The 144,179-nt window shown below is 41.6% G+C and overlaps 2 protein-coding genes across 6 annotated transcripts; one reads left to right on the forward strand and one right to left on the reverse strand.

Moving 5' to 3' along the window:
* The first annotated feature begins 7,122 nt into the window (after positions 1–7,122).
* MAOB (monoamine oxidase B) lies at positions 7,123–64,881 on the forward strand. 4 transcript variants are annotated; one of them, XM_051609097.1, is made up of 16 exons: positions 7,123–7,204; positions 26,421–26,515; positions 27,462–27,599; positions 38,936–39,040; positions 39,764–39,855; positions 42,651–42,792; positions 44,067–44,216; positions 44,875–45,034; positions 46,442–46,538; positions 47,273–47,326; positions 51,229–51,286; positions 52,267–52,364; positions 53,629–53,740; positions 55,340–55,402; positions 55,817–55,977; positions 64,646–64,881. In XM_051609097.1, the coding sequence occupies exons 1-15, from the start codon at positions 7,138–7,140 to the stop codon at positions 55,970–55,972; spliced, it is 1,587 nt and encodes a 528-aa protein (XP_051465057.1). In that variant the 5' UTR covers positions 7,123–7,137; the 3' UTR covers positions 55,973–55,977; positions 64,646–64,881. The 4 variants fall into 4 exon arrangements, with proteins under 4 accessions (XP_051465057.1, XP_051465055.1, XP_051465059.1 ...); XM_051609095.1 differs by lacking the exon at positions 64,646–64,881 and adding an exon at positions 58,862–60,362; XM_051609098.1 differs by lacking the exons at positions 7,123–7,204; positions 64,646–64,881 and adding exons at positions 7,373–7,496; positions 58,862–60,362.
* Positions 64,882–69,155: 4,274 nt separating this feature from the next.
* Positions 69,156–108,950, reverse strand: LOC127388675 (amine oxidase [flavin-containing] A-like). Of its 2 annotated transcripts, XM_051628439.1 has the most exons (16): positions 108,838–108,950; positions 96,330–96,424; positions 94,285–94,422; positions 86,859–86,963; positions 85,583–85,674; positions 82,469–82,610; positions 80,513–80,662; positions 79,227–79,386; positions 77,884–77,980; positions 75,530–75,583; positions 74,557–74,614; positions 74,023–74,120; positions 72,503–72,614; positions 70,987–71,049; positions 70,360–70,514; positions 69,156–69,681 (listed from the first exon to the last, which is right to left on the reverse strand). In XM_051628439.1, coding segments are annotated over exons 1-16 (1,566 nt in total). In that variant the 5' UTR covers positions 108,884–108,950; the 3' UTR covers positions 69,156–69,680. The 2 variants fall into 2 exon arrangements, with proteins under 2 accessions (XP_051484399.1, XP_051484394.1); XM_051628434.1 differs by having other exon boundaries at positions 69,156–70,514.
* Between the last annotated feature and the right edge of the window lie 35,229 nt (positions 108,951–144,179).

A 144,179-nucleotide genomic window follows, 5' to 3' on the forward strand; every position in this document is an offset into this window, starting at 1 on the left:
GGTACTTGGAATCTCTGCTATGATGTTAATAATTAGCAAGGGGCCAGTCTTCTTATGTAAAGGGGTTCTCCATGCCCATTCAAGAAGCTGTAGCAGGTTTGGTTCAGGGCACTAAGGTACAATAATGAAGGATGAGCAGGATAACACAGGACTTTGCAGAGACAGACCTAGCTTTCACAGAAGAGCAAGGAGCCAATTCATATTGAAGTCACAACCTCCTGCAGCTTCTCAGGAGCAAAGACAAGAACCTGTGTTTTGCAAAAAATAATCAGAGCGGTCCTTTTCCAGGGAAAGATTTGTATTAATTTCTCCTCTTCTTCTAGGTTAGAAGTACCAGTCAGCACTTCTGTCAACTTTATTGAATAACTACATTAATACCTCTTTGCCTCCTAAGTGCACACTCACAACGGGACTTGGTTCAGAGAATCACAGAATGGTTTGGGTTGGAAGGGATCTTAAAGATCCTCGAGTTCCAACCCCCATACTATGGGCAGGGACACCTCCCACTACACCAGGTTGCTCAAAGTCCCATCCAACCTGGCCTTGAATACTGCCGGGGATGGGGCCTCCACAGCTTTCCTGGGCAACCTGTTTCAGCGTCTCACTATCCTCACACTAAATAAATTCTACTTAATGTCTAATCTAAAACTACTCTCTTCCAATTTTAATCCATTACCCCTTGTCCTTGTAAAAAGTCTCTCTATAGCTTTCTTGTAGGCCCCCTTCAGGTACTGGAAAGCTGCTATGAGATCTCCTGAGAGTCTTCTCCAGGCCAAACAGCTCTTACCATCATCAGGCCCATTGATCATCTTCATGGCCTTTCTCTGGACTCATTCTAACAGCTCCATGTCCTTTTTGTATTGGGGGCTCCAGAACTGAACAAAATACTGCAGGTGAGGTCTCACAAGAGTGGAGTAAAGGGAAGGAATCACGCCCCTTGACCTACTGGCCATGCTTCTTTTGATGTAGCCCAGGATATGGTTGACTTTCTGGGTTGCAAGCACACATTGACAGCTCATGTTGAGCTTCTCATCAAGCAACACCCCCAAGTCCTTTTACTCAGGGCTGTTCCCAAACCATTCTCCACCCAACCTGTATTTGTGCTTGGGATCACCCCAATCCAGGTGCAGGTCCTTGCACTTGGTTTTGTTGAACTTCAAAAGTTTGGCATGGGCCTACCTCTCAAGCCTGTCAAGGTCCCCTGGATGGCATCCCATCCCTCCAGCTTGCCAACTGCACCACACAGCTTGGTGTTGTCAGCAAACTTGCTGAAGGTGTACTCAATCCCACTACCCATGTTACTGACAAATATGTTAAAGAGTGCTGGTCCCAATACTGACCCTTGAGGAATGCCACTCATCACTCATTGCCATTTGGACATTGACCTGTTGGCCACTGCTCTTTGACTGCGACATCTAGCCAATTCCTTATCCACTGAGTGGTCCATCCATTGAATCCGTATCTTTTCAATTTAGAGACCAGGATGTTGTGCAGGACAGTCAATCAGTTAAATGTCCTTGGAGAGAGGTAGGCATCTCAGGAGGAAACTTGTCCTACCTCTCTTGATCAACTGTTCTATACAGTATAAATCAGTCTCTAGACCTGCCTATCACTTCCATTGCCCAGAGAAGGAGCTTGTTGGCCCGTGCATATGGTCAACATAAGATGAAATGAATCCTACCTTTAAAAACTATAACTTCTTAACCTTCCCCTCTACACTCATTACAGATGCTTTTGGCCAGGAGGATCCTTAAGCCTAAACAGGCAAAGAGCTGATAAGAAGAAAGCAAAACTCATTTGGTGTTAAAATGCTGTGGTCTAGAAACTTGAGCACTTATATATAATGATTATGGTATGAGTAGGGACCTAATTTTGCTGGTCTTTCTGACTAATCTGAAAATAAGCAAAGCAGTTTTCACACAGCTTCAGGGCCATGAGGGCACCACCTGCCCTGACTGCCCCTTGGCAGCCCCCTGCAGCTCACGACTCTGTCACCCCCCTGGGGCTGACAGCCCCTGCCCCAGTGACCCCACAGCAGGGCCAGTCTCCTGCTCCCCACAGCCCTGACCTGCTCAGCCATAGTTGTTCCAGAGCTGGGGGCAATCGCAGGCCTATAGCTTCACCACTTGTTCAGTTCTTGTGCTATGGCTCTGCATGCTCTGGAGTAATGGGTTAACATTCAGCCATCACTTTTACTAGTGGGCTTAATCTTGTAGATTTTACATTTAATGATCAGTCCTACTCTGAATGGAGTCTGACTGATAAAATATTCAATTTTTGCTTATTAGCTCTAGATTAACGTCAGGCTGTTGTATGCTGGATTAAAAATCGTGGCTATTAATATTTAGTCTCTCCAGTTAACATTCACTGCTAATCAAGATATATTTTGGTCATGGCTGATGCCACCGCATGGCAAATGGACCAACTACACAACCTCCTGAGACTCCTTGCAGCAGTTTTCCTTTACTGGAAAGCCTGGCATGGAGCTTATGCTCATTTAATTGTACAGTATTTCAGAAACACTGATGTGCTTTCACAATTTCTGCACTGATTACATTAGAGAAATTTGAAATTATGTAAAATGTTTGTTTAAAAATGTATTTAAACCTTCCTATCTTCTGTAACATCAGTATTCATCAGACACATAGGTACTAAGCAGAAGAACAGCATCACTTGGTTGTAGACTGGAGAGGTAGCAAGTCACATTCACCCTACCTTCAGGGGGCTCTCCACCACAAACTAGTAATGAAGTACAAGCACCAAATTCACTAGGTGCCTGAAAGCACCAAGTATCAGTGCTTGTTCGTGGCTAATGGAATATGAAATCTTGCTCTTCACAACTGATCTCTGTGTTACCTTTCTCTTTGCAGTTTCTCTGTAATGTGATGGTGATGTCCTAAGGTTGTGCCTAGACTTACCTGTGCTTTGGAGCCTGAACATCTGACCACCAAACAGCCTAAAATCTGTCAAAGTCTTGTGCCCTGACCCCAATTACAAAGGCCTGGGACCTAATGAGGTGTGCCATAGTGTCCACCTAGCCTGTGTGCTTGGGCTTCCTCCCTGTACCATATGGGGTGGTGGCAGTGGTAGGGAAGGGAGGATGAATGACCAGGGCTCACCGACATGGACCTGACACAGTGGGAGTTTGCATCCACAGCCAGAAATGTAGAATTCCTAGCTCTGATCATATCACTGTCACTGAAGCACCCTAGCTTGCAGGTAACGGAGGAATCCATTCTGATACTTTGATTAAAGGTCATGTCAACATGTATTACCTGCCAGAGGGAAATTTCAGCAGTGAAATCTGGCTTGTCCTGAAGCAGAGACTTTCCCACTGAATATTATGAAGAGAGACTGTAGCACATAACAAACAACAAAAAGTTGGCGTATTAAATGCACTGCTATTTAGAAGCAGAAGCTGAGAGAATGTGTAAAATGCTGCACTGTGTTTTTACCAGCCACTAACCTGACAGTCATGAATTTTATGCCTAAATTCTACCACTTAGTCTTTGTAAATTTGGAAATCTTTGGCTTTGACCCCTACTCCATCAACTTTCCACTAATTTCTCAACATTTAGTCCAGGGCTGTAAGAACATCTTCTACCAGACAGTGTATCTATTTATGCTACCTCATTGCCACAGTATCTAAGTGCCTAATAAAATGTATGAAAACAATATACTTCCTCTAAGATGAGTTCTTTTCCACAGTAAGAAAAGGTGGAGGCTCTCACTTGCTTTATTTTCTCAGAAAGTTTGCTTTGCTTTTACCACTCTGCATTCAAAGGATAATGGTCTAAAATCTAGTCAGAAATCTCTTAATCTGTTTAATTAGCTAGAACCACATGGGATGAGAGGAGTAATGGGGCCATAAAAACCAGAAACAGAAGCCTAATATGATTAAAAGAAAGGATTCCAGACAAAAAAAAAAAAAACACAAAAAAACAAAAGAAAGAAAAGGGTAAATAAATCTTTATGCCATCAAAGAGGCTTTATTAGGAATATGTATACCATTCTGGTTGTTCTGGTTGCACCTGTTGAAGATAGATATTTTTGGACTGAGACAGGGGTGAGGATACTAAAGTCTTGACAAGAATCAACATTGCAGACAGAAAAGCAGAAAAAGGAATATGGTATCTGTTTAAATGCACCATGGTGTAAATATTTTTTAAGCAGAAGCTACTGAGATGAAAAAGATTAATCTTTGAAGCAGACTTTATTGTGGGCAAGTGGAAAAAACTACCAACCTGACTTGGAAAGAGCTTTTGGCCTGCTCTAGACAAAGCTAGATTAATTAATGAGAAGAATTATATAATGTACCCATTATCACAGAAAACCAGATTTAATGACACAGATGTTCACCATATTGAATCTCAACAGCAGCCCTTTGAGGGCTTTGTTCCCTCCAACACTGCCATGAAACTTCATGTGGCACTAGGGCACGCATCACATACCCTCAACAGCAGGCAATACAGCCTTCTGTTTCAAATACTGACATTTAAAAAAATTAAATTATTTATTATTCCTTAGAGCCACAGGAGGAGCATAGGGACCAGAGAAATCTGCAGAATAAGTGTTACATACTGTGGACTCCACAAATCTGTGGCACTTGGCAGTAGATTTTTAAGATGTAACTATAGCTACCTTTGCCAGTAGCCCAAATAAAATGACCCACTTCTACTATTCTAATAGCCTCCTCAACATTTTAGTGTTTCATATGGGGTTGGAAATAATCTTTACAACTACTGTTCCTGACAGCCATTTCATAATTTTGTGTCTCTCAAAATGATGGGGTCGTGGATTTCAATTTAGCCATCCTTGAATCAGACAGATTCTTTTAATTAGAGTAAGAATATGTACATCTGAACAGAGATTAAAAATTGGCACATTCTGTTAATTCAGCCTCATTAGTCTCCCAATAACTTTGTCAGAGAGACCTCTCCTCCATTAACCACTTCTCTCAAATATAAGGAATTTCTCCCTGTAAATAATAAATCATGTAGCACTACTCCAGGGAGAGCGAGTATCACTCAGAAATACTGTTTTGCAAAGGAGATATTTATGACACTGTTAATGAGGCAAAGGTTCTTGTCTTCACATATCTTCTAGGTAGAAATGCAATAATAAAAGTAAAAATGTAGATAGTCTCCTTAGACTGCTTTCTTTTATAAGAAGTTGATACATAGATGGCAAGGAAGACATCAAATCTAAAAGTACACAAAAAGGGTATGCAAGCAGCTAGGCAAACATCTAGAGGATAGATCTCAGATAATGAATGAGAGCAACAGAGAAAAATGGGGTAAGGAACAATAAATAATTTCCACATTTTTTTTCATAATTTTAAAAGCAAAAGATCAATTTGGTCGAAGCAGACTTGACCAGTGCAAAATAGAATCAAATGTCTAAAATTATCTGGAACTGCAGTTCCAGATACAGCACCTAACTTCAGCTACAATACTCATTACCCAAAATTTCATATACAATACAGCATCGAATCACAGTTATGGTATACATGACCTAAATCTCATATACAATAACATACCCCAGACGTGAAACATAATGAGTATGGCAATGCAACTTACTGCTGACCCCAACAAAAGGAATACATGTACTAGCTAATTACTGCTTCTTAGGACTAGCATCCTCAGAAAGAAATCCAGTTCAAGTTCTGAAGTATATCAGTTGATTTCTCACATTCATAAAATCAAAAGTGAGCAAAAAAAATGGTGCACAGACAAGGCAAATACATTACGGCCACTGTTGTCCTCTCCTCTCCTCTCCTCTCCCTCTTATACTAATTTTTCTTCTCCCCTTATCTACCCATATCTCTCCTCTTCCCAGCAACCAGCTTGACCTTCAGAAATATAAACATAGCATTCTACTAAGATTAGAAAAAGAATCAGTACCACATGTCCCTTGTCTTGCACTGAATTTCCTGGTATATTCTAAGAGGTAACCTGGTTCTCCAGACGATGGCTCAGTTTCTAGCACTCTGGCATCCCTTGCATCTCTGGCATGCCTTTTCCCAGCCAAAAGAGAAAATACTCATGGTCACAGAGGAATTGCATTCCCATGAAAGGTAAGTGCTGCATGTGTTTTCTGGGTATGACCAATGCAATTATTAATCTAGTAGCCATAAAATAATAAAAACATCAGGTTCAAAAGTTCCATACTTGAAGCTGTGGTAAACGAGTTTCAGATATGTATTGCTCTTTCCCTAGGTTTTGGATTTTTTTTTTTTCCTTTAACCCAAATTTCCCCTTACACTGAAATAATGAGGTTCAGTTCACTAGCTTGTCAGATTTTCGGGGGAGGCCTTCCTCCTAGAGGCTGAATCCTACATTTTCTTCCCTCCCATTCTCCCTAAAAAGGAAGGGCTAGACCTGCTGTGTTCAATATTTGTGCCTCCCATCACAGGTGCCCCTGTCTCCGTACACCATAAACTGTCACTAGAGGTATGACAGAAGAGGGACAGGGAATGCTGCTCAGATTCTCATAGCCTGTTTCTCCAGTAAATGGGGAATGACACAGACTGAACAAGTGTCTGGCTCAGAGGAGTCTTGGAGCTGGGTAGATCCTGCCTTGAGCCGGCTGAGTGTGGAAATTCAGATGTGACTGTCATGATTGCTGGACGTAATCTGTTCAGATACATGTGAACAAACATGTGTGCATGCTTCGTACAACCTGTCCTTAAAGGCAGCTCTTATGGAGCCACCTTAACGGTAAAGCAGAAACCTGAGCAATGGAAACCCTGCTGGGCATGTAGGGCACCAGCCCAAAGGCCTCAGACGTATTTGGTAACACTGTTGCTTTTGCCAGTCCTTTTACCTGCAGGTGAGTCTCCTGGAGGTCCCAGCAGACCATTCCCAGTGTGGAAGCTGATCTGGAGGGGCACTGATGCATGACACTGTCGCACAGCACAAACCGGTGAGCACAAAGTGCTGCTCATTTTGAGGTGCTCTCAAGGAAAGCCCCAAATGGTCTTCGGGAGCCCGCACCACCAGCCTTGGTAGCCACAGGTGCCCTTCGGCAGTCCTGGGGCGGCTGCGGAGGGTGCAGAAGTACACTCCAACACTTCCACGGCCTCCGGGGAGCAGAGGGCAAGCGAGCCGAGCCGGGCTGTGCTCCTCATCCGAGGCCATGCCCTCTCCCCAGACCCTCGGAGAGGCAGGAGAGAAAACAGCAACACCCTCGGCTCCCGCTGCGGGTGAGCGGGGTGGGTGTGTCGGGCAGGTGTCAGCCACCCGCTGCGGGCTCAGCGACCCCTCCTCCCCGCCTCGCTGAGCGGGGCGGGTCGCGCCAGCCTCGGCGGGGCTGGGGGCGGCGGGAGGCGGCGCTGAGCGGCGGGACGGGGCGGGACCGGGTGGGACCGGGTCCGCCCGGGGGACGCCAGAGCCGGGCTTGCGGCGCCGGGGGAGCGAGCGAGCTGAGCGGCGGGTGCGGGGCCAGCGCCATGGCGGAGAGATGCGATGTGGTCGTGGTTGGGGGCGGCATCTCAGGTGGGTCCGGGGCGCGGCGGGTGCTGCCGGCCGCTGAGGCGCCGGGCGCGGGCGGTGGCAGCAGCCGGGGCGCAGCCTGCTCGGCCGCTGCCGTCCGGGAGGGCTCGGCACCGCCGCCGGCCTGCCCGCCGTGCCAGCTCGGGGAAGTGCCCTCCCCGCCGTTCTGGCGGAATGCCACACGGTGCAGGCAGTGCTTGCTTTTCTTTCCTTTTTTTTTTTTTTTTTTCTATTTAACTCTTTTATTTTGCTATTTTTTGTTTTCCTGTCTTTATTTTGTTTTTAGTCTTTTCGATTTTACCGTGGTATTATTACAGTCGTCATTATATTTTTCTTGTTCTTCCACTGTCCAGCCTCAGCATCCCCTGAACGTCCGTAATTCTCACCAGAACCCTTGGAAGTTTTGGGCGGGCGAGGCTGCAGGCGCTCTGTATCCTCTGCTCTTGAGCCCAGGGGTGTTACACAGAGGCCTTCTATCACCCATTAGTTGTTTAAATCTCAGGGTGTCCTCTGCTTAGAGCAAGTGGAAGCACAGAGGAAAAACACCTTGAATCAGCTGGATCGTTTAGCAAGGTTCTAGTTCCTCGTTCAGCACAGGTGTGATGGGTCTGAGAGTGTGAGCCAGCTGGCAGAAGCGGGCAGCAGGCCTGGAAGCCTTCTTGCACTGAGGGGCCATCTGCTGCTTCTAACCCAACCCTGCCTGGAAGAGCTCTGTGCCTGCCTGGAGTCAGTCTCTCTGTTGTGCATTTGTTCTGGGATTTATGTGGCAAATAATTTATAGGTGTGCAGTCGTTATTTTTATTTTTCTTGTGCCTTTTGACGTATCAAACAGTTGCTTTTGGCCTGTTAGTGTTGGGAGGTAACGCAGTGGGATAGCTCCTGTGCTGTGTGTTAATCTCCTCAATGCATAATGAGCATGCATACGTCTGCAGATCCAAGTAGTATCTCTTGCCAAACTGCAAACAAATGACTCGAGGTGTGATAAAAACATGTTACTTTATTATTTTTTTTAATTATTTCCAGTATTTATTTATATGTAATTCTAGTTGTCTGTTTAACCATTATATTAAGGCATGCAACATGCAATTTGAATGATGCACAAAAAAATGAAAAAATCATTTGCCTTATTTCCTAAGGCTAATTCTCCGATGACAAACTGCTGAATAGTTATTGAATGCTTTGAGTATGTCTATGCAAGTAGCAAAAATTAACCATCACTTTTCTGTAAAGCACAGTTGATTCTGAACACAGCGTTATGGCTAATTTTTAATTTACACTGTGTTTCACAGTGAAAGTAGATTACAGAAAATTAACCAGTGATAACTATCTATTAATGCCTTCTAAACTAAAATGTTTCCAGTGATGTGTTTTTGTACAGCAGCAGTGCTACAGGTTCCCTTTGTTGAATGAGTTGGAGGGAGTTAGCTTTTAACATACCCTTGGTTTTCATGGTTACCATGGGAATATTTTCATGGCACACCTGCACAGTCTACATGTGTTTGTCTGACAGAGCAGTTGGAACAGAGAAGCAGTGCTCTGTCATATTAAATGGTGTGCTTCACTCTCTGTTTCCAGCAGACAGCAGCAAGTGGTGGTGGGGAAACAGGGCATGGGGTGTAAAGAACCAGTTTTCTGTTTACTTCCTTTTACACCAGCTCTTCACCAAAGCAGTCTGGTTTCACGCTGTAGCAACTTTTTTCCTGTCCTCACACTGAGGCTGGAACAATACACATGCACAAAAATTACTAATGACTAAGCATCTCTCTTCAGTCACTTTTCATTAGCTACTATGTGCCATTGCTGTTTCACCTCTGCCTTCTGCGTGCACCCTTCTCTGGAAATCATTGCCTTGCAGTGAGGTGATGTAACTATGGTTTTATATCTTCTTGCTCCGATTGGAAACTCCTGCTTTCATGCCAGACTGCTGCAGACATCTCTTCTCCTGTCCACTGGAGAATGAAGTATATGATTATTAAAATGGGTTGCTCCTAGGAGACCAGGTTTGTTACTGCTTCAGATTCGATGTGCATTCCTTCAGAAAGTTGCTGTTTCTGAGCCGGCCTGAGGTGCAGCCAACTGGGACTTCCCTGTTACTGCCTTTGGGTAAGGAAGGCATGTAGAATAGTGGAATGCTCTAGTAACCTTCAGAGTAATTGTGCTTGAGTTAGCAGCTACAGCCATAGGCAAAGCAAGGTAATCACAGAAGAAAGAAAGAGTTGCTGTGCTGATGAGAGAATACAAATAAGCATGTTGCAGAGGTGCCATTCAGCTCTCTCTTTTCTGTTTCGTTATTTAGGTTAATAAAAGCTGTCCATCTGCAGTGCTCTGACCCTCTTTGACAGCAGTTTTGCCCATCTTTTATCCAGATTTAATTAGTAGAGTCTAAAATTTAGAGAGTAAAAAATCTGACAATAGAATAGAAGGGCAGTCACTGTTTTCTGAGGGGGCTGATGTTTTATCTGAAGATCCTACTTCTTTTGCTGAATCATTTTCCATGTCCTTTACTACAGCTTTGTTGAAAAGCAAAGACTAAAACTAAAGAATTGACTCATCTAAGTGTTAAGTAGTGAAAATCTATTCAAAATTCGTTTCTTTCAAGTCTAAAAAAATGATCTGTAGCTTCTCTGAACATTTCGGATAATTCCAATACAGTGACTAAAACAACAAAAGCTGTAAGCCAGTTTCAAATTACTTAAAAAAACTCAATCAGGTTAGATGTTTTGGGGGCTATTATCTAAAGATATTCCATCTTTTAAAAATAGACTGAGGTGGAGGGCAAAGTCTTTTTTCAAAACAAATCTGGGATGTGTTATAAGTATACAAGATATGCATAACCTCCACTACTTACTTACTAATATTAAATTTTTGCTCCCTGGTACTAATTTGCAGTGTCATAATATTCCTCATTTGAAAAGATAGCTTGCCAAATGGGACAGTATTTTTTGGAGAACATTACAAATCTAGCAGTCCTATACTAGATGCCTATTTGGAGCAGAAAAAACCCCAAACAAGCCAAAATGTGGGCATGGATGAAATAGCTGTGCATGATGAAATGGAATGGGCCCCAACTGTAGCACGACTGTAACTCTCTGAGGGATACCACCCTCGCCAGGATGGGCTCAGGCAAAGGGAGTCCAGGACATTTCCCTATCAGATGACATGATGAAGCTCTTTGTTCACATTTTCAATTGTCCATCTCTGTATCTGCCATCAGGGGGGTTCTTCCTTTTGGACTCAATGACTCTCGTAGCTACTGCAAAGGAAAATGAAGCAATTAGGTGGATCCTGCCATTCTACTTCTAGATTTTTCACAAAAATGTTTGCAATACACAGTAAACAAAATAGAAAGCTGCATTATGTTGTGAGATAGTTTGGTAGCCTAGGCAGCAGGGACAGCATTGTAAGTCACTGACTGATTTGTCCTAATTGGTCTGAAACTTCATTTGATAAGAAGCTTTCTGTTCTACCTGCAGGAGCCATCTCATCTCCCAAGGCTCAAAGCAAGGCATCATTAAGGAAAGCTTTTTCATTAGCTTATAAAACCATTATGAAAGGGTAGTATTAAGGAAAGTTCATTCAGTCTGTTCAGCAAAATGTGATAACCACCCTGGAAGAGGCAAAAAAAATAAGTTAGGATGGCAAAATTTTGTGCAAGGGATTCCTGGGAGGCTATTATGAAAGTATATTACGGAGGATCTAAGTGTATATTATAGAATCCCAGAATGGGTTGAGTTGGAAGGGACATTAAGGATCATTTAGTTCCAACCCCCCTGCATGGCAGGAACACCTCTCACTAGACCAGGTTGCTCCAAGCCCCATCCAGCCTGGCCTTGAACACTTCCAGGGAGTGGGCTTCCACAACTTCCCTGGGCAACCTGTTCCAGTGTCTCACCACCCTCATACTAAAGAATTTCCTCCTAATGTCTAACCTAAATCTGTCTTCTTCCAGTTTTGATCCATTACCTCTTGGTGTCTCACTACATGCCCTTGTAAAAAGTCTCTCTCCAGCTTTCCTGTAGCTCCTTCAGGTAGTGGAACACCTCTATAAGGTCTCCCTGGAGCTTTCTGTTCTCCAGGCTTAACAGCCCCAACTCTGTCAGCCTGTCTTCACAGAAGTATATGTAGCAGTTGATGTTAGTTATGAACTGCAAAGTTTACCAGATTTTATTATCCGTACTGCTGAATTGCTAATTTTTTGACAAACAAGACTAGACACAGGAGAAGCTTGAAGTTCTTGGTAGGAAAGTTCAGTCCATTGTTTACTTGGACATCCCCTTGCAATGGTGCTTTTTTAGCTTATTAGGTTTGTCGGAGTCCAGTCTAGCACTCAACTAGAACCTAATCACACTAGGGGTGGTGATAGTTATTCATTTGCATTAGTGTATTGGTTTGGATCAGGTGGGTACCCTGAGCACATCTCCTGGTTGACCTTGCTTACTGCTTTACAGTGCTCCACAGAGCAGGCTCAGGACATGTGCATTGGATTCCTTTATGCATGAGAGCCAGTGGGAGGATACACTCTAGGAACTCACCTTTTGAATGCTAATGCCTAATGGGGGATGTTCAGCCTGTAAGACCATAGGAGAGCTAGTCTGAAATAAAGCTCATTTCATGCTCTATAGCATGAATACTGGGTATTCAGGATACAACTGCAGATCACCTGCTGTTCTGCACTTTTTGCTAATGTAGAAACTGCAAACTTGCTTTTTTGGGGCTACTTTTAGTTTTACAGGTTAAAGGTAGTAACATGAAAAGCAAGCATTTCAGTTTTGTTTTCTTCTTCCATGAAGAGGGCACATCAAGGGCAGGAGTAATTTTAAAGGCGCATGATTGAGCATGCTTCCCCTCCTGTTACAGACTGACCATAGTGTCAGGTCTCCAGCAAAAACAGCAAGAGGTCAGTTACCACAGTGGTATGAGTCTGGGTCAGATGCTGTTGCCTCAGTCCCAGAGGCTTTGAGGACCAGTCCACTGTTCTAGCTCCATCCTAGGGGTGTTCTAGCTGTCTAACATGACCTCAAGAGTATGCAAAGAGTGAAGGATAGCTAGTGAGTGAGTGGAGGGTAGTCTTATCAGAAGGTGGGTAGCTGTGGCAGAAACTAAGTAGGCATATTTGTACTGCTTGAGTAGGTGCCTCAGCAATGCAGGCTTCCACAGCCCTGGTAGTCCCAGAGGTAAACTTCCAGAGCTGCTGGTAAGATCATAAACCAGCAGAGAATTTGCTCTATGTTTACATATCATACACAGCAGCTAGTGACAATGAATTTGGTCTTATGCATAATTTAGTTAATGGAGACTTCTTCAGAAGTTACTATTCTGTGTGTAAACAATCTGAGTGATTTTGGCATCCTTCCCACTGGCAGTTTCCTTCTCTATAGCACAACTGACAGCTGTAGTTAAGTAGTTCTGTTACTTAAAGATAAAAAGCCATATTGCCCCACTGCCCCTTCCCAGAGTAGCTTGCCTTTGTGTTTTGTCTCAGTTCTGTAACAGCTTCTTCACAGGGTACACTGATACAACAGTAAAGTTTACTGTAGTTATAAAAGTTTGCTGAGCAATGCCACAGTGGACTGAAGACCTTCCTTTGGTTTTCCTTTACAGAGAACCTGTCTTGATTCACTTACAAAGCTCTCAGTTAGGTTTCTGAAATCAGCCATCACTCATCTGGGCTTTGATTTCTTGAGGAAATTGCATTCGTCTCATTACGGTTTCAACCTTTTAAATTTTTTATAGCCATTTTTTAACTTAACATGGTTTTCCTTCTGGGCTGATAACCTATTTCATTCTTGTAAATGTATCTCATATATTAAAGTTTTTTTGCTGCCTTGTTTGTCAAAATGTGATCATTCATCTAATTGACTACTTTTATTTCCTTACAGACTGATTTGTGTCTAAGGTTTAGAATGTTGTAATGTTGTATGATCTTTGTTTAAAGATATTTTTTTCTGATTTTAGTGGTTAATGAGAGTGCACTGCAGTACATTGGCATTTAAGCCATGGCTGTCTAGTAGTCTTTTAAATAACCCATCTGTGCTTTTGTATTTTGTGCAACCTTTTCTGTCTTGTCAGTTTTCTGTTCAAACAGCTTGCTTAAAAGTAATGTGAGTGTGATGTTCGTTAAGTGTTTTTGCTCCAGAAACAGTTATCATGACCAATATTTGGGGCTGAAGTTCTGTAAGGGAACAGAAAGAGGAATGGGCATCAGTATCTCAGTTGTGGAGATCCTGTGTTCTGGGTAAGTTAGCAAAAACGAGATGCTGGAAAGTGCCTGTCAAGCCACAATGGAGTTGCATTGACTTAGTTAAGAAACAGCAATACTATTATTTGTAGGAAGAGCAGGCTTGCTTCTAAGGAGAGAGTGAAATGTTTTCAGGGACAAAGCTGCCCTTGGGAATTCAACCTATCTTTTTCTTCTCCCCCATCTCTTCTTCTCTTGCCTGTCCTTCTTCATGCTGCCCCCACTGCCAGGAAGATGTCCCTCATTACCTAGCAAATATGTGGGGCTCCTGACCCCGCCCTACCCACAGCCCCACAGGACTCAGCTGCAGTGACTTCATGTTAGGAGGGAAGGGCTCTTGATGGCATCAGGCGCATTAGCAGCTATGGATGGAGAGCAGGGAACTGCTGAAGGAAATGATGGGCATCAGGGTTGTTTTAGGGAGTCTGTGGGTGCTTGCTTAGAAGAGAAGGCAGAGGATAGGCTGGGGGAAACAAAATGTGCAGACTGTCCCTGGAAGAAAGGGTAGTCCAGTCTAGAAAGTTTAAGACCTTGTGAGCTACTTCTGGTAACTGGTGTGTATGGTAAAATATATCATAGATGCAGTATTTTTTAATACTGGCTTAATACTGAAGAGTCTGGCTGTGGTTCATTAGACCCTCTTGACCAGAGGCTGAATCAGTGAATTCTGTGGAATACTGAGCACAAATGAGGAAAGAAAAAAGTATAAATTCTTTTACTTTACACCTGAGATACTTCTCTTTTCCTCTGTGCTTCCTTCACATTTTTTTTCCCCACAGATTGATTGCATCTAATCTAATGGTAGCATTTTTTCTTTCATAACACAGATGTTTTCATGAGCTGTTTGTTTTATAAACCTGTTTGACCTGCACTTAGAAATGAAGGGAAGACAGTCAACTAGGGAAAAGCAGTGGATGTCATCTATCTGGACTTCTACAAGGCCTTTGAGACGGTCCCCCACAACATCCTTCTCACTAAATTGGAGAGATATGGGTTTGATGGGTGGACTGTTCAGTGGATAAGGAACTGGCTGGATGGTCGCGTCCAGAGGGTGGTGGTCAACAGCTTTAAGTCCAGATGGAAAACAGTGACAAGTGGTGTCCCTCAGGGGTCAGTTCTGGGCCCAGTGCTGTTTAATATCTTCATTAATGATATTGACAGTGGCACTGAGAGCACCCCCAGCAAGTTTGCTGGTGACACCAAGCTGGGTGGTGCGGTCGATATGCCAGAGGGACGGGATGCCATCCAGAGGGACCTGGACAAGCAGGAGCAGTGAGCCCAGGTGAACCTCATGAGGTTCAACAAGGCCAAGTGCAGGGTCCTACACCTGGGCCAAGGTAACCCAAGATATGAATACAGGCTGGGGGAGGTCACACGTGAGAGCAGCCCTGTTGAAAAAGACCTGGGGGTACAAGTGGATCAAAAGCTGGACGTGAGGCACCAATGTGCAGTTGCAGCTCAGAAGTCCAACTCCATCCTGGGCTATATCAAAAGAAGTGTGGCCAGCAGGGCCAGGGAGATGATTCTGCCTCTCTACTCTGCCCTGGTGAGACCTCACCTAGAATACTGCCTCCAGCTTTGGTGCCCTCAACACAAGGAAGATGTGGACCTGTTGGAATGTCTCCAGAGAAGGGCCATGAAAATGATCCAAGGCCTGGAGCACCTCTCTGATGAGGACAGGGTGAGGGAGTTGGGGTTGTTCAGCCTGAAGAAGAGAAGGCTCTGGGAGGACCTCACAGTGGCCTTCCAGTACCTGAAGGGGCCTACAGAAAAACTGGGGAGGGTCTTTTTACAGGAGCTTGCAGTGGGAGGATGAGGGTTAATGGTTTTAAGCTGAAAGAAGAGAGATTTAGGTCAGAGACCAGGTGGAAATTCTTCAGTGTAATGGTGGTGGGACACTGGAACAGGCTGCCCAGAGATGTTGTGGGGGCTCCATCCCTGGAGGCGTTCAAGGGCAGATAGGATGGGGCAGCCTGGTCTAGTGGAAGGTGTCCCTGCCCATGCATGGGAGTTGGAACTCGATGAGCTTTAAGGTCCCTTCCAACTAAAAATATTCTGTGATTCTGTAACTTGAAAACCTTCTTATTCGATGTTTCCCTTTTGGGCTTCTCTGGATGACGTATATGTTCTCAGTCTTTGGTATCTCAGCTAGGGAATGGTTCATGCTGAACTGGCTGTCAAGAAATGAAGTGGTCTTTTTAGGATATCTGCAATGAGCTGGCTGGCATGTAAAATGATTATATAGGATTCTCGGAAAGAGTGAGGTTCATCTTCACTATTCAGTTGTTCATACAGATAAAATGTTCATAAATCCCTGTGAGCTTTACAAGCTAGTAGAATCTAGCCTGTGTGTGCATGCGTGTGTGCACTTGGCTACCTGTGTTGTGATGGTACTAAGAATTTCCAGAGTCGCTAGGGCACAGCTCAGTAGATATTTGAAATTGACACTGAGATATGCTCGATATAAAACTATAATTATTAGTTGCAACTGGGTGAAGACTGTTAGCTGAAGATCAAGGAAAACATGAAACAAAATGGGTAGCCATGGAATGAGGGCATGGTGGCTCTGCTGGGGACCTTGCTAGCTGCCACGAGAAGTGACCTCATCTAGAGGGCTGCCTGTGAGTCAACAGATACTGAGAAAAATGGATAATTACATGTTACTCTTTAATGTCAAAATATGAGAATAATAATCTGTTTATTTTTTAAGTTCATGTCTTCTATTTTATCATTATTTTTAGCATTTGCTCTTCTCAAGGGACTAAAAAAAAGAATGATTTCCTTGAGAACAGGAAAGACTTAGCAAATTAGATAAGCATATCTCTTCTGAGGCAACTGCTGCATAATTGTGCAAAGTTTTTCAAATGCAGCCGAGCCTGTTTTTTTTCCCACACCGCTGTGTATGGAAGGCAAAACTTCTTCAGAGTAAATCTGGCTGGCGTATTATTTGTTTGTATATTTCTTCATCGTATTAATGCCTAAAAGGATGCTTTTAGTAAACTACCCATATAGTGCCTCAACCAACTCACTGTGCCAAGCTTTGTTCCAATGCCATGGTGTGTTTGCTGCAGTGCTGCCTTGTCTTCTGGTACTCCTTATCTCCTTTGTTTCTTCTCTCTGTCTCTTGTGTCTTGAGGCAGCCTGGATTGGTCAACTAGCAGAAAGGGATGACCTAAGCCAAAGGAGGCCCTGGGATTGAAAGTGTGATATAATACTGCAGTACGGATATTATTGTTATTGTTATACATTTAAATAGTTAAGTTGATTATAATAATGATATTAATAATAGAATTTACTTTAACTCATCAGTGTATTCTGGAGCTATAACAAAGGACATGCAGAATGTGTTGGAGTTTTTTTTACCTGCTTGGAGCCTAGAAGCAGAATTGTGACTTTTCCTTTTGAAGGGTGACATGGGCATTGAGTGGGATTACCACTCCATATGTAAGACAAAACAAATTCATAAAATGAGCAGAATACTGAGTTAATACTGATTGATACTAGAAATACTAATTCTTTGAAATGCTGGAGTGCCCAGTTTAATCAATCTAAAGTTTTTTTGGAAACTTCATGTGTAAAAACAAAGTGGAAACTAAGGGAAGCCCTGTGCAAGGGCAGAATAGCTGTGGCTTCAGTGCTCAAGCCTGGACATTACTGCACTGAAGGCATTGTGCTTCCACCCAGACTCACAGGCTGTTTTCATGCCATGCTTGGCAGGGCTTGAGCTTAAGGCAGCTCCACTTTGCTCATCTTGCTCACAATCGGCTGGGCTCTACATTGCTTAACAAGGTGCAATGCCTGGGGCAAGTGTAGACTGGATGTTTTTGATGCTGGTTTTAAGAACTCTGCTTAATAAACACTGTTCTCTGCACCATAAGTGAATCATCTGAGATCAGTGGTAGGGAGAAGAGATCACCGAAAGTTGAGACTGGAGTTTATGCTCACATAAAGTCATATTAACTTGTGGGGATGCTCATGCTGACCTTAGTGACAAGGTTACAGAACCAACACTCAGGCAGAAAAATTCATTACCTTGGCTAGACAATTAAATGCTAACAGAAAAAAAATTGTATTTGCTTATGAATGCCTTATCCTAGGCAGAAATGGTATGTGCTTTGCACAAATATTTTAAGTAACTGTACATTTTAAGCAGATAGGCGGATTGATAATGTTTTTGGTTTTTTTTTTCTCCTTGGAGTTTCTGAAACTGTAATTTTATTATTGTTTTTTAAACTTCTCTAGTGTTGTTGGTGAGTGGTATTAATTTTAATGGCATTCATTGCTGCACAGTGGTACAGCTTAGGAAGAGAGAGTATCTCACTCCATGGTCAAAATATTTGCATCAAAACAGTTGCTTTGATACCTTCACTGTACTGTTCAGCATGTGAAGGTAAGGCATTGAGACCAAGAGTGCCAATTTACAGAACCCCAACCCCTCAACCCCAATGTTTTTACATTATGAGCTATATTTTTTGTATCTTTCTTCCATTAGACCGAATTAGATATCTAAAGTATCCTTGTAAAGGTGGCCCATATAAGAGAAGTTAAAAGGTTACCTTCACCCTGAAAGCATATGGATGTAGATGAGGGTCTAAGTTAATAAAAGGTATTGTCAGGTTGCAGTATGTTGTAGACCCCTTGTAGCCCTTTGCTTTTCAGAAATATTGTTACCTAGACAACTCTTGGAGCAGTTTGGGTGCTGTGTACCTTGTCTTGCAGAGGTCTTAGAAAGCAACAAAGTAGGAAAACTGACTACTCTTCATGCTCACCATTTTTTATAGCACTGTGCCAGCCTGATGTGAACCGAGTTTCAGGCAGTGTTCTCTTAGCTCTCTCAGTTGTCATCTTCACATTACAATTCTCAGCATGTCTCTTGAGTTTCTAAAAGAATAGTATTCTTCAAAAGAGCAAAATCCTTTCACCTTTCAATAGTTTGAGAAAAGTTACAAAAAATGTATGTAACTAATTTACCTAGACCCTGGGTGTATGAGTCAATCAGAAGATCGGTATTGTCTCAACATTGTCATCACTGACTAGACCTCAAAATCTGGACTAACACCTTCACATGAGTTTGCAGTGGCTTGCTGAACTGGCTATTATCAGATGCAGGAACCATGGAGAACAGACTGAGGTACTGACATTGCCCGATACCTGGTACAGGTCTATTCTACTGGAGCAGCAAAGTGAAGAACTGCTGTCGAGGAAGATGGATCGTGCTTTCTGTGCCAACACCGATGAAGCCTCAGTTGAACTTTGCTCATTAGAATGTTATTGTAATACAAAACCACACCTCCTGGTAAGAAGCTACCCTCCTCCAAATCTGGCCATGCATCAGACTCTCCTCTCTGAGCATGTGTGGAAGCCTCACTCCAGACAGGTGGAGACTGGCACATTTCCATGGGGCAGAGGTGGAGTGTAGGTGGGTCCAAGGAGGAGCAAGGTGTGCTACCCAGAATAAAAGATGGTTCCTTAGTAATTGAACTTTGAAGATCTTCCCCACCGAGAGAGCATGACGATCGAAGAAGAAGCAGCGGAACGCCTTTGGATTCGGGACCATAGGCATGCCTTTGGACCTGTGGTGGTAGCTATTATCCTCTTCCCCACCCCCTTTTTACCTCATCTTTCCTATTTTTCTTCCTTTCTATCACATGCCACTTTACAGGCAAGACCAATAAAGTCATTGTGTGTTGATAACTCCCTGGGCCTGTTGCCATTTCATTTTTGCACTTCAGGATCACAGCTGAAACGAACCATCATGCGTCCACGGAGGAGTAGACCATGACACTGGGCCAATGTTGATTTTGCTTTTTTTAGTTGTTTTGTTTTTTATTTTGCTTACGATCCTTACTAATAATGCCTTACAGGCATTATTGTCTCAAGCCAGTATTTCAGTTAAAATATTTCAGCTGGGTAATGATGAGTGACACTGGTAAAGGTGACTGGCGCCAGGTTCAATCTCTCAGTGGCAGAGCAGTAATCTGATTGTGTTCATTAGAGCAGTCAGCATGAGTGAAAACAATGCTATTAAATTGCAGTTTCTAACACAGTAATGCGATGAAGAAACTGTGGAAGATTTGAAGGAGAAAACCCACTGGTGCAAAATGGCTGCTTAGCTGCAGATAAGTATGTGCCTTTCCTCCGGGTCTGCCCTCCATCCCTGCAGTACTGCAGCCGTACGCAAGTGGGCTCAGGCAAATGGCCCTGAACTTGCAGGATGTTTTTGGGACATCTCTTAAAAGGAGGTAGGAGAACCCTGAGTATAAACAAGGAGGATTTTTATTGTCCTTTGGAGTAATTAAGTCTAAACAACCGCATATGGTATTCTTCCATTAACTGATCTAATTCTAGGAACTAAACCAGAGGCTAGTTCAGGCCAAAGGAGTGTTTTTTCTGCATCACCTCAAATTTACCTCAACTGCTTGGGGCATATTCCTCTTTATTTCTTCCTATTACCCTGAGTCGAATGCTGTAGTTTTCCTAACCACTAATAAAGGGGTTCTCCTCAAATGTTCTGTGGTGTTAAGACAGGTGGATTTTTGTTTCACTGGGTAGAGGGCAGCAGTTTTGGTCAGACTCAGTTTATTTACTGCCTGCATTTTGTGTGTGTTTCTGAGAAATGGAGAGTCAGACATGGTAGGCTAGGGTTACTGTGTGCAGAAGAAAACTTATAGTGAGAGAAGTTGTGCTCCTGATGTGATCCCACAGCAATGCCAGCTTGGAAACTTTTTGTAGGTTTTGACAGATTTGCTGTTTTTTCATAACATTTCAGCTACTCCAGGATTTACAGTTTTTGTGGGATTCTTCAGTTTCATTAAGAAAAATAAATTCCCAGCCCATCTGGTCAAAATGAGACTTAGACTCAAGATCAAGAATATAAATATTGAGATTTCTAAAAATGACAGCTTTAAGATGTTAAATGTCCAGGGACGAAGTGGTTGGACTGATATTTTTGAATACTTATGTTAAGATACACTTGAGTTAATTTACCTTAGTGACCCTGAACTCAGCTCTTATTTGTTTATATATAATCAATTACGGTATGTTTCCTTTCCTTGCTCCCAGTCGTGTGAAACCTTTTTACATCTCACGAGTTCTCCATTCATCCCAGGGCAGAGGATTGTGCTTGTTCTACCATTTCCAAGATGCATTTTGTAACAGATCCTCGCGTTGAGCCTTGTGCTATGTTTGTTTGCTTCCCTGGAGCTCATCAGGGGTGCTCAGGTTCTGGTGCTCTGGGCAGCTCTGCCCGCTGGCTCTGGGTAAAGGAGCATCTGGTACTTGACATCTCTGCAGACAGAGATTTAGCTGTGTCCTAACAGTTTGAGAGCAAGGAAAAAGTCCTCAAGAAACTCCTTAGTTTTGGCTTTATTTACACGATATGTTATGGCAGCCACTTCTCATGCACACATGCCTGAGCTCTCAGCTGGCTGGCTGGAGGATGACTTGGCATGCAGCTGCTGTACCTGCAGATACACTGGGAAAAGCAGGTGTTGGTCCCTGCTCAGACACAGGATGTCAAAGAGGACGTGGTCAGCTGTTAACCTAGCCACTGTACAGTTGTTTACACATGTATATACAAATTGTGAAGGCACAATAGAGGTAAAAATCAACTCCCTGTCTTTTAAGTGTTGGATGTTTCTTACCTAAGTGTACAGCTGATGTTTGTATGCAAGTCTCAAATGTCTGGCATCTGTTACTGATGTTAAAACTCCCCTGGGCAGTACTTTGTAAACATATTTTGGTGTTAAATAAATAAAGAGGGGGAGAGAGAAAAATTAGTAAATTTCACAATACTGAGGAGATCCAGTTGTGAGACATGTAAGTTCTGAGGTAAGGCTTGCAAGTAAGTACAGTACAAGCAGCCGTTCTTTTTGCTTAACTTACAGTTTTAGTTGGAGAGAGAAATTTTTAAGGTTATAAAATAAACACATTTTTGACAGTCCTCTTTAGAAACTGTTAAATTAATGCCTTTGGCTTAGAGGCTCTTTCTTTGCCCCTCACATTAATTTAAATTTAGAATTTGTATATTATTTTAATTACATTAGTTAATAATTCAATATTTTAATTATTTAATAATGTGAGAGGAAAATTTTTTTTGTTCTTAGAAGGGAGATAATAAACATGGGGGAACATGGTGAAGTAGTGAATAATATAGAGAAGATAAATCAGAAACCATGGGAATGCCTTCAGAAGTAAACTTTTTACAGCTTTATAATCTATCCACCTTCAAGTAACTCACTCTGTTCCTTATACACTTCAAGGGAGTTGGGTTTAGCCTGACAGAGAAGTAAAATCTTGCTGATGGGCTTCCTGTTGTGTATTGGTTGTGTCGCTATCCGGTGCATAACAGAAGTTTCCTATGAAAAAAATAACTGAATGGAAGAAGACACAAGTATAAGTATAATTAGAGAAGTATCAGAAATGCATGTCCTTTCTAGTAAATTTTTTGTGGGAATGCTAAATTAAAAGGGTTTTGCTGTACATTTGCTGATTCCAGGCAGAATCAAACAGGTGTTACAACATTAAAATACGTTTTTTTTATTACTTACTTTGAGTTGTTTTGTTGTCAATCCAAAGGCAAATTTGGATTCTGCCCTGGCACAGAAATCTACAATTTTCTCTTAAAGAAAAAAAATTAAAAAATTGAATTAGTTGTTCTCTTAATATAAGAAAGCTGTTAGGAAGAGAGGTAGTGAAGTTATAATGAAGTTGTTTAATCAAAGGGTGCATCTTAAGATGTTTACCAGGTACAGAGATGTCAAACAGGAAAGTAGGAAGTTGGAACTGAAGATGGAACAATTATTGTGATTTTTGCATTTTAGTAAGATCCTTGTGCATGCATAGTACTGCATGATGGAGAAATGATTTTCATGGCTTGAGCTTGCCTTGTAAAATTCTGGGGGAGGGAATCTCTTGCTGGTATCTCTGAGTGGCTGCAGCTGGGTACCATGTTGCCGTGGTAACGGATGGAGGCATGCCTGTTTAAACATCCTCTAAGCACAATGATATTTTCAGTCTGGGGATTCAGATAGGACCTACCATAATTGCTTCTTCGTTGTTTGCATTAATTATCTGCCTATCAATGCTCTGAGCAGAACTGCAGGTGAGGCTGCTTAACTGTATGTTTTCTGCCATAAGTACACGGGTCCCTGTTGCCACTTGAAGAAAACTGAACTACAATGGAAACTGGATGTGATTACTGGACCCTTTGTGAAGTGGTGGCACAAGTGTTTGAGCCCTTTTATTGCAATTCAGGTCTGATCCTGTTTAAATGCTCCTGGGGAGAAGGGGAAGGTGCTACCAGGTGACAAAACGTTGTTTACAAAATAGGAGTAACAGCAGCACCAGTCACATTTTTGCATGAACTTTACATTTTAGTGTGTCTGTTTGCCTCACCTGTGAGGAATGGGGGCAATATTAAAGATCTGCCTTTTGTCGGTGATCTGCAAGAGAGTGAGAGGTCAGCCAGAGGCAATGCTGAAATGTGAAACTTGTGAAGGGTTAAACTTCTTAATATAAGATCTTACATCACATATGATAGATTTTTTTTCTTTTTCAGGTTTTGCTTCACAGGCTTTGTGCATGCCCTGTTTGTGACAATTAGTGTGTTAATCACAGAGAGGCCACTCTGACTCTTGCCCACAAAAGTGGCTGGGGTTTGTAGGACTTTCCTGCATCGGTTCTTTGTTTCAGGAAAGCAAACCTCAACCTCGTGCCCCAATATTCATGTGCTTGTGTTCATTTCCATTTTAATATGTTTTCGTTGCTGCTTCTGGTGCTTATCTGTCCTTGTATCTCTTCAGCTCGAAGCTCCCTCTGCACCATCCGGCCCTCTTGCTGTTATAATAGTAATATTCCAGTAGCACATTTGGGGTCTTGAGTCCAGCTCCAGGGAACAGGTATGGGGTGATGTGGCATTACTGTGATTCCGAATTTGTGAGATACCAAAACCAGCAACATTCCTGCCTGTCAGTGTTGCACTGCAATGTGGTACCTGCACTATGCATGCTATGAGACCTAATCTGGTCCTTTGCTGTGCCATGTGATCTTTCCGAGCCTCTGCCTTCAGTTCTTCCACCTTTTTCCCAAGTTACACGTTTGTGATGAGGGAAAGGAGGAGCTAGAGGTTGGCTGTGTTCCCTGCCTCTGTCAGCAACTACCTGCATAATTTCTCCAGCAAACTTTGGATCAGAAGAGAAGTTTCATGTAGGTGAGAGAAGAGTGTGGACCACCAGCCCTTGAAAAGGAGTAAGTGGTCAGGTGGTGCTTAGTTTGGGAAGCCTGTAGGCTGCAACTTTCACTATAGAGTCAAACACCAAGAACACATTCATTCTCCTACAGAAATATCTTCTGGAGGATGGACTTGGGGCAGCAAGGTATTAATGAGCCTGATCCTCCCCTCAACAGTGTTTTGATTTTCTGCATTTGCATCAGTAAAGAGTAAACTGTTACATCTGTGAATGTATGAAGGGAAAAAAAAAAACGTGCCACCTATCTGAAAATAAATAGCAGGGAGTAGTTAGTAGGTAGGTGCAACAGGGCAGATGAAAGGTGCATAAGGAGACAAGGAGGTAGTATCTGGGCTGACCAGTGTCAAACGGCTGCGTTTCAGTTGAGTCTAGAGAGCTCTCCTTTCAAAGCTTCTTTGTCTGTTCAGCTCTTGGAAGCAGACTGCCTTTGTTCCCAGTTGTGCTGAAATGTTTAAATATTCAAATTGCTTAATCAGTGTTGGTAATTGAATATTATTAATTGATTAGTCAATAACTGTTGGTATGATAAGCCAACAGAAACCCCCAGTGACAACAGCCTTCAGATATGTATTCATTCTGTAAATTTTTAAAAACTACTATTGATCCTCTCCCAACTGATGAAATATTTATTTGTTTTGAAGAGCAACTTTTTTTTTCCCTTTAATTTGTAAACTCTATTTATATAGGAACTTTGTTGTCGATTTTTCCTTCAGAAAAGTTGTTTGAAGGGGTGGTCCATGTTTGCATACCGTAACTGTTTTCTGTATTCTGTATTTTGTTCTTCCTTAGTATCCTCAAATATTAGTGAGCATAGGCAAGGCCTCTCATCCAGCCAGATGTTTTTGCAATGTAATTTCCTCAATAAGGAAGTATGGAAAGACCTTTATCAGTGTCATTACTGGTTTTCTCATTAGCACTTATGTGAAAACCCAAAATAAATAAGCCCATGAAGCTAGAAATAAAAGCAGGACAGTATGATCTATTAATGGAAACATTGCTGCTTTTCTTCAGAAAATGTAAAATCCTTTAGATAGATAGGTCTACACCATTGTCTCAGTTTTACAGGTGGGGAAACAAAGGGTTGAAGTGATTTAACCAGCACAGTGCAGCAGATTCACTGCAGTGCTGGAAACAGGACCCAATTCTCTTGCTCCCAAGCCTCTAAGTTGATGACCTGGATGTTCTGTAGCACCTTTAGTATCTGTCATTAATATTCTTTATCTAGGGCTACTACATTTTCTTCATTATACTTCTAGTCAGTCCTGCCATGCTAGCTTTGGCCATCTGTTTTTTCCTGCTAGTGCTTTTGCCATTTCTTCCATGGCAGCCTTATGCTTGGATGACTCCTTTTCAGAAACTACATGCACTAGGACATAACAAGGAAACTGATTGACAAGGCAGAGAGCCAGAAAGGATAGCTAAATTATGATGTATGAGCATGGCTTCTAGCCTGGTCTGTGCTGAAATTCATTCAACACATTGTATTGGTTCAAGAGGGTGATGCAACCCTCTAGATTGTACCTCTTGTCATCCCATTAGAAATTCACTCACACGTGGCCAAAGCAAGAACCTCAGTTTATACAAATCTCAGTTTGTGTGATGAAGTGAAAGGTAGACATGATCTTGAGCAGTTGCAGGCTGTATTCCCTCCATATTGGGCACCCTTTCAAGTTCCCTTCGTTCCCATAGTGGCTTGACACGCTGCTGGGACTGACGCTAGTATTTTCCTCTGCATTTATAAGGATTTCTGGCATCAGAACTAAAATGAGATCTTCCCTCTCAAGGTGTGTAAGCTTCAAGAATTGGAACTTAGAAATAAAAGTGTATGAAGAAAACGGGTGAGGAATGAAACAATTTTTTGGGGTACACTTACCCATATTTTTTCTTCTTGTTGCCACATGCAAGCACATATTCTGTGTTGTTCTTCAGTACAGGAAACCTGTGACCTGGCTATATGGCAACTTTGCTAATATACTTTAAAATATTCAGAGCTGGAAAGCAAATACTTGCAACAAGCTTCAGGAAGACCTTTGAAATTTAGGTCAGTGCTAATATAAATTCACTTCTTCCTTTTTTTGTCAAAGTTATGAAAGGTGATGTGCTGATGTTTGAGAACAAGAAGCTGTCTGCCCCAAGTTCTCTTCGTGGCTAGATGACTATCATAACAGTGCTGCCTTGTGCGTCAGAATAGCTTAGTATATGGTGCAAAAGGAGCTTAGCATATGTAAAATTTGACCACAAACTGTTTTAATACATGGCTTCAGTTTCATTTAACAAATTTTTAGGTTTTTTTATTTCCACCTTACCTCCCTGGCAGAATGTTTGAAAGAAAAAATCAAGATCTGAATGGATAGCAACGTGAATGTTTATATGTCAGGTCCCAAAAGCCATGGCATGTATTTACAGAAGTATTCTTTATTTATTTTTTTAATCTTTTAGGTCTCTCAGCAGCCAAACTGCTCACTGAGTCAGGCCTGAGCGTGGTGTTGCTGGAAGCTAATGACAGGGTTGGCGGAAGAACTTTCACCGTAAGGGTAATTATCTCCAAGCCCATTTATACTATCTATATGTACAAATAGTATATCCTCTACATATGTAAAATATACTATACATACATATAATTATACACACGTATGGTGTGTGTGTATATATATATGTATAGTCCACATATACTATATGAATAGTGTACATAAATGTATTTATTTATCTTTCTTGCTGGAGGATCTACTTGAGGGAAAATTTCCAGAGCACTAGGAGGTAGGAAATTTTGTTATATTGTACCAGAATATTGCTGTGTGATCTGCAGGCTCTGGAATCATCAGTCCTTTCCTCTGGGAAGGAGAATATGATTATCTAAGTTTAAAAATAATTTCCTGGGTAGAGACATTAGAGAAATCTCTATGAAAAAAGACCCGTGAGGCCAACCATGCTATGAAGAGCCTTGAGCTGAACAGTAACAAGCCCCATGAGCAGTGGTGTAGGCTAGAGGAATGGCAGGAGTGGCTGGGAACTAGAACCAGCATATCTCCCTTCACTTCTTTACCTTTTGCCCCACCTTGACCTGGGAGACCCCCTCCCATGTTGCTCATTAGAAGAGCTTACCTGTGCTACTTCCTAGTACAGTTTAGGAAGCGGTCAGAGGCATGATGCCTGACTGACCAAGAACCACACAGATACCTGACTCTTCCTTCTCCCTTCGCTTGTTACGCTCTTTCCTCTCGTGTTTGTTGAGGCTGTAGTGTAACAACAGCCCAGCTAACTTGGTTATGAACTCCTTATCTGAGGTTTTTTATAATTACTGCACCAGAACTCCACCAAAGAACTGCACTTTTCTATGGGGGGAACAATTTCGGCCAAAATACTCTGGGAGTGTTTCAATTAAAGAATTCCTCTAGACTGCTTTTTTAACTTGTGTGTTATTGAGAAAGGTTTTATTCCCCCCCCCTTTTTTTTTTTTTTATGTTGTGTGTGATAAAACAGAATAAGCAAGTTAAATATGTGGATCTTGGAGGAGCTTATGTGGGACCAACACAAAATCGTCTTCTGCGGTTGTCTAAAGAGTTAGGAATAGAGACGTATAAAGTGAATGAAGTTGAGCACCTGATACACCATGTCAAGGTAAGATGCTCTTAAGCATGCTGCTGTAGACAGGCAAGTTGTAGTGATTGCCTCTTTCCCTATTTTCCATCCATGCTACAGTGGAGTTTAAGTATGCATCATCTGAGTTTCTTGGAGAAAAATAAGTACGTTGGTAATGAAGAACTCATGCAATTTACTATGTGCCTGTGCATCTGTATCTGTACCCTGTTAGCTGATGCCTTGTTTCAGGCTTGAGCTCTTAGTTAAAAGCTTTCAAAGAGCTTTATTGTTTATGACCAGTACTACTGTGACTCTTCTGCACAGGTGAGCTCTGAAATATACTGCCTGAGGTATCTTCAAGTCCCTTTCAGAAGCCATAGAAGTATCGTCAATCAGGCTGAAAGTTCCTCAGTGTGGATTTCCTAAACCAATGGCAATTATTATCCTGACTGAAGGAAAAGTGGGAGGTTAAGTCTGGTTTTGCTGATGGGGAAACTGATGTGCAGAGTAGCAAAAGGCATTGTGACAGCAATTGCACAAGGCTCTGGGAGTCAAATGTTCTTTTGGAGGCAGACCTAAACAATCTGTTTGTGATCTGAAACAGGACAGCTATGGGAAAGCTGCTAAGAAACCCACATATTCTCTGTATTTGTACTACGTGCTCTCCAAAAGACCATCCATTCTCCTTTCCTGATATAGAGCAGTGTTGCACGCCCACAGAAGAGAAACTTTCTATGTTGGTCCTGGGGAAATTAACATTAAGTTTCCTTGTATGCTTACAAAAACCCGCTGTGCAATGTCTGGCAAACTATTAGTCAGATAGTTGGTGTTTGATCAAAGATAAATGAAAACAGCGACAGATTTAAAAATGGCAATAGAGAAAAGGTGTTCTACCAAATATTCTCCAATAATTTTCCCACTCAATTGATATTAAAAATAGTTTTCTCAAAGTGATTTGCCATGGTGAATATCCACAATAAGTTCTGCTGTAATAGAACTGATGGATACTATCCACAGTGTTCTGTTTCCTGTGCCTCTGGCATCCTCAAAACTTGTTCACACTATTTAGCCTTCAAAGCCTCCCCAGTAGCAACAGGAGGCCATGCCATGAGGGGAACCCTTAATGGTAGAAGGTAATTGACATGGTTAGTCCGGATGACCAGCTGTCAGGACAGCCTTGTTGTCCTAGCATGGGGGCATTCCAGAATGCTGCCAGAAGTCACTGAAGTCTACAGTAAGTAGAAAAGATGCATTATCTTGTGGCCAAATCAGTGTAATAAACTTCAGCCTTTTGCGTTTCATGTAACTGTAATACATTTCTTATAGATCTCTTACTTTCAGCTGTGTGGCTTGCCCATGCTTTCCCAGAAAATGGGTCGTCTTCTTGTGTGCTCCCTGAAATTTCAGTAGTACCGTCAAGTCATAGCTTGCAAATTAGATTCCAAAATTTATGAAAGTATGTTTCCCCTGTATGAATTTGAATTCACATGCTGACCTAAGTTTTGTGACTGCGACCAAATCTAAGTTCTGGACTACAAAATTCTCTCTGAACCCAAAGGGGCAATGAAACCTAAAGGTTTTAATTCTCTCATTACACTGTCAAGAATCACAGTGCATCTTGTAAAATTGGTTGCTGTTTTTATATATACCCAAGGGCAAAATCCAGCCTTTCATAGTTAATTAAATTCATTTTAGAGGCTTTTTAGTACAAGTAATATATGCAGCTTCTTTGTACTACAAAATGAAAAGAATGCTTTTTGTTGATCTCTGGGTGGGTCTTTGCTAATTAGGCTTTACAAAATTGATTGAATTGTGGGTTTTTTTCCCCTTTAATCTTTTTTAATGTCAGGTTTTACAGTGAGATTCTTTTTGGTCTCACTCATATTGTGTGTATTATCTTCACAGAAATTCAAAATTGTGTTTTTCTTGCCCAACATTTTTTTTCTTTCCCTCCACTTGTTAAGCAGCCTTTTTCACAGTCTTTGAAAGAAGATTAGTATGTTCTTTTCATTTTGTGTTCATCATCCTTAGAGAGATAATTAGTATAGCTCTGCAAGTAGTATTTGGTAGGCAAATTGCTGCCTGAACACCATTGCTTTTCAATAACATAATGGAAGTTGGGTTCATAAAACCATATTTAAGAAGCAAATGCAGAACTATCTGATAAGTCATCATCTCCTAATGGTGCTCCCATTGGACTGGTAAGCAGATGTAAGACACTTCTCAAAATAAGATAAAATAAGATAATTTTCCCTTAGCTGCTCTGGAGAGAGCAGGAGCCATCTTAAATATGTAGATTTGCAGCTTTTGACTGGTGGTTTTTATTTTCTCACCAAAATTACAGTTTTGTCTTAGAAAAGCAAATGAAAGTCTATATAGTCCAGGTAATTTTTACCTTTGCCATGTAACAGTTTCTGGAAAGAAATGAAATACAAAAGCATGTCCAGTATTTTTAGGGTTTAATGATCTCCAGATTTTCTTCATTAATTCAGATTGCACTTCACTTTTGTGGAGTCCCAGTAGCCATGCACCTTTTGTGCATTTTAAAACAGAAATTTATCAAATGTTACCAAATGTAACAGAGATTCCTTTGCTAAGTAAGATATCAGCAGAACTGGTTTACTCTGCTACCCTAAATCTGCAGTAAGAAACATTCCTTCGTACGACTGGTTTGCTGAATAAATATTTTTAGAACTTGATTGCTTCATATACATCCAGTATGATCTCCTCTTTGTCCCGCTGTGGTGCCAGCTGAACACCCTCTGTCTGGTTGCATTTTTGCTGATGGAGAGATTGCATGAAAACCTGGTACTGTAGGCTGGCAATAAGACTCCTCCTACTGGCTACATTAGACCAACAAAGGTTGTTTCTCAAAATCTAGTCATTGGTCTGTGGTAGATTCCCCCACTGCCATTGTTGTACCTGAAACCTTCCTCCTGTAGTGGTAACTAAGTCCTGCTAGTTGTTTCCTTGGCACCAGAAGTCAGGCTTGGTGTTGCACACATCCTGGGCAGGGAGAGGTCTTTCAAGTTAAAATACTGGGTGAAACATGTAGCATCCCCACCCTGCTCACTGGTCGGGTTCTTGGCAGAGAGTTGCTGATTGCTTCCTCACTTCAGTTAAGCTCCCTGTAGAAGAACGGAGTTTTTCCCATGCCCATTCTTCTGCCAGCAGCACTGGCTAGAGGTGGTCAAATGCATACCTTGCCCTCTTCAAGTTTAGCACAACTTTCACATACAGTCGGCATCTCTGGAGCGAATGCCAGTGTGAACCCTGCAGCACATCACTGAAGGTGAATATTTAGTCTTAGACATACAATACTTTTAACTAGAACCACAAATCTGCATTAATGTTAACAGGTTATATACTAATCTACAATGGATCTGCAGAAAAAAAAAAAATACATCCCTCTTGGGTGTAATTAATTTTCAGCACTACTGTGTTTATAAAAATGCAGTTTGCTGTGGTCCTGTTCATGAATAAAAAATGTGATGGTCCTGTTGTATTGGGATTTAATTAGCATCTGGATAAGTGACTGCTGTCTGTCCTAAAGTTCTGGAATTTATTGGTGTTTCTTTTGTGATATCAGTGATACATGCACTGAAGCTAAGCAAAATGATTTATTTAAGCTTTTGACCTGCTTCTCTGCAAATCTAAGAGCAGTATGTCCTGGTATAGTCTGTAGTACAGAGCATAACAGCTTAAATGGAATTTTGAATGGCGAGATAGAAGTGCTTTCATTTTTCATTGTATATCTTAATTGGAGTGCATTCAGAAAACAAAAAGTCTGAGACCCTCAGTTGCCATCAATTTAAGTGAGGCAAAATGGCATAATATGTTTTGGTTTTTTTCCCTTTTTTGAGTGGTGTTCCCCAAAGGTTGGTACTCTGACCAGTGCTGTTTAACAGCTCTGTTGGAGACATGGATAGTGGGATTGAGTTCACCCTCAGCAAGTTTGTTGATGACACCAAGCTGTGTAGTGAAGCTGACATGCTGGAGGGATGGGATGCCATCCAGGGGACCTTGACAGGCTTGAGAGGTGAGCCTGTGCCATCCTCTTGAAGTTCAACAAAGCCAAGTGCAAGGACCTGCACCTGGATTGAGGGAATCCCAAGCACAAATACAGGTTGGGTGGAGAATGGATTGAGAACAGCCCTGAGGAAAAGGACTTGATGAGAAGCTCAACATGAGCTGTCAATGTGTGCTTGCAGCCCAGAAAGTCAACCATATCCTGGGCTGTATCGAAAGAAGCGTAGCCAGTAGGTCAAGGGACATGGTTCTTCCCCTTTACTTGGCTGTTGTGAGACCCCACCTGGAGTATTGTGTCCAGTTCTGAAGTCCCCAACATAAGAAAGACATGGACTTCATGGAGGAAGTCCAGAGAAGGGCCACAAAGGTGATCTGAGGGCTGTAACACCTCTCCTATGAAGACAGGCTGAGAGATTTGGGGCTGTTCAGCCTGAAGAACAGAAGGCTCTGGGAAGACCTTATAGCAGCCTCCCAGTACCTGAAGGGGCTGCAGGAAAGCTGGAGAGGGGCTTTTTACAAGGGCAAGTAGTGAGAGGACAAGGGGTAATGGATCAAAACTTGAAGAGGGGAGATTTAAGTTAGACTTTAGGAGGAAATTCTTTAGTGTGAGGGTGGTGAGACACTGGAACAGGTTGTCCAGGGAAGTTGTGAAAGCCCTTCCCTGAAGTGTTAAAGGATTGGATAGGCTGAGGTTTGTGAAAGCATCTTGCAGACTCCTGCAAGGGATATCTTCCATGCTGTGAATGAAGAGCAGTTATAGACAGGAGTGTAGGAAAGGCTGGTCTTGTTTCAGTCTCATTGGAAATGCCCTGAAAATAAAGGAGCATCTTTCCTTTTTTGTGCCAGCCACCTGGCAGTAATCATGAGAAGTTCATAATTAGACCTTTTAAATTAAAATATGGATAATGTTTGTATTACAGCAGCCTAAAAGATGCAAGATTGTGTACAGCAAATCTGCAAAGTGATCTCTTTCAAAGGGGACTGTAAAGCAAGGTTTTGCATGGGGTGTTTATTGATTAAAAAGATTGTCTGGAAGATGGGTGGCTGTGGCCTAATGTAGCATGAAGATGAAAGCAGTAAGAAAGGAAATATACTATGCATGTCTTAATTAAATCCAAATCTAAGGAAACTCCCTCAGTTTTAGCTCGCCCAGACCCCAGGATCTCTTCCCTAGGAGATGAGGAAAAGTAGCTGTGCTCCCACCTAGTTTATTTAATTCAGGCTGCTTGGAGAAAAGCTTCAATTGCATCTGATTGTAAGAACTGATCTTGGTTTCCCTTGAGACGCTGATTGAGATTTACAAAAATAGAAAAGAGAAATGTGTGTTTCAAACAGGAAAAGCTGTCTGAGCATACTGAGTTTCACACATCTGTAAAATTTTATGTAAAGCTTCTTTTTTCTTTTTTTTTTTTTAGGTAAGAAATGTAATAACCTGCAGTATCTCAACCTAAATTAGTGAGCCCACTCTTGTGCTTTAAAGATAGTGAGAGTTGTGTGAGAGTTTAGTTGTGAGAGAACATGTGTACCCTATGTGCTTGGTTATGTTGTCTGTGGGCAGAGTTCATTTGATGGCTTTCTCCCAAATTAAACTCTTCTGTTTTCATTTTTTTATGTCCATTTCTCTTCTTTTGGGAGGGAAGTGTGTGTTGTTGTTTGTTTGTTTTCTTGTTTGTTTGTTTTCATTGGATTTTTTTTTTGTGGTGTGTTTTGTTGGTGATGGGTTTTTTTGTTTGTTTATTTTTTAAAGTTCTAGAAACACTGAAAAGTTTTCTATTGATTTTATCCACGTTGTTGACAGGTGGGTTCGGATGTTGAAAGTCATAGGCAGGCCATGGTTTCAAAGAGTGTTTAGAACCACAATTCCTATAAATCTGTGCTTGAGAAGACACCTAAATGCTTCTTGTAAAGGTGTTTTTTAGTGTCCAAATAAAAAATCCCATCCTACTAGGAAGGAAACTTATTTAACTTTTTTCTTAGCCGATTGGAACAAATAGTTAGATTCATTTATAAATTCAGGACACAACCTCAGTTTCCTTTTCTAAATCATTTCAGTGTTGTTTTTTCTCATTCTGCCTTTTGCAGATAAGACAAGTGTTCCAGCAAATGTTGTGGCAGAGTGAAGATGGACTTAATTTCTATAATATGGGAGAGAGAAATTGTTCCCTATTAACTGCTTTCCTTTTCAGGATGAGTGTTCAAAGCCAGCATTACTGGCTATGCTACACCTAAAATGGAATTACTTTTGCTGACCAGATTTTACAAAGCACTCTAGCATCCACAGCTGATGATCTCCAATTAGATACTGAAAGATATTTGGAGGATATTTTTGCAATCAGGATTTACTTGTGCTGCATTTATCCTTTCTGACCTATGTATCTTTTTACCTTTACGATATCTGTCAGTATAGTAACCAGCTGAGCGTATGACCTCTGGAACAGTTTCTCAAAGAAGGGAACTTCAATGAATGAAAAACATGGTTACTCTTAAGTAGGATTGTTTAGCTCTCTCAGCTTGGTCCAGCTAATTGCCATATTTTATTGAGAATTATGATTACACAGGAGGTTTAGTCCCAAGGACACATAGTGATGGATGCTGTGGAACAAAAAAAACAAAACCAAAACCAAACCAAACCACCACAACAAATAACTTCCCCCACAAACCAAAGTAAAGGGATAGTTTTCCACAGGGCAGCAGATGAGAAACTGTATCTGAGACAGGTAGAGTGTTACAGCCTGAAGTGATCCTTTGCTGTTTCTCATTTTCCTTCTCACAATTTTGCGTCTTGCCTTTACTAGGATTTAAAGTTGAGAGAACAAAGTGTGTGATGCATCAGTGCTGTGAATCAGCAGAGGGCACTATGTGCCTATAAACCTATGTAACTGTGAATGAATAGGCAGAGTGACATCTTGGTGAAATTAGCATCAGTTACTCCAAGGTTTAGATGATTTAGCTGAGGGAGTATGTGCTCATTCAGTGATGCAGAAAAATGTACCACAATATCTTGTTCCTTTCAATGAAAGGTGACTGTATTTATGAGATGCTTATACTGTGCTATAAAAAAATTGTGTAAATCATTGGCACCAGAGGCTTCAGTTCACAATACTGTATCCCACTCGAGCACTACCTGGGTACATAACATTTAGAGGAGGACGAAGTTGTCTTGTACTTGCAAAAGCAGAGTTGCTCCTGAGATCCCACTTTGCATTGAGAAACTGGTGATATTTCCTGATGAAGTGTGTCAGGCATTCACTACTCTTGCCCTCCTGGGAGAAAATGCGTGGGATCCCATCCCTGTGCCCTCTCAGCTGCTGGGGCTGATACTCAAGGGGCTGCTGATACTCACTTGCCATGATGTGGTTTATTTCCTCTGTGATAAGACACATCTTGTGTCAGCTATTTGACCTGAAGCAGAGCTGATGTATGCGGAAATTTTATTTCTGTACTACTTATATTACATGGGTCCCAAGTAACTAATCCAAACATTGGTTGCTGTGAAATAGATGAATGAGAAAATCGTTTGGGAATGGTAATATTTGTGACAAACACTGGATTTCTCAATTCTGTTTGTTTATTCCTGAGACAGCTGGGTTTCTGGAATTTCCTCCCTATAGTTTCATCCTCTTCGGTGTGTTTTACCCGCAACTGCAACAACAGCCTTTATAAGCAGCAAGTGACCATACAATAGCAAGCAGACCTCCAGTTGCTGGTGCTAGTGTTCTGCTTTCAGAAGTATTGCAGGTGGCATAATGAAACAGTTTTTAAGAAATACATATGCCTCTTTTAAATATCAGTAAGCCTTAAAAAAAAAGTTGTATATATATATAAAATAAGTACTTCTGAGCATTAGAATACTGGTATTGAAATATGTCAAATGATCAGAAGGGATGGTTATTATTGCTGGTTTTATACTGCTCTGATTTAGGTATAAAAAAGCATTTGAAAAGGAAATGTTTTGTGCATCTTGGGGCATATTTTTAATTTCTGTCGTGTTTTTCTTTAGAGCTCATACAACACCAGGAGGTATGGAGAATGCTAATATGATTGAAATATGCACATTTTGCCTAAATATCAATAAGTTTGTTGGTTTTTCAAAAGTGCAAATTCATCAGAAGTAGAGCTGAAATGTTTCAGTTTTTTGGAAACTACCCAGAGCTTTCTTTGGTGCTGTTATTTTTGTCTCTATGTAGAGCCTAATCCTGCAGTTTCTCCTCACACAAAATTCTCATTGGCAGCTCCTGGAGTTTTATCTGTGTAAAAGTAACTTTCACGGGGGGGGGACTCCCTCACTTTTATGATTGTTTTTTTTTTTTTCCAGGTCAAAATTTGTTCTTGTGCTTTATGAGATTTGTCACCCTCAATTTCTGGACAAGAGACATACCCAAGAATTCCCTTTCAGCAGTTCAAATGCAGTGAAATAGAAGAATACTAAAACAAAGATATTTTTTGTGTCTCTCTTTAGCTATCCACATGTGAGAAAGGACCACAGGGAATATGTAAGACTTGAGTTAACTCAGAAGGGATAACTCAGGATTGTTTCTGGCATAGCAGGAAGCTCAGCACAAAATCAATAGTAGGAATAACCCATTCTGATGCTGTCCTGATTTTCTTGAGCACAGCAGTGTATGTATTTCATAAATCTAAATCTGGGAAATGCTAGATACTTAAAACCAAACTGATACGCTCTGTCTTTGGAATACATACATGGTGTTTATACCAGTGAAGGGTGGCTCCAGTGTTCAGAAGAAGGTACAGTAAAACTGACTTATTGCCACAGGAGCTAGTTGTGAAATTTTAATGTGCTCAAAAAGGCTAAAAGGTAATTACCAACATGGTTCAGATGTTACTAGCTGTGACAGGAAGGTCTGGAAGGTGAGACTGGATGGAAGTCTGAGGGGTTTTGCTGCTCTTTTTTAACCCTCAGGCAGCAGAGTATGATGATATGCCCCAGTTAATTTCATGCCCAAAATTAATTTAGTGATAATTAATTAATTTCATGTCCATTTTGGGTTTAAATGCTTCTGATGAAACAAACTCAGAGTTCATCTCCATCTACAAGAATATGTTTTCCTGATTCCAATTTAATCTATTTTCAAATTTTGGAGCACAAAAGTTGTAGAAATACACTTTTGTTCCATACTGAATGAAAAAAAAACCACACAAACCACAACAAAACAAAATCAGCCCTCCACTTCCAGGAGTATTTGTCAACATGTGCTGCAATATCCATTCTTAAATTGAAAATGCTGAGTTTTCAACCATGGTACCTCTGGCTCATGAAGTGACTGGAGATCTACTCTGGCTGTGTCAAAACTTCTGATTGAAAACTTTTTTAAAAATCGACGCTTTGGCATTTTACAACTTATCTCTCCTCAAAAGCACTGCAAAATGAAATTGTTGTTTTGCAGCTACTTCTTCATAGGCCCATGGGCTTAAGTATTAATGCCTTTACTCCCTCACTTTGCTCTCTTCTTAATTTTCATTAGTGTTTCATTGGTGTTTCTGGCAAGGATTCTGTTAGTCCTGCATTGTACAAAGACAAACGAAAAAGCAGTTTCTTCTTCACTTTCTCTAACCTGTTGAAATTTTTTTTTGTAAACTAGCTTTCTCTTATTCTTATCCTTGGCTTTGATTTTTGGTCTTACTGCTTTTTAAGTATCTCCTGCTTTGAATTAGAAGTCCTCAAAATTAATAGCTAGCAATTTTCAAGGTTATATCTCATTTTGTTACTTCTGGACCAAATTTTGAGTCTTTCAGGATCCCTCTGTGCCCTTTTACTGTCTCTTCTCATGCTTGCAAACACCTGCAGATTTGAATAATGTGCTCTTTCTCTCTGCTTTCGCATTATTAATGAAGAAACTAAATCAAATCAAGCCAGACACTTATTTGAGTAAGTGGTCTTTGGATACTTCTCGTCAACAAGACACAGTGCTGTTGCCCTTGCCTAGTTTTAAATATTAAATCTTAATGCAGTACCTGTTTTGAAGCCCATATAAATATTCTTTTAGTAATAGGTTGGTGTGGCACTGCATCAGACTGTTAACAGTTAGTACTTCTACCAATTGACATTCATGCTGATGCAGTGACCACTTAAATACATAATTTAATATAAGCTTTGAAAAGTCAGCTGTAGTACACAACATGGCCTTTATTGTTCATCAGTTTTATGGATGCATTGTGAAAAAATAAGTAACTACATAGTGCTAACAAGCATTTCTTTGTGAATTTTTAAAGCTGTGTTGCTGCCATCCATATAGTCAGCCAGGGAAATCCCATGTAGATAAAAAAGCTCTACATGTTACCTCTCTTCTTTAATGCTTAATTCAGCTAGACTTTCTGAATACCTATTGGGGATACAGGTAAATAAAAATTAACTATTAAATTTATAATTATGTAATTAGGACATTTGTATTGGCTACACCATCACTCTCTGGAATTCAAGGCCAGAGTTGTTGGATTGGAAGAATGAGTCATTATTAGCAAGTGCTACATTTTCTGTAGGGCTGGGGATTTTTAGGTTAGCTGAAACCATATTTTTTTTCCAGGAAGGTGTCCAAGCTAAGATTTTAGTGTATAATAAAACTCATCACAGCTGCTTTTGTTTCATTTTGAAAGAAAAAAAAAAAAACCACAACAAAAACAAGCAAACACTAAATGTAATTAAGAGTTCAGTCTTTTCATTAACATTTAAGAGAAAAAAAATGTAACATTTTTCTATTTTGCAGTAATAAACAGCCAATTTTTCATCTCAATGCTGTTGCATCTCATTTTTGGGGTCTGATCTTTGCGATTCTACTGCAGGATATTAGTTTAGTTGCCCACAAGTGCCCAATATAAAGCTTTGAAGATACAAAACAGTATCAGTTCTGCACACAACTGACTTAATTAAACTGTGTATCACACTTAAATTGCACATGTAGAATAGCAGGATTGCAGAATGGTTGAGGTTGGACAGGACCTCTGGCGGTCATCTTGTTCAATCCCACTGCTTAGGCAAGTCCACCTAGAACCAGTTGCCCAGGACCATATCCAGGCAGCTTTTTAGTATCTCCAAGGCTTCACAGAGGCTTCACAGCCTCTGTGGGCAACCTGTGCCAGTGCTTGGTCATCCTCACAGTGAGAAAGTGTTTCCTTACATTCAGACAGAAGATCCTATGTTTGGTTTTGTGCCCATTGCCTATCATTATGCATGCACACACAGACATGATCCGTTGGAAGCTGTTACACGTATTGATGACATCTGTGCTTTCTTCCAGTGAACACTTAACCATTTGGTGCAGCTGGCCACATGTAGAAGCCATAATTGTATTTAGTTTTCATGATCTTTTTATTGGTTTTTCATCTTGTAGGGTAAGTCTTACCCCTTTAAAGGTGCTTTCCCTCCTATGTGGAATCCACTGGTCTACCTGGATTACAACAACCTATGGAGAACTCTGGATGAAATGGGAAAAGAGGTATGGAATGAGGGGTTGCAGCTGAGTGTCTCCACAAGGGGCAAAGTGAAGATGGGACTAGAATGCAGATAGGTCGAGCTGCTCTACCTTGAACAAACCTGGTGCTGGCAAGAGTAGCCATGCGTTTTGGTACTGGTGGTCAGAGCACATGTTGTGTACATGGCATCCTGGCATGGTTTTCTGAAGGCCATGCAGCTGAGGCTGTCTGCAATCATACCTTCTTTTTCAGAGTATATGTTCATTAGGGTTTAGGTATGTGATTTTTAGCATTTTGCCTGATGGCTGGGTAAGTGTAATTTTAAGAGACTTGTACGTCGTCCTCCACTCTCAAATTCAGCTCAACCATTTTATTTTGTTACCAGTAGTGTATGTTTTGCATTGGCTGAGCTACAAGACTTTGAGAAAAAGTTGCTGTTTCTTGCGTAGATGAATGGGAGAGATATGCAGTATTTGAGAGACATTTCCCAGCACTCTACTTTGCCATTCTAGGCAAAGTCCCTAACTTTAAAATTCTCTATTCTTAAATCTAAAAACAGCACTCTTAAAACAAACAAATAATAAAAAACCCTTAAAAACATCCTCTGTTAAGTTCACTGTATTACTTGCCAGGAATTTATAGGGTGAGTCACAGTCTAAAGATGAGATAGTTTTTGATTGTGTGTGTTGTCTCTTTCTTATGCCACTCATTCATGTGCTGATGCATGCTTTCTTATGTCTCCTTAGATTCCAAATGAAGCCCCATGGAAGGCTCCACATGCCGAAGAGTGGGACAAAATGACTATGAAAGACTTACTGGATAAAATTTGCTGGACAAAGTAAGAAGATCTTTAATACTAATTATAATAACTTATATTCCTTAGAGCTCCAAATAGGTGTTACTGCTTTGCAAACAGATATAACTACCACTAGAATGCACCCTTTTTAAAGAAATGGGGTGAGAAAATCTTGTAATAATGGAATGCAACACCTGTCAGCACACAAAGCAGGTTATGTTGTATTTCTATAACCTTTTAGACTAAAATAAAGGTAAAAGGAAAATGTTTTGGGGGAGGGTTACTTCTGAAGACATAGGTAGGAGCTTCATCTGGTTTATGCACTTTACTGTGTGTTTAACTTTTAAGAGAAAAATGTTCTTGCTACAGCAGATTTTTGAATCAAACTTTTGATGAAACAACACACCTTTATTCTCTGCTGGACCAGCTGGTTTTACCAAAATGCAGTAAAAAAAATGTTTGGTCTTGAAATAGCACTAAATCACTATAACAGCCATCGTTCTGTTGTTAACTGCTACACTATATAGCACCCAGAGAAACTGAAAAGGCTTCATGATTTTATGTGTACATCAAAGCAATTTTTCTTTACTTGCCATCCAGCAACAGTTTGATTGGTTTTCTTCGCACTGAAGTAAAAAAACCCGGTTATTCTGCCTCGCTGTAAAGCAGATTGATTTCTACAACAACTTTTTCAGAATTGCTAAACACCCGACACATGGCTGCTGTGAGCCTGCATGAGCTTGGTGGAGAAGCCTGCTAGCACCCACTCAAGTCGACACGTATTCACAGGGGCATTTTTTTTTTGTATTTGCCTCTAGAAAGCAACATGATCATTGTTAATGGACAGCAGGCTCTTGTCCAAAAACTTAATCTTCTGTTTTCCTTTAGCCAGAGTTACAATTGCACAAAACCACATAGGAAGTCGTTCTCATTTTTATCACAGTCCGTATTCATTAAAACCAAATAGAAACATATGGGTTTGGTTCTACTGGCCACGTGAACCTCAGATTTGCTAAGGAGCTGTACAGGTTAGCAAAGTGCCATGCACCAGTAAGTCATTCAATATCCAGTAGCTCACATGACTGAAGTAGTATTTTTTTCAAACTCTGATGAAATAAGACTTGACATGTTGCCTCAATATTGGCATAACTGTCAGCCTTTCTTAATTCCTAGATGCATTTCAGATTTTATATGTGCATCTCAGCATGATTTGCCCAGTTTGTTCAAGATTTAGGTAACATGATATAGAAATTTGCCCTCCTGGAAGGTAACGGTCCAGAAGGGTAATCTTCTAATATTCCCTCTCATCTAACAGACTGTACAGATTTGCTTTTGGCTAGAGTTGCATGCTGGAAATCTCCTGAGTGCTCTTGGTTGAAATAATATTGCCATTTCTAGATAAAATACCAGCAGAAACTGGGGAACTGAAATGCTAAAAAACAATGGGAGAAGGGGGCAAAAACTAGGAGAATTTAACCACCATCTGTGAGCATCCACTCACGAAATATTAATAAATACACACACTAATTATCCCATTAGATAAAATATCTTTCATAGTTGATAATATTTTACAATATGTGCTTATACAGACAAAAATTGATAAATATTTTCCGTATTGTTTCGGCAGTTAAAAATGAGACCAGAATGCACCACCCATATTTCAGAAAATGGATCCGTTTTTTTATTTCAGCAGGACTTGGCATTTTTAGAAAGGACAGAAGGTGCCTTTTTTCTGTCTGTATCTACAGCTGTTTGACATAGTATGTTTGAGATAGGCTTTTCACTTCTCCTCCACCTCCCCACCATTCCAAAAAGTTTGAAGACTGAAAAAAGAAAGAAGCAACTAAAAGTGGACCGATGTACTGGTTTAGAAGCTGATGATTGCCTGAATCCTGTCATGTGAAAAACCTATAGAATTACAGTCCCTGTGAAGCACACTGCAGTTAAGCTGAGCATCTCCTGGTCCTGTCCATGTTCTTTTAAACTCCTCCTCAGAGTGAGAGCAGAGGAAGTATTTAACAGGAGGAATATTTCCCTGAGCCTTAATTAACTCTGTGCACCTAAAATCTTGGATAGGTTTGTACAGGAATTTTCAGTAAAGCTGTTAAGAAAGCACCAATTGGAGGACAAAAAGCAATGATCAGTTTTCAGATATAGGCTGCTTTCCACATTTGTGTTCACCACCACTTGCTACCTGACCACAGTTTAAGATACTGACTTGAGCTGCCAAAAGTGTAGTTCACCTTTCCTTGCCAGACTTTTGCATGAATGTGTATATGCTCTTTTCACTTACTGTTTCCTATATACATTTCTTTCCTTGTTATGTTCCAGCTGTCGTGTTCCTCCCTGAGCACACCAAAGGAGCAGAGACAGTGAAGAGATGCTGACTAATCCAGAGAGCTTAGATATTTAGCTTAGACAAGAGCCCTAACTTTTTAATGACAAGTGTTGAATAATCTCAATGCTGTGTGCTTGAGGGACAGTCATTTAACAGGTGCAAACAAAGCTGCATATCTTGGATGTAATCCAGGAACCATGGGAGGACATGGTGGTTTTGGAGTCGAGTGAAGATAGGGGGGATTTCTTCCTTTAATCCAGAGTCTAGGATGACAAGCTAACTTTGTATTAGTAGCATAAAGTGACGTAAGCTTTCATTGGCTCTTGTGCCTCCTGGAGCTCAAGTTTTGCTGGAATACAGCAGATGTTGTTTCCTATTTCAACTGCAATTATGGAGTCCTTTGCCCTCAGTGAAAGACAAGAATGCAGAAGATGGCCTCTCCCTTACTAAAGAACCAGATTGTGACCCTCCTTTAAACTAACTCTCATTTTTGCTGCAGTGCTGCCAAGAGTTTTGCAACTCTGTTTGTGAATGTGGATGTCACTTCTGAACCCCACGAGGTCTCTGCCCTTTGGTTTTTGTGGTATGTGAAGCAGTGTGGAGGAACAGTGAGGATATTCTCAACAACTAATGGAGGGCAGGTACTGTCAGCCTTCTCCTTCCGTGGCTTGTGACAGGGCCTTGCTTGTTTATTTTAGTTCAGAGGGCCAACTGAGACATCCATGATTTTGAGTCAGTAGCACATTGATAACTAATTCTATTAATTTACACATTGGTCAGAATCTTGAAAAACTAATGTCAAAGGCTATTCCTGTGCTGAAGGCATTGGCTCAGGAATCAGTAGATTTGCAGATTTGTATCAGTTCTTAACTCTTACTTCTGTTTGAGCTCTGGTTAGAAAACTTTAAAAAAAGAAGGTATTAGTTATGCTTATTGCTGTTCTGAGGCTGAAGCAAGCCTTACCATTTCAGAACTACATAGTGGGGATGGCAGTGCTGGCTGCATGAGTGTGTAGAGTGCTCTGAATTAATATGGAAAATGTCACCCAGAACTGGGTTCCTAAAGACACTAGCTCCCAGGATTAAAACTGTTAAGATTTTAAAATTAGTCTGAAGAACATTAACACCCCTGCTTAAAAATATCATTTCTCTGAAATGTTTGAAATCTGATATATTAGTGCTGCTTCTGCATTTCAAAAAAGTAAAGACTTTGTTAATGGTCTTACCCTTGAGAAATGCAAGTCTTATGGATTATATTATAAATAATTATGGGTTAGAAATGCAAAGGATGTAATAATCAAAAATGCAAAAATACAGCAAAACATGTTAAGATGCATACTATGCATAGATAAGAGATAATTATAGGTAAATAAACTGTATATTCATTATACACTATATTATTTGAATGCTGTGTTATATTCGAGGTGATTTGAGTTTACATTAAGTTAGTTTACATACTTTGGGATATATTTTTGGTATGAGCTACATCACTTCTTTACACCTTGTTATTTATTATGGGGATCAGGGTTCCTACTTCTGATGCACAGACCTCTGCAGGGATAAGAGTGAACTCAGAGGAAGGATTAAAAGTTTAAGTGCTTTTCAGAAGTCTTGCTGATTCACACAGGTCTGTGGAATCCATTTGGAGACCACATGAGAAGGGATTTTCTCATGAGGTGGCTGATACATCTAGTTTTGGCTGGTGGTCAAGTACAGGAAGTGTTTGAGGAGTTCACTGGAAGAGAAAGGAGCATGAATACGTTTTCCAACTGAGACTGCTGGACTTCCCTGAAAAGGTCTGATAACAGTGGAAGGATTTGCTTTGAATGCCGAGCAAAATGCTTGTCGCGACATGTGCTTCACATGCATCACTCAGCTGATTCTGCTTTGCTAAGTTGTTGTTTTCTGTGTTTCAGGAGAGAAAGTTTGTTGGGGGCTCTGGCCAGATCAGTGAGAAAATCATGGAGCGCCTGGGAGGCCGGGTGAAGCTGAGGAAGCCAGTCATCCGCATCGACCAGTCGGGTGAAAGTGTCATAGTGGAAACCTTAGATCATGAATTATATGAGGTAATGAAACCTCTAACATTTAAGCAGCTGTTTGTGCTAGGATGGCTAGAAAACCTTTAACTTTTCCTTTCTGACTTCTCCAAAATCCTGTACAAAAATGTAGCAGAGATTAAAGTGACTGACAGAAAAATCACACTTTCTCATCATCCTCAAGTAATAGCAATGGTAGGCATTTGAAGTGATGCCTGAAAAGCAAAGTATATTTGAGTTCTTCCATCACTAGCATCTCCTCTAGTATTCAGTTACCTTCCAAATTAAAGAATAATTGTATGGTGAACACAGAAATGTAGCTTAGTAATAAACTTTCTGTGAAAAACATTTCAGGCTTTGCTTCCAAGTTGTAATAGAGGAGTCCAGATGGAAGAGAGACTGATGAACTCTTGTAATACAGAAAATCTTTCCACTGGCTTTTTGTCAAGTGCTGGGGAAAGCAGCTGCCCATCACTGGAACAGATGGCTGTTTTTATAATGCTTGTTTGTTGTTTAACAACCAGAATTTTGTGAGGCTTCAGTTTTGCAATTCTTATGCTAAATGCCAAAATTGCTTCAGAAGATACACCCTGGAGCCTCCTCAGTTGTCTGCCAAGATGATTAAAGCAACATACTTAGCATGAAGTAGTGAAGAATGTATTTGGCTTATGTATAATTTCTTTTCCAGGGCAAATATGTGATCAGTGCCATTCCCCCTGCTCTTGGTTTGAAGATTCATTTCAACCCACCTTTGCCACCAATGAGAAACCAGCTCATCAACCGAATCCCCATGGGCTCAGTCATCAAGTGTATTGTGTACTATAAGGAAACTTTCTGGAGAAAGAAGGGTATTATTCTTTAATTGAAGGGAATAGTAGTAACAGAGAGAGGGAAGAAGGTACATGCAATGGAGTAGACTTTGTGTTTAGAGGATGCTGAACCACAGAAGGAGACTTTGTACACTTCTATGCCAGTTTTGCCGTTCCCTGTTTGCGGAACTTGAGAGGTGATTTGGGAAGAGAGAGTGGATGGGAAAATTAAAAGGAGGTCGTAGGCATGAAGGGAGAGCTCATGTCTGTTGCTTATTGCCTTGGTTGTCCTTTGTTGTCCTCCTCTTTTCCTTCAGTGGCACCTGAATATGAGATGCATCTCTCCCACTTGTACAGTAAGCTAAAGGTCCAAGTGATATGTGACGGAGTGAGATTTTATCCAATCAGTTTGTCAGCCTCCAAAATCTCTTGTCTTCTGGATGCACAGGGCAGGATTAATTTGTCTTCACACAGACATACCCAGCTGGGCTAGCCATCCTGCACTCCCTTCACGTGCTGAGTACTTCCATCATGATTCCTCAGATCACTTTTAGAACTTACTGAATCTAAGACAATCTGCAATGTAATAGCACCCATTTCTCTTCACTGGATATAGAGACTCCACATTTGTGTTTGTCTGCAAATGTTATCCACCCTTCATTTCAACTAATGATTTTCTGGATCCTGGCATATTCTGGCTATTAGGTTTGGGGTGGATTGGCAAGAGGTGACACTCATTTCCTGGTAGAACCCATAGTTTTCATACTGTGCTTTCCTAACACTGTTGTTGCTCCTTCAAGAACAATTTATTCTCTTCAAACACTTATTTTAAGAATAATTGTATTTTCAAACAAATGTAAAAGTATCTCCTCCTATGTCTGATATAAATGTCATATACAGAGTCATTTGTACTGGAGGCACTTGAACATCTTCGGAATCTGAGACCAATCTGTTTCTGTGGAATTAATAATTACTGGATTGCAGAATAATTTATTTTTCTATCACAAATTCAGCAAAAGGAAATTCCTTTGTTGACTTTCTAGTCTAAAGATGCTTGAAAACTATTGTTAATTGTCAGCACATCTGAGATCTGAATTTTCTCCTCTAGAGATGATCTAGCGCTTCTCTGAACCAAAAGGATATTACACTGCAAGGGACCTATGGGCTAATCTTGGTCAATTGATGGAGATTGCTTTAGTTGGTTGTTTGTTTTTTTTTTATTCTTCTTTCCTTTGTTTTCATATGTCCCTACATTAGAATCAGAGAATAAGAGAGAGTGGGAGGGACCTCTGGATGCCATCTAGTCCAATGCCTTGCTCAAAGCAGGATGAATTTGGATCAGGTTGTTTAGGGCTTTTTCCAGTCAACTTCTAAGTTTTCACAGGAACCTTGTTCCTGCTTTTGGACACATGGATCCTAACTCCTTTTCCACTTTCTGCTTACCAGGGTATTGTGGCACCATGATCATTGAAGATGAGGATGCTGCAATTGGTTTAACACTTGATGATACAAAGCCTGATGGCAGCTTTCCTGCCATAATTGGGTAAGAGTCAAAGGAGATGTCTGGTTAATGCATTTTTATTTTGCCTGAGAGGGAACAATTAAAACAGAAAACCTGCTACTTTTGAAGTGAAATACTTAAAAATAGTTAAAGGGCTGAGTTTCTCAATTTGTGCTGAATTATGTTCTAGTAACTATTCTTTCAAAAAAGTTATCCCTGTGATTTAATTGTTAATTTTAAAAAATGGAATTCTATTTTTCTTCTGTCTTTCTCACTCTTTTTGTGGCAAAATACAAGATTGCAGGAAAGCAAAGGAAGGAGAAGAAAGGGAGTGACTGCAGAAATGCTATCTCCAAATAGTTTGCCTTCCCTAAATCTTCCAGTTATTTAAATGATTTTTTTTCCTATAATTATGTTTTGTTTTTAAACAGTCAGAGACTATGATCAGTTTAGAAATTTTATTTAACAAAATTTCCAGCTCAATCCCAGGCTTCACCTCGTGTTGTTATATGCTTGCATGCCCTGCTGTATAAAGGTAAGGACTTTGGGAAAGAGCTCATACAAATACTCCAACCTGAACTTCAGTGAGTCCTGCAAGCAGCAGACGTAGAATATAACATTGCACAGAGAGGTGAAGTTGATGTTTTGGGTAGAGACCTGAAAGCTAATACAGTGCATCAAAAGCATCTCATCTTAAGCTATTGGCATTTTAAATAATGCAAGAAATGTAGTAAGATAATGGAAGAAAATTGTCTGTGGTATTCCTATTTTTACAGCTTCATTCTTGCTCGGAAGTGTAGAAGACTGACGGGTCTCACGAAAGAAGAAAGGTAAGGACAAACACCAGAGATCTGCATGGAATCTGAGTCAAACTTTTGTTATAAATGACCAGAGCAGGAAAAAAAAATGCCCCAATTTGAAGTAAGTTTTTTGTAACTTTGGAACAGTAGGAGGACATGGCACTTTGAGGAAGAAGATCTCTTACTTGTTTTTGAATGAAGACCCCACAAAATTCCCATAAACAGGCAACAGATGTAGTAGCTAGTCCCTGCTCTTTGGACATGCTCAGGTTCTGGTTCTCCTTTTCCAGCGGGGCTGCTCTGCTTATATGACTTTTGCAAAATAACTGCTCTAAGCTGCTGACTATGAAAGTAGTGTAGATATTCTGCTGACCTCACTGGAAAGTGTCCAGGGCCAGCCTCATCCCTCCCCACTGTTATCCCTCTGGCTTCTTGCAAGTGCACTTGGCTCTTTGAAAGCTTGTCAGAAAGGATGAATTTGGGCCACTGTGCTTGACTTTTTTTTTCTTTCTAATCACCCTGGAGAGTCCTTTCATCATCTGTAATTTAGTGCAACCTTGAGGCTGCTGTAGCTGCCATGAACATGACCTTTGCATCATGAAGGAATCAAAAGCTGCTTCCAGCTGAGTTATAGGAAAAAATCCCTTTCAGGCACAAATGAAGATCTTTTTTATTGTCTTGTTGATACAGGTCTCTGCATACAATAGTGCTTTTTTGTTTATTACTAAAACAGAATTTACACAGTAATGAGTTTTTTCCATCACATTGATTCACAGTATCTGATCAAATTAAAGCTACAAGTAGGGAGTGTGGATATGAGGAGAACCTTATTTTGACATGGAGAAAATACCTCTGTTTTTAAAGCATGCCACAAGGAATACTGTGTCCAAATAAACATTTTACAGTAATAGCTAGTCTAACTAGAGAGGACACAGTCAACTCAGATTAGTTTTGCAGGTAGTCTAGCAGACTGTGGATAATGGGTCTAATGTCCCAGTCTTTTCAAGTGATAGCCCAGTACCACACAGTGTTTTTAATTTTGGCAAGAATGGACAAGGCAGCCTTTTCCCCAGCACTCAGGCTTTGAAAAAGACCTCCAGCAGGTGACTGACAATAAAAGTAGTGTAGGTATTGTGAAATGCAGCATTTTAAGCCATCATTAGCACCAGATGGTGTCTTGCACTGTGTGTCAATACACTAGATGCAACTGAGCATTTGGGGTATTTGAGAACAGGTCCTCATTCTTTGAAATGAAGAGCTGTCCTGGCTGCTTGCAAGGCATCATTAAGGAAAGGTTGCTTTCCCCTGGGTGTTAAAAACATGAGTACAGTTTTCTGACTCTGCTGCTGGCTATGACTAAGTTTTAAACAAAAGGATTTTGAACTCTCATCTTTTAGGGAATAAACCATAGACTAGGAAGAACTTTGCTTTGGTAACTAATAGTTAAGTATGCTTGGGTTGGTAACCGATAGAAGTACCCTGGTGCAAGGGCACGGGGATGCCTCTGGCTCCTAAAGTCCCGGTCACAGTCTGCCAAGGTGGGAAACTGCTGGGCTGCATTGCAGCTTCTCTCCTGCATGTGAGCACACATCTCACCTTACAGTGGAAACTAGGGTTCAGGAGAAGGCAGAGCACACACCCCTGACTTCTCCCAGTGTATGTTCAGGGTGCAGCCAGTTTGTTGTTTAGATGGGGGCTATGGTGTTTGCAGGGAGGGATCGCTGCCAAGGAAGGGCTTCTTGTTGCACCCTGCAGAGGATGCATCTTGCTGAGATGCTGTGCTTTCCTGTCAGCACAAGCTGGGCTCTCCCTTTGTTATGTTGTTGACAGGGCAAGGTTTTCAGTAATTCTTGGATAGCAAGAGTAGGATGTACAGTCCATGGCAGCTATCTTAAATCATGGCTGAGAACAGCAGTTGTGGGAGGGGATGGAAACCATTCTACAGCCTAAGCCAGACATAAGGGAGTAAAACTCACTGCTGCCTTCCATCTGGTCTTCCCAGACCAAGTATCAATGGGTAATTACAGTGCTTAGGTCACGCCCTACCTTGCACTTCTGTGCAATGAAGGTGTCACACACTGCTGTGGAAAAAGAGACCAGGGAGAAAAGCTGAGTATCTATCTGCATATGCAGTTCTGCCACGCTGGGTGTGGTGTAACTCTCAACAGGACCCTACTGAGTTAGCTCCAGGCATAACATTCCTCTTATGTAGTGCTGGTGGCAGTTTCACAGCTGAGTCCAAAGCCAAGAAACAAGGATTTTACTCACTACATTTTCTGTATGTTCCATGCTAGCATTAGCCATAAATCCATAAATAAGTATTTATTTAAACTGCTCTAGGATAAAAAGTGCAGATGTTGCAGAGATACCAGCCCATCTGCAAGGACTGCTCTTACTAGGAGGGACATCCTCAGTGACAGATTACTGCTGGTATGATTCAGCGCTTTAGAAACTGCATTGCTATGGGTTTTTTCAGTCCACTGATACCTTATTATTGATGAATAATTCCTTCCTTCTCATCCCTGTTGTGGTGCTGGGAGGAGCAGACCAGATGGGTCCACAGATGATAACTTACTTTCCAGTGGAGCCTCGTGGTCTTACTGACCTCCTCCCTTAAAGGAGGAGCCAGTTGGCATTTGTGAGAGGTGGTGGATGGACCTCAGCAGAGGCTTTGCTGGATCATGCTGTTAAAATGGCTTTATTATGTTCAGACACTGGGTAGGTGCTAGTAGTCTGCAGGAGATGACGATCACCACGTGGAGAGAGAGATGGAGGAAACAATCCCTTTTGTTAGGGCCATTGCTGGATTCATGTCACCCCCTGACTACAAAGGGATGTTCATACATAGACCCTGCTGCTCTCTTATCCCTCCTGGCCAGTCATTGTGTTGCTGTGCATTTCTGCTTCTGGAGCAGGCTGACCCTTGTCCACTGCCTTGGGGCATGAGGAAGGGGTTGCTTCCTTCCTCTGTGCTTACCAGCAGCAAAATCACCCCAGGGCCATGGCTCTTCCCATACTGTACCAACCTTCACTTTTCTGCCTAAGCCCCAGCCTGCAGAGGACACCTTCAAAGCCCTTAAGCTCTTCCTGGTGGTTTTTTTCTCATCATCCTCTTTCTATAGCATTCTTTGAGTTCAGCTGCTCATGGGTATAGCTGGGCTCCTGTATAGCTGCCTTGCTTCATGCAGCAGTATATAGGGGCACTCTCCTCACATGCTTCTGTAACTGTAAGTGTAGCCCTTGCAGTACAGCTGGGACTGCTGTATTTCTGTATCCAGCATGGCTTTCTGTGTAGCACAGGAGTTGCTTTCAGAAATGAAAGTCTTTCAGGTGTTGTGTTTGCATCTTTGTTTTTCATAAGTGTTGACTATTATTTCCTCTTGATCTCCCTGTGTTTGGGAATCGGTGCAGTGCAGCTAGGAGTAAATGGTAAGACCCCAAAGCTTGTAGGAACAAACTTAATTGCATTTGGGGTTTGCTGCAGAATGAAGTATATTCATGGATTTATGGACTCAAAAACAAGAGGATTTTTTTTTTAAATACAGGAATATAGTACTGGCTATCAATACCTGCTGCATCTCTGTAGGTACAAGCCGTAAGTTAGACTATGTGCTAATGCAAAAAAGCACAATGCCTTAGTGCTTTCTTTTCCTGACATCCCAGAGGAACTTGGATAATATATGAGTTTGGGTACTTAGAGATAACCTTAAGGGTAAGCTTGCATAACTGCTGATAAAACCAACACTTACATAGCACAGGAGTTTGAGTTATTTCTAGTGATCCAGAGATGGAGCAATTAGAATAGATCCCAAAAAGCTGGAACTCTGAAGTTCAAGCAGGTATTAATAATTGTTCTCTCAAAACTAGGACATGCTAGAGGTGATTTTTTTCTTTCCTTACACAGAAGTCTTTTGTTGCTTTTCTCTTTGCAGGAAGACAAGGCTGTGTGAGCTCTATGCAAAGGTTCTGGGATCAGAGGAGGCTTTACATGTAAGCATAAAATCTAAACCATAGTGTCTCTTGTCAGACTTGTTGAGCTGGGGAAGGACAGAGTGAAACTGGAATGCAGCACTGCTCCAGCACAACAATGTGTAGTATTTTGTAAAAGGTACCTACTACGGGAGGACTTGCTGCCCTTTGTAGAGGAGTGGAGAGGAAGTTATGGCAAGTGTTTGATTATGCTTGACAGAGAAGTTAAGAATGAGCCTGTGAAACAGGTAAAAGACAGATTTGTTCTTGGCCAGCTTCATGGGTGGTGTTCACAGTGCTGCCACTATATATCTCAGCTCTCCTCAGATGTGACACATGTGCCTTTCCCTCTCAGTCTGTTGAGCATAAGTTTTCTTCTCTCTTACTAGTTGACAAGGTCCATTGCTGCATGTCTTTTTTCTGTTTGCCCTTCCCTTGCCATATCTTCGCTGTAATGATAAATAACTGATAGGATTTCTGTGATCTCAGAGTTAGTTTATATGATCAATGCCCTTTATCCTTTAAGGTGATTTCGCAGGAGTTAAAAGGTGTAGACACCAGCCATGAGATTGTATAGTTTTAAAAACATTATTGGATGCAGAACCATGCAATTGCTATGCTTCATGTTTTTAACAGTACGTATATGTATCCAGTGCACATATTGCAAGTATTATACCTATGTACAACAGAGACTAGTTTTGCTTTATGTGACTCAAAGCATAAATTTGTGCTCAAGCATAAATTTACATTGACAGCTAAGAGGTTTATGTTTTACAGCAGCCAGATTAGGTAGGTTTTAAAAAATAGCTAACAGTGTCTAAAATTAAGGCTGATTGTGTTGCGTCCATGCTGCATTAAGAGACTTGTTGCACGTGCTCATCTTGTCAGATGTTGACATGTAAGAAATCATAAGCTATTCTTCTCTGCTGTCTCCTCTGTTCTTTTATCAGCTTTCTCAGGAATTTGTCTTTTCCGTGAGTGAATTAATCTCTGTTTTACAGCCAGTGCATTATGAAGAGAAGAACTGGTGTGAAGAGCAGTATTCTGGGGGCTGCTACACAGCCTACTTCCCACCAGGCATAATGACTCAGTATGGAAGGTACAGTGTCTATTTATAGTGGGCTTTGGAGTAGTAAGATAAGACCAAGTTAATAAATATCCTCAGAAAGGGTCAGAAATTCTCTGTCACTGTTCACTTTATACCTTTAAGATCTCTTGGGAATATTTTAAAGAGGTATCACAACCTTCTACTTGTCTCAGTGGGGCTTTATGACAGATGAGTACATTATCAGTAGGGGGTTTTATTCACTTTTGTTATGCAGTGAATACAGCTAAGTTCTTGGAAGGGAGTTGGGAAGTTTTCACGATCTGTTTACAGAACTGGATACTTGAGATTAGTGTTACAATTTCCAACACATCTTTAGCTTTTTCTTTTAGAAATACTGTCAGAGAGTTAATTCCTGCCAACACTGACAGTAATGAGTGATTTCTTTGGAGTGTTCTTTTCCTTTTAGCAGTGAAGGCTTAATATGGTGTTCAGTGTGCCATTGTGTACGGTCCTTTCCAACATAAGTTTTTGCATGAAAATAAGATTTACCAAAAAGAAAAAAGCATGCAGGTCAGGATAGTGATTGAATTAAAATAGGTAGTTTTAAATGTGATGGCATAGCCCTACTTTTGAAATATAAGCTTTTACAATTTAAAAAGGACTTAGAGTTATAAAGCAGTTGTAATGAAAAACATATGCAGGCCTTAGTTTTTAAAATAATTTTAATAATAATTATTGCAAATTCTGGCAAAAATTGGGTAAACAACGTAAAAGAATTCTTCCTTCTTCCTTCTTCCTTCTTCCTTCTTCCTTCTTCCTTCTTCCTTCTTCCTTCTTCCTTCTTCCTTCTTCCTTCTTCCTTCTTCCTTCTTCCTTCTTCCTTCTTCCTTCTTCCTTCTTCCTTCTTCCTTCTTCCTTCTTCCTTCTTCTTGTTACTTTAGATATCATGGGAATGCACTTCAGAATGCTACACTTCACCAGTAATGTCTGGCACTGGTATTTATGACACTGGCTAAAATAATAAGGTGGAATAAGCCTCATCTCAAGCTAATTGTCCTTCACACCTATGAAGACTGGATTCACAACCAAAAATAACACTGCAACATTTGCGGTGTTAATGTTTAGAAAATATGAACAGTGGTGTGTTTATTGTAAGAAATGAAATGCAATGCAGACTCCCCCTCCAGCTCAACTCACCCAAAGTTACTATTTTTTAGGTGCTTGCTGTTTAAAACACTTGTACTCCAATACTAACCTCGATATTTCAGTTACCTTTTCTGATATGGCTGATTTGACTTTCTGCTTGTCCCTCCAGGATCATTCGGCAGCCCATTGGCAGGATCTATTTTGCTGGCACAGAGACAGCCACTGAGTGGAGCGGATACATGGAGGGAGCTGTACAGGCTGGAGAAAGAGCTGCCAGAGAGGTACAGACACAAGCCCAGGGCACTGTCAAATATCCTGTGGATATTTTAGTTGGAGTTGAAATGGAAAGTGAGTGTTGACAGCTTCAGGTGTTCTGAAATCTTCATGCAAATTCCTGCAAAGGGGATAGACATCCAAGAGGACTAAAATTTTGCACTTAACATTTCAAATGCTTAGAAAGGGCTCTGGCTGTTTCATGTAACTCTGTTTCCAGGAATGTCATTCTTTCTTCTCTCACAGAAATCCCAAGTCTCACCTCCTCTTTTTATCCCCAAAATGGGCACTTTGTTAATCATCATACTGAGAGATCATGGCCATTGGCCTCACTAGGAACAGTTCAGTTCTGCAGACCAAGGCCAGTCCATTCTTCAACTGTTCCAGCAATACCATTGACACAGTGATATACCATTGAGACAGTCCTACATGAATGTAAATTTACAAGAATGTAAATATTATCTTTCTGAGAAAATGCCAATTCCACAGATACTTACAGGAATATTACTGTTCATGGAGCAGCCAAACAAATTTCATCTTTGTTTTATGAGGTGAAGGGAATGTTGTGGCTAAAAACTACTTTCACAGAACAGAAATTGTCCTGGAAGGGATATGGAGAGTTCCTCTAGTCCATAACCCTCCCCTAAAAGACAGGGATCAGCTGTCCCTAAACTGTTCCATTTGTGAAGGTTATACCCAAGTTGTTTCTGAAAACCTCCAGAGGTAGTGTTACATCACCTCGCTGACAAAAGGGCATTACAGCAAAAGCTCCATAGGCCTCAGCAGAGGAGTTGCCAAGTGTTTTTCTTTCCTCATTCATTTTTGAAAGGAAAAAAATGCTTAAAATCCAGTCCAAGGGTGTTTCTTACTGTTCTGTATTGAAAAGTTTACAGGGTCCATGAATCTTGTCTAGAATAAAAGCCGATCATAAAAGATGGCAAAACTTGTTAAATCTGCAAGTGCCTGGAATAGGAAAAACATTAATATCACTACTTCAGTTTTATTTTAGTGTAGAAGTTAATCTTGCTGTCTTTCATTACTATCATTTCAGATAATCTTTGCAATACTTCTCATCTCTGGTGTCACTGGTACTTTGAAGGCTTAGTTTCCCATTGCAAAGGTGTTATTTTTAGTCTTGCTTTTCTCTGTCTGAAAGCAATCGTCTGTCATCACTCTCAGGATTCTGTTCCTCTTCCTACATTGTGTTAAAGTTTATAAACCAAGCTACTCCTGGCCACATTGGTTGCCCATGCAGTAGCTAGTTTATGCATGCCTCATTTAGCCATGAGTGTAAACTTAAGTGCTAGTCATATTCATACTACCTTGCTCTCATGGGACCACTCAAGTTCTGATATCTCACATGGGCTAACTAAGCACAGAGAGGTTTTTCTGTTACTATTTCTTCTTTCCACTAGGATGAGTGTCTTATTAAATATCAGGCCTCCCCAGAAATGACTTGTACAAAGGTCAAGTTTTCTTTAAAATATGAGTACACAGAGATTTATGTGCTCAATTGTTATCTTCATCATGCCATTTAAAAACTAAAATTGAAATCAGCCCTTTGTCCCTTTTGAAGGTATTTACTAGGAAATGTTATTTACTTTCAGATACTGTTTGCTATGAGGAAAATCCCAGACAGTGAAATCTGGAAGCCAGAACCTGAATCAACTGTAAGTCTTTCTGTAGTTTGATAGGATTATTTTCTTTCTGCTGTTTTGCTGGTGAGATGAAATTTTGTTGGTTTTTATTTTAAGTTCACTAAACCAAAGCCACAATAAACTTTCCATTACTCACCAGAACTGCCCTTCCCTAAACAGGAATAGGATAGACATTCAGAAAAGACACCCATCTGAAAACTCTGTAACACAGGATTGGAGATAACTGTTCTTTTTAAGTAGTCTATGAATCCTTTCCATGTGTCTCTTCCTCTTCCCTTGAACTGAGAAAAAAATGTTGACACACTGTACTTCTTCACAATGTCAACTATTTCAACCCAGTTCCATTTCTGCTGCAAGAATATCTTGATTTACATCCTGCCCCTCACAGTGGAGATGTTATGTTGATAGTGGATGCTGTCCCCACAGGATGTTCCAGCTTTGCCCATCACTACAACCTTTTGGGAGAGGAACTTGCCATCTGTGCCGGGACTGCTAAAGCTGCTTGGATTTTCCACTTTCTTCACTTCCATGGCTGCGGTGGGATTATTTGCTTACAAAAAAGGACTTCTGGTTCGAAACTGAAAAAGGTGCTGACACAAAGCCTCACAGTTGAGAGGTTTTAGGTTTTTCAGAGAATTTTTGGCATGCACTTCCCTGTCTCCAAAATCAAATCAGGACTGGGGAGGAGGAGAAAACAATAGACAGAGAAGGGGCTAGAGGGGAGGGATAAAGGGTGAGTATCGATATTGAAAAAGAACCCCTTGAATCCATGCCTACTTCTAGCAGTAACTTTGTTGTTGAATTTCTAGGGTATTCTGTTGATCACCTTAAGGTCTTTATCCAGATCTCAGAAGTGACAGAACAGCTCTATAAAGTCTGATCTGATGAGATTGCCAGTTGTTTTTACACCTGTATCTGAACCAGACCCTGATGTCTTCACAGGCACTTCCGTCTCTAGTTGTAAACAGAGATTTTCTGCCTTTCTGTGTGGTAGACTAGGAAAAGAAATCCATAGCTTAAAGAATAATGCAAATTTCTGGTGAGGATATTTTTATTGTTTTGATATTTCACCCAAATGTCCAGAGCCCAGGTAGCACCTAGGGGACGAGTCAGGCTGAATTTGTCCATCCAGATTATGCAAGTGTGACCACAGGTTGTAATGATTTCCAGTGGCATATTTGTTCTACAGTGAGTTAAAGAATAACTTTTTACTGCCTTTGGCTATGGAGCTGAATTTCAGGCTCCCCAGCTGTGTTCACACTGCCTGGAATGGCAGAGCTCATATGTCCCAGTCAAGTCCATCCCTGTGTGGGATCAGATCTCCTCTGCCTGTAAAATGGGCAGGCTCCAGACTACAGCTCATGTGTGCAAGGGGAGGCTGATCAGGCTTTTGGACCTGACTATGAACGAGGAACTTTGTGCTAATGTGATGGTACAGGCGCAGCCTTTCAAGCCTTTTTTACCCTGTCTGACACCCCTTTTCCTCTGAGGTCCTCTTTTAGCTCCCTAAGTTCCTGCACAATGGCAAAAGAACAAATTAACCTGCTTACTACAGGAAGTTTTAGAGCTGTCCATAAAAGCTTCTTTATATAATTGTCTTATCTCCTTCCTTTTTTCATCTACATAAGTTTATACTTGGAACACCCTGAAGCTGTCTTTTGCCTGGTAGGGCATAATGGGCTGGAAACTGTAGTGTTAGCATAAAAAAACTCCAAGCTTTATCTGCCCCCCAACAAGTGTTTCATTCTAAACAGCTGATGCGAAGCTTCAGTCTCTCCGAACAACCATACTGATGTGATTAGGACTTCCACTTCTGCTCTGCTGCATGACACTGACTCTGCACTTTTGGTAACTAATCAAGGACCTAAATGATAGAGAGATCAAAGAGAACCATGGATAGGATGGTCACACGTCAGTGCTTCTGCCCTCCCTAGCTTGGTACCTTTCAAAAAATAAAAGGAAAAAAAAAAGAAAAAAAAAGCCACACCAACAAAAACAGAAAACCCCCCAGCCACCAAAACCTTAGATACCTACCTGTCATCCTCACAGGACCTTGATCTAGGTATTTTTGCTGGTTTACATCCACCCAACACAAGAGGAAATCACAGGTATAACGGAGAGCAGGGTTTGGCGCATATGAAGTTTGAGAAAGATTATATGACTGAATTTTTTCTGAGCCTGTTTGTTGCACTTCTCCCTTCAACCAGTGTCGATTTATATGTAAAAAATTACATTCCAGTAAGAGCCAGGGAGAGAAGCATAATAAGAATACATTCAGCAACTGGTGTGAGCAGATGGTAGAACTGTTTCACTGGTCTCAGGCAGACCTTTTGGGCTAGCATCTGATCTTGCTTGTGCAGGGCAGTACTTCATTTTCCAGATAGTCCCATGGAAATCCCCTGAACTACTTAAAAACTGTAATATTGGTGAGCTGGGTACCAGTTTCTGGCCCTTAGGTTTCATTCTTTTTAACCTGATGTGCCAGTTCAAAGTCTTCTTGTAGCAGCATCTTGGATTTTATCGCAAATGAATATCCGCATAACAGCCTTTTAAAATGCATAGGAGAACTTTTCAGACATAAATACCTTTAAGCCAGAAGAACAGTGCAGCCGTGTACATATGGCCTTTCTCATTGTATCATATAGAGCACTAATTGGCTGGGACATTTGCCTACCACATAGTGCTCCTACATGACTTTCTCTCTGTGTGATTTATTTACTAAATGAATTGGGAGCTGAAAGCTGGGAACTGTGTAAGTTCATTGCTTTTGCAACTCAGACTGTTCTCAGGCTAGAAATAAGCATAGGAACCTAAATTGGGGAAGACATTTTTAAAGCCTTAGTCCAATATTTTTAAGTGCTAGACAGTGAATGCATACTTAACATATAAAGTGCTGCATTTGCAGATTATTTCTGTGCCAAAACTGTTTGGAATTCAAGTCCTGCTTCTGCCCTAGAAATATTCTTCAGATCTCTGAAGGAGAGCAGGTCCATGAGACTAATGAGGATAAATTGGTTTTATTTGTGCCCCAAATCTCTTTTCTTTACTCCTGAATCTGGCAGAGGTTTTCTTAGTCTAACAAGAAAACATTGTGCAGAAAATCCAAGGAAAAACAGAAGTTAGATATAGTTAGGACTGAACTGAATCATAACCAAAGCTTTTAATGAGATTGGTCAATTAAAAAAAAACAAAACAACAAAGAAACATTTATAGTTAGAAACCTTTATTACTCTTAATTTCAAAGTGAAACAAAAATGGAAAAAAAAAAATCTGAAATAATTTCTCATGTTATTCTGCTGCTACTAAAAGGAGGTGCGACTTAAAATCCCAAACTATCTCCCCTGAGATTTCTAGCCAAATCTAGTGGAGCTGGGAGGTCTGAATTGCAACACTTGTTTTAGCCCTCAAAAGTCTCTGGCTTCTTCCTTCCAGACTGCCAAAGCATTAGGAATGGTCTCTTTGTCTTTACAGATGTGTCATGCTGTGATAGTGCTGTGGAGTTTATCACCACTACAGGATTAAAAAGAAGGATTTGCTGCTATTTCCTCAACATCTTCTACATAAAAGGAATATGTGGCACTTTGTTTATGTGGGTGCCAGTGTGATGAGAAAATTGACAAATGTATGTAGAGAATCCAGTTGCTTCCCCACAGGTAGAGGAAACTGTTGTAACTGGTTTACTTTTTTTTTTTTTTTAATTCCTATATGCCAACCCTTCAAAGAGAGGAATGAATTCTGGTTTAATGGGTAACCAGTCATGCTATATTCTTAATTTATTAACCTGTTTGATAAGAAATCTGCTATCGTGAAAGTTCTGGCACTTTACCAGCTTCGTAAAATATGTTATAGGAACAACTGTGGAAGTAATTGTATTTGTCTCTTATAAACTGATTTATGTTACCATGCATATTTTGTAAGGTTCTTAAAACTCTGCAAAAAAAAGAGATTTACTTGTTTGTACACTGTTCTGATAGCAACATATACTGCAAAGGATGTCAGGTCATGGCCTAAAAATCTATGTTAATGTAAGTACTCAAAAGCTAATCATGTAAACTATTTGGCAGTAACAATGAAGTGCACAATCTGAGGCAGCCCCTTGTCTTTTCTCTAACTAGTGCATTTTTTTTCTCAATGCAGAACTTGATTCCAAATAGCACATCTGCTGTCAAAACAACAAATACATTAGTCGCAATTAAGTATATGTCTGAACATTGTCCCTCACTGGAACCCAAAGTCTGGAGGAGAAGCTAGGGACGTCTTTGAAAATAATCTTCCTGTGTCCTCAGTCAGATAATTGTTTTCACTGAGGTAGACTTTAAAGTGCAGAAATTTTTAGTTTTGGGGTTTTTTTAAGACATGAAAGAAAAATACTTTTGAGGAAGAAAGAATTGTATGTCCTTCAAATGTACTTGGATGCAAAAGGAAGCCAGGATTAAATGACAGTGGATCTGCCACTGCTCTCAGGCAAAAGGCACACCCACTTAAATTACAGATTACAAATGCTCCCATATAAACCTGACCTGTGTTTAAATGGACTAATGTTCTCTCTCCTATCTACACCACCTTAAGATTACCTTGAACTTAACAGTCTGTTCTTCAATAGAGATAAAAATGAGATGGCCAAAGCAGTCTTTCTTTCATAGTATCTCTACAGTCAAATCCTTTAGGCATTGTCATAGACTGCCACTTACAGCTTGTCTCCTGTGGTCATGTACAGGTCATTGTTCAGTGATGCCTGCATCTGTGTTTTGGAAAAAAAGAGTGACTTCACTTTGCAGGAATATATATGCTGTGTGTGAGATGAATTTGTGCCTTTTATAACTGTAGCATTTTCTCAAGTGCCTCTGTGGTGACTGTTTCCCTTGGTTTCCTTCTTAAGTTCCCTTTTCAATAGGCTCTGCAGATATTTTTATCTGACAGCTGTGGACTTTTTTTAACCTTAATTAGAATAAATAAATATTGTCATGTTGTATTTACTGCTTGAAGCTTTTCTTTTGTGGAAGCCCCTTTTGACTTAGTTGTGGTGGTGAGCATTACTTAGTACCAACATTTGACATCTCAGGCTGAAGCCAGTGAGATGTCTTCAGCCTTCTCAATAAAGCAAGCTCTGTAAAGAAGAAGGAGAGAAGGATAATAGTTTTTATTGCTGCAGGTGGATTTGGAGTGTCCCCATCATGAACATACCTCTCTCACACCTCTGTGTTTATCAGAATATGTTTTATAGCTGCTTATGATTCAAAGACAGCTGGGGTGCAGCTATAACTGAACATGGGAAGAAAAATACCTTGGACCAAATACTCTGTGGTGTAAACAGAAAAAAACCTGTACGTAGACACAAAAAGTCACTGCCTTAATTTCATCCGGCAGCTCTGTGTCAGTGCTAGAGAAATAATGCAACTGAAAAATAACTTGGTACTTGGGAAGGGACCTGTGTTTCACAAAAACAGTCTTTCACTACTAGAAAAAGCATAACCATCCATATGAAAAACGCATCAAAAGCTTGCAGTGCTCTTTGTATAGGCTTAACTTTCAGTATTACTTACAAGTTGTAAAGGAGCACAAATACCATGAAAGCAAATATCCTCAGCTAATCCTTTGCATGCTCTATAAAACCTCTGTCCCCTAAGAAATGTTTCAGGACTAGAAATGCATTTCAGAGGCCCTCAAAGCAGCTCACAAATGGTTATGACTCTTAAACATTGCTGCCTTGGGTCAGATTTGAACTACCTCTTTAACCCTTTGTTCAGACATATCCTGTGGCATCCCAGAAGAGGTACTGAATTATTATTTACTTATTTACAAAGCTTTCAGCATGCATATCAAAGAGACTATGTCAGCTAGGGGTACACTTCATTTTTTCCAGCAGTTCAGTGTAGAAAATTAATTTGGACAGACTAATACAGAAAAAATTAATTTTGTGTAATGCCTATATAAGATACTAATATTATTTGCTGAGAAACCCAATAAAAATCCCACTCATTTTTTAGAAGAGGATAGATCAACCAGCTATGTGTTTGCAAATTGTTTGAATTATACACCACTCACTTCAAGTATGAGAACTAAGGGTAATTTTTTTCTTGTCTTGTATAATTATAACAATCTACTCATCTGAAGCAAATCCTGAAATGTTTGAGGGACTAATGAGTTTTGCCTTCTGGCTTAAGGCAGGATGAACTGCCTGTGGGACTGTAGAGTTGCTTCAGAAAAAGAGCAACCAAAAGTGAAAGGCAAGCCTGGCCTCAGATTTTACAGAATGAGCATACAGTTTGGTATCTACTGGAAACAAGGGGATGCTCTCTGTTAGATTTAAACCAATACATTAGGGCTCAATTTTTTGCCACCTTGTTTGAGGTGCTTGCATCAACGGTGCTGCCAAGACACAGTTCTTGTCTGGCTGATCCTCCTCTTTGCAGTGAGTGGGAGAGAGGAGCTGACCATGTAGGACTGGAGGAATTTGACAGACGTGTCCTCTCTCACTCTCTGTGTAGAAGAATGCCTGAATTGGTAGGATTTCTGGTTTCAGTATTTCATTTATGTGCACCAAATACATAGGATGAACTCGATTTAGGAGAAGATACTTTGTATCTACTGTGTTTCACTTGTTATGCAGACATTAATTACAAGGTTAAATGTTTTCAAAGAGCACATGATGTTTACTGACCTAGAGAGCAATTCAGGAGCTGAAACACAGTTGCTTTGTGCTTTTCAGACAGCTGAGGGCAGCCAGCCTCCAGCTCATGCTCTGAACGGTGGTGGCTCTTCCAGAGACCATGTGTTCTCAACCAGCCCCGTGCAGGTGGCACAGAGACACTTTGGAAACCAAACTAGGTGGCTTCTACCTCCCACCAACAGCTGATGGTAATTTGGTGCTTAAATAGTTAATTGGGATATTTAGCTTTGGAGAAAAGCAAATAAGGAGAATGCAAACCCCATGAATCTAATGTGATGCAAGTTAATGAATTGGATGTTAATAGGTGGCTGCACATGTATGTTAATACCTAGATGTCCTTTACTCAAGCAGGCTGTACAATGTTTTTGCTTGTCATTGGAAAGAAAAAGGCATGAAATTCTAGTCTATTAAAATATTAGCAGTGTTTCCTAGAAAAGCCTTCAGTTAGCAGCAGAGTGCTAAGTTAAGCTGTAAAAAAAAGTACACTGGCATAAAAGGGCTTGTAAGTTGATTTTAGTTTGTTTGATTTGTGCAATCAGTAGTAATAAGCTATTCTGCAGCTAGGCTTGGAAAAGCTCCAAGATTAATTTTAAATAGCTGTGATAAGCTGTGAAACACACACTAAGGTTCTTGTCCACTGGATCTCTACCCAGTGCCATGCTGGCTCATCCCAGTTTTTCATTCCTACTGGCCTTGCTGAAAGAAGCAAGTGAAGAATTTTTGAGTTTTTTATGTCCATTGTAGGTCAAAGACAGTCCATTCCATGTTTTGAGAGACTGCAAGAGATAGTTTTTCTGATTTAGAAGTAAAGGGTTATTAGCTTTTACCCAGGCTTGGTTTTTGGTATGTGCAAAGTGAATTTTCTGTTAGCAATTTTTACACTCCCTCCTTAGTGGAATAGCCCTAACAAAACAATCAATATCCATCCAGCTCCATTTACTCTGGCATCTACAGGGTCTGTAGACTCCCTCCCCACAACCCTAAAACTTCTGGGGTGGGGGAAAAAACCTTATCCAAATCCAAGTAATCCGTTCCCCCAACATAAGAAGGATATATGGAGCTCCTGGAGAAAGTCCAGAGGAGGGCCATGAAGATGATCTGAGGGCTGGAGCACCTCTCCTATGAAGATAGGTTGGGAGAGTTGGGGTTGTTCAGCCTGGAGAAGAGAAGGCTCTGGGGAGACCTCATAGCAGCCTTCCAGCACAGGAAAGCTGAGGAGGGGCTTTTTTTCAACAGCTTGTAGTGAAAGGACAAGGGGTAATGGATCAAAACTGGAAGAGGGAAGATTTAGTTTAAACATTAGGAGGAAATTCTTTAGTGTGAGGGTGGTGAGACATTATCACAGGTTGCCCATGGAAGCTGTGGAAGCCCCATCCCTGGAAGTGTTCAACACCAGGCTGGATGGGGCCCTGAGCAACCTGGTTTAGTGGAAGATGTCCTTGCCCATGGTAGGAGGTTTGGAACTAGATGATCTTAAGGTCCTTTCCAACTCAAACCATGCTGTGATTCTATGATTCATCTGACCTACAGCAAAAAGCTTCTGAGGAAATGCAGCTCAGCCTCACCTGCCCAAGGGCGTAAAGTCGTTGAATGCCAGTAGTAATTTTGGGTGGGCCTCATTGAGTGCCATTTCCCTGCTTCAGCAGAGACTTATTGAAGAAGCACTTGAGGAAGCAGTTCCCAGCAGAAAAACACCAGCCTTTGGCTGATTGGGTTTGTCAAATGGCTCAGGTCACTCCTGCCCCACTGTCTAATGGGATTCAACACTGCACTTGAAAATGCTTAGATTCTTTGAGGAAAGGAAGGGAGAAAAGGAAGCATATGCACTGAGGCATCCTTGTCAGTTCTCAGGCTGTTCACTCCCAATTTGCATATGCTCCAAGTTGTAAGAAAACACTTTCCACAGCAGTGTTGCATTTAGCAGAAATTACATTATCATTTCAGATGTGGAAAGTTCTATTCCAGGTCTGAGGCAGTGAGATGTCCCATCAGGCTGTGTGATCACTACCTTAAACAATTGAAATGTATTCTTGCACTTAATCAAAATCAAGGAGACATGTTACTCCAGCCTCAACTTGCCAATTCAGCCCAAATTGGAACGAGAATATTAAACTAAATTAGAAACCATGTCATTTCCCAGTCATTTCTTTATGAGCTGGAGTTTGGCCAGAATGCTTTTTCAGAGGCTGCATATTTGAGCCAACACATCTATCTATAACCATAAAGCAAGCTGCCCCCAAAGGAACTCCCTTTTCTGAGGAGGGGAGTGCTTGGGTGCATTTAGGATCTGTGCTTACACTTTTCTCCCAGCTCCTTCATGCTACCAAGCAACAGAAAAGACTCAGGCTTAAATAAAAGACTTAGGAAAAGACTGAAGACTTCTGAGGAAGCCTGGCAGTGCAGGAAGAGGGGAGCTGCAGCAGCCGTTTCATCTCTCTGATTTCTGTCAGGGACTGGCTTTGTGCTGGGAAGCAGAAGCTGCAGGGATGGAGCCAGCCTTTCTCTGCTTCCTTCAATGTGGCACATCAGAGCTTGGAAATGGGTGAAAACTGCAGCTTGAACATTCTTTCATGTTTCCATTCCAGAATTCGTTATTTTGGAGACCCAACAGCAATGATAAGAACCGGCGCAGAAATACCCACTGAGACCTTTCCACAAATCTAAGTGTTAAGCTTTCGCCGCATTTTTGTTTGTGAAGTGATAAACCAGTGCTATTCTGCAGCCAGAAGATGGCAGCGTTTATTTCAGCCTTGATCCCTGCTGTGCCGTGCTGCTTGCTGTGCAGCACAACTGTCTGCAGCTGGCATCTGCTGACAGTGGTTGCCCCCCCCAAGACAAAAAAAAAATAAAAAAAAAATGTGCTAGGCTCTGCTTTTCGAAATTTGGCCAGACATCCTGGATTTAGCTACCGTTTTGATGAAAATGATGGTGCTCAGGCTACAATCCAAATTTTCAAGTGAAGGATCTGGCTGTGGAAGTCCAAATCCCAACACAAGTGGTAATTACGTCCTTTGCTTCCCTTCTAACCCCATCTCGGGTGGAAGCTGTTTCATTGCCCTGTGAGTGGCAGTGGAGCTCACAGTTACACTTCATGGAGCAAGAGTTGATGGTGGGAAGACAGAGGTGGCAAAGGACATCAGTCTTGTGCTTGGTAAGGTCACAGGCAGTGCTAACTCAGTCCCATCTGATTCATTCATGGTTATAGGCTGGGGCACGTCACATCTCCTGGGACCCCTGGAAGAGGACACAGGCAGCTCAAAGGCACCACTGACCTCCTCTGGCACCCAGCAAGTGGCCAGCACCACTCTGCTAAACCTTCCCTTTCCACTTGAAAGTAATACACTATCACTTGGAAAACATGTTTTCACTGCTTCTTCTTTGTGTCCCGGGTTATTCTCTCTCTGCTGTGTAAGATGAGTTCAAAAAACAAACCAAAAAGAGCAAAAGACAGATAACAGAAACTAGGAAGCCAAGTGCTATAAATAAAGAACAGAACAGGAACTGCAGCTGGAGCCCAAGGCATTGATTGCCAAATGCAGGAGCTGAGTGGGAAAAGAAAAAGTTACAGTTCACTAACAAAGAACACATTTAATTTCCCCTCCTGGATTTTCACCAAGATGAAATTCACTTTCTCTATGTGTGTGGAAAGTAACTATTACAGGGAACATTTACAAACTGAAATTGCTTGTTTCCAACAGCTCTGAGGAAGAGAAACAGCCCAAAAGAAAGAGAACTGACTAAAATAATTTTTCCACAGAAGAGGACTCCCCAGATTTGTCCATTTTTCTATTTCCTGATGCTGCTGTCAGGAATTGGGAGATGAACTCTTTGCAGAGAACGTAAAATCAGCTCTCAGGTTATTCCCAGCGTGGTTTCTGGCCAGGGAAAGCCCTTACTGTCAGGCAGCAGAACCTGGTCAGCGAGACATGGGAACCAACTGGTGGGAAACCCACATGTTATGGCCCGTCAGACTGCACAAGGTTGGCACATTGCCTTGGCTGGTGTTTTTATTCAAATATGCCATAAAATTGTGCCAGTGGTTGGGGCTATGTTTCATCCTGAGAAAAGAGTTCAAACAGCATGAAACCAGAGACTGGATCAAGCACTGACTGACGGTATCAGTGGCAAACAGCTATTGAACGGACCAGGCACAGGCTGCAATTGCGTGCCCAGAGTAGGCTTTGAGGCTGGATGTACCTTTAGCACTCTGAGTGAATCTGGCCAGGCCTCCTCCTGGTCCTGCACAAGGAACACAGCTGGAGAGATGCTGCTTGACCGGGGAGGAGGTTCACATCCACTGAGCATGCAGCCCCTGCAATCCAGAACTTCTCCTCTTGATGGTGGCCCATTCCCAGACCTCTCACATGGTGGGTTTCCAACCAGAGAGGTTTGGGTTGCCAGGTGCTATGCTGGTCATTCTGGGGGGTGTGTGATGGGCAGGTGATGAAGGACGGAAAGCCACGCTGGGCTGATGGTGCAAACAAAGCCAGCCAGCAGCACACCTCCTGCCTGTCTGGCTCCCAACAACCCAGCAGCCCATTCTGTTTCATTCTTGTCCCCATGGGGCTGATGGATGGCAGCCAACAGCCAGGGAGGGGGCAGCCATGCTGCTGTGCACAGACAAGAGCTGCAGCCGAGGGCAGCAGGGCAGACACAAGGTGGGAAGTATGAGAGTCTCACAGGAGTTTTTCCCCATTCCTGGTGCTAATTTCTGTGGCTCTCAAAAATGTTGAAGGGCTAATTATATGACATTCTGTGAGGGGTTTAGACACAGCTGCTGTGGTATGTGTAAGCAAAAGCAGCAATTTAATTAAAAAAGAGGCAAGTTCTATCACATGCATCATCTCCACGTGCTTATTTTGGACTGCCTGATCTGTTTTGTGATGGGTCATTTCATTCCTAGTATAGAGGATTAGTCTATTTTTTCTCTCTTTTCCTTTTGTTGGTTATTCTGCTAGTGCTTGCTCTGGTCTTTGCTTTATTTCCAAGCATCAAACGTCAGCCTTTTCACCTGAGGCTTTCCTCTTTTTAAGGCATGTCATTACAATTCAGTTCCCACCCTGGTGCTGATGGAGTGATGGACTCCCTGATGCTGGGGGAATCCCAGTTGGACACCAGAATAAATTTTTTCACTGTGAGAAGAGTTAGACACTGGAATGATTCCCCCCCAGGAAGTGGTGGTTTCCACCACACTGGACACTTTTAGGACTCAGATTGACAGGGTGTTGGGCCATGTCACCTAAACTGTGTTCCTACCTAGGAGGATTGGACCAGGTGATTCTTGAGGTCCCTTCCAACCTAGCATTCTATAATTCTATGATTCTGACTTAATGGGGGCCTTGGCCTCTCCCCTCTCACTCCTTACCTAGAGAGGACAGAGCATCTTCCACCTCTCTCAAGGAAGTGCAGAGCTCTTCCTTCACCAGCTGGGGCTCTGAGCACCCTGGGTCAGAATAGGCCTCCAAAAGGCTTTCCCACCCACAGCCCCAGGTGAGGACTCCTCAGTCTCCAGCAAAAAGCCATATTTCCATGGTGCTTCAGCCTCAGCAGCAGCTCACTTGGAGAGCTGTCAGTGGTGATAAACTCAGTCCCATTCTGTTTCAAAATTGGTTTAAGGAAGATGCCTGGCTGTTTAATATTTAAGCTGAATGTTTAATGTTTAAACAGGGAAATTGTTCTGATTGTCAGAAAGGGCATGAAAGCAGAATGGAAACTAGTCTATAATCTCTGAGAAAAACTGCCCTTTTGCTGGTGCCTGGGAGCTGCAGGAGTTTAAAATGATTGATTAAAATGCCAATTTAATCAATAGCTTTCATTTCATTTGATGCTTACCATTCCCACAGCAGTGAGACCTGTTTTTTCCTCCACAAAGTGGGGAATGTTGTAGCTGGTCCTGTTTAACATTTTGAGACTAGTGCAGCTGAATTAAAAGCCCAGTCAAATTGCAACAGAAATAGGTATGGATAAGATGAAAAGTGAGGCTGGACAGTGTTGGCTCACAGGTGTATTCCAGATGAACTGGGTTCCCTTTTGCACATGTACACAAAAGCTGTGAAATTCAGATGTCAAGTTTTGAGCCAGCACAAAAATGAATGGCTCTAACAGCCACAAATACATGTATGGATGAATATTTTTGAACAGCCATGGACAATATTTTTTCAGGCAGGGTACATATCCCCACTGGGCAAACTGTGTAATGGTGCAGAACCATTTCATGTCACAAAAGGCTTGTCAGGAGTGAGCCAGTGCTCCCTACCCAAGCCCTTGTGCAGACGCTGTGGCTGTGCCAGGCTGCATGCACAGGGTAGTCCTCATGAACAGCAATCTCTGCTCAGTAATGTCAAGAGCTGAGGACAACAAACTCAGCAGGGAGCCCTGCAGTCACATTAATCACTTTCCCCCTCTAAAATATTCCTAAGTTGGATGCTAATTCAACCTGTCATATGACCTGTAGCATTTAATACTACAGTGTAATGTGATCAAAATCCAACATTGCTGCTTCCTTCTGAGACTAGTCTGTCCAGTGTGGGTAATTTGAAGTGTACATGTGAGTTCAAGGTAGATGGGAAAGTTGAAGCTGAAAATGTAGACAGTCTTACTATAAATAATCTGTTCAGGCTTTTTTTTTTTTCCCCAGAGAAAGCAGTAGTGGCTGCCTGATCCTTGTACCAAATGGATATGAAAAATGATCAAAGTAGCTCAGGAGAGGTACTGAATGTACAACCTTTTACTTGCAGTAGCTAATAATGGCACCCTGAGCACCTGCTCGCATGTGATGAGAAGGGGCTGCTGAAGCACCCCTTCCCTCTGGAAATGGCTTTTGGTTTGGAGCCTACCAGCACCAAGGCTGAGATTGGTGTGCACTTATGGTGTCTACAAGGCTTTTGTACAAAGAAGTGAGAGAACATACAAATGTGTTTGAAGCAGAGGCCAGGAGTGAAGTAAACTTGGGGAGGTAGGTATTTCTGTTGGCATATACATAGAGATCATATTGAGCAGAGCAAGGGTTTGGTGGCTGCTGCATGTGATGTGCCTAATGACTTAACACACCAGAGAAAAAACACCTTCCAGAAACTCACAAAAAACAGTGCAAGGAAGAATCTGAAGAAAAGTTTATAGAGGAGCTCCTCTTAACAAGTTTTCAGGACCATTGAAAGGCACATTTCACCCATGTTGAATGACAATTGAGTTTATGGACACATACAATGCTCACGTTTCATGGCATAACGATGGTGTGTTGTGAAACATATATTCCAGACTTCAGTTAAACACTAAAGTGATTATTTTAAGTGTCATGTACATAATAAAAGCAGAACAGGCAGATGCATCCAATTGCTGTAATTTACAAGGCCCCCCAAATTCAGCCCCCCAAAATATTTCTCCTTACTGGAGGAAGGCAGTACAGATTACAAGTAAAATGAGGGGCAGCAAACTGACAGGGAGCCAGGAAGCTGCTGCCATTTGGAAAATGACAGCTAGCACCTGCTGCAAGTCAGAGGGGCTTTAACTTTGCTAAGTAATTTCACTGCTTCAACAGTGAACGACTGGGCTGGATCAGATGCTCTTGGGCCAGAAGGTAGCCGAGATCCATGCTGTGGCCCTGCTGCACCGACTCAGACACCTTAAAGAACAGATAAACACAGATGTTTGCTTGGTAGCAGGCAGAATAAAGGCCACTTGCGCTTCCTCTCTCATAATTTAGTGAGCTGCTTCGTGCTAATCACCACTTTTCATCCAGTTCGTGGCTGATTTTCACATTGCAATGATTAATAATTAATCAAATGCATTTTTAAAATTAATTTGGCAATTCTACGTCTGATTGGTATGCTGATCTCTTCCATGCAGTGAGGATGTTATGGGAATAACCTCAGATATTCTGAGCTGCTAATTGAGGTGAATACATGAAGGCATTTATTATTTTGTGTGGTAAAAAAACAAAGGTGGCAAGTGGAAACAAATGCATCCTCCAAGGCCTCTTTGACTTTCAGGAAGGTTGTGATCTGCATTTGCCTTGCCTATATTAATAATACATAATTGATATTATCATGTCCAATCAAAACAAATGGACAAGGAAAAGGCAAAATTGAAAATTTCCCCCACAGATGTTTTATTTCTGTTTAGCTGGTAGCAACTGCAGTAGATTTGATGCATTAAGTATGGTACTAAAAAGAAAAATCACCAGGAGAACAACTTTTGCCCTTTCCAGCCATCCATGCCACTTCTCTTAAAAAAATGACACTCAGCAGGTAAAAGGGAAGAAGAGGAAATATGCATCTTTCACCGGATGTGTGGTCCTCACTAGTTTCGAATTAGTAGTCCCTTTTTACAGGCAATCAGCACCACAGCAGCCACGGAGGTGAGACACACGGTAGAGCTAAGCAGGCACAGCAGTCCTGGCACGGACGGCAGGTTCCTCTGCCAGAAGGTGGTGGTGAATGGTTGGGCTGGGACATCCTGGGGAAGAGAGAAGATGGTGCCATTGCAGGGTCTCCCTCACCATGTGAGTGGGGAGGTGTCAAACGTCTCCCCCCCTCCCAGGCTGGGGAGACCATAGGTTTTCCTGAGGACCAGATCAGGGAGAGGAAGGAAGGTCAGGGCTGTGAAATGCCTGTTTTTCATTGTCAATGGGGCAACGCAGGCAGAGTTACTTGTGACTGGAAGGAGCTTCTATTTAGCTTAAAGCCATGACGTGGGACTGGGGAGAACTAGGTTGATTCCCTGCATTTTGCAGTCCCCAGGCTCTGAGATCCTTGTCCCTGGCTCTTGGTCATCCACTCCTCAGACAGGGGTAACAATATTCCTTAGGTGAGTCAAAAATAAGAATATTGTCAACATGTAAAGTAACCAAAACTTCACTGAAGAAGAAACACCAGCCTAACTGAGGGGTGCGCACCTGACCAGGTGACAATTATGAAGTCTGTCTTACCTTTGACTCTGGCTCTGGCATCCAAATTTCATTCTGTAAGATCCTCCCCATACTGTGCAATATCTAGAAGAAAAAATATTTGTACCACATGAGAAAAAATGAAAACTCACACTGCTTTCACAGTAGCAGCTTCAGAAAAGCAGTAGCAGTCAGAGCAAGGTGACATTGCTAGCTGAAACTGCTTTGAACCAGAAAATGTATAGTGATTTCTCCGTTTATATCAGCAAAGAGAGGAGGAAGTTTTAGTAATTTGTATAAATATATGAAAGCTGGTCACCAAGCCAGTGTTTTATGGATAAAAGGAGTTTCATGGAGATATGTGTAAAAAACAGGACTTTACTCAGAAATCCACATGAACTACAGCTTCTCCAGATATTTATTTTAATTTTTTAATTATTTTTCTAAATCACAACTGAAGATGCTTTTTCAGGTTACAGATTGAGAAATAGCAAGGTGAGGGAGGTTACCACCAAGCACCACCAAGGAAAGCCTGTTATGAGTGATGCTGCTTAGACCACAAACTAGAAAGAGGAAAGATACAACTCTGGGGCTTTCAAAGCATACAATTATGGTTTTATCTCTTGGCTATTCAGGCAGTACAAAGCTCCTTGAGGATTCTTCTTGAGAACAGACTGATTGTAACAATCATGGAGGTCCTTGGGGATAAATGAATGTCTTCAGAAAAGATGGCTCATTGTCCTTCTAACTACTGTTCACAAGTATGGAGTAAAGGAAAGCGAAATTAGGTGACTTGAAGCAGAGCAAGTAATAATGAGGATTATAAGGCAAACACGATGCTCTGTCAAATGGAAGCAAAGGTCTGATTTTGCCTTAAATGACAGCTCCATGACTCTGCCATACAGCAGTTGTAACTGTAATGTACACCCTTTAATGTGTTGTTTTTTTTTCCCCTCCCTCCAGACTGTTGTAAAGGGATTTCACTATGACTGGGAACCCAGACCAATGCATGTCATTCTGAGGAGATTTAGACATTATCAGAACTGCCCATCATGAACTCATAAAGCTGAGCTAACGGTACTCACTTGTAAAAGGAGTAGCAGAAGAGAGAGATAAAAAATGAGAACAATGCTCAGATTTCAAGACTGCTGGGTAGGAAATAGCTGTGAGCATTTGTAATGACTTAAACTACTTTTAAAACATACGGTGATTCATTTGTTAGAAATTGTGGTGGTCTATCTAAGGGCAGCATCAGGTTGGAGGGTTTTTGCCTCTAGACATGAGGTATACAGCATGACCTTCATTTTAAGTCTCCACTTTAAGCAACACACTGCATAATGTTTTGATTTGGCTGAGATTTTTTACTTCACTCTATTCAATAACAAGCTAAGTAAATAAAAAGTGTCACATCACAACCTTTTCTGGGGTCCTTCCCCATCAGTTCTAGGAGCCTCTGCACAATTACAGGGTGTGAGGCACAAAATCAGACCCTCAAAGCTGTATTTAATCTTTTTTAACCTTTTAATAGAGATGTTGAAACCAAGCCAACAGTCTGTACCTCTCTGGCTGCTCTCTCTCCTGCCTCTACAGCCCCCTCCATGTATCCGCTCCACCGGGTAGCTGTCTCTGTGCCAGCAAAGTAGATTCTGTCAACAGGTTGGCGAATGATCCTTCAAAACAAATGGAGAATGTCAGATGACATGTAACAGGAAGGCAATGATCCTTCTACTAGCAATTTATGGCCTTCAATGGAGTGCTTAACTTCAATTCTCTTCAATTCCTGCAGACCTGGGATGGGGAGCATGGTGCAATAAACTGTCCCTGCAGGACCACCTACTTGCTTCTGTACTCAAAACTCAAGATCTGTGAGAGAGAAAATCTATGGCACAAATCAGTGAGCACAGTTTCTGTGCAAAATAATACAAGCCTTATTGTAGTGCTGGGATAAGGGATAATCCTAATGCAGTGCAGCCAGCAGATTTATGTCTTCTGCACAGCAGCTTTACTCTTACCCTGATGTTACAATGGGATGTTTTTGCAGTGATGGGTCACTAATATGAGCTTCTGTTTGGGGGACTGACTTGCCTGGCTGCAAATCTTGCCAAAAGGGAACAGCAGCATTTACTCCGTAGGGTTGTATAAGCCAGCTCCTCAGCTGTGTTAAGCTGCACAAGCATCTCAGTCAACCCAGCCCTAGCTAATGAGCTCCCATTTCCATAGAGAGATGTGCTTGCTCTAACGGTTCCCATCTAACCCCCTGATTAGGTTTTCCCTGTCTGTCTGACACCAGCTTCCCCAGGTCAGAGGCCTCACCCATCACTACCCAAGTGTTCAGATAATTTACAACAGAAGAAAGACTCTATGCATGAGATGACTTCTTCCCACTCACATTTGACACAGAAGCAGGGTCTAACTCCATGACTGACATGCTAAGGAGCTCACACTGAGATGTGCTACATGGTTTGTCTGATCTTTGGCTATGGAGACAAGATTTGTCTGGTTTTCCTGTTACATGCTCAGTTGTGCCTTCCACACACTTTTCAGTGATATATCTAGTATTAATCAGTATTATCTAACACATTGCTTTAGGAATATAGCAGTTCTATGTGGGGAGGGCATGGGGGGCTTTGCAGGGTTGGAGGAAAGAACAAATTTTCATGTAAGGGTTTTGTGTCTTACCTTCATGATGGTCTTTACCAGAACCTGATGCTCCACCTATGCTATCAGTGGAGACTTTTCATTTCTCCAAGATGTGTGCCCTTAAGGTCTCAGAAAGTGCTAAAGGGATCTATTGTAAATATTGTGTAGCAGCAAATACTGTAAGTAATCTGGTGGGGAAAGGTTTCCTGGCTCTAGCAGGTCCCTTAGTGACTGTGCTTTGTTTCCTCGAAAGTCACAGAAAAGCTCTGCTGTACTAAAGTCAATAGCAAGATCCTTACCAGTCAGAGAGTAGGGGAGCAGAAATAGGGTTGGAGTTCCCCCAGTAGGTTACATATGCCGTAAGTTTGTTGCAAAAGGTGTATCACTGTACATGAGCTAAGAAACGTAAATTAGAAAGTAAAGCACTCTCTGGTTTACCTTCCATAAGAATACATTATGCCTGGTGGGAAGTAGGCTGTGTAACAACCCCCTGAATATTGCTCCATGCTCCAGTTCTTTTCTTCGTAATGCACAGGCTGTAAGTATAACAAACTTTAGAGAGTGCAACAGTGGCAGAGAAATTGCAAATAAAAACCAAAATTTCCTTTGAAGAGGGAAAAAACAGGCTAAGGATACCTGTCAAAAGAGTGCCATGTCATCTGGCTAGTGCTATCCATCTGCACAAAACAAATCTTTTCACTTTTACAGAAGCACAAGTCTCCCACAGGGAAATGACAGGACAAATTAAAGCATGCACTGTCTTTTTAATTTTTTTTTGTAAAGAGTGAGACTGGCAGCTCTTTTCTTTCTGGACTAGATGCTACTGCTCTCCCCTTGGGAGTACAGATTTTATGGCACAACAAGCAATTTTAAGTATATATTTTAGGTACAAGGAATTTTGGCTTAATCCTCCAGAACAAAGGAACAACATTACTGTAAAACAAAGGTGAAAACAAAGCATTCTTTTCTTACATGTAAAGCGTCTTCCATCCCCATTGCCTTGGCATATACCTCACAGATCTTCTTCTTCCTATATGAAAATAAAATCAGAGTCAGGAAAAAAGGGGCAGAAAAAAACCCTCTCAGCTATTGCTCTTCTTATTAAAAAACAAACAAACAAACCAAATCACATTTATCGCAATATGTTGGAAGTAAAGTTGGTTTTGTCTTTGTTTTTAAGTCTGATCTCAAGTTCTTATCTTAACATACATATTTAAAATGCTGATGCCTAAATGTGACAAACAAAATGGACCCACGGAATGGGAAATCAAGATTGATTTTGGTGATGAGCTCTAAAAAATATAAATCTCTGTACAGTTATTTTAGGGTGCAGAGCCAATTCATTCTCATGTTTGCTGGTAGAAGACCAGAAGCATTACAGGTCAATGAAATCCCTACAGATTTACCAAAGGTAAGAACAAAATACAAGCTGGAGAATACTGCTCACATTCATAAGCAGAACTTCTCTTTCACTTTGATGAGTACCAAAAATCACATTCAGAAAATACCCTTTGTTTATTTCACAGACTACTGGACAAACCATACTGTTGTAAACATGGAGGTTTAAAAATTTTATCACCCAGTCTGAATGTGAAGGACACTCAAAAGTACCCAAGTCAGTGGGGTGAAGTATGATTGAGGGGGGTGCAGTCTGCATCTGTCTTTGGAAAAATCATCTCAGTTCACACAGAGACACAGAGTTGATAAGTCAACAGATGGAAAAGTGGGCAGGACATGGAATCTTAGAAATATGCATAACTGGATGGATAATAGCATTAGTGTCTTGGCCTGTTTATGATAAAAGCTCAATTTTTTGTCACCATTTCCATTACTGGTAGTTGCACTGAGCATGTGAGTACCTGCATACACACACACATATTCCTATGGGGAAGGATCCAAAAGAATGGATTTATTTCTGTAATGTTTACAGTTTCTGAGCTCTTACCTCTCTTCTTTACTGAGATGGGCCAGTTTAACAGCCTTTCTGGTAAGGATGAAACTGGAAAGAAAAATATGACATATAAGTATCATGCAGCCTCATCACTGAAGCCTATTTACAAGATTTTCATGGCATCATAGAATCATAGGGGTTGGAAGTGACCTCTGAAGATCATGGAGTCCAAACCCCTCGGTGCAGCAGGAACACCCAGGGCAGGTCACATAGAAAGGCATCCAGATGGGTCTTGAAAGTCTCCAGAGAAGGAGACTCCACAACCTCTCTGGGCAGCCTGTTCCAAGTTCTCCGACACCCTCACAGTAAAGAAGTTTTTCCTCATGTTGAGGTGGAACTTCCTGTGTTGTAACTTGGTGCCATTTCCCCTCATCATATCACAGGGCATCACTGAAAAGAGACTGGCCTGTTCTTGACATCCACCCTTCATATATTTATAGACATTAATAAGGTCCCCTCTCAGTCTTCTTTTCTCAAGACTAAACAGGCCTAGGTATCTCAGCCTTTCCTTGTATGATAGATGTTCCAGTCCCTTAGTCATCAATTTCAATCATTTTGCTTGAAATTACTCTAAAAAGACAGGCAAAGCACTTTACTGGTACATAATGTGCTTGGCATTTTTTAATCATACCTGATCACTTAATAATTATAGGCCACATGGATGAAAAGGCCTATGTGGGATTACTCTATGGAGCTGATTGAAAGGGAGGGCATGCATTCCCAGAGGGCAGGTGCAGAGGACTGCCTGGCACCTACCAGATCAGAAAGTTGTGGATTGGAAGTATGATTTCAAAGCTGCCAGCACTGGCCTCATTTTGTTCTGTGGGAATTAACTTGCCATGCCCACTGACTCAGGAGAGCAACATTACACCCGAAGTGGGCAGAGGGACAACAGTTTCCAGCAAACTAGCTTGCACTCCCTACCCTCTTATACCTAGGTCTAATCCCAAAGGACTGAGACCCTGAGTTTTCGTGAGCTTGCAAGCCTTGCAAGCAGCTGGCCATACCACTGCCTGTGTCATTTGTTGTTAGTAAGTGATGGCAGCTCACTGCTCTGACAAGCGCTGCACAGTGTAACTAATGGACCAGTCCTGTAAGAACTGGGATTAAAATTTATTCAGCTTGAAGAAATAGATTTGGTGATTAGTTCATTTGATCTTAGTGGAGATACCCAGGGGATACAGCATTCCTGCATTTTTTGAGAAAGTTGCATAAATCCTTAAGGAGATGGAGGACACTCTTCGCCATACGGGGTTTGGAGGAGGCTTACTGCTCTCAGGGCGTGGAATTTTTTAAACCTTGAACATACCCATAAACCTATACAGTTCAGTAGAACTGGAAAGCTTTCCTTGCCACATACTTAAGGAGTAGTTGCCTGACATTTATATTGGCTTCTTTTGGCAGTCTAACATCAGATTACAGTGGAAACATTTGTGAGCATTGTTTGTTTATATTGGCTCTAACCTAATTTAAAAGCTAGTCATAGCTGTCATATATTTTCCCATCTGTTTATCTAAACTATAGAACTTTTTTGCTTGGCATTTTCTTCAGAATCCAAATTTCTTAACTGCACAGCTGCTGCCCTGCTTAACCACCACCTGATGTTCATTGTCCTGCATCAGCTCAATGGGGAGAGGAGGCAAATGAGAATTTCTTGGACAACTACAAAAATTGCTAAATACAAGGCCCAACATAAGCCAAACACAGGCTCACAAATCTGGGTAAGAAAATGATTTCATAGAATTGTAGGATCATAGAAAGGCTTTGGTTAAAAGAGACCTGAAAGATCATCTAGTTCCACGCCCCCACCTTGGGCAGGGGACACCTCCTACTAGACCAGGTTGATCTAAGCCCCATCCAACCTGGCCTTGAACACTTCCAGGGATGGGGCATCTACAACTTCCCTGGGCAACCTGTTCCAGTGTCTCACCACCCTCACACTAAGACTTCCTAATGTCTAACCTAACTCTACCATCTTCTAGTTTAAAGCCATTACCCCTTGTCTTATGGCTACATGCCCTTGTAAAAAGTAAATATATTTCTAAATCTACTCCACAGCAAAAAAAACCCAACAAACCCAACACACCAACTGCATGCTTAAAACTAACTACAGCTGAATTCAGCAACTCCTTCCCGACCATCTCCTTTGTATTAGGCTATTTGTAGCAGAAGCTTCACCTAAAAGCTTTTACAGAGTAGAGTTGCAGAAGAAGCTTTTAAGGAGTGCTGTCCTCCATCTGTAAAGACTGGGGACCACCATAAAGTGGCCATTTGCCCTCTTCCTCCTCTTTCCTCCTTCATACAAAAAAGAAATACACATCTGTAAGTATGGACTAAAAGCTCCTAACCCCATAATGGCAGGGAAAGATCCATCAGGTTTCGTGTCATCTATGGTTATTCCAACTGGAGACTCTTCATCCTCGATGAAGAGGGAACCACAATAACCTATGGGGGCAAAAGAAAGCAAAATGACTGTCAGCAAAACTTGAAGATCATTGTTTCTGATAGAAATGAGCCAAGAGAATTATCCATAAAAGGACTTGTACAGTAAGACCTTTGCACTGATAATATCTAAATGTCTGAAGTGTTTTTGTAACAGTCTCTCCCCTCTCCGCCCTCTGACTGTGGGAAATTTTTTACATAGACTTATAAAAGTCATATTTAAATTCCATTCCTGCTTAGCAAGGAATTTCTGTGGATTGCTGTAAGTCTCTTTGGCTTTCTATACTGTGGGCAATAAGCATGCAAAATAAATTGATCTAGCAAGAACTATGATGGTTCTTTCCATGAACAACTTTGTCCAAAACAACAGCAGCAACAGAACCCGGTGTAATTACATGTGGTCACTGCAGGCTCAAATTTACATCCTGTATTGATTTTGCTGATAAGACTGTCAGGAATAGTAGCTTGTAACTGTAATGCAGCAAAAACATGGGCCTTTTATTGTAGTATCACATCAGTACATGCTTCAGATGAACATACAAAAATATAGATAAGTGTGTAAACCTACCTACATTTCTTTCTAATGCCAATGTCCAGTTATGCCCTGAAACATGTAAAATTGTATTCTTTTGATTAAGAAATATGCTTGCCCAGTGCAACTCTCACTATCATTACAGAGGAAGTAGAAATTAATCTGTTCATACAAACAATTCTGGAAATGGTATCAGTTGGAGCTGAGAAACACATGATGTTGCAGCACACAGAGAAAGTACCCTGAGTTAAACAAAAGCTAACCTACTTTTTCCAATCCCTTGAGATACCAAGTCTGCAGAACAGAGGATTAAAAAGAGGGAAAGGTCTTGCTTACACCTTAAGCTCTCCTTATCATCGGCTTTAAATTCTTTGGCTGCCTTAACTCTGTCCCTGCTGCAGTGTCCCTCCTTCCTGCACGTGGCAGGTTTCAGCAATATTTCCCAGGGAAACCCTGCTTGATTTCTCAGTCATCCCTCCTCAGCTAGAGGACAAGATTTTGCATCCTGTTTGAGTCTGGACTCATCTTTGGGACAGAGAGTGTACTCAAGCCTGGAGGAAGAGCCCTCCTTAGGCCTTACCTTTCTCTCTTCTGTGTGTTTGGCTTAGGAGTTTTGCACATTTAACACCCCCTGCCATGGATTTACTCTTGATAGACAGCAGAGCTTCAAAATTCACCAAGCACAGGCCTCCCAAGTCATCCACTTTCCCCACATACCTTTCTTCTCCCAGAAAGCTTCCCTGTAGTACACCATGCATTTTATGACACAGCCCATAGGCACACGCTGAATTAGCTGGTTTCTCTTTGGTGGCAGTTCTGGTTTATAATGAATCTTCGTTGTTAGGATCGGAGGGATAGCAATGATCACATACTTGCTCTGAAATATAAAATACAGTCTGTACAGACAAGGCACTGCCTCTCCCAGGACATGTTTGAAATGCTGCTATTGGTTGTTCACAGCTTTCCCGCACCTGACTTTGCTATTTGGCTTTCCCACACAGATTTTTCCACATGACCAAAATTCTGCCATTTCAGAAAAAGAAAAATATGACCCACATTTGTCCAAATTATAAGCTGTTAAAAAAATTAATAAATTTGTCACTTGCATGGGATAATACTTCAGGACAAGCATAATTGATGGTGACTTCAGCTTTCCTAAATGCACTCTGTCACTCTCACAAGTCCTGTGTCTGACCAGAGCAATGAAGAATGCTCTGCTTGGGGGCTCAGGGTGACACCATATCACACCAGATGCTGTTGTTCCCAGGCTTTCTCATGCTGGTGAGGCCACTGAGTGCAGGAAGCCTGTCTCCTCTGACTTGGCTGCCATTCAGCCAGCATGAGGGAGAAGCTAGTTGTTTAACTCCAGGATTTAAAATTCCTTGGGTGGGGGAGAGAATCTCTCCTCCAGCACATCCCTAGACTGGCTTCTCTGTCAAATAGCCCCTTCCTTTTCTGCTAGTTTTGTCTAAATATCCACCAAATACTGCCACTGGTGAGACAGGGCTCTTGCAGATTGTGATGGTCCTGCACAAAGCCCTGTGGCAGGCTGGGCTCTGCATGCAGAAGGGAGCTGCCACCCCGTGTGTGCCACTGTAGGAAATCAAGTGCTGACAGAACATTTCACAGCACTGCTGCACAGAGGCAAAATCTTACTACAGGCATTTGAAATGTCTTTTTTGTTGTTGTTGTGCAAACCACATAAACAGGAACATCATTTCCTTTCTTTGAAATGGTTTCAATGCAGAACTATAATGTAAAAAATATATATAATCACAGAAAAAGTTAAGGTAGAAAAGGCAGAGTACTGGCAGAAAATAACTAGCACAAGAACGAGAAACCCAGTCATAAATAAATCAATAAAGCAGGTTTCACAGAGTGTCAGAGTAGTCTGAGAAATAGACACGCACAAATGGCTACTTCCTGATTACATCTGGCTAAAAGCTACTGCAGATGTATTCCCCCACTAAATGCACATTCTACTTTTATTCTGATCAAATTACCTCATATGTCTGGTGGTTTAGAGTCTCCACAATGACATTATCACCAGTCTGATCAATACGGACCACAGGTTGCTCCAGTTTAACTCTGCCTTTAAGGCGTGCCATTATTTTCTCTGATATCTGACCAGAACCCCCTTTAAACTTTCTCTCCTAAAAAAAACAACAACAAACAAACAAAAAAAGAAACACAAGGAAAAAATCACCAGCATTAATCACAATGACATTGAATATGTCTTCTGCTCATAATCAAGAATCTCCAAGCCAAATCCACAAGTCCTAAGGGTGGGTAATGAGGCACAGACTTTCAAAAGAGCATAAACCTGAGCCTCAGTGGGGACCGCTGCCTAAACCACTTTTGCAGTGGTTTCCTCAATTAGCTGGCTTAAAGACTCTTGAAGCCTGGAGAATAAGCATAATAATCCAGGTATTCTAGCTAGTATAAATATATCACTTCATTAAAAAGAGGCTTTGAATATTTTACTCATCACAAAACCACCAACTTGCATCTGTACAGCGAAAGCCTGGACCCGCCCGGAAGCAAGACAGATCTTTAACTGCATCTGGCCTTGAGTGTAGGAGCAAATGAACTTTATTTGTCCCTAGGAAGACACAAAGACATTGCTGTCTGGAAAAAAGCATGATCTGTGACACATTTTCCTTGTGATGTCTGTGAAGAAGCTCAGGGGAAGTACTAACAGTCTTTTATCTTCCACCCACCAGCTATATCAAGCAACTCACTCTTACATATAAGATGCTGGTACTGCCAGGGAGGAAAGGATACACAAAGCTTTGTGCTGAAAGACTGAAATGGATGCTTGAAGAAGTTTCAAGACTTGCCATGGCCACTAAGTCAGAAACCCTTAACATTTTTGCTCACCTGGTTTTGACTGGGGTGAGGGGAGACAAAAAGATGGTAGAAAAATCAAAACTTCTTGCCCCATCCAGGCATAAAGAAAAGGAAGCACTCTTTCCAGGCTAGCTTTCCTCTACCCACATGTCTTGTTTAACTATGAGGATTTTGGAACGAATTTAATTCTCGCTGCAACATATAGCAGTTGCTGGTGTGAGACAGTAAATGTGGCTGAAGGGCTTCCAAGGAGGAAGGTTCTTGGGTCTTGTTCCTACCTCAGGGCAGCATTAGCTCTATTTACATCCTTCCTGACACTTGTTTGATTATTCTTTTCCCAATGGACAGATGTTGATGGAGACTTTGCACCTCTCCAGGCAACTTCTCTTAATTGTCTCCCTGCCCCAGCAGATATGGAAGGGTTTGGTACTGTCTCCACTTTTGTTGTTGGCAGCTTCACTCTGAAATGCTGTGTGTTCTTTCTGAGGCTGCATTAGCTGAGTTAGGATGCTGGTAAAGAGTGCAAACATACCACATCCGAATTACTCTGACAGCCCTCTCTCACCTTTTCTGAAACTTCATCCAGAACAATCACACAAACACCATGGACCTGCCAGGGCCAAGGCAAGAAACAGTCTGAAGCAGCGCATAAAACAATGCTGCCATATGACCTGTCCCAAGAAGGAAGGGCCTTCCGCTATCTGCTTCCAACTATTGTCATTAGAGGCTTCAATGCTAAAAAACATATTTCACTCTAAAGTACACTTGCTTTGAAGTCTTGGAAACATTCTAATGTGCTAAGTAACCCATAGAAAACAAATTGGCAAAAACGCAAGAAAACAGCAACAAAAGGACTGTGCTGAAGTGAATGAAGAAAAAACCAACTGATTAAATTGTCCCTATTTATCCCAAAGTCTAGCTAATAAAAGTCCTCATTGTACAGTTAGTTGAGAGGGCTGTTCCACCCCATGAGAACATAATTGTCTCTGGTGCCACATGAACTTGGTGTTTCATCCTCTTATCATTAATTACAGGGCTCTGGTGGCTGCAACACCCCACTTGCTTTTTATGGCTTCAAGAGAGGAGGAAGAACATGAGACATTTTGTACCTGGCCTCCATTGGTGATAGAGAAAATTCTGGACATGCCCCCACACTGCCTCACATACCACAGGAACCAGAGAGCAGAGACTTCATGAGGCTCAGAGGTGACATTGACATTCACAAATAAGGTGGCAAATTCTTTAGCAGCTCTGCATGAGACACAGGAGTAGAAAAAAAGCAGTGAGTAAATGTGACTTCCTGACTGCTTTCAGGAATTGCATTGTTATTCTTGATAAGGATTGCTTTCCCAAAGTCAAAAAAGCCAAGATTATTTATATCTATCTCATTTTTTAGTTTGTAGCTAGACTGTTTCAATTGGTTTATATTAGCACTTTCCTCCTTCCCAAAGCATTTACCCATTCAGTTTGAAATCTCACTGATTTCATCTTAGTTACTTCTTTAAACAGTTTCCCACTTGCTAATCCTTTCATCTGAACAAATATTTTTCTTAACAGAAGAATGCATTTGGTTACCAGCTAGTGAAACTCTTCTGTGTTTTTCCTCCATGTGGAGATTATCAGGCACACAATTTTCAAGGTCTGATTGGTCCCAATGGACTAAAATATCCACATGGCCAAGACATTCCCTATGGTGCACTGGTGCACACACCTTCTTTGAAGTGAAGAATCAGACATGGTAGATAACCAAGAGAAACCAAATTGGCAGTCATTGCCATATAAGCTGTCTACCATAGTAAGTCAACTGAATGTAAACAGTTACAGCAGCAAGGAACGAGGATCTGGCTATTCACATTTCTTTCATTTCTGGCTACAGATTGCTAAGAGAATTGAGAGTATTTTGCAAGGAAGGTGAAAGGTCTTTGACTTGGATGAAAGTTCATAAAACAACATGGATTTATAATCATCTGCTAAAGGAACTTTGCAAGCTATCTGGGCTAGAATAGTTTATAAACTTTTATAATATAATTACCCTGAGCACAAAGTCCAGACACCTCTATTTTATTAGCCAGGATAAGAAAACATTCTGTATGCGAGAATCCTCTGCAACAACCCTAAAAGCACCAAGACACTAAAAATTTGTAGCAGGTTCAGAGAAATGTGAAGGCTCTCTTCAGGATCAGTATATGCTGATCTGTGACGTATGACAACCAAATCTTTTTTCATAATCTTGACCCAAGTCGTACAGGAAATCTTGCAGAAGAGATTTTCTGTTTAGTTTTTTAACTATGTATAGAGAAGCTTTGTTTGGCTTGAAGATCTAAAATGGCTTTTTACTATTTATTTTTTTCAAGCATGTTTCAGCTGAGCACATCCATTAAAACTGGAGTGCCACAAAACCACCGGCAGTAGCAGCCAGTGTACAGAGAAGTGTGTTACAGGAGAGATCACTATGAACCCAGTTCTGGTTATACTCCACTGACTCCACTAAAAACTGGAAAAGTAAGAGGTAGTGCACTTGCAATACAAAGTGTAGTTCAAAGTGACCAAGTTTGCATGCAAATAGCTCATAAAACTAACTGTGAAGAAAGTTCTCACAGAAAGTTCTGCCACAGAGAGTAAGAGAAAGTCCAAATGACTGTACCTTGTATCACATGGAACTGGAGCAGAATTTGAGACAGCCAAATAATTTAAAACAGAAAGTTTTGGTCAGGAAGCTGCAAGGACAGTGCTAAACCAGAGTCAGAGTGAATGGGCTAAGAGAGCAAAGCTGCACAAATGAAAGATATTGAATGCAAGAAAGGACAGCCTTACAGAATAGCCCAGCGGCCGACACAGTGAGTGGGGACACAAGTGCTCATATAAGCACACTTCTCATTGCTTTATAAAGAGAATTAATTGAAAAAGGAAAGGAAGAATAGAGTACTTCCTGTTGTCATCACCCCATATTGAACACTGTACATGTTTTATTCATGTATTGTGGTCCCTTATAGACATATAAAACACACTGACCCATTTCTAGGCAATAGATCACCTTAGGCCCTCTTCCTAACAACTAGGATTGATGATCTGATGTTGGACCTGGTGCTTACAAATGAGGAAGATCTGTTGGATGCTGAAAAAGGTGAAGGGCAGCCTTAGCTACACTGGCCATGAGACTGAAGATCCTGAGAGGAGTAAGACCAGCAGCAGAACTACAACTCTGGATTTTGGAAGAGTAAATTTCATCCTCTTCAAGGACCTGCTTGGCAGCATTTCATGGGAAACTACCCTTGTAGGGCAAAGAGGCCCAAGAGAGTAGCCTGGCATTCAAAGACAGCTTCCCAGGAGTACAGGGAGATTGCACTGCAATGGGCAGAGCTGAGCAAGTGCAACAACAGGACAAACATGGAGCTCCTGACCAGGCTCAGGCACAAACCAACTAGAAAAGTGAAAGGAAACAGGGAAGATTTCCTTGGCTGCCTTCTTCTCCTCCAAGGGTTTCAAAGGCCCAGCAAGGCACTACTCCTGAAACAAGGAGCAGCATTTGAACTTCTCTGGAGTTTCTAGAGCCAATAGCTGCTCACTTCCCCTCCTCAGGCCTCACGCTGCCCCATCCATTGATTGACCACTGGAAAGCAGCTGCCTTCCAGCACCGTGTCCTGCTCTCTGATACACCAGCAGCACCTGCCCACTCCTCAGCACACATGATGCAGCTCATGCAGTAAAACAGGACACATACGATAACAGCAGGAGAAGACATTGCTGAGGCAGAGGACACCACTCCTCAACTGTTAGCCTACCATGGGGTTGGTGAAGCCCCCTCATCTCCTTCTGCATCTATTTCTGTGCCTGCAAGTGACCTTTATTCCTTCCTACAAAGCAGAGTTTTCTTTACATGTTGCTTTTCCTAAAGACAAAGGCACGAGTTCTCCAAATGAATTAAGTGAAATCATGGTAAGAGGAGCCCACACTGTCACTTTCATGTGCATGGGCCCTACTGAAGCAAATCCCAGGTTTCCACAGCACATTTAATCCCATCTGCCAGCCAACCCCAATTCTGTGTACCACTTTATCCTCCACTGGCCCCCCCCACCACCCGACAACAGCCCATCACAAAGACCAGCCTAATCTCAAACACCTCCTGTTGTCTCACCACTGCTACCACAGCTGTACCCTGGAATTTGCCAGGGAGCCACTACCATTCTGCAGCTGGATTTCAAAGTAAATAGAGAATTATTTACTTGGTCCAGCAAATCTTATTTATCAGCTCTTTCATGGTCATCTTGTCCCATTCTTCAGCATGTGGAGCATCCCATGGTGCTTCAAGAGGAATCTGGAGACAGAGGCAAAATATTTAAGAAATTATTCAGCACTATAGCATTGCCTAGTCATAACTAGTTTGTAGCATGGAGTCATATGCTGGCCAGGAGTTGCTTTTGTCCCCTGCACATGGCCGAAAATTGGGAACAAATTCATTAAATGTAATAGCTTCTATTCAAACTTTTTGGGAATGAATAGTACCATAACAACCAAATACGGCTTTGTGTGACCAATGAAATATATTCATATGTTTGGACTCATCCAGCCTTCAGTCATCCAGAAGTGAGCTATCTGTTCTAATTGTCTTGGTGTCATTTAACAGCTGAGGAAAAAATTATTTCTCCAGTCAGAGAATCATTCAGTTACGACATAGGCATCCAAAGGCCCCTGTGTCTCTTTCTTAACTACAGAGGGAGGAAAAATGTCTAGATAGTATTAAATTACTTTTAGACAAATTCTTAATAATAATCCACTGCATGTAATTACTATGATGTTTGAGGGTGCTATATTTGAATCTTTAAAAAGATCTATATTATTTGACAAAAAATGTGTAGTATCACACACAACTTTGATTCTGCAAAACCACATAAACCCGTTGAATTTTACAGATACACAGTTAGTTATGCTTGAAGGTTATTGTAAGGAAGGGCCCCTGGTTTGTAGCCAGATTACAAGGCAACTGATAAATATTTGAAAGACAGCATGAAGCCCTAGGGGCTATGTTTTGCACACAAAGATCTGTAGTAATACTGCTTGAATTTTGAAGGCATTTACTATGTAAGAGCTTGAGAAATAAAATTCACGTGAAGCCAAACTGGAGCCCAGCTTAGGTAGCTACAGAAAAGAACAATCTTTACTTGAAAAGGCTATCACAGGGCAAGGAGAAAAACCCTTCTCATCTCCCAGCTCATGGATATTTTTTTCCTTGGCATGAGAAAGTACATCCACAGAATGGTTTACCTTTAAAAATCATCTAGTCCAACCACCTCACAGTGGGGAAGCCCTGCTATTCCTGATAATTCCTGGGCAACAGTTATCTTTCCTGATGGATATTCTTTTTTTATATATATACATATATATATATATATATATCAAGGCAGCAATAAAAAAGCTAGCCAGAAGCAAAACTGAACCAAACCAGATTTACTCATGATGACATTAGCACTGTAAGAAACAGAATCAATTTACACAGCCTACCTCTTCTCCCATCTTGTCCATGGTCCTCCAGAAGTTATTGTAATCCAGATAAACTAAGGGATTCCACGTTGGAGGGGAAATACCTGTGAAGTAGCGTGACTTTCCCTAAAAAAACACACAAAAGCATTAGCAACTGAAGTACACCACACCATACCTGCATTCCTCAAGAACACTAAATTCTCAAAGTTAACACATGCTTGTACTTTTGTTCCCAAAGACCTAGTTTGCTTTTTTCCTTTTTGGCTGGTTTGGTTTGTCTGGGTTTTGGCGTTTTTGTTTTCTTTTTGTTGTTTTTTTTTTTTTTTCCTTCACATGTATGTAAGCAATGGAATGCAGGAAGCTAAGTATGAGGGGAGAAAACAGTTGGGCTGACATTAGAAGGCCCAATAACACTTTTTTTTTTAATTCAGAGGTGTTGGGAGGGGTACATTTGTTCTGAGCATTTTGACAAATTCTGAGGAGTCTCAAGGAGTCTCTAAGGAGACTCAATCAATGGACAGGAGGTAATATTCCTTGTTCGTAAGCATTCATCGTTATTACATATAAATTAATCTAATGTTTGCCTGCCTGCTGAAATACACATCCTAAAATTTGTATGGGTCTAAAGTTGCATGCATATGGTACACCTTACCTAGAAAAAAAAAGGTACCTTTTTATTATGCCAAATACCTTGGGAGAAACCTAGGTTAAGAAAAAAAAAATGCTAAAAGGAAAGTTTCTGATTGCAGGAAGAAAAATTTCATATGCTTGCAAAAATCTTATCAGTGCTTACAATGTGTATGACACAGAGCTGAAACAGGAATGTGGACTGTTTCGGATAATCTTGTGATACAATGATAAGCGAAACAATCTAACAGCAGCTGGTTCTTTGTGATAACTTTAATCTGAAAGGGGACTAGATTAGCAGGCAGCATTTTCTCTCATTAAATTGCTTTGAACCTTCCCCCATGTAAGTCAACGGCAAATTTCTCATCAGACCTCTTAAGTGTTTGCTCTTCCAGGTATGTTGATAGTTTGCATGACATCGTGTAGCAGGATGCAGCAAACATGCTGAACCATGACAGGCAAGAGCTGTGGTGCTAAACTGTGTGCAATACACTTCTCAGTGCAATGCATGCCATGCCAGCCTGTTGCACCTGGCAGATGAGAGTCACAGACCAAGGGAAGGGCTGCAGTGCTGCAAATGCATGAGATGGTGACCCAGGAACAAGGGGACACAAAGCAGGAGCCAAATCCCTCTTCCCCAAACTCAGAGAGAGAGAATTTATTTGTCTTCCTCAGTGATAATTGTGTGCATGTGTATAAATACATATGGATTTCTGGTATTCTTCAGAACTTTTTTCCACAAAGACAGTAAGAAAAACTTGTCATGCCCAGGCCAGGTATGATGGAATCCTTTGCATGACACTGCCCCTTTATTTTCTTTTACCCTGATTTTTCACTGCCAAATTGGAGTGTGCTCAGCCACAGAAAAGAGGACCAAAAAACACATGCAAAGTGATATACTGCACAATACAGTTTTTACTGCCATAAAACAATGCTCTATCAAACAAGGAAATCCTGATACAAAGCAGTAATAACTTGCTAATAGTTTTCTTCTTATTGCACAACATCTTATTTTTTTAAAAGTTCATTAAATACTGTTCCTTCAAAGTTTATCTATTGCTAGAATTTTTATTCAGGTCAGGAATGCAAGTGCCATCAGTGTGGCTTCCTGGTTGTGCTTTGACACAAATAATCCTGCCCTTAAGCAGAGATGAAGAGAATTGCTGTCAGACCACCCAAAATCAGGTGAAGTTATTACTTAGTTACTACTTATATTCTGTCATGTTGATATTGCAAAGGGATGAAGGGAAAAGATAAACCTACCATTCAGGTTTAGCAGGAAAAACTTTCCAGTTTTTCACTGCTCAGTAAGCCCTCTTTTCACAGTTTTTCAATAAGTGACTGTACTTTTACTAAGTGCTGTAATTTGCAAATACCTATCCCTGGCTTACTTAACTAAAAAAAAAAACACCAAAACACTCAGAAAGCAAAACCCCCCCAACGTCTAAGGCTTCTCTCCTCCGCTTGTTCTTAGCCACACCTATTCCTTCTGTTGCTGGAAACATTAGTCCAAGAAAAGTCTCTCAGTGACCCTATAATGAGGTTTGCATCAAAACAGCTTTTCCAGTATTACTCTGCTGTGTTCAGCAGCTATTGGTTCAGGAACTCCCAGACTGTCTTAATTGCTGCAGATGAGGCAATTGGTGAGAGAACCTCTCCACTGCTCGGCTACCTAGCATTTTCCTCCAAATGTTCCACATTTATACTAGCTTTAGACCACCATGACCACAAACTGTTGAGGACTGATCAAGAAACCTTATGATCTAACGGTATGACATCTATTTAACCTGGACAGGAGAAGACTGAGAAGGGATTTTATCAATCCTTATAAAAACCTAAAGGGCAGGTGTTAAGAGGATGGGGCAAGGCTCTTTTCAGTGGTGCCCAGTGGCAGACAAGAAGCAACAGGCCCAAATCGGAACACATTAAGTTTCATCCAAATGTGAGGAAAAACTTCTTTACTTTGAAGGTGACAGAGCACTGGAACAGGCCACCTTGAGAGGCTGTTGAGTCTCCTTCTCTGGAGATCTTAAAAACCTACCTGGACACAATCCTGTGCAATCTGCTCCAGATGAATCTGCTCTGGCAGGGGGGTTGGACTAGATGATCTACAGAGGTTCCTTCCAGCCCCTGCCATTCTGTGATTCTGAGGCATGTATCGCACTGGATATTCACTTATCTGCTATTTGAAACGGAGAACTACTCTTTCACTACTGATCTGCAAATATTATTATCCCCACATCTGGTCAATGACCTAGTCCAAGAAGATCAGTGGGGAAAACACATTTTATCCCATGAACTATGAAATGTCTACTGATAATTAACACAATCTAAAGTTGGTTTACTTGCTGCTCTCTTTTGCGTGCAAAACCCCAGAACTTCAGTAAAATTGGAGACGGACCAAGGACAGGAAAAGCTGGAAAAATACAACAATGCTAAGAGACCTGGAGGAGGCTGAGACTGAATTCATGACCCTGAAGTATTTCACAGGTACACCAACCCTTGTGCAGGGGGACTGGACCTATAACAGGTGGAGAGAAGCCCAATTCTAATAAAATTCAGTAGAGAAATTACCACTGCTCATCAGAAAGAGTGCACCAAACACCCTTACCCACAACAGGTTTTCTACCCTCTCTCTTGCACAAGTATCCCCCCTCCACTGCAGGGAACGAATCTGGCCCAAATAACCTGGGGCTTTTAATTTACTCATTTGTTTTAAATATTGTTTTCCTACTAACTAGAAGAGCTCTGGCTTCATGCTTCACAGAGGAGCTCACTGTAAGCAGGCAAGGTCTTGTAATATTCCATTTTTAAACAAGTTTATAGTGTTCTGGGTATATTGTTTACACACCTACTGTTTTCTTAAATGAAAGGCAAATAACCTACTGGCTTTGATCCCATGCTAACACGAGGCTGCTTGACTAACCCACAGAGTTTATCTAACTATTTTTTCATTTCCTAGTGTGCCAAAAAGCTTTCCTGCAGACCCCAGATTTGACTCCTGTTGTCTGCCTGGATTAGTTATTTCACACCAATCCCAAGGAAACAGTATTCCCAAGCAGCATAGTTTGGTGGTTAGAAAGAAAGCAGCAGAGAGAGATATACTCTGCAAGGGCTTTTGTTTTCCCTGCCCAGGGCTACTGTGGCTTGTAGCTGTGACTAAAGGATTTAAACCCATGCCACCCCACTCTGACACCACCTTAGGTTTCAAAGGTGAGCAGACAATTTTGCTGATCTTGAGAAAGGCAAATCTGACTCCTGTCCTCCATGCTGACCATGAGCTACACATCAGGAAGCAGAGGAGAAGCATTCCTTCTGCCCCAGGGCAAGGGACTTCTTTTGCCCTCAGGTCATGCACAGCACAAACAGCTATAGCAGTGGCTCCCTAAGGTGTGAGCCCTCAGGTGGGCATCCTTCCCCACTCAGTATCTCTGTCAGGTCTAGCCTTGCAAGTCCTGCAGTATCTTGGACTGTCTGCAAATCCTGTGTCCAAACTGCAGACTTAAAGCAATCTACACACAGTTGCAGACTTATTGCTACACACCCCTCTCTTAAATTTTAAAGCTAGATGGAGGGAAGGGAAAACGACGTGACCAACGTGAAGCATTGAATACAAATGCTTACCTTTTGTCAAAAGTTACCATGTTCTGGAAATCACAAGCAAACAAATAAGCAAAACCAGTCCTTATTTACTAACACTCCATATATTGGAGCTGGGTGCTGCAGCCACGTGCAGTTACATGAGAAGGTTAACACCATACCAAGGCCCTAACACCTTTACTTTCTAGGTCCTTCTACTAAAGACAAGGTGAAAACACAGCACAGTATTACCTTCAAGGACCTCTGTAAAAATAAAAAGCTATCTGCCTCTTCTGGGAAGAAATAACTACAGCACATCTGCCTTTTCACACTCCTAAAGCCTTCTTGAGCAATTATGGGACAGTAGTCACAGAGCTAGACTAGAAAGAATGTCTGGGGCTTGCAACAAACTCTGCAGTTTGAAGGTACAGATTTATGACGAAAGATACAAACAGATTTCTGATTGATATCAAAGCAGTCCATGTTACCAAGTTAACTGATGGGAAGAAATTAACAAACAAAAAACCAGTAAATAGTGACATATTTGGATTTTTCAAATAAACAGTAACTAGAAAGAAAACCTGCCCACATGAAGCAACGTGGGTTTTAAAGCTTGCAGTACTCTGAATTTTTCCACACACATATGGGAAAAATTCCTTTCAGAGCAAAGCAGCTCATGAAATCCCTCTGGGGATTTTCACTTTCCCTTGGCTGTTTCTGCTGCTAGGACAAACCATTTCCTCACTTTCCCTTAACTCAATTCAAGCAGTATCCTGGAAACTTTCAGAAAGAGACAAACTTAACTTCTTAGTATGGCAAGGAAAAAGATAAAAAATCTATTAATCTAAAGATTCTGGAGATTATATACTGTTGAATGACTGTCACAGAAAAATCTACAGCTACATTTAGTCCTTCCTCAAAACACTCTCCCTCTCACCTCTGACAAAACTACACAACATCGCAGACTTTGGAGAAAGGCCCTTGGGAAGAGACCTTCCTGTCTGGCCCTGGCTATATTCTCCCTCATAGCCATCAGCTGACACAAATAGCAGATGAGACACAAGGACAAATGTTGTAGTCAAACTTTTCAAAACTGAAAGGCAGCAAGTGGCCCATGGCTGACAGCATTATTAGCGCAAGAAGCTGAACACTTCCATCTTTCAGATTAATATTTCATTTCTGAGGCAATTATCCTTTAAAATCAAATAATCTCTTTGCTAACACATTTTCTATCTGTAGGAAGTACCACAGGTTCTTGGGTGTCCAGAGTACCTGTAATGAATATGAGGGTTGCAGCTATAGCCAGGAGAGCACAAATCCCGACCTGGCCAACTCACAGCATGACAACCATGCAGATTACCAGCAGGTAGGTAAAATGTACAGGTCCTAAGATCTCTTCGTTTTCAATAGACTTCTTGTAGAACTGGGATGTAAGAGAGAGTTCAACAACAGATCTCTAAAACAAAGGGCACGGTGACTACACAAGGTCAAAAAAGCAGTGGAATACTTTAGGGAAAAAAAGAAAAAAAAAGACCTCCAATTTGTGGGAGAGGCTGTGGGAGGAATGAGACCTACTGGAAGCAAAGAATCATTATTATCTATCCAGTGCTTAAGTATGTACACACTGGGAGACCTTAAAGCCCCTTTGCTGTCACTGTGTTCCAAGAACTACACCTCCCTGGGGGACCCTAGTTAGCCCAACAGGACCATGATACCAAATCCAGAATTGATCCACAGCCTGTGATCCAGCTGAATAGTTCTTAGTGCTGCCTCTTGCTTAGGAACATGCTTCCACTTCAAAGAAAACTTACAAAATTACATGGTCATTAGCAAGGACATGCATAATGTAATGAGGGACAAAATAAAAAGCTGCAGCTTCAGTGTCAAAATGGATTAAGGGCTCAAATTCATGTAACCTATTTGAGCCTTTTATTTAACAAACAGAATATAAGTGCCTTTTAAGATGCTGAGATCTATGTCTGAGCTTGAATTAAATAGAGTGGGTTAAACCTTCAGCTGGTGCAAATCAGCCCAGCCTTCCTGCTGTAGAATTACACCAATTTTACACCAGGTGGTACAATTAATTTATTTTTTTATTAGAGAGGGGCTATGCAATTATTTCAGATGTGATTATTTTCTGAGCATAGCATGAATCTGCCCAACATGGAAAGGCTATAGAAGCAGATGATAAAAATTTGCAGCATTGCTCTAATTCTCAGAAGAAAAAGCGGGAAGATAATAAAAATGAAACTAGTCAAGTATCCATCACATAGCTTTGCCTCTAAAAAGTATGTCAGCTCTGACTCATATAGGCTTCAAGCCTTGTTCTTCCTGAGTCTGAAAACTACCAAAACTAAAGGATATTAAAAAAAAAAATTAAACTATAGTCTTTGGAAAGGAAAGTAACTTATGAGTTATGGAGATAGATGCTTATACATCGTACCTATGAATCTTAGGCTTCTCTTTGTCACTCTCCCTCTGCACTGGTTTTGGCAGTATGTCCAGACTCAGTAGGATCTGAGCAAAAATTTGGTGGGCTAAAGATCTAAGATGAGAGCTGCTTGGAAGACAGGTTTCACTCCAGTTCACTTTAGCCATACCACTACCTACTCAATAGTGGTCATCTGGACTCTGCCCCATGTCTCTGATATGGAGCTTAGAGCAAGCCTTGGGAAATGTGTGTTTCTCACTATTAGCTAGAAAGGAAATCTTGACAAGTCTCAAATAAGATGTCCAATTTCCAGACATCCATTTGTAAGTAAGATGAATCCCATGTGACGGGACTGAGGTGGATCTCATCTGAATCAAATTACATAAGTGGAGCAAATATGTTATAGTACTTCCAGACTAGTCCTGTAACAGTGCTGCGTAATACTGCCATTCAGTAGTATCCAACAGTATTATATTTTTTCTTATTTAAATTTGACTTGTATTTCAGAACTCAAATTTTCTGAAATTCCAGGCAAAAATTATTTAGAGGATATCTTAAAGATAAGCAGGTGCTGAATGTATTCCAATATTTTTAACTGTTGTCAGTCCCATTTTCTGAGCACTTTTCAAAAGAAAACAAGCACCATTGATCCCACTGCCAATAAATTAAAATAGAATAACAACACTTGAAACAGGTGCTTACTGGATTACTAAAAGCAAGCTTTAAATGAAACCTCCTTAAAAACTGTCAGTACTTTCCAAAGCTCAGTGTTATCTTTAGGTATCTGAACATGAAAGATGCAATACCTACCCTCTTATAATGGATGAAATGGCCTTTCACGTTCACTTTATAATTCTCAACACCCAGTTCTTTTGCCAGTCGAAGAATCCGGTTTTGGGTAGGTCCCACATATGATCCACCAACATCTACATAATTAACTCGATCATTCTGTCAATAGAAAGAATACGGAAATCAGAAGCTGTGCCAGAAGCTCCTCAATACAAACATCTAAAAGTAGGAAAAGTCATTGTGTACTGACTAGCACTGCAACTATAAGCACAGGAGAAAAAGCATATTGACTGACTTAATAGTAGGCAATATTGAGCTCTAATGACAGCCACACAGAGATCAGTGTCTTTACTCCATCATACACATATCTGCAGTTAGGTTTGGTTTTTGGTTTTGGTTTTGTTGGGGTTTTTAACTCATTTAAATTTCACTATAGCTTTCAGTATTGGCTTTTTAGTCTCACAAAAAACATGAGAATATGAAGAAATACACAACCAAACTAAACTTTGGCTATAAGTCTAACCTCATTTTTAACTATTTATTTTCTTTGTCATTGCAAAATCTTTCTCATCCTGAGAGTATCTCCAGTGCCATAGCTTGTTTTCTCTCTGTAGATGCCTGCTTAGACTTAATGCTGTAGATGCTGAGCACTGCACTGCAGTATTCAAGGAGAGTAATCTCCTTTCCAGCGTGGCACACCTTGGGTCCAGCCAGGAGCACTCTGGCTAGCAGCCTCTAGCCATGCTTGCCACCAAAGGTGCTTCATGCACCCTTCAGACCAGCATCACAAGTACTCAGGAAGAAGGAAGAAAGCAAAAAGTTGCAGGAATTACACGCAAGCTGGTCTCCCAAGACAGTAACTCTTTTTAACACTGTTTATAGTGAGTATTTTAAGCTAGACATTCTCAGTGTCACAGAAGGATGGTGTTTATGCTTCATGTCTCATGTAAAATGCTTTCTACTGAGACGTCAGTGTTTATCTCTGGTTCCCCAGCAATGGCATCTGACGTAATTTAAACCTCCCTCGCTTCCAGGGTAGGAAGCAGAGGTAATGTCTGTATTACATTAGCCTATGCCATAGGTGACTTGTAATTTCTTTCATTTTCTTTTTAATGGCCATCAAGAAGCAGTTCACTTTTAGAAGCGTGAATGTTATTTCAGATAATTTTAAGCTGTGTTAAAATGTATGTCTAAGCTGTAACAAAGTCTGGCCATGCTCAGGCTGCTTCTTATAGGGCTCTTAATTATCATGCCTGTTACAGTAAGCAAAGTGAGAGGAGAATGAGAGGAGAAATGCTTTGACACAATCTCAGATGATAGTTTCCCTCTGTAATGTTAAAGGCAGAGCAGATCCTGCCATGGACAAAGGGTATGGACTACTTGGGTGGAATCAATTACCTTAATACAGATGTTTAACACCATTTTAGACAGTCCAAGGTATCCAAGACTTCCATGCAATGCTGATAAATTTGACTCACAAACCATGGAAGACATGCAGACCAGCTAAAATGGGACTGTACACTTCTGGTTAGGCACCCAAATCCCATTTGATAGTTGCTTGAAGACCAATTTTAAAGAACCTCCTATCAAGAGAAGCCCACTGGCTTATTGCAGATTACAATGCAATCTGTCCAAACAGAGCTCTGTTACATGACAAAAGTGATGGCAACCGGAGACAGCTATCGTCTCTGGGAACTCTACTCTACACATACTCTGCTCCTTGGCTAATTATGTCAAACCCAACAGAATCACAGAATGACTGAGAACAGGAGGGGCCTCTGGAGGTCATCCTGTCCAGCCTCTCCTGCCCTAGGAGGGTCCATTAGCCGGCTGTCCACTACTGTATCCAAACAGCTCTTGAATATTTCAAAGGAGGGAGACTCCACAACTTCCTGGGCAACCTGTGGCAGTGCTTGATTGCTCTATCACCTGCCCAGCTACTGAGTTGAGGTTGACTAGTCTGTAGTTCCCTGTCTTCTCCTCCTTACCCTTTCTGAAGATAGGAGTGACATTTGTAACCTCATAGATCAGGTCAGAGTCAGCCACCTCATGAAGCACTTACTTACCCTGATAGTGAATGTCCTTCCTCCAACTCTGTCCCGGGCCTCAAGAACCACCACATTGATGCCAGACTCAGACAGCAGTTTGGCAGCTGACAAACCTACCAGAAAAAGAGAAAGAGTGCTTTGAAGAAACTGGCAGCAATCAGCCACATTACTGGTCAAAAATGGAACCAAATCTTCAAGGTCAGATATCTTAATGCTGTTTTCAAAAATTCCAGAGAGAAATGAGAAACTTTCCATTGTGTCTTGCCACAGAAATCATGCAGCTGTTGCTAAGTTCATATTATAACCATCTCCATAAGTTGCATTCACATAATGAAGTTTCCTTGTTCAGATTACCATCCTGGCATTTTAAAAGCAGTATAATCTCAGCTAAGGGATGTACATCTTATCCCTCATTTGTACAGTCCACAGAAATGCAGAACCCACCTTATGGGGCTTGCAATGTTAAAGTGACAGAAATAATAATATACTAAATAGACATGTTCCAGCAAGGTAGGCTTCCAAGTTATTGTCTCACTCATCAACTCCACTCTATTGTTGTCTACCGTCCTTATTCACACGCAGAAATAAAGTCTAATTTGCTGTCAATATTCATTTTGAGCCATGGAGTTTGACCATGGCAATCAAAGCCGCTGTATGTAGATACTTTATAAAAGGAATTATCATCTCAGTAGAAATAGTCTAATTATGAGACTTTGTGATGGAGGCACTAGAGACAACTGAAAATTCAATAGGACAGGAGTCCTCTTTTCTTTTGACAGATGTGAGCTGAAATTGTAAAAAGCAATCTTTGGGTGGTGAAATCAGATTATCCCATTGCCCTGCAGGCCATTTTGGCACTGAAGCATAGCTTCTTTGGAGTTGGTTCCCCTCCTTAAGTACACAAAAGCCAGCCTTATTGATCAGAAGTTCCAAGATACCCTGCAGCAAGGAATAATATTATGTGCATGTTTATTATACTATCTCAAAATGTGATTAAAAGCAACTGTTTGAGAGCCTACAAAGAATGTAAATCTGAAAAGGCCAGAGGAGAGGAATAATTCTGTGCACTGTTAAGTGTTCTCATTTATTCTGAGGACAAAACAGAATAGCCTGTAAACTTATGTGCACCATAATCTTTCAATAGGGAAGGGGAAACATCGTTCACTGGAAACTAGAACTGAGGAAGTTCAAATGTCTTACATTAACAAAAATTACACATACCATTTCCATACTTATCTAAAAATAACTTTACATTATTTAAACATATTCTTTCAGTTGCTGCTGCAACAGAAGTATACTTAATTCTTCCACCTGTTCAATATTCTAATTTTTTAAAATGCAAGTTATTTGTCAGTGGAGTGAATATCTTCCAAACTGATCTAATTCCTTTCAGTATTTTTTGATAATTTTTCCTGCAAAAAAGTCTACTTAGAACATTTTACAAAATTCAATACTTAATTCTTTAATCCTTTCAGTGATTGTGTTCTCTTCTTGCTCAACATAAACATAGAAACCACAATTTTATGTTAGAAACACAAACTGCAGTATTTTCTTACAAATATTTATATTTTCTTCAAAATATGTATATTTTTATAAGGAATAATGATTTTTCAAAACATACTGTGTTTTTTATCACCAAAAAAGTGTATTATTTCCTACATGCATAAAAGAAAAGGCCTAATTTCTTTATTTTGCATGAATGCCACTGGACATTTAGGCATGAGTGGGTAATTCTTTTCTAAGAAAGTTTACTGCAGATATACATGCCTTAAAAAATAAAAGCACAACACATTTGTATGTTATCCTATGGAACATGAAGCAGCAAAAATCTGTCCTAGGGCTGAAAAAAAAAAAAAAAGCATGCAAATCCTCAGTGCTTTAACCATTCATTTCATGCTGTGTACAATAGCATGTATATTCATGCCACAGCTGGTTAGGAAGAGTAAGAGTTGCACTGGACTGGGTTGGATGTTAACTTAATGCTGGTTTATAGCTTACTTATATGATATAGCCAAATAAAGAAGGAATACTTAAGGATGAAGAACATGATAATGTGACTACAGGTTCTTTAACCTGTTTGTGCTTTAAATTGTGCTTCTTGCACTCCAGCCTTACAGGTTTTCTGTTTCATTATTTTTAACCCAAGTGTCACCATAAACACGTCAGAGCTACACAGACTGGGAAAAGGCAAGAGATATGTCCTGACAGTGATGGCTTACTGGCAACCAGGAAAGGGATCGACTCAGAAATAAAAACAATGCAAAATATGTTGATTAAAGTTTGCTACTATGCACTTACTCGTTTAAAGCACAGAAGCAATTTTCTTTCAAAATAAAGGACAAGCCACAACATACCCATGTGGGTGGATCTCTGTGAATTTGTCTATTGAATCCAACACTTTAGCTCCATCCTGGTGTGACCCACAGGCACCAGACACAGGCGCTTCCACAGGTATGTCTTAAGCATTCCACAGCTCATGAAGCCTACATGATTTTGATACACAATTAACCTCTAAATAGATTGCACATTTTCCCTTTACCTCCTCCGTAACTTGAATTTTCAAGACTTACATTGCTGTTCAAGTACCCTCTACAGGACTGGACACCAAAGAATGACCATTTACTTCTATTTGTTTGATGGGATGAAAATGAGAGGGGGGAAGGAACAAGACCATCTCTTTTCCAGCTCCTTGCACCATTTCTGCCTGCTCATCTCCCCTCAGGCCCATGAAGCTTGCTTCTCACCTCCTCTTCAACACATCTGCTCCCTCCCTAGAGGATATCACACATCTTCCAGGAGCTGCCAAAGGGGAGGGCAGGACCTTCACCCCACAAGGCTCTCCCGCCAGTCGAGCACTGCTCTAGAGCTATGCCCTCTGCTGCTCCTGGGCTCTGACACCAGCCACAGTGTCCTGGGATATTGCAGATATCCCGAGTCCTGTAAGCATGCCAGACCAGGCCAAAGTAAGCATTGGGCTGCAACCTCAGGCCAAAACCTAGACTCAGGCAAGGTATTTTAAAACACACCTGCATGTATGCCTGTATGACAGCAGCACAGACACAGCTGAGACAGCCAAGGCCACTGCTGTGCCCCATTGCCACATCTACCTCTTCCAAAGTTAGCCTGGGGATAAAGCTGCAAACAACCCCAAATCACTAGCCACACTCCTTCCAGAGATCACTCTAATTCTATGAACTAGAAATACACTACTTGTCTCAGAAAGATGAAAGGAGCCTGCCAAAGCCATGTTTCATTTGAAGTATCTGGCTGTAGAAATTCACTTGTTATTAGATAAGAACAAACAAGGTGGGATGACTTGTACATCCTCCACAAGGGTTTCTATGGCAATTTCACACTCAGCTCCCCCTGCCTGAAGACACAGCACAGGAAAGCTCTATTCCTATTGATTTTGCAGCTCTGTTAAGGATTCAGAATTGCTGCTGCCACAGATGATACTGCTGCTGCTTCCGTTTCAGAAAATTGTCATAATCCTATCAAGCAAACCAGTTTCAAGTGCATCAAAACACTGGTTATACATTAAAAAACCTCACAAAAAAAAGTCCAACACAAAACCCCCACAAAACCAAAGAACAACAACAGCAACAAAAAAAAACCCAAAAGACCCCTAAAATGAATTTATGCTAATCTGCAGACTACAGGACATACACGAGGGCTGAAACACAGAGATGCTGAGCAATACTGAATTTTGCATGTAGCCTAAAGGAAAATACAACAAAGAATGTCTCTACCTCATAGGAGAGAAAGCTTCAACTCTGCAGGTAGTGCACAACAATGGAACTTAAGAGACCCGATCTTGATTCCCAGCTGAGCCCTGCAATGTGGGAAATGTTTCCCCATTTTGTAGGGAAGCATTTATAAGGGCAGTGTTTAAGAGAACAACTCCAAGTTGCCTTATCTCTGGGGTTCACAGAGAGCATATGAGCAGATACAAGTTCTACAGCACAAATGGTGGGAGTACTTAAAAGTTACTTTATTGGAAATGTGATAGTTACGTAGTAATTAGTATAGTAATTCTACTTCTCAAAATCTAGGCTCCCTAAATTCACAACCCCAAACAGATTCACTGATACACCATGTTTGGAAGCAAAGATGACCAGCACCTTTTCCAGACACAACACTTCTTATGTGATCTAATGCTGAACATCTCCAAAACATGCAAGGGCAGTACCCAGACAGCATTATGACGGGCAATGAAGGGAAGTGATGATGGTCTTATACATAAACCTTTTAACCTTTCAAACTGAGGCCACTGTGTTGGTGCCATATTGAGCACATCAAAACAAAGATAGAGGAAGTTATGTTAGTATTGAGAAGGTGACTATCTGCTGGTTTTCTGGATGCATTGTTTCCCTATTTGCTAGCTTCTTCGACAAAGTGCATTTGCATTTTATGGATCCACTATTGGGCTGAAAGTTTACCAAAACCAAGCTAAGACTTCATACATTCAAAAAATCCTTCTTAATCTACCCTGTGGCACATGGAGTGGGATAGTTACATTGTGTGAAAGATGACTAAGCACTGGTCACTGCTAGTCACACTGCTAGTGTTCTAGCAGACTAATTCAGTAACATACAAAAAAAAAATCTTTCCAGAAAATCCCTACATTTTTCTGAACTTAGAGTAATAATTATTTTGCTCATTATTCTAATACGCACCAGTAAAGTAAGACAATTTTCAATATATCCTCATTAATCTTCCACTGTAACAGCATGCTCATATATTCATCCATGACCTAGATCAAGGGATAGAGTGTACCCTCAGCAAGTTTGCTGGTCACACAAAACTGGGATGGGTGGCTGACATGCCAGAAGGCTGTGCTGCCACTTAGTATGACCTGGACATGCTGGAAAGTTGGGAAGAGAAAAACCTTATGAAATTCAACAAGGGCAAGTGTAGGGTACTGCACCCTGGGAGGAATAACCCCATGTACCAGTACAGGTTGATGGCTGACCTGCTAGAAAGCAGCTCAGTGGAATAAGACCTGGGAGTCATGGTGGACAAGATGCTAACCATGAGCCAGCAATGTGCCCTTGTGGCCAAGGCAGCCAATGGCATCCTGGGGTGCATTAAAAAGAGTATGGCCAACAAGTAGAGGGAGGACATCCTCCCCCTCTACTCTGCCCTGGTGAGACTGCATCTGGAGTACTGTGTCTAGTTCTGGATTCCACAGTTCAAGAACAGGGAACCCCTGGAAAGGGTACAGCAAAGGGCTACAAAGATGTTTAGGAGACTAGAACATCTCTCTTGTGAGGAAAGATTGAGGTCTTTTCAGTTTGGAGAAGAGTAGATTGTGGGGGGATCTTATCAGTGCTTGTAAATCAAGGTGGGTGTCAGAAGGATGAGGATGGTCTTTTTTCAGTGGTGCCCTGTGATAGGACAAGAGGTAACAGGCACAGACATGAACATCGGAAGTTCCATATTGACATGAGGAGGAACTTCTTTACTTTGAGGGTGACAGAGCACTGTAACAGGCTGCCCTGAAAGGCTGTGAAGTCTCCTTCTCTGGAGGTACTCAAAACCTGCCTGGGCACGATCCTGTGCAACCTGCTCCAGGTAAACTTGCTCAGGCATGTGGGTTGGCGTAGATGATCTCCAGAGGTCCCTTCCAACCCCTAACATTCTGGGATTCTGTAATGCTGTGATTATTTTTACTGTTTCACTGATGGAAAACCTAACCTTTTCCAAACACAATTACATAATTAAATCTGGCAATGGCCACCTTAGAAACAGCTTTTGTTATTCAGCTAGAAGTCTCTTTGCCAAGTAAACATGAACCTGTCAATAAGAGCTGCAAAACATTTCTGTCATGACCATAGGGTAAAATCTCCCTTCCCAACCTCTTTCTTCTTCTCTACCCCCCTTCCCTGATTATTTTTTTCCATTGGAATTTTTGCACACAGCATGTTTTTTAGATAAATTAAAAAACATGTACTCAGTTACATCAGACTGATCAGAGGAATCACTAATGGGCACCAATATATATAAGGCTAAGAATGAAAGAACTGTTTTCTTTCACAAATTAAGGATTAAGATTTAAAATTGCCGCTTTTAAAATAAATAAATTACAGCCCCTTAAATTTGCACAAAACAGCAGGAATACGCATTACATTAGTTTCCTTTTCAATGTTGTCTAATAGCCTAGTATCACTAACTTTCTCATTATCACAAACTGTATTTTAGCTTCCTATACATTTTTTCCACAATACTTGTAAAATACTTGATACTAGGGATGAGGTTGCATTTATTTATTTTGTAGTTTTCTGGCAAATGTTTAATTTCTTTTTGATAAATTCTTTTTTTTTTCCTCCTGTAGCAAAAACAATCCAGTGGATTCAGTAAAGATTTTAACCAAAAGAGAATATATATATTTTCTATTACAGAGTACATTGTCTAACTGAGACCAAGCCACTCTAACTGGTTTCAGTGGTGCTACTATCTGAGTTCTTTAAACAGATGGAAACCTTGTTCTCAAGGGTATAAAGACAGTTTCTCATGGACAGTGTTAACAGAAACACAGTGGGCAGGAAGAGGGAATTGTACCCTGAGGGTGAATTCACTCTTCTATACCCACTCACTGGGATTTTAAAGTCCAAAGCCCATTGCAGTAAACAAGTCTTCACCAGAATGACTCTCCTCCTCCGCCAAGAAGGCGGCAGAAAAAAGTTAACTAGTATAAGCATGGGGTAAGAATTGGAGCATCCTCTTTCTCCTTACATATTAAAATGAGTAGCACCAGTTAAAATGATGATGGTTTCATTCTGCCTCATTTATGGACACATCTAAGGCAATCATATATGTTGTTTAACTATTGATAATTGTTTTAATCAGTATGCAGAATAAATTCCTGTCAATGAAACAGTGACCTTCAGCTAACTAGCATGTGAAAATATGTTGGTGCAAAAGTATGACCAACGTCATTACCACAAATATCAAGAAAGTAAGCTTTTGTATTCCCAGGAAAGACATAATGCCTGTCCCATGCCAGTTTTGGTTATGCAGGATATTTAGAGATCTGTCCTAACTACCTGGCTATTTCCTTTGCTCATTGGAGTAAATAACAGTCTTAAGACTTCAGAGCTACCTAGCAGGAATGCTCTTTCCTACCTTTCAACCCTGAGGCATGGTGCACAATCAAGGACAAACCGCAGGTTTACAGTACTCTCTTAGGAGATATGAATTTGACAACCAATGAATCACACTGGTGTACATTTTACTTTTGCCAGAAATTAAGTCTGACACATTCTTCATTCAGGAGCAGAACCAGCTGTGACTCAGGTTACCCCGGAGTTAGACAAAGTTCTGAAATTAGGCGTTTGCCATAGAAAACTGCATGAAGAATATGATGAAAGATAAAGAAAATAATATTTCTACATCTGGATACATAATGAATAAATCACAATCATATTTTGGCCAAAACTAAAGAGCTAGCACTAAGCATAACACAAAGGAGTGTCTTAACCAAAACTCATGTCCCAAGTCATAAGGTTTTGCACTTTTAGTAGCAAAACATCAGAATACTTTATGAAGAAGGTGGCAAATGGACACTTCTTTCTTATTTGCCACTATCATATAAAACATTTGTTGCACTTTATAAGAGGGTCTGATCGTTTTGTTCCTGCTGTGAGTTTCTCATAATGATAGATGGCTTGCTAGCAGTACATGGGGAACCGAGAGCTCTGTGAAATACTGCAATTTATTTCTGCATCCTGCAAAAATGGCTCTTTGGAATTTCTGGTACCAAGTGACAATATTACCACCAATTATCAGCTTTCCTGTTGGATCCAGAAAGAAAGCAGGAAGCAACTGGGTAGCTGGAGCCCAGCACAGTGCAGATGTCATAAGTACAGGATACATTTTAAGAACCAGCTATTGCACTCCTAGAGGTCAAATTTTGGGTAAATTTAGAAGTAATAGTAGAAAAAATCTACTTCAAACTACTCCAGATTTACACAGATGGGACTGCTTGTATCTTTAACTAGTAACTGTGTATTTGCCAGTTTATCTGACACTACCACCCACCAGCAGCCTGGCATGCTGTCAAAACAAACAGAGCAGTGTACAACAGAAGTTGTGTTGCCATTATAACAAGTAAGGAAAATCTGCATTTCCTCATTATTCAGTCTTTTGCTCAGAGACCACAGCTAATGCGTAGGTAGCGATAAGGTTATTGATCACACACTGTGGAGCAGGAGATGCCAACACATAGCACTCTTCTGCAGAGAAAGAAAGGGAAAAGCCTTAATAGGGTGTATCATATGTTTTACTTCATTATAAAGACTGATTGCTACTATTTTTACATCCCAGCTTCTCCTATAATTTGTGACTCTTGGCCTCCTCTGTAAGTGAAATAGAAAACCATGCTGTTTATTGCATGCAGCTAGAAAATGTGTCCATTCCATCTGGCCATGAGATCTCCTTGTTTCTAGCTAACAAAAAATGTGGTTTTCTTTGGAAATAAGAACTATCTATGCCAAATTGCAAGCTTCAATTACAGCTGTGTTTCCCTTGTGCTTTGTTCTTGTAACACAATGTGCTGAAAATTCTTCCAAAATACATTTGCATAAAGATTCCCTTGGACTTGACTGCTTCTGGACATACTTCCTTGTATTTGGCCTGTTTCTGGTTTGCATTATAATGGCAAACATTCTTAACTTTTCATGCCTTCATTTGATAAACTGGGCTTCCAGTCTTCAAAATTCACATGTAAGGTGAGACTGTCACACAAATATACCCCAAACTTTTTTTCCCCAAAAAAAATGTTGACCTATTTAAGCTTGGATTTTCAGGGTGTGTTTTTCCAGCTGATTCTTTTCTGCTGGAAAATCTTGGTCAAAACTGGCTGGCTATTTCTAAACCTGTAATTAAAAAGCCTTCTTTGATTTTGAAAGCTTGTGGCTTTTTTTATTCCTGTGTTGGAAGTTCTAGCAGCAACTTGAAATTTGGCAAGGAGGTAGCCTTTGAGTCCACGTAACACATTTTGTTATCCATGTGAAAGTATGTCCCAATAAGGTCAGGAAATTTTGAAAAATGACAGGTCACACTTAGGCAGCAGCCACTTTCTGGATCCAGAAAGCTCAAATATCTGAGGCTTCTGTCAAAACTCTCCAACCACTTAATGCTGTCCAGTCATTAACGAGCAGTCCACAAGAAGTAACTGAGTATTCTGGACCTCCTTACAATCCACCTTGTATCTCAGAGCAACTGTGCATGCTAGAGCATCCTAGGGCTATGGGGCCAGAATATGAATTTGCCTGTAACTGTGGCTTTAGCTTGTGGAGCACATGTTGGGGCTGGGATGGGGACAATGTGTCAGGAGAAGTATGGCAGTGACTCGCTGCATAAAAGGGATAACTTCTGGAAGCCATTAATACAGTAGTTCATCCACACAGAGGACAATACTCTAGTAGTCCTTAACTAGTGTAGCCCCTTCAACCAGGTAGCAGAGGAGTCTCTGATGGGATGTTGGGGTTATGATCCTGGTGATTAATCAGAGACACATCCATTGCACATACTGTGCTGTCAGCTTGCTGTGTTTAACAAAGAAGGGAAAGACATAGCCTAAAAAAAATGCACAAGCAAAAGGTCAGAATCAACCCAAACCAGAACCCCTTCTTCAGTTCAGTAGAAAACCATATAAGTAGAAAATAGGAGCAATAATCAAGGCATATAAATAAGAACTCCCTGTGTGCATGGGGAAAGTCTTTAACTTTAGGCATCAATTAAATATGCTTGAGTATAAAATGTCATAATTAATATTATCTGCATCAGAGGGGACATAAACCATTAAGAATGATACAAACATGTGCCTGGGGCCTTTCCTGGCCACCATCCACATTTTTAACATGCACGCCCATGTGAAAAGATTAATCTAGCCCAAGCTCTGCAGCTCCCTCTCTGTCGGGTTCCAAACAAACTTGCTGATGCAGTCTGAACATTTCAAATATGATTCAATGGGATATAGCAGGAAAATCTCAGCAGTGGAGGCTACCAGAGCTGAGTTTGTCTTCCAAGAGCTTCCCTGCTGTGAAGCAGTTTGCAGAAGCTCCCTCCATTCCTAGATTGCAGCTTCCTACAGGAAGAGTCAATTTTGTGTACCTGTGAATGACCAAGTACAGAAACATGTATACAGAGGACAGGAGCATGGACAAGAAGAGTGCCTTAGGTTGTCCAGAAACTGGCTCTCAAGACCATGCTTCATGTTGAGGAAGAGATATCTCCAAACCTGACAGTCAAGATTTTAGCTTCATTTTACAAACTTTGCACAAATAATTTAAAAAGCCACAATCTCACTGCTGAGAAGCTCACACTTAATGCAGCAGGCAGCTTGCTTATACCTGATACACACTTCATGTATTTCTAGTAAACAGCCAGCTTATCCTAAAGATTCCTCTCCTTTCTTGCAAGCAGCAGGTAGTGACTATTTCAGATACAGCAGGAGAAAAGACAGCAATCTTATCAGACAAGGTAATTGCAAATATATCTTCAGAGAAATAAGCAGCAGCAAGTCAAGAACGGAGTCAGAGAGATGTAGAGAGTGAAATCCTGTCTGTTCTGGAGCATGTTTTATTATTTGTCTCAATAAAGCCAAAATTCTGTAAGCAAATTACTTAATTTTTAAGACCAGAAAGCAGCACTATCTAAGCTCTTACAGAACTGAGGTGTGGGTACATTGGTACAGGAAAGGTAGTGACAGAGAAGCTGGGTGAACAGCAAAACAAACCAAGAGCTGATAGGAATTACAAAGATGGATTAATTATGAAATAAAGCATGTGTTACTTATTTTTCTAAGGCTGCTTTCTTAAATCAAAGTCTGTTCTAACAGACAGACACTACTTTCTATGCCACTGGCATGACAATGATTTACACTGGCAAGAGAAATATTCCTGCACCCCAAGACTGCTGTGACATGTTTATTTGTCTTCTTAATACCACCAACAAATTTCCAGGGATGGTAACACCTTGAAATTTCCTGCTTGGCTCCATTTCAGACTCCCCACCAGACTTTGATCTAAAGTGTAAGTGTTCTGAAGTAACCTTCTGATTCTTGTACTAGTGAGGCAAGTTACCACTTAGAAATGCTCAATACATTTTCCAAAACATGGATACAGGTTGGAAAGCTGGAGGAGCAAGGTACTCTCAAGGGAAGAAGAGCTTCCCAGAGCCCTAAAAACCATATTAAGATCATGTCACCATCAGCTGCACCCAGTATGGACAGTAATTCCCTGAAGTGCACCCTGTGCAATACAGAAAGTGTAAGGATGAAGATCAATGACTCGTGTTAGCAGGAAAATATATAGGCATCTGGTCAAACTAAAAAGCAAGCAAATCTAAGTCCAAAGTCTTTATTTCTGTTCAGTGATACTACAGATTATTTACATAATTACATTGTCACAAGCAATTATTTAAACAGTTACTGTTGTTTTAGCAAATTAAATAATGTAAGTAAATAAACAATTTGCTGTTTCCTGCATGAATTTGCTGCAGATGAAAGAAGGAAAGCCTCTGACTCCTTCTCAATTCTAAAAAAACTAATTTTACCTACAAGAGCAATGGTTACAGTATCACTGAAGGCACTCAGTCACATAACTCACCTCTTCTGAATCATTAGTGAAGTAAAGACTCCCTGGAAACTAACACCTGGCCAAAGATGCTAACATTGTATCCGGTTTGTCCATCAGATAGATGCTGATTTTCTCCAGCACTGCAACATTCTCACCTTAGGTACCATCATCATACTCAAGCATATTAAACTGATGCCTGAACACGCAGACACGACTTCCTATGCCACTGGCATGACATAAGGATTTATCTTTTTGTTTGTTGGGAGGATTAGGGGCCACAATGCACTTGCTACTGCTAAAGGAGGTATAGAGATTATTTTGAGAAGTATTTGCTAGTAGAGTATGAGGAGTCCATCACAGCAGGGGAATTTGGCTGTTTGTAGTAGAGCTCTTCTCATAATACCAAAATCCAACCTGTTTTTACATATATTCCCAGATGTATTTCTGCAGTATTTACCAAAATAATACAATTGCCAGCACTGCAAGAGCTGCCTAAAAAAGACACAACTTCAAAATCCCGTCTTTTTGGGATGCAAAACCCCCAGCCTTTATCCCTGCGTTCTCCTGCACCTGGAGGCATCATAAAGTCAGTTTTCCTACAGCCTCGTCTATGAGTACGAAGTACAAACCAATCCAAGAAGAAGTAAATACGTTTTAAAAACAGCGACCTGGCCCGTTCTTCCCTTTCCCGCCCCCCTCCCCCCCCAGTGTATCTGAAGCCGCTGGAGACCTGAAACACTTAATACCCTCACCCAAGGCTTAAGGTCAGCCGTGGGGACGAGCCAGCAGCCCCGGCCCCGCCGCTCCCAGTCCCCGCGCTGCCTGACCAGGCGCACCCGAGCCCCCGCACCAGCGTCCCTCGCCCCCCGCCGCGCAGGACGGACTCCGGGACCGCTCCTGGGGTGATGCTCCGGAGAAGGCGGCGCTGCCCCCCAGGGACCCACCTGAGATGCCGCCCCCGACCACGACCACGTCGCATTTCTCGGCCATGTCGCTGTCCCTAGCCCCGGCCAATGCCGCCCTCCCTCTGGCGGCTGCTCGGCTCGGCTCGTCCCCGGCCCGGAGGGGGCGGACAGGACCGTCCGTCCCGCCCGCCCCGTCCCCGCTCCTGGGCGGGCTCCGCGCCGCTGCCGCCAATGGGCGTCGTCTGGGAGCGGGGCCTATTGTAGCCACCCCCCTCCGGTGCTCGTCCCTCCAGCCCAGCCAGACCCGGCGCTGCGGTGCGAGGGGTGCGGGGCCGCGGGGAGCGCGGTGCCAGGAGCTGCCTCCGGGTAAACGTTTGGCCTGAGCCTGCCTCGGTACCGGCTCGGTTCCGCACCAGCCCGTGCCAGGTGCACCGGAAAGGCTGGAGGCAGATGGGGGCCAGCGTGCCTGCTGCAGGGTGCAACAGCTCTGGCAGCCCGCACTCGCTAGGTCCTTTTTATTTACTAAAATGTAAGAAAGTGTGCTAGCAGGCGGTGTGGGCTAGGAGGAGAGCCGTGGAGCCACAGCTACATGTTACAGCAGTACCCCAGCCTCGCCTTGTCCAGGACTCCAATAGAATCATAGAATCCTAGGGGTTGGAAGGGACCTCGAAAGATCTAGTCCAACCCCCCTGCCAGAGCAGGGTCACCCAGAGCACATCACACAAGAAGGCGTCCAGGCGGGTTTTGAATGTCTCCAGTGAAGGAGACTCCACAACCTCTCTGGGCAGCCTGTTCCAGTGCTCTGTCACTCTCACAGTAAAAAAAACCTTTTGATATTCACCTTAAACCTCCTATGCTCCAATATCCATTACTCCTTGTCCTATCACTGGTCATCACTGAAAAAAGCTTAACTCCATCTTCTTGACACTCACCCTTTACATATTTGTAAACATTGATGAGGTCACCCCTCAGTCTCCTTTTCTCCAAACTAAAGAGACCCAGCTCCCTCAGCCTTTCCTCATAAGGGAGATGTTCCACTCCCTTCATCATCTTTGTGGCTCTGCGCTGGACTCTTTCAAGCAGTTCCCTGTCCTTCCTGAACCAGATGTCGCAAGCCGGTACCGGGGGGCTACCGGCTGTCAGGATACTTTTGCGACTCCCCCTCCCGATGTGGAGGGGTTTGTGAATGAGCCCGAGGGTCACACGCGGCGCTGCCTCTCACGGAGCAACGGCCGCCTCGGGACCGTATTTCAGGGTGGTAGCTAGAAAGCACCGCCCCCCCCCAAGCTCAGAAATTGCCTCTAAAGCCAAGATTTACTCCACAAACTAATAGGTTTATTAAGAGTTAACACAAACCGATGGATGATGTTTAGGGACAATGCAGGTGTGAATGGCTACTAGGGATATCAATATGTATGTAGTGAGAAAGTGTCCTTTAGGGAGGCAATGCAAAGGTGCTTTTTAAGGGAGAGGATTAAGGACCAAAGGGAGGAGGGGAGGAAGGAAGGAAACAAACCCGACGCCGGTCCTCCTTAAGAGGTCTATGTGCGAGTGTGAGGAAAGGAATGTGTGTGTGTGTGTGTATTCAGGAGCACTGGCTCCAAAACTGGTGCTACCAGCAGGACTTTGGGTTTTTTGATCACAGTTTGATTCACAGGACACCAGGCCTGCTGACATTGGATAAGAAGACCCTGTCCCGCAGGGGAAAAAGGGTACTAGGGCAAGAGTTAGTGAGGCTCATTGATAGGGCTTTAAACTAGGTTGGAATGTGGCAGGCGTTAACACCAGGCTTACTACAGCTGAGCTTAGAGGAGGTGTGCCCATGTCAGGGATGAAATTGATAATCCAGCTCAAGTGCATTTACACCAATGCACGCAGCATGGGAAGCAAACAGGAAGAGCTGGAAGCCCTTGTGCAGCAAGATAACTACAACCTAATTGCTGTCACAGAAACATGATGGAATGGAGCTCAGGTCCGGAATACTTCAATAGATGGTTACAAGCTCTTCAGAAGGGATAGGCAAGGAAAGAGAGCAGATTGGGCGGCTCTATACAGCAAGGAGTGCTTTGATTGTATAGAGCTCAATGACAACGTGGAGTGTTTATAGGTGAAGATGAGAGAGAAAGCAAATAAGGCAGATATCCTGTCTGCTACAGGGAGTCTGCTACAGACCACCCAATCAGGATGAGGAAGCACATGAAACATTTTTCAGGCAGCTGGCAGAAGTCTCAAAATCATCAGCCCTAGTTCTGGTGGGGGACTTTAACCTACCAGACATCTACTGGACTAATGACTCAGCCACAAGCAGGCAGGCTAGGAGGTTCCTCAAGTGTGTGGAAGACAGCTTCCTAACACTGCTGGTAAGCCAGCCTACAGGGAAAGTGCCTTACTGAACCTGCTGCTCACTAACAGGGAAGGAGAAGTGGGGGATGTGGAGGTCAGAGACCATCTTAGGCTTAGCAACCATGAAATAGTTAAATTCTCAATACTTAGTGAAATAAGGAGAGGGGTCATGAAAACCTCCACTATGGACTTCTGGAGGGCAGATTTCAGGCTGTTTAGAACACTGGTTAAGAGAGTCCCTTGGGAGTCAGTTCTGAGGGGCAAAGAGGTTCAGGAAGGCTGGAGGCTCTTCAAGAAGAAAGTCTTAAAAGCACAGGAGCAGCTGTCCCTGTGTGTCAGAAAACAAACTGTTGGGGAAGACAACTGGGCTGGCTGAACAGGGAGTTTTGCTGGGACTCCAGGAGAAAGAGAGTCTAGCACCTTTGGAAGGAAGGACAGGCAACTCAAGATGAGTACAGGGAGCTTGAGAGGACATACAGAGAGAAAATTAGAAAGGCAAAACCCAGCTGGACCTCAATCTGGCCACAACCATGAAGGACAATTAAAAAAGATTTTACAAATACAGTAACAGCAAAAAGACAACCAGGGAGACTCTCCATCCCTTATTGGATGAGGAGGGGAAAGTGGCCACCAAGGATGAGGAATCCTGGGTAACATGGGAAGTCCCAGATGGCTGGAGGCTTGCCAGTGTGGTGTCCATCTACAAGAAGGAGCCAAAGAAGGATCCTGGGAACTACAGGCCTGTCAGCATGACCTCAGTACCAGGGAAAATCCTAGAGATGCTCATCTTGAGTGCATTCACATGGCAAGTGCAGGACAGCCATGGGATCTGGCCCAGCCAGCATGGGTTCAGGAAAGGCAGGTCCTGCTTGACTAACCTGCTCTCCTTCTATAATCAGATGACCCACCTGGTGGATGAGGGAAGAGCTGTGGACGTTGTCTCTCTGGACTTTGGTAAGGCCTTTGACACCATCTCCCACAGCATTCTCACAGAGAAGCTGGTGGGTCATGGTGCAGACAGGTACGCTCTCTGCTGGCTAAAAAAACTGGCTGGCCAAGCCCAGGGAGTTGTAGTGAATGGGACTGGATCCAGCTGGTGGCCAGTCACCAGTGTTGTCCCCCAGAGCTCAGTTTTGGGTCCACTCTTGTTCAGTATCTTCATTAATAGACTAGAGGAGGGAATTGAGTGCTTCCTAAGTAAGTTTGCAGATGACACTAAGCTGGGAGGAAGTGTCAATTTGCTTGAGGGGAGGAAGGCTCTGCAGAGAGACCTGGACAGACTGAAACAAGGGGCCAAGACCCATCATGTGAGGTTTAACAAGACCAAGTGCCAGGTCCTGCACTTTGGTCGCAACAATCCCCTGCAAAGCTATGGGCTTGGGGTTGACTGGCTGGAAAGCTCCATGGTAGAGAAGGATCTGGGGGTGCCGGTTGACAGCCGACTTAACATGAGCCAGTAGTGTGCCCAGGTCACCAAGAAGGCCAACAGCATCCTGGCCTGTATCAGGAAGTGTGGCCAGCTGAAGTAGAGGTGATCATGCCCCTGTACTCAGCACTGGTGAGGCCACACCTTGAGTACTCTGTTCGGTTCCAGGCCCCTCGCTACAAGAAGGATGTGGAGTTGCTGGAGCGTGTCCAGAGAAGAGCTACCAAGCTGCTGACAGGTCCGTAGAATAAGACCTATGAGGAAAGGTTGAAGGAACTGGGATTGTTTAGTTCAAAGAGGAGGAGGCTGAGGGGAAGATGTCATTGCTCTCTACAACTACCTGAAGGGAGGTAGCAGATGGCCTCTTCTATCCGGTGAATAGCAACAGGACAAGAGGAAATGGCCTGAAGCTGCATCAGGCGAGGTCTAGAATGGATATTAGAAAAAATTTACCAAAAGAGTGCTTGGACAGTGGGACAGGCTGCCCAGGGAGCTGGTGGAGTCACCATCCCTGGAAGTACTTAAAAGAAAGATAGATACAGTGCTTAGAGACATGATTCAAGCACTGAACAAGTAGATCAGATTATGGTTGGGGGATTTAGGTTATGGTTGGACTTTATGATCTCCAAGGTCCCTTCCAACTAACATGATTCTATGATTTTACAATCCTGAAAAGAGAACCAAGGACCATTATTGGAATAACGTTACTGGGGACAGGGAGACAAAGTCTATGAAAGGCAGACTTGCAAAGCACCCAGAACAGCAAGCTCGTGAATGTATATTGGCACTGCATTCAATATATTTCAAGATGGAAAAGGGGACAAAGAACAAGGAGAAGCACGGTAGTTACGTAGTATTTTTTTAAACAATAAAAAACTGGTATATCAAGAGGCAGAGAAAAAAGGCAAATTATGAGGGGAAATTTTAAAGCAAAGTAAAAACAAGGCAATAGTTTGAACCAGAGAAAAAAAAAAGAACTAAGTAGGAATAGGTAGGATGGCAAGGTCCATCGCAAGGAGTGAAAGGATTGTCACTGCTAGATATAGAGAAGCTCCATGATGGATGAACAGTTGATGTTTCTCAACATATTTTTCAGAATATTATTATTTTACCAGCAACTGCAATACTCTCTCCTTAAGATTAAGTGCACAGAGAAGCATTGCATACATTCAAGAGTAATGAGCTGCCTCGTTATAGGTATGTGTTTCAGTACCCTTTAACAAATTATTCAAAGAAACTTAGATCGCATTCTCCCCATTTCACTTTTATAAAAGATGTCTCATACACACAGCAGGAAAATGCGTAAAAGGCCATTGAGAGAACATACATCACTTCTGAAAATTTACTGTCCAGCCAGAAGTTTGCCCTGATCCTCTCCACTGGGGACCAGTGTTTGATCCCTATTCCTCTGAGTAACTACTTCAGCAAGTAATTCCATTCAGCTAGTTAGAATCCCATTTGACTATGCTCCTGACTTAGGCTGCTCCTAGCAGCCTAAACTGTAGTTGGAGGATCTACAGGTCCCAGTTTTCCTTCCCAGAATTACAGCACATATACTACAACTAGAAGTCTTTCCTAAAATGTCATGAGACATTCTCCAGGTGTGATGCCAAAAATATATCCAGGACTCATTCATCCCTAATAAACAACAATTGAACTAATCACCTTCGGTGATTGTTAATACCACTGAATCAGAGGTTTAAGTTGCCATGCCAAGGAAATCCAAAAGAAAAAAGTTTAAAACATACCTTTGCCTTGTTATTACTGCATAAGATGTTCTCAGGCAAGGTCTACAAATCAAGCCCTACACTTCTGTTCCCCTTTTACTAACAATGAGAGATATCTCACACTGTTTTAGGCAGAGAAAAATACTTTTCTTATACTTACTTATCGCTCTGACCTATGTTGTTGCTGCTGCTGCTGCTGCTTGCACATCCAACACATATCCTCCAAGAACTCTTGCCAGAAAGATGTTACTTCTCCCAGCCCTCTGCTCTCTTTGCCAGGTATGGAAGCTTCCCCCCTCCTGAGCAGCTTAAGAAGGTGTGCTAATCACTTCACCTGCCCTGGCATCTGGGCAAAGCCCAATTACTAACAGTAGCTGGGTTCACAAGCAGGCTCGTGAAATTGTTACCAGGGAGGTAAGAAAACAGTTTTGATTAGAAACACAAATCATCTGAGTTGTTTAATAAATTACAGTTCCTTCATGTGTTAGCAACTGACACAGAGATCACTGACAAGAAAAGCGCAAAGTAATTCTAACAGGTAAGAAGGGTAGAAAGGCAGAGTGAAGATTATACCTGACTATCTTTTGGAATTTTTTCTTCCTTATTTTGCAGGTACATTGTTTATTTTTCAGTTCCACAAGAGTTACGTGTGAAGTAATCCTCGTGACAAACTTCTCCTTGAATTCCTTTACACTCTCCCATTCAACTTAGAGTCCCTATGAGAATTTACTGCCTTCAGCATCTCAGAGTTGGATAGGTGTGTTCCTGGAGATGTTGATTAGAATATACTATGGTCAGCAGCAATCAAAGCTTTTTAATGCTCGCTTTGTTGTAGTTACTTTTTGCTTTCTAAGGGAAAAAAAGGTGAGGAAGATTTTGTGAGACTGAAGACAATGCTAATGGAAATAATAAAAAGACTATCTACTATATTATGTATATTAATCTCACAAAATATTACTGATTATGTGGAGTTTCTGTATGAAAAACGTATATTGGGCCTTTATTTTCCCAGCAAATAATCCCTTTTATTAATCAACAACCCTACATTTGAAACCAGTACACATGGTTGTGGGCACACGCCAGTCTCAGAAAGGCACAAAGAATAACTGCAAGTGTATTAAAAATAATTCCCTTTTCCACTCTTGCCATTTGGCATTCTTTTGAATGGAGTCAAATTTGGACCTGATGAATCACTGATGAGGTATGTCCTGTTTCTGCTTCCCTTTGATGATAATTCAAATAGAAAATGTAGCATTTAAGGAATTTTTTTTGCTCCAAATGAGATGTTGGCTGTCCAGTGGAAAGATAAAAATTCTAATATATATATTTTAAAAGCCTTAAAAGATAACCTGCATTTCCTAGCTTACATTTATTTGCTGTCACACAATGTGTTCAATTTCCAAGGCTGAGAATGAGCAATTGTGAAGTACATAATTGAAGAGCAATGCAATGAATAAGCGTCAGGTCTAGAGCTAGTGAATTCACAGACTGTCCTGCCTACAGGGAGAAAACAGAAAACAAGAAAGCAAAAAATTGAATTTTGGGGTATATAGCTGTCAAATGAAGCGGATGTTACCGAATTACATACTGTTAATTTTCTTACTGTCTTCAACAGTTGCTATGACCTTTCTGCAATGTAGCACAAAAATGCCATCTTTCAAGAGAAAGCTTGCAACTCTTAAACTGATCTTTTGAAGATGTTATTATATGCAACACTGAGTGTCTGGAAAGTGCAGCCTTCTCATTTGATCCATGTGCAAAATGCAACACGGCAAAAGCAACATGACCTTTAGCAAACTACCTCCACCCTGTATTTCTGCAGCCCCTTAAGAACCTCTCTTCATAGTGAGGTGAGAGACAGAAGGGATTCTTCTTTAAGAAAAAAATTGGTTAGGCTGAGATCTGCTTTAGATTTGGTTTTAAATGCCACAAGCAAATACCTATCACATTCATAAGGAGTTCTGGTCCTCTTAATTCAGACAACCAACCCTGAGATATGAAAAGCTGTACTGTGTTTGATCATCAATTAAACACAAACAATTCAAAGAAGTTACTTGGTTTCAAAGTATTTTTTCTAGGCTCAAAAATTTTATTTGAGTTGTACACAACCAACTGTACTTCCAGTATTTAATTATGTAATAACAGCAGTAATCATAAGTATTCATTAATATTTGGCCTTCAGTTATTGTTTTGATCATATTATGAAGAATCCTCAAATGCTCAGCAATAACGACTGCTACTAATTATAGTCAGTAGATTTTTTTGACAGTGTGTCTTGAAGCCAGCAATTTCTGTGTTCCATTTGATTCCCGGAGCTCTCATCTTCATCCTCTGAAGAAAACTTCTGAAGAGCAGGAGCTCTTAAATATAGAATACTACTAAACTAGAATAGAGCAGAGCTCTGATTAGGTACCTTGTGTTCTTCCCAATTATTCTAAACAATTACTTAAACATGAAGACAAGTTGTGTGAAACATGTATTACAATAAATTTGGGGGAGATTAGAACCATAGCTTAATAAGAAATGGAAGCAAAAGGAACAGAGCATTTCTTTCCTTCATTTCTGAGCTGAAGGGCTGTATCTCAGGAATAAGCCCACAGCTGCACCTCAGGCTCTCTTCTATACCTCCCCAAGCAACAACAAATTTCACAACACCACAAATAAAAATACAATATTTCTTAAATTGTCATTCTTTGTACAACACAAAACTTTTTACCATTTCTCTTACAATACTTGTGGTTTCTTTTCACCATGTCTCCCCCTTTTTTTTTGCATGTTCATCAAGGTTATTGTGAAATTTTAATTTAATTTAATTTAATATAATACAATTTAATTTTAATTTACATTACTTTACATTCTTTTTGCAGGTGTTGTTTGTGTATAATCCAAGAATTAACCAACACCACCATCACTGCCACCCATCCCACAGAACTGGGCAATTATACATGTATACAACAAACTTGAGACCATGTTATCCAGATACAGCAGTTTTTATAAACACTTCCCATCATGGATAAAATGCTTCTTGGACAAGAAAAGCTATGAATAGTATCTGGGGGAAAATGCCCCTGCAGGCCTATGATCATGTTGGCATCATGGAGACATGGTGGGATGTCTCCTATGACTTGAGAATTGGAATGGAAGGATGCAGGCTTTTTAGGAATGACAGGCAAACTCAGGAGTGATGCATCCCAACAAAGAGGAACTCCGGCAAAAACATCAGGCCTGCATGCATGAACAAGGAGCTCCTGGACAAACTCAAACACAAACCAGAAGCCTACCGAGGGTGGAAGCACGGCCAGGTAGCCTGCAAGGAGTACAGAGAAACTGTACAGATATTAAGAGTAGAGAGACACTGGAACAGGTTGCCCAGGGAAGTTGTGGATGCCCCTCCCTGGAGGTGTTCAAGTCCAAATTGGATGGGGCTTGGAGCAACCTGGCCTAGTGGGATGTGTCCCTGCCCATGCAGGGGGGTAGGTTATGTTTAAGGTCCTGTCTAGCCTAAACCATTCTATGATTGTATAATTCTATGATTAATGACATCTAGACTGGAAAACTGAAGGTTGTGCTAAAAAGAACTCTTAGTCTGGAAGGTCATTAATGAAATTCTTTAAGCAGCAATTATTGCTCTCATCATACTAAGTCATTTAATAAGTAAAGGCAAACAGTGTTTACTAATGAAATATTCTAGTGATGCAAAATGAGAAAAGAATGGTATTGCAGAAGAGGGCTAGAAAATTAAATGAGACAAACCAGAACACCTTGCACACTAGAGTACTGGAACAGGAATAGTGTTCTAGCAAAAATCAAGGTCATAGCTGAATTATTAACAGCCAGAAATTCTCCTAGAAGCTTGCTAGCTGGTTATGACACAACTGGGGGACGTATTTGCTGCATTAGTCCAGCGTTCCAAATGTCATTAGAAGAGCAAATACATAATCTTAGGTACTTATCAAAGATATGCAGCAAATCTGATGCTATCGCTTAATGCACTTTGTTTGGCATATTGAACTCAAAAAGCATCTCATGTTAAATCAGATTCAATGAGAGAGATCCAAAGAAGAGTTGTTAGCATCATGTCTAGACTGGGCAAACTGGCAGCACTTCTTAAGCCTTTTGCAAAAAGATAGGAGGTCACCTTACTATCCTTCAAACAAGCCTGGAGTCAAGGTTAATATTTGTAGCTTGTAAAGTTTAAGAAGCAGAACGAATTCGTTCAAAGTTGGGGCTGCAGCAAACTGGCTACCCAGCTTCTGCTTGGCTTAGATCTCAGGGCAGGACAGGCTCATCTCTGATTCTGAGCTGAACTTGCTCATGTATTGTTGGTCCTCAGACTTCCCAGATAAGCTTCACTCCTCATGACATGAATATACAAGATTTTAAGATAGATTAATGAAAAAAGACAAGCACTCTCGTTAACAGGTGACTGTTCTTTTGTGCATGTGAATATGGATATTCACAGAGAGAAGAGCCATATGTATAATTTATTTCTGTGTTTCTGTGATGGATCACATTTTGATGTGTGGAGTTTCTTTAGATCAGAAAAAGAAAATGTGTTTGCGAAGCTTATGCAGGCAGAATTATTTCTGTGTTCCTTTTTAGTTCAAACTCTGTTCCCTTACCCCAAATCTATTTACCTTTCTTGCTTTGGTTAAAGGCACAATGTTGTAGAGGTGAGAAACAGAATTTTCAAAACTGGACAGGAATAATGAGAATTATTTTTCTTTAATACCAATATTGTAAATGAATTTTCTGTGCCTACGTATTTGGGCTTTTGTGTACATGACCTGCATCTATGTTAAGAACAGCTTTATGTGTGGGTGAGAGGGTACATCTCCCCAATGCACATCTCAGGTATGGAGAACACAAGCTATTTCTATCACTCTTTCTAACATTTTCCTAGTTGTGTTTTCTCTGGGCGTATTTACTGCTCTTGGCCAATTCTGTTTATGCTGGAAAAAATGGGTTTCTTAATTGAAGCATCTACAGAAAAAAACAAAACCCACAGCATTCTGAATTGAGTGGGTAGAAATTAATCTCTAATCAAGGTAAGTCTGGCAATGTGCTTCCAGTAAAAGCAAAATCCTACTGTACCCTGTGATTATATCCATCAACAACACCTTGATATTCGTCCATAGCACCACCCCTCCAAACTTCAAAAAGATAATCCCAGAAGGCAAGGGGAAATGCCTGGCTATACATACCTTCTTGATGAACAAAGAGGTATGCAGCCCTGCTGCTTTCAACTGTTCACAGCAAGGAACATAAGTGTGCAGGGCCTCACAGGTTTATATATGATACAGGCAGACCAAAGCAACCCAAGTGCAATTTGTAGTGTCAGGGCAACAGAGTGGAAGGACAGGAAAGCTGTTGTCAAATGTGAGCTGTTTGCTGCTTGCCTCTGTGGTGCTGATTTACCAAAAGCCAAAACACCAGGCACAGATGTAAGTATAATTTACAACAGCAGGAGGTAGCTGTATTTGTATTCTGCTCGTGCCTTTGGCACACACTAGAAGTACAATGTAGTACTCCTAGTGCCAGAGAAAGTGTCTGGCTGGGGTGGCAAAGTCCTTGCTGTCACCCTTTGACCAGACCATGAAGCTGTGCATCCCTCCATAGACCTTAAAATGAGGGTTACAGCAGCAGGCAGCTTGGCAGCTACCTAGTGCTCCTCAGTCGTTACAAAAATGCATTGCCTGTTGTCTCTTAATGAGTTTCTTAAGAGAGAGGGCAATCAGCACAATTTTCTCAATCTTTTGGGACACTTCTTAAGGAAGCATAAAAGTGGTTTTCATTCTTGTGAGCGGTGTTATGAGACACAGGCATCATTTTTCACCTCATACCTGTGAAGAGGACTGAGGGACAACCACAAACGGAAGTGTTTGTTTCCTTTTTGCTCTGAACAGGACACAAGAAGTCACCTGATGCTAGTCAAGGTAGGCATGGGCATGGCTCCATCAGCAGTGGTTGTCATGGCTACCTCTCATGGTGAAACCCTCTGCCCAACAGTCTGGGTAGCCAGTGCCAGGAAAGACAGCAGGGAAAGGAGACTGCACCATCAGTCCGGGGTGATGTGACACCTGTGCCAGGGTTTGGAAGTGGAGGCATCTGACTGGAAGGAAGGATCACAACACTTTTGCTTGTGTGCTTGTGAAGTATTGAAGGGCACTGGAAGAAAGATGGTGCCTCCAATGACTGAATTCTGCCCATTCTGAGGAAGCTTGTAACTTTGAATCATAGAATCACAGAATCATAGAATAATTTTGATTGGAAAAGACCTCTAAGATCATCAAGTCCAACAGTTAACTCATCACTGCCAAGTCCAGCACTAAATCATGTCCCTAAGCACCTCATCTATACTTCTTTTAATTGCCTCCATGGATGGTGACTCCACCACTTCCTTGGGCAGCCTGACAACCCTACCAGTAAAGAACTTTTTCTTAATATCCAATCTAAACCTCCCCTGGCACAAATGGAGGCCATTTCCTCTTGCCCTATCAATACTTAGGAAAAGAAACTGACCCCACATCTCTACAACCTCCTTTCAGGTCTACAGTGGTAAGGTTTCACCTCAGCCTCCTTTTCACCAGATTAAACAACCCCAGTTTCCCTCAGCTGCTCCTCATATGGCTTGTTCTCCACACCCTTCAGCAGCTTCATTGCCCTTCTCTGGACACGCTCCATCACCTTAATGTCTTTCTTGTTGTGAGGGGCCCCAGACTGAACACAGGATTTGAGGTGTGGCCTCACCAGTGCCAAGTACTTCTCCATGGGTTGCAGAGTCTGTCTGAGAGCGACGGCATAGGCTGAAGTGTCCTGCCAAGCCAGAAGGTGCAAGCACCATTAGCAAGTGGTCTGATTGTGAATCTCACTTCCTATTTTTCCGTACCCCAATTTTCCCTTCTGGACTTTTTCTCTTGCCTACATGACAGAGGCATTTGAGATCAGTTGCTGCAGCCTCAACACCCTCTAGTTATGTGGCATGCACACATTTCAGCCGCTTGCCTTTTCTAATGCAATGCCTCAGAGCAAAAATTATTTCTGTATCTCGACATAAGTAAGCATATATCTTATTTGGTGCCCTTTGGATTTTGACTTCTGGCTGGTCTTAGTTGTACAATCTTGAATGTCATAGAGCTATTAAAAGGAGCCTACAGCAATAAACAATTCCGTGTGTTTGCTCTTTAGTGTGAAAGTACACTTTCTGAACTGTGGGAACCTCCTGTATGTGAGGTTTTGTATCTGCTTGAACTTTTTATCTGCGCTACCTTTTGTGTTTACAGGTGTGGAAGGTTACACAGTGGTGAATCACTGGGTCTTCTGAAAGGAGAATTTTACCTCCTCTGCATTATGACTGGTTTTTAAACATATTTCTAAGGACATAATAACCAGTTACTTTTTTTTTTCCAAGGAAACATTTATGTGATGAGGGAATGACTATCAACAGAAGATTCCTGGAAAAAGAATGGAAAAAATAACATCACAATAAAGTATTAGGTCTACAGCTCCTGTGCATTTGTGGGTTAAGGCATGGGTATTATTGTGAGCCACTGTCAGAACACTTTGTTGTATGTTTTTCTGCGCCAGTTGGAACCACAACCTTGTGAAAGAGCTGTATTTGTTTTCTTTTTAGTAGCTTCTCTTTTCTAGTTCATGCTTGCCATCTTCTCAGACTCCTTGTTTGTCTGAGGTGGGCTGATCACATTCAGATCCCTTGGTGACTAATCTGATTGAAATAATCCCATTTGTTAGATATTCTTCTATCAGGACTATGCTAAATTTTTAAATCTTATTTTCCACAGAAGAAAAATACATGTTTATGTATTATGACGGGTAATTCCGATACTTACGGAGTAAACCACATTGATTATCTGCATGCGGTGTTTTATATATATCTGTACGCACATATGTATATGTATATACATTGTTCAGTGGTATGCAGTGAAGTAGAAAATCTTTCTTGATACAGAAGTTTTGGTTATCCTGCCTTCTGCAGTCAGCAGTTGGTGCAGATACAGAGCTGGCAAGTTAATATTGTCTGAGAACAAATGACCAATTGGGTGAAGCAGCCTTGACCTGAAGTTTTGGGAAATGCAGTGATTGTTCACAGACAGGGAAATGGAGGGGGGCATTTTGGCCATCCAGAACAGCTGCACTGGGAGACATAGCAGAGGAGTAACTTCCAGGTGCAAGTCTTCCTCGTCACTTTGTCTCTGACCATTGACCCAGGGCAGGATATGGTGTTTCTGGTCCTTCTGGCTACACAGCTGGGCAGATGAGTCACTTGCTCCCAGTCCACTCATTGCAGACTTGGACTCAGTCAGTGAGTGACAAACATGATGGAGCTGCTGTGGTATGGAGGTGACAATCTGGATGCCCATGTCTCCAGCAACTTGCAGTGGCTGTGTCTCCTGCCAGCGCCGTGTTAACCTCCCACAGGGAGGTCCCAGGCCTTCAGCCTATGCTTTGCATGGGGCTTTCCCTCCAACTGGGAAAAAAGCCACACTCTGGTAACCAAGGGCAATCAAAACAGGTTGCAGAGAAGTGTGATGGATCCCTTGCTGACTAGCAGACAAGCTGCCAACCTGCAGGGTGGGCCAGTGCTGGGCTCTCCCCCAGGCCTGGAGATGTCGTTTGATCTCCTGTTTCATGGCTTCTGCTTAAGCATCCAGGCGGACTACACAGATTCAAGCCTCCTGTACATGAAAAGAGGTTACTAATTTATTTCTAGGACACTGCGGGGTAGAATCATAGGCCAGACATGGTAGGCAGTCTATTAACATTTTTTGAGTTAGCTAGGAGCTTAAGTCAGGGCAGTTGACCCAAGCTAAATAACAGGTGTATCCCACAGCATAAATGTCACAATCATTGTAAATGGGGAGGGTTGCTGAGGAAAGGGAGCTGCTTTTCTTGGGGCTCCTCCTGCTTTTTCTGCTCCTGAGGACTGAGCTGAGTATAACCCTGTATACCTTGTGGTGACATTAATATTAATTTCACTATATCATCGAATCTGTTTCAATTTCAACCCGCAAGTCTTCTCTCCTTTTCCAGTTTCCCCCTTCTCTGCTGGGGAGGGGTTATTGGATCATAAAACTATAGTTTAGCATAGGCTAAGCATAGGCAGGCACCTATAACCAAAAACATCCCTTATTGTCAGGCTCCATGAGGAGGCAGTGACTCCGAATACAATTCATCTCTCCCAATTTCATCTAACAATGAGAATCTGAGTCTTCCATACAGTTCACAGCGAGAGGTGAGTATTGCACAGGCACCATCTATCCTAGAGATAAATGCATGGCAGTGATAGGCAATATAAATACATTATTGCAAAAAAATTAAAGATCCTTCAGGAAGATAAAATAATTCCATCCAGCATCAACTGGAACCAGAAAGGAAGTAACATGGACCAGAGGAGTCCCGGCACAGGACACAGGGATGTTGCCTCCGGGTTCACTGCCATTTTGGGCATGTAGACTAATGAGATGCATGAGCTCAGGAGACAGGGTCAGGGCTCCTACTTATATTTTTATGCACTTCAGTGCTTCTTTGGCATGACTGAGACTGCAAAGGGAAGTGCTGAGATCCCAAGAGAAAAATCTCCCTTTCTATCATCCCCCTAGGCAGATGTGCCAACTTTATTCTGCTCCCTCTGGGAAATTTCTTATTGACCCCATCACTAAGTTTGGCCAAATAAATAAAAACAGACTGGTTCTTAGTTTGAGGTATGTGGACAGCTCAGATAACTATCCAGTTTTCTCGCTTCTACTTTTACCTGCATTTCAGTAGTTGGCAGCCCTCGATCCACTAATATTTCAGCACAAAATCTGTCAGAGAAGGGTATGTCTAGCAAACTCTTGGCAAGGATGACTGTGGCCAAAATCTCGTCCTTGTTCCCAGATCCTTGTGGCAGAGGAACTGTGTGCATGAAATTTTTTTATTCATACATACATGTGTACCTATATAAGCACACAAAATCCTTAAGGTTCAAGCACACATTAACCTCTGCTCAGCACCAGTCTGAAGGAATTTAGAATAGACAAAGTCCACATGCTAAGATTCTTTCCACAGTCCATTACTCCAGAAGCTAACAAAGCCTTTAAAAATGAAAACACTAATCCAGGTGAGTAAATGCCTATTATAAATAAAACAATGCAGCAACAAACAGAATATTTAGGTTGTTAACAAATGTGTTTTCTGGCTATCTAGCAGAAATCCTTTCCAGAAGACAGCAGATATTTTTAAGCGCCGGTAGAAGAAAAGGAAAAAAAAAAAAAAAAAAAAAAAAGAGGAGTCTTTTCTGTTATCTAGATTATAGTTGTGGTGACATGAGTGTAGAAAACATCAAAACCCTGGAGTAGCTTTCAAACATTTTATTAATGGATAGTTTCATTTCCTAAAAGTAATTGATTTCTGATTTTTTTAGCATCTGCTGAACTTTTTTAGTACAGCTGAATCACAGTATCACAGAAAAACAGAATGTTAGGGGTTGGAAGGGACCTCCGAAGATCATCAAGTCCAACCCTCCTGCCAGAGCAGGACCAAAACTAGGGCAGATCACTCAGAAAGGCATCCAGACAGGTCTTGAAAGTCTCCAGAGAAGGAGACTCCACAACCTCTGTGGGGAGCCTGTTCCAGTGCTCCTTAACCCTCACAGTAAAGAAGTTCTTCCTCATGTTGAGGTGGAACTTCCTGTGCTTGAGTTTCAATCTATTTCCCCTCAACCTACAACAGGGCACAAGTGATTCTGGATGCCCAGCTCTCATGTATTTATAGACATTAATTAGATCTCCTCTCAGTCTTCTCCTCCCTAGACTGAAAAGACCCAGGTCTCTCAGCCTTTCCTAGTAAGGCAGGTGCTCCAGTCCCTTAATCACCCTCATAGCCCTCCGTTGGACTCTCTCAAGTAGATCCCTGTCCCTCTTGAACTGGAGAACCCAGAACTGGACACAATGTAGTAGCTGGCTGAAATTCTCTCTCATTTCCATGAGTAGCAGGTAGGTGTCTGCAATGCTCACTGTAGAAGCAGGCAAGCAAGAAAACATGTTTTCTAACTCTTCCTGATTTCTGAAGCAAGCAGAAAGTCTTGGAGATTGTATAGGCAGGGCTAAAATCTCATCATCAGATTGGTGATGCAAAGCTGCAATCCAAATGATGCAGTGCCATAAGGCAGCGCTTTTTCTTGTGCGGTTTGATGTAGACAGTTCCTGGTATATGCTTTTATTTGCTGTCAGGAACAGGGGCCTGACTTGGAGACAGTCCATGACCGCTGCTGTGACTGCACACTGTCGCCCTCTCAGTGCCTGTTGCAGGGGCAGCTGTGCAGCTCTGATGTGTGTGGGTGAAACACTGCTGATGAATGCATCAGCATTTCCACAAACCCATACTTTTGGTAACTTCAGCCTTTGAGGCTGATAAAGGCTATAGTTCTCCACAATATTTTGCATTTTCACACATCTCTGGCCACGCGCTGTCTGATAGAGATGGGATGTAAAAGTTAAGACACAGAATGGCTCTTCTCACAGGAGCCAGCGCCCACTTGTCCTTCCAGAGGCTTAGCAGCTCCAAGCAATGGATTTAGTCATAGTGTGTGCTGGGGAGGAGGATGGTGGCAACCATCACAGATGCATCCTCTCATCTCTTTCTCTCTTGTCATGCTCTGGAAGTGTTGTTGGTACCGTTTTTGAAGTCCAACAACCCATGAATGTGACATTCTTCTTGCCCCACTACTCCAACCCCCCTGACAGTTGGAAAGCATGAGAAATGACTTCTCTGTGGCTAAGCACTCTCCAGCTACCCATGATGGCAAGGCTGAAGCCATCTGTTGATGTATAAAGCCTGACGACCAGGGATGTAGGCGAGTGACAGAAGGGAACCGCATGGGCAGTGGCTGCCCCCAGATCATGGGGTATACATGGTCTTATTCTCACAAAGTTTCCAGGGCTGTGGGTGGCATACGTGCAAGCACGATCAGACAGGACCTGCTAAATCATAAAACGGGCTTAAGCCTTTTGAGATTTAGAGAAAAAGGTAAACCCAGAAGTAAAAGAGATATTTCTGCTATTTATTTTGCATTGTTAGGTTATACTAAAGTTATAGTTGTCGCTTCTTCTCTGCAGCTATGGAGAGCAAGAAGCTTGCTTCCCTAAAAATAGCACAGTCCAAGATTTTTGTATAATCGCAAGATCCTTGAATACAAATCTTCAAAAACAGAGTCTTGTAACCACAAGAATTTTGGTAGAGTCTCAAGAATTGATAACACTTGCTTTGAATCTCAGTTTTATGGATGATTCAACAGTTGTAATAATTTTAAGAAAACACCCCAGATTTTTGGTGTGGTTTTTGGAAGAGAAATCCTGACCTTTAAAGGATTGTTTTCTTTATTTCTGTTTCTCTGCTGTCATGCCTGAGGCAGCTGGTACAAAAACACAGCACTTCCAGTAATAAAATTATTATTTCTGTCCAAGCATAATAATTCATATAAAAATGTATGGCACCCTCAGGAACAAGCTTCTGGAAACAAGCTATTTTATGACAATTAGAAAAACACATCCTTTTCCACACTAATCTACAGTGCTCATATTAATATAAATCTGTAACAAATGCTTTCCTTCTTTCTTTCCAGACTAAAACACAGAGTGAATGACAGATCAAATACTTATACAATATTTGCAAATATGTTATGCAAAATCCACTTTATGCATGATGTTGGCACTATATGACAGGTACTATAAACCAGGTGTTGCTTTCCAGGTAGGGACAGACACAGCTGGCACAAAATCAGGCGGGTTGTCTCACGAGGACCAGAGCAAGCGTGGGGTCCCAGGCTGCCTGGACACTGAATATGTCGCTGATTACTTATCTCCTTGTTCCTTTTCTGCTCTTTGCACAGCATTGGGTGAATGGGAGCCTGCCTGTGCCACCCCTGCCAGATCTCACACTCCTCTCACAGGGCACCATGATGGAGGCCAGGTCATGGTGAGTTCCTGTTCAGAGGCCATGGGCCAGGATGGAGGACATGCTCGCCTAGGCTGCTATTGTCCCACTGAAGTGCTGTCAACTTGAGTTGGACTCTACTCTGCCGTGGGATTCTCCTTATCGGTCCTCATGAGCCCTGCATAGACCTGAGGAGGAAAGTCCCACAGACGCCAGGGTCCATTCCTTAAGGTGTTCTAGAGTTCAGTATAGGGGTGGTGGCCCAGGCATAGAAGTGCTGCTGGGGAAAGTGAGCCAGGGGTGGAGTTTCACATCTGTTTCTATTTCAATTTATTGAATGCTGAGATCCACAGAAGTGGAACAAATCTTCTGAGGCTGCTGATCTCACTGGCAGCAGAGGACATTGCTAGTCTTTTGCATAACTTCTTAATTGAAATAATTGTTCTCCATGTTTGCTTCAGTGGCATTTAACTGAGGCATTTTGAAAACTTGACAAAGAGCAGGAGTGTGACAGGCTTCTTATTGCAGTGGAAAGGGTTGTCTTTACAAAGATTTAACCAGCATCATGACATTTCCCAAGGCAGTTTACAACCTCAGTTGTATCTGAAGGGAATAAGACAACGGAGTATGGACTTGTGTTACTGCCACCATCGCAGCTGAAACACCAGCAGCTTATATTTAGATATTCAGAGATAAAGCCATGAGCTGGGTAAGCTTAACCTAAAGAATTAACATCAGGGGCTATAAGCGCTCCTTATAATAGACCTTGAATAGTGAATTACAGCTATTGCACTACAGACTGGATATTAAGAAGAAATTCTTTACTGTGAGGGCAATGAGACACTGGAATAGGTTGCCCAGAGGAGTTCTGGGTGCCCCATCCCTGGATGTGTTCAAGGCTAGGTTGAATGGGGCTTTGAGAAACCTGGTATAGTGGGAAACGTCTCTGCCCATGGTACGGGACTTGGAACTAGGTGGTCTTTAACCCAAACCATTTTATGATTCTATGATCACTGGGCACGAAAATTGCCCTGTGAGCCTGGAGGCACTCACCTGATGAAGGTTAAGGTACACCCAAGAGTCTTCACTGAGTTTCACACAATAAGCCCAAGGTAGAGAACAGGACATGCCCATAAAGAAGAAAGATTTGCCACTAATTACTCGGATTATATGTAGTCCTCATCAATGAGCAACATGGTGGTTGTGTAGCAATGCTCTCCTCAATGTGGAATCAGATTTTTGTAGCATGCCCCCTCCTCCTCAGCTCTTCTGGTTTTCACTCACACATGAACCAGTCCCTACCAGTGCTGTCAGAGCTACCCCCCGAGATGACTTGTTTGGCAGGCTGTGCAGAAAGTTAACAAATTGCTGAAGCGAAGAATGCCTCATGTCCCACATGCTGTGTGCCAATTGTTGCTAACAAATTGCTGAACTAAAAAGGCTAAAAATCCTTGATTTAGATCAATGTCCACTATCAATTCATCAGTGGACACCACTGATAATTTCAAGCTTCATTAGGCACCAAATTGCACTGCTAACCCCTATTTCTCAGGTGTGACTTGGGTTACCAAGAGAAGAGAGTAATGTAGAAAAAACCAAAACCTCTGACTGACTTTGCCCAAAAGCCGAAATGTCTATGTGATAAAAGAATGCAAGGATCAATAAAATATTCCACTTCTGATAATAGTTTTTACTTTGGTGCATCTTATTTAAGTGTACCTGAAAGGACTGTCTCAAAAGAATATCCAATGGATATCAAAAAGAGCCTGAAGACATCTGAGATGAGGAACCCACACTATCCCTTCTAAAATACTGGTAAGCAGAAATATGTATGGGCTTTCAGAGGAACAGAGCGTTAGTGGGGAAAAATTAAACACCTGTCTTAGAAGAACCACTGGACCAGATCTAGGTGACATTCCCTGGGTCTGCTCTGTTTCAGTGGGGTTTGTCTCATGTGGATGTTTCCAGTGAGAGGCCATAGCCAAGCTGGGGCTCAAGCTACCAGCAAATGTACAACAATTGAGATCCCTCGTTTAATTGATTGCGTGCGATGTGAAGACCAGAAATTCCAGCAAAAAGTGCATCAGCATCAATATGTGTAGGGGTGCTTTGATTTCGCCAGATGAACACCAGTATGTTTATTACAGATGGTCTGCTGCTGTAAGGATGTGAACTGAAGGTTAATTTGAGTTGTTGGATGGTTAGTCCCTGTTGGAAGGAGTTGGGAGAGTAGAAATTAAGACAGGTCAGAGTGAAAAGGTGACAAGATCTCTAGAGACATGGCAAGCTTGTGTAAAACTTGTTTGGCATTACTTTTGTAATGTTTATGTTGGGATTAATAAACTGGACTATGACAGAAAGACTCGGTTTTCCATAAACCAGCAGCCACTTTACATCTGTTAGGTACATGGGTGGAAACAGAGGAAAAATAAGCCAGGTCAAGAGAAGTCATGGTCTGGCAGAGTTGATAGTGGAGCCCCTTTCTAAAACAAGAAGGAATAGGGTAAGGTGCTTTATCTGTTAGTAAAACACATGCTAAACATTTAGAACAAGATCAAAGCTGTACTTCTCTGGAGCCATACTGTGTGCTGGAAAAGAGGCCTAAAGCAATCTGTAAAGCAAATGTCTGGACTCAGAGAGGTTAATCAAAAAGACTTGATGTGACGAAGATGAGAAGCTGACCTGAGCCCTTCTTTTAGCTTTTGTCAACTATTGGCCAAATTATTGCTTTGGTATTTTGGTTACTGTGACCTCTGCAGAGTCCTGGTGTGTGTTAGCATTGCTGCCTGTGTTGGGGAAGGTAGGAGGACGAGAACTCACACTTTTGGTACAGGAGGCAGACAACTTGCTTTCTTCTGAGATTTTGCAACAGAAGACACACAGGTCCAAGGCAGCACATGCCCAGAGCTGTCTAGGAAAATTTGCTTAAGTTAAGAGGTTTAGGGAGTCTTACAGATAGCAGCTTGTTGGTAAATATCTCTTACTCTGATCTTCAGGTGGATAAAGGAATGGTACTTCCTTCAATAGGCCTGAGGCTCAGCACACAAACGTCTTTAACAGGGAACAGGCAATCCCCTTCACTCACTTGCCTGACCCTTGGATTTGAGGCTCTGCAGGCTTTTGTGGCTGGTAGCTGTCATGGCTCCTGGAGCAGCTGGCACTACAGGCACAGATCTGGGGACAGGAAAAGCCCATTTCTAAACTAGTGAGGCAAACTGAGCCTTTTGTTGGACCATATTGTGCCAACAGAAACAGAATAACTTAAATCAGATGTCTTTTAAGTGCCAAATTTTATTATTTCAGATGGATGTTTAGTAATTTATGTTTAATGTTAACAATATGAAAAAGCAAAACACCTCTGCAGTATCCATACAAACATCTAAACAGAACCATGATGATCAGATTTAAAATGAAAAAAAAAATTAATAATAAAGACAAAAAGGATAGAAATCTGCCAAGTCCTTCATCCCTTTGTTGTATTATCTTTCTCATTATGACCTCCCAAGCCTCACTTTCGCTCCTGCAGTTCTGTGTTTTCATTTAAAGCACATTTTCTGGCATGAAAGAAGATGGGGAAAACAGCTATGTGCTTCACTCCTTATAGATAGAAATTGTGTCAAAGGCTATTTTTTGATGAGGATATGATTATAGGCCTACATTAAATGCGAGTAAGTGAACTCTACAAGGATTTGGAGCAACATGGGAAGGACTGAGGAGACAGTCATTAGTGCAGATGCCCTTAGCTTTGCTTTTCCTTCCTTGAAATCAACAGAAGCATGCATGAGCTGAAAGCACTTTTCTGCACTGAGCCTATTAAAGGAACCACAAAGTGTCCATGTCTACTTCAGTGTATCAAGCAGCAGAAAGGGAAAGCAATAGTGACCACCAAAGAGACTGAGATGGAGCAAATGTAATGTAAAGGTTCATATAGGTGAAATTAATAGCCTGCTGCTCCCTCTGTTCATCCAGAAAATATGAAATCCATGGATAATCATAAAAATCTCCATGTATTTGCTATCTTTTTTTCCCCTAAAGGTACCAAAGTGTGCTACAAATGAGAATATATAGCAATAGCTATGTTCACAGTGGGCTGGAAAGCAGGAACTTTTTATCCAAACACGATAGTAAAGCCGCAGGGGAGATTTTGCTTCAGAGGCAGGATTGGGCAGGGCTCAGAACTGTGTGATGAGTATTCCTACCTTTGTAAATGAGGATAATTGATTATTTAATGATCACAGATGTCCAGGACATGTCTTTAACATTTTTTTTTCCAAAGTCTTCCCTCTTCTGTATGGTTTGGATCCCTTTCTTTAAAATGGATGCAGCCCAAATGCACCCAAATGTTCTCTGGGCTCAGGAGAACAAGATGTTGGTGCTTTTCAACTTGATGAAAAAATCACAATCCTAATGTGAAAAGTTTGGGAGCTTGAGAAGCAATACTCAGAAGCCCCCAAAAGTGTCTTAGAGACACCACATTATGCAGTGGGAAAGCTGAATTCACAAGACTGCCTGTTAATTTATTTATGCAAACACACAATTTATAGCCACACTGGTGATTTGTTGCTTAGCCATGACTGGTTGTGCAATGATTAGGCAGAGCAATAGATTTCAACCAGAGTGTCAGCTTGGGCCTTTTGTACCTCTGTTTGGCTATTATACCTAGCAGTGAAGACACTGAAATAAATTGTTATTGCAATAAAAACCTTGGGAAGAGCCTTCACTCTTGTGAAGGGTTTTCAACACTGGAAAGTGAATGTTTGTACTGGATCTGAGTCTGTGGTATCTTATTACCCTTTACATTTGGGGAAAAATAAGTCAGTGTAATAATGCTTATAGGTCCCTCTAGTACCATGGCTATATCCTCTAGACCTTTTGTACTAATGTTCTTTTTTTTTTCTGTTGTCATCCTTCCAAGACCAGTAACTCTGCAGTGCTATTTCTCATGGTGCCTGAACTGCTGTCACACTCTGTGGTACAGCTGCACAGATGTGTGAGAACTGGAAAGCTGGGCACTACTGATCCCAAGGGGTTGTGAATACTGTAGCAAATAAATAGGATTTACTCCTGAGGTGAAGTATCGGAAGGTCCTGCACTCCATTTCCACTGAAAGAATAATTCAGTGGTAAAAAAAGTTATGCACTGCCCTAGCCACTCCATGCTCCTTGGACCCCCGAAGCCTGGGGCTGGGTGGGGCGAAAGTGTGGACATCCTTGTTGCTGGTTTGCAACCTTTCTTGTTGCTGTGGCCCTGAAGCCTGCTGCCATCCAAGAAATGCCTACAGAGCACAACAGGCTGAAGACAGCTCAGACCATCCAGTGTTACAGCTGTTGGAGTGCGCACATCCAATTAAAATAATGGCTTTGTGGAGTTTACTTTTAACTTAGGTTCTCAGATAATGGGAATAGATCATCTTTGCCCAGATGAGTCAGGAATATAGAAATCCTCTTTTCTAGTGCAAACTCACCTGTTGTTGTTCCTGAGAGGGCAACGCTGTGGTTCCAGGACTTGGCTAGACAGCACGTTGGCTTCTGGAGGTACTTCAGTCTATGATATTTAAAGTTTTGTCACAATAGTTTTCATAGCTCTTGTCTCTCTCTAGCTGAGTCCTCTCACCCTTTTTTATTACAGAAGGTTAAGGGTTGGAAGGGACCTCAAAAGATCATTGAGTTTAAGCCCCCTGCCAGAGCAGAACCATAAACTAGGGCAGATCGGGCATCCAGACAGGTCTTGAAAGTCTCCAGAGAAGGAGACTCCACAGCCTGTCTGGGGACCCTGTTCCATTGCTCTGTAACACTCACAGTAAAGAAGTTCTTCCTCATGTTGAGGTGGAACTTCCTGTGCTTGAGTTTGAATCCATTGCCCTTTGTCCTATCACAGGGCACAAACAAAAAGAGGCTGTCTCTGCCTTCTTGATGCCCAGCCCTTACGTATTTATAGACATTAATTAGATCCCCTCTCAGTCTTCTCCTCTCTAGACTGAAAAGACCCAGGTCTCTCAACCTTTCCTAGTAAGGCAGGTGTTCCAGTCCCTTAATCACCCTTGTAGCCTTCTGTTGGAGTCTCTCAAGTAGATCCTTGTCCCTCTTGAACCTGGGAAGCCAAAACCTGGGCATAATACTCCAAACGAGGTCTCACCAGGGCCAAGTAGAGCAGGAGGAAAACTTCCCTCAATCTGCTGGACACACTTCTCCTGATACACCCCAGCATACCATTGGCCTTCTTGGACATGACAATGTTGTCCCATGGATAACTTGTTGAATACCAGGACTCCAAGGTCTTTCTCCATGGAGGTGATATGCAGATCACCTCCTAACCTGTACTGGTGCATTTAGTTGTTCCTTCCAAGGTGCAGGACTCTACACTTATTCTTGCTGAACCTCATTAGGTTCCTATTTGACCAGCTCTCCAAATCTTGCTGAATGAATACACAGCCTCAAAGTGAATCAGCCAATCCTCCCAGCTTTGTGCCAGCAGCAAACTTCTTGAGAAGACATTCTGTCCCATCATCAAGGTCATTAATAAAGATGTTGAACAGGACTGGACCCAGCACTGATCCCTGAGGGACTCCACTAGTTACAGGTCTCCAGCTGGACTCTGGTAGATATAAGCAGAGCACAGAGGCACAATCTTACTTATTTTTCAAGTATTTTCTTGCCTGAGGCACCTCAGCTCAGCATCTCAGAGGTTTCCAGGCACCCAGGTCAAGTCCCAGCAACATGGACCTTGCCTCAGACAAGAGTAAAAGTTTTTGTCATGGCAGGGACACCATCAACCTTTGTAGCTTTGACCAGGTGGAGTAATATGATTTAAACCAGTGTCTGAAATCTCAGCCTGGCTCCAGAATGCGTTCCTTCTTGGAGCCTTGCTACCAAGGGAACAATTTCTTTAACCATAAGAATAGCTAACCAACATGTGCAAATTGAGTCTACAGGGCAGCTTTTGCTGGTGCCTGAAAACAGTGACACTGTGCTGTCATAGGAAAGCTCTCACACATGGCACTTTCTCCAGCAAGCTGTCTGGGAAAGTCTGGTGAATCTCAGGTTTGAAGGCAGGGTGTGTTTGCTTCTGCAGGTCTCTAATTAAACACTACAGTGGACCCACATCTGGTTTGTTTGCACTGGCTGCCTCTAACAGAGCTTTCTGTCTGCACTAGCAGTTGTTATGACACCCGTGGATGCCAGTGGTGGGAGGTGCATACAAACAGAGCTTTAAATACATAAATGAATGTATAACAGGGGAAAACAAACAAACAAACAAACAAATAAATATTTTTTTAAAAAAAGGAAAAGTACTGCTTCTGCTAAATCTACCTGCCTGTGCTCTGCATTTGGAAAGGTTGGCTTTTTCCCGGAGGGCAGGGGGGTAGCCCGAGTTTAAAGTATGTCTTTTGATATAGATCTATAGATGTGTCTATTTGTTTATTTATTTCCCCCTCTACAGTGGTGCGGTTGCCCGGAGCCCCCCAGCACAGGCCCCGCCGCCCGCCAGAGGGCGGCATCGGCCCGGGAAAGCCCGCACCGGGCCCCGGCTGCCCGCAGCGGCACCGCGCTCGGTCCTCCCGCGCCTCCCTGCATCCCTGCCTGGCACCGAAAGCCGGCTGTTTGGAAAGCCCTTCGCATGCACTGTGCGCTGAAATCATAGCGAGGACGCTGTATCCCCCTCTACTGCTCCCCCAAGATAATAAATCCAGCGAGGCAGAAAATAATTTCAGGGCTGAATCGCCCACCCTCCTTTCAGCCAACATGGAGAACTCCCAGAGTCTGTCAGGTCACTCGCGATTGCAGAGGAGAGCTCCGCATGGCTGTAAGGGCCGAGCTGTGAAGCACAGACTTATGCGGATGCGATGGGAAGCATCCGCGCTCCCGCAGCAACAGCAGCTCCTGCCGTGGAGACAGGCGGGAGGATGCTCCACCCCACGGCCGTGGCCCGGAGGGCCCTGACATCCTCGGTTCTGCACATCCTTTGGATTCTTTCGTTTGTAGCAGGGCTTGCTTAGGGCTGGCTGCCCCCAGCAGGCTTATCATATTAGTTTCATCCAGCTGCACCTTGAGCTAATTGCAAATTCGAGCATGCAAAATTTGCCATAAAATGTAAGAAAGTCAAATTATGTTTTCTCTGTACCTTTTCCAGTTAGGAATCCCTGCTTTTGGTATTAATTTTTTTACCTCTCTCCTGTGTCAAAATGGAGAACCATCCTCATTTTTTTATTCCTTCAGGAAAGACAATGAGAACCGTTTGCTTTTCCGCAGACATCTGCCCTTTGATGGTGCTGTATTTACAAGGAAAGAGCTCCAGTGTCAGCTAATTCCATCTGAAAACCCACTAACGAAAAGACAATGCCTTGATTTAGAAGGGCAAACTAAAGACAAAGTCCTACAGCTCTTTTTCATCACTCGTCATTGTTCTGTGTTTTAGGATAATAGTTTGGTCTGGCTGAGTCAAGGCTGGGACTTGTTTTTTTTAATGACTGCAGAATTCCTCCCTCTCTCGCCCAAAGGGGTTGCCTGAATCTGTATGCTGTGGACCTGACACAGACACCCCTTTTTTTTTTTTTTTCCCCCCTTTTTCTCTCTGTGTCTGTGCCAGCTCTCCTATTTCCATTAGCCATAACATTTTCCTTAGAAGTTTAGCCCTTCTGCATCAATTCAGAAGCAGGTAATTTTATTTTAGTTGCCTGACTTTCTATCTTTCTGTAATTTGTATATTCTAGAATTCTTACATTGCTTCCTTCCTATTTCTTCTGGCTTCATCCCTCTCCAAACCAGGCATAGGAAAAGCATGACCTAGTTTAGGTAGTGAACTTTGTGATCCTACTGCAAAGAATCACTTGACAATCTGTAGTGCACTTCTGTGTGTACACACACAAACACAAATATCCATGGACATGCCCCAGGTCACTTTTATATGCGCTGGTTTGCATATTTTAGGAGGCAAATGTTGCACTGATCTAAGAACTAAGCTTTATAGTCTTTTGTAGCTATGGAAAATTAGTGATGTATTAAAAAACCTCTGGGTCAATGCCAAGGACAACCCTGAATTGCAAACAATGTCCAAAGGATAGAAAACTATCCACAGATTTTTACTACACTTTCCATTTCTGTTGTGAACTACACCAGTTTTATTGTGGGTCATCTGATATTCTCACATGCTCCATGTGTCTAGCATTGGCACACATGGCTAGAGGAAGTTTTCATTGGTTTAGTATGACACCATTATACTTAGGTAAATGGCTTACAATGTTTTGTTTGCTGCACCCAGGTGCATTACACCAGAGGATTTCATGAGTCTCCTTCGAGGACAGAAGAAGGTCATGTGTTCCTTTAATTGCAGTTGATCTTTTGAAATGGCACAAACCAGGGAATAAACAGAGAAATGTTCAGTTTCTCGTACAGGGAAGAGAAAAATGCAATGCAATGTTATAACTAATACTTTTAGAACCCATATCCTTCTCTTGCTCAGCTTAAAGGAGAGCATGCTAGCATAGCAGGTCTATGCTCAAAGGTCAATCCGTATTTTGACAGAGCTTTATGACTCTGATATGTTTTAATTTACAATGTTAATATCTGTTTTATTGGAAGAAATTTAATTTTCCATGGAAAGGCTCCAATATTAGGGTTTCATACCCTAAATCTGCAAATGATTTCAAGGAACTGTTGTTATTTTTATGCTTTGTTAATCTGGACATTCATTCGAGACACATATGTGGTAGCAGCACCTGCCTGCCTCATCATAGGCATTTTGAGGAGGCATTTGTGGTGCTGTTGAGGCATCCATGATGAAAAATATCCAACAAGTGGACAGCGAGGCCCACTAGGCCTCAGCATGAAGGAATCTCCTGTAAATGCCCAAGAACTGCTCTTCTATTCTTATGTTTTCCCAATCCCCAGTCATCTGTTATGCATTAAATAAAAAACTGAAATCTGAAAGAAGGTAAAAAGCTAGACCAGTTCTTGGGCAGATCAGATCTGTGGAGTAGAGGACCTGTTATCTTCAGTCTTGACATTGTGAGGTTGAGTAAAGTAAGCAGTTGATCCAGCTGCTAAAAACACATAGGCAACACATTTTTTCTAAAACTTACAGAAGCTCATGTCAGTTTTGCTATGTAATATGGAGCAGGAAAGAGGCAACCCGACTCAGCTGGCTGGTTGAAATAGCTAAATAATCAGCCTCCTCTGAAACTTCTCTTAGAAGAGATGACAAACCACAGAACCTGGGACTTCAGGATTCAGTGGTAAATCCTGTGTATTCAGACTGAGGGCTCTTGCACTTACAGCAGTATTCAGGCCAAGCCTTGTTGCAAAATGTGTGGAGGAAGAAAGGCTCCTACCAAACAGCTACTGAGCAACAGTGGTTGTTTTGGGCCCTGTCTAGACAGACCCACTCTCAATTAGAGATCTATAAAATTGGGAAGTACTTTCCCAGGCCAGCAAAGCGTGTAAGCACATGGTTAATAACACACAACGTAATAGTTCCAGGGACTCCTATCAAATTAAGCTATGTGCTTACAAGCTCTGCTGATCTGGAACCAGATTGCATTAGCCTGATTTAATCTCTCCACAGATCACAAACACGAGGCTGGAAACACCTGCCTTAGAGAGTTAAAGGTAATAGGGAGACACAGGAGTATGTGATGCTCTGACAGGTGCCTGCTGGGACTTTTTGCGCTCGTACCAGGCCCAGTGTGTGATTCTGCATTTTAGCAGAGAGAAGGGTTAATTCTAGTGCCGTATTGGGATCAGGGAAATGAAGTAAAAATAACCAGAAATCTTAGACAGGATAATTCTGCTAGCTTTCATAAGGATGTTCATTACACATAGAAAGATTCTGCATGTAAAAATTCTGCATGTAGGGAGAATGTTACCCACAAGGACAATGTACTGGCTTTACAAGGATTTTACTGCTTGATCTCATTCTTTTTCATTGCAATAGGATTTTTTATCTGAAAAACTAGTGGATGTCATTGCTGGAACTCCGGTTTCTCAACACCATGGCAGAGCTCACACAAAACATGCTGGCTTTGTCCTATTGGGACATCACAAAATGGCATAAGTTCTTTGAATGGTATACTTTTATGTGAGTGAAATTAAACGTATTCTGTACAGCAAACCTGTTGGGAATTCTGAATGGCATAAATTTTGAAAGATGTTATAGCTGTATCTAGGGACTTAACTTTCTGGCAAATTGCAGGTATCTATGGCCCATGTCAAAACAATGAGGTTCAGTTTTTCATGGTTAAAGCTTTTATCTGCGTAAGGACCTGATTACTCTTTCAGATAATCTTCATCAGATCACATCCCAACAGGGTTATGTGTGCTAAAGACGAAGAGTGATATCAGAATGCTTTTTTATTTGAGAGTCCCTTAATATGGTATTGATTTCACCAGGAGACCGAACATTTGCTTTGGGAAACCTTGGGATGTGAAATTAATGTCTCATGGGCACCTCCTTTACACCAAAAATCTCCATGTAATTAATAAATATATCCGAACATTCAGTTTTCCACTTTGAAACTCAGTCATTCTCAACACAAGTTGCTAGCGTTTCTTTAGTGTTACTCACTATTCTATATTTATCAAGGCTTCTAAGAGGATTCCAATGGACGCCATGGAACCAATGGACATGCACAGCCAATAACACCCATCTCCATGGCCTACAAAGTGACTTTTAATAGTGATCAGAGCCAGCTAAATGGTGACACTTACCTTTTCTTCCATGGTGTCTGAGTGCTGGGGAGGTGAGGGCTGCTGGAGCCATGCAGAGCTCAGGGAAACTCTCACTGTCAGGCAGTGCCTGCTGCCCTGCTCCTTCTTCCAACCCTTCCCATGCTCAGCACCCTACCAAGGACTTGGTGCAAGGTATAGTCTGTGGCACCATGTCACCATGACAAGTCTCCTTTTTTAAGCACAGCAGAAGGCCTTAAAATGAAAATCTGTGCAATCTGTTTTTCATAATTATCACAAACACTAGCAGCAATAAACAGGTCTTTGTTCAGCTTACACATAATATTCTAATGGGAGAAGCACCAGAACTTAATATAATGAATAGAACAGAACAGAACAGAACAGAATAGAATAGAATAGAATAGAATAGAATAGAATAGAATAGAATAGAATAGAATAGAATAGAATAGAACAGAATAGAATAGAAACCTCAGTGAGAGAAAGGAATAAAAAAATAATGTCTGAAGGCAAAACAATACCCTGGCTCATTTTGAATAGTCTGATGAATGGCTTCTCAGGTGATCTCTGCAGAAACTAGCAGAACAGCATCAACTGACAACAGGGAACAACACATCTAAAATTACAGGAAGCATCCAATCTCAATTAAAAGAGTAATATTATCTTTTTTAAAATTTACATAACACATGCAAGTGTTACCTGAAAACTACATTCTGACCTGGAAAGTACAGAAAGTCTCAGTGTTATTTGTTGCTTTTCCTTGGGCAGGGAAGAAGGGAGGGATGAGGCTGATTTGACCTTTTTTATTTCCACAGTTTTCATGAAGTATTTCACCAGTTTGCCTTCCATAGTCTAAAAGTGTCTAGTGTGTCACCAGGACAGTCTTCTCTTCAATAGAAATGAATGTATTTTTAAAGATGAGTTTGACTTGCTACTTGTTGCTACTGTTGCCAGCTACTTGCAGGCTGCTCTTCAAAACTTTCAATTTCATACAGTACACAGTCTGCAGACTTCAGGCTACAAACATCTTACAAAATTAATCTCACAGATAATAAGGATGAAGTGCTATTTCATCAAAATATGAAAGTTAGCAGTGAGGGAAAGATGTTACACAGTGAAAGTGCTCATAATGTGAATACTCCATCCAAAACCTTTTCTCATAGCTCCTGACTCCTTTTTTTTTTTTTTTTTCATCCTTGGGAGGTTGAGTAATTCTTCTAATACTTCTTATGAAACAGTATCTCTGCTGCCATCATTAGCACACCATGCAAAACACCAGTTATTCTCACACTGATGTGGGGACTGCAGCACCCTAAGAAAAGTCCATAGAATTAGTTCAAATTTGGCTTGACTTAATGGAAAACAAGATTTACAGACAATCTAACTATTTATGTAAATCTTAAAATGTCCCAAAAGTTTCCCAGTGAAATTACACTGATATGTATCACATTCATGATGGTAGCATTCCTGTGATAAGCTACAGACAAATTTGATAATTTAAAATACCTTTGACACCTTCAATTTTATGCTAATGTAGGATTATACCTTGCATTTTTAATTCCTTAAGACAAAAATCTTCTCTTAATTTTCAATCCATGAGGATATGTTCTGCTAAATCTACACAGCTGTTAGGTGTAATACTACTAACACTTTTCAAAAGTTAGGTTTAAAGCCCTTTATTTCCTGAGTTCATCCAGAGTCTCTTATCATTAAAAATCTAATGCATTTGTGTGAAAAACAAACAAACAAACAAACAAACAAAAAAAAACCAAAGAGTGATGTCAATTACAGGGTTTGCTAAAATCAAATAGTTTTCTTTCTGTTTAAGGTCAAATTCCAAAGAAAGGTGGGCTATGGAAGTGATGGGGCAGAATGGCTCTGTACAAGTAATTTAATTGGCTTTTTTGCCTTTACTTTTAAAATGAGATATGATAGAAGATTTGTAGTGCCTATATGGGACAACCTACATGATCCACCTAGGCTGGAGCTTCTTTTCCAGCCCATGTGGCCATTTTGAGGCTATGCTGGTAAAACCTTGCTTTCCCTATCTGACTCTAATATGTTTCTTCAGTCTTCATTTTTTATGCCAAATAAAATGTTGAGGAACTGACAGAGAATATTGACTGTTTCATTGAAAAGTATCATAGTGAATCAGATCCTGTAGTAGGCTTTTTACAATTTTATTTTATTTCAATAACATTAATCCATCCTGTTTCTTTGCACTCTGATGTTGTGCCTGGCAGCCTCTGGCCAGAAGTTAGGCTGATTGACTAACCTGAATTACAGCAACATCTGACATGACCCCTGGCTTGAAAGAACCTACTTTGTTTGCAGTATTCTGGGTGAACTATTTCAGTGCTGCACTGACAGTGTCCTGCTCTTCATTTGCCAACTCTTTTTCCTTTGACCTGTATTCCATCTAGTCTTTCTCTTGATTACCACCCATTTCTTCTCCAGCAGCTCAGCCTGACTCCTCTTCATTTATTGCCTGACAGTCCCTCTTCTCTCCCCAGAAGCTCTGTGCCTCTCTGTGTCTTTTGGTGTTGATGTGTAGCTCTGGATCTTTTCCTTTGACCAAGGTCTTGAGCCTCCTCAAGTGTTTTATTGAGCCTGCTGCTCCACTTCTGATTTCTTCTTTTGATAGCCATTTGATGTCCTTCAGCAATGCAGTCTTCCTGCTCTAAAACCTATTACTTCTCCACCACTGAGTTTTGTTGGATACCTGAATCACTGCTTCCACACTCCCTCTCCTCTCCCATGTGCATTCTTTCTCCTCCATTGTATGTGTCTGCCTTTCCTGCTGATGAGTTCACCTTCAACCTCTTTCACACCCCAGAAATGAAGAAAAGCAAGTCCTAAGGGAGAAGAACTCGACTGTAAGCTCTTTCTCTGTGTTCTCCTTTTCTGCCAAAAAGAAGAACCAAAATTATTATTGATATTAAAGAGTCACATTTTTTACAGACTGAAACCAAAGGCATGTCTTTGCAGTCCTGATACGGGTCCTGTGGGGAATGGAATGGCTTCAGTGACCTTATGGATGCAGACTGGAAGAAGCAGCTTAACAGAGAAGACTTACTTTCCATGAGGAGAATCAGCTGACAGCTGCACACTCATAGTTAATTTTAAACGTAGACTAGAGCTAGTTGTTACACTTTCAGCAGCAAAAAACTTTTCAGGAACACTTTTTTACAATTTCAGTCAGAAAGTGTTACTCTGTTCCATGCAGTGAGGTAAGGCTTGGTCATGGTTGAGTGCTTAAGTTTTACTTTGTGTGACTTGGATTACGCAGCAATAAAAAGCTCTCCCTTGAATCTGCTGGAGGATGGACTTAACCAACCTCTCTCTTGAAGGCATTCAAGACATGGTGGTTAGGGGTGTGGTTTAGTGGTGGGCTTGGCAGTGTTATGTTTACAGTTGGACTCAATTATCTTAAAGGTCTCTTTCAACCTAAATGATTCTATTATTCTTTTAATGTCGAGCCTTTTAGCTGCTGCCTGTTAAAAAATAAAGTACTTCTGCAGACAAGTTTATGTGAATGCTCTCAGAAAGAGATTCTTTGACTTTCTTCAGATCTGCGAGTTTTAAAGGGGGAGTTGCACAGAGGAGTAGAAAAAGCTTGCTATAAAAAATCAAAGGCAGTCCACGTTATTACTACATAGATACAAACAGACATATATTCCACATGATTCCCTTCTTCTTCAACCAAACACTCCAGTGGTTTAAGTATCCTGGTGATTATTTGCAAGTTAATGTGTGCTAGACTTAATCTCCAATTTCAGTTTATGCCAGTGAGTTTTCCTAATAGTAGGGTTTGCCTTAAAGCTGCAAAAGAAGATACTGAGTTTCCTTTCTTGCTTTTCATTTGCTCAGGAATGAAGTTACATTAGCAGCCAACAGAGTTTTGTTTTCCACCTCATGATGGTATGGATCTGTATCCAATACTTACAGCCATGGCTCTCTTATCTCCTGGACTGAACAGTTACAGGTGCAATATCAGCCTTCTCCCACTGAATTCTATCAACATTTTATTATCTATGAGGAGCAGAATGAAAACTTGCTTCCCCTTCAGCCCTGCATGCTGTACTCTCACTAGCCAGTACCTGGCCATCTTAAAATTACGGGAAACATTTACATCTGGCCGTGGTCACACCTTACCTGGAACTGACCTAGTTCTCCTTCAAGTTTGAGTAAGCACTGGGAAAAGGTCCTCCCTTGCATACATGAGGCTCCAAATTATTTTGTTTAGTTGTATCACAATCAGTGCAAACTTCCTCATGCAGCTGCCAAGTCAGCTTTTAGCTTATCCATAGGGAGCAGTGTTTTGAAAGTAAACATGCTCTGCTAGGCTGCACTTGGCATATCCACCATCCCTCTCCCATTACTCACAGGGTTGGACCTGGGGTAGAGAAATGAGGCAATTTGTTAAAGTACAGCCCCTACTCAGGGGACTCATTTTAGTTAAATGTAACTGGTGCTGAGGAGTGTGTGCATGTATATCTCTAAGTCCTCCAACTTCCTGTTGCAGAATCAGATTGTTGCTGACAAATCCCTTTGCCCGTAGCAATCCATTTGTATAACTGTACAGTCAGCGTTATTTTTGCAGTGTAGGAAGGGCTGCAAAATTACAGTAGTTGCTCACTTAGAGCAATTACTTTTCTCCCGAAGTAGTCCCACTCCTTTCAGCAAGGGATCACTTGGTGTGAATGAAGGAGAAGAGTTTGCTTGTTAATGACTTCACATAGTTGAGCTTGTCCTTTCTGATTTTAGATTCTCTTCCAATCTGAAGGTGCACAACCATGGGCTCTGTGGGTTCAAGGCTGAAGCTGGGAGGGGTGGACTAGCTAACTAGAGCCAGTTTGTTGATCCTGCCTGTTCAGTGACATTTTTTTCATGGGCTCTTCCATCTTTGGAAAGTTACCCTTCTCAGGTCAGGAACTGTGAAGAGTCCTCTTTTCTCCCTGCTTGAAAGCTGGCTTCTCTGGAGTCTACAAATCGCTGCTTCCCTAATATATAAACAGAAATATGTTAATATGGATGGAAAGGTCAAATGGCAACATTAATAGTGAATGGCAATGATGTCTGTATTTATGAACTATGACAAATACTTTGAAATCACTACCCTAAGAAGAAGGAGTATGTATTTACTTACAGGCTTCAAAAAGCTGGAAGTCTACAAGACAATGGATGAGTAGTGGTAGCATATTGTTTGATAAGCCTTTTCCCAAGCCTTAGAAGACTTTCAAGTCTTAAGTCCATCAAAGAAATGCATTTAAA

This window comes from Apus apus, chromosome 1 (genome assembly GCF_020740795.1).
Source record: "Apus apus isolate bApuApu2 chromosome 1, bApuApu2.pri.cur, whole genome shotgun sequence".
NCBI lineage: Eukaryota > Metazoa > Chordata > Aves > Apodiformes > Apodidae > Apus > Apus apus.

What these genes read in the sequence shown, in the direction of transcription:
- MAOB (XM_051609097.1), top strand. Translation starts at nt 7,138, where the DNA reads ATGCCCTCTCCCCAGACCCTCGGAGAGGCAGGAGAGAAAACAGCAACA. An exon ending in TGGATGAAATGGGAAAAGAG is followed by an intron (nt 39,041 to 39,763) that starts GTATGGAATGAG and finishes ATGTCTCCTTAG; the next exon opens with ATTCCAAATGAAGCCCCATG. An exon ending in GGTCTCACGAAAGAAGAAAG is followed by an intron (nt 47,327 to 51,228) that starts GTAAGGACAAAC and finishes TTCTCTTTGCAG; the next exon opens with GAAGACAAGGCTGTGTGAGC.
- LOC127388675 (XM_051628439.1), bottom strand. Translation starts at nt 108,883, where the DNA reads ATGGCCGAGAAATGCGACGTGGTCGTGGTCGGGGGCGGCATCTCAG. An exon ending in TCTTTCCCTGCCATTATGGG is followed by an intron (nt 75,584 to 77,883) that starts GTTAGGAGCTTT and finishes TTTTCTTTCCAG; the next exon opens with TTTCATCCTTACCAGAAAGG. An exon ending in GAGAGAGAGCAGCCAGAGAG is followed by an intron (nt 71,050 to 72,502) that starts GTACAGACTGTT and finishes TTTTTCTTCTAG; the next exon opens with ATATTGCACAGTATGGGGAG.